We start from the raw sequence: 135,377 nt of genomic DNA, 5'->3' as shown, positions 1-135,377 counted from the left end.
TGGCATTCCCACACTTCTATTCCATTGATTACATTCATTATCTCAGGACAATATTGATGTAATAAATTACCTTCTCAATCTGGTAAAAATCTTCTGTTGCAACTGTTTCTTCAAACACTAGCATTTCTGCTTGTGACACTTAGTAACATATTGGCAATTGCTGCAGCCCAGATATGATGGTGTGAGCCATTACCCAATGCCTTTGTTGGTAAAATACCCTTACAATAGGTTCCAAAGTAGAGTTATGCGAGGTCCCAGAAATAGTCCATAATTAAAAAGGAAATGTCTATTTATTAAAAACATCGAGAAAACAAGTAATATAAGTGTTGAGATGGCAACACTGGACTTTGACACCATCACTCATAAAGAATAGAGGAAAAACTATATTTAGAATAAAAGAAAATAAAAAGGGAAATTGCTTAAAACTTAAAACACAATAAGAAAAAGGAAGCAATGAGAAGCAATATGAGTGCAGGTGTCTTAGTCATCAATGAATTGCGATCAGAGTCGAGAGGATGGTGTCAGATAAACCATCCTGGGCAGACCTTTCTCACGACCTATCTTGGTCTCAAATTCTACCTTGAGACAGGTAAGAGACCAATTGGGGAGTGAGGAAGGGAAAGCCTAACCAATCAGAAAATAAATTGAGAATGAGGAATTATAAAAGCCTGATTGTCCAAGGACAAGGGTTCAATCTATCAGTTCGATCTAGAAGGGCTTGGTCATCTAAATGATCATCATCCTCAACTATGTCATGTGTACATAAAAAACATCGTTGACTCCTCTCATGATAACTTCAAGTGCGCAAATTTCAAAAAGTTGGAATTTGTGACTATCTCATCACTGCCCCGGGGCTGCCCATCCAGCATCAATCAATGAAACACTGATGGAAGCCAACATCGAGGTTCCACACTATTTTTAGGACTCAAATTTTTGGATGTAAGCATAACCTTTAACCAAATAAACAGTTTTCTTTTGTAACACTTGTTGTTTCCTGCCTTCAGAACTGCCACCCACTTATGCAAGGGCCTTAGACCATCCCGACAAAAAGGGAATAAAATCCCTCTAATCAGCATGCTTACAGTTACTCACCACCCTCATGCTTCTGTCAGGATGACACAAGAGAATGGAGATACCATAATCATATTTAACTGATACCATAATAAATTGTTAAGACACGCACGTGGTGATTTATGATCTAACAAAGAGATACCAGGAAATAAGATAAAAACGTTTTTTATTTACACCCGTGGTCTGTACAATAATCAGGATTCTTATATATTCCGATGCTCCTCGTAAATCCGTTCGTACTCTTGTACGATCAATTAACACTAAACCCAGACAGAACTCGTTGACGCGATCCCCGCGACAAAAATAAAGATAAACGATCAATATAAATTCTACCGCGGTACAAAGAAGTCTTATATCTAAAACTAAACTACTTATGCTAACAAACAAAAAGAGAAGAAGGTGAAGGATAGAGAATAGGATGAGACAAGAAGGGTACCCAAAATTGATGAACACTCTGGTGGTGGTGGTGGCCGAAATATTTCTTTCTTGAGGGTTGAGTAAAAACGACGTAAAATGTCTTCAATAAAAAAAAAACTTCCTATAACTTCCCAGAAGTCCTGAGATCGAAATATTCAGTCTTAGCTTGGCTAATGTCCCTCCAACTGATGCTAAAACAGTCTGGAGAACACTCCACTGCGTCTTCTTCCTCCGACGCCCCAGCCAAAAAGTAGCTTATCCTGTCTTACTTTTACCCTCAGGGTTACCACCTTTCTTTTGTTTTCTAAGTAGGTGACTCACCACCCATATTAAGAAGCTTCTAGAAGTTGAAAGACAAAAGAATCGAGAACAAAGAAGGAAGAAAGTATAGAAATATATACATATATATTAGAAATATACAAATAAATACTGGTGTACTACCACATATGCCCCCCCTTAAGAATTATTTACCGTGGTGTAGCTTACGGTAATCCACTCTACGACCCCGTAAGTCGTACCGTTGAAGTGATGAGGGAGTTGGTTCAATTTCTCTATTATCCGTAGTCCTATGCTCGCTGTATTCGTTCCGTTGGTCATTTACTTGATCTTCGTGGGGGGCCGTTCTCAGTGTGGGCCTGATATATTCGTATATATCTTCACCCAGGTCACTAGTTGTCACTTCTTCCTCTACTACAGCAGGAACTTTGTCCATTTTTCTCTTACTAATTTCGTACATGGGGAAATGACACGGTTTCAACCGATCAACGTGTACGATCCAGGTGTTCTTTTTACAATTGTCGCTGATTTCCATGGTAACGGGACCTAGCTTACGCGTTATTCTATATGGGCCTAAGTACTTGGCCGAAAATTTTCCGTGACTCTTATTTCTTCCCTTCCGCAACAACCATACACGTTGTCCTACATTCCAATCAATAAGATTCCTTCTCTGGTTAATACATCCCCGGGTATAGGAATTCCGTTTCCTACCTAGCTCGTATGCAGCCTTACGTATAGCATTTAATCTGTCTTTAAAGTCCGTGTTGAAACGCTCCCCCCCGTCATCATCCGGCGATTCAACAGGAAAGGCTACAGGAAAATGAGGGTCAAACCCATAGAGTAAGAAGGCTGGGGATTCGTTGGTAGAGGTATGGGTTGCATTATTATAAGCAAATAACGCAGGTGACAAAAAATCGTCCCAGTTACGGTTGTCACCTTGTGAAATGCGGGCTATGGTACTGGTGATTGTCTTGTTGAAGCGCTCACAAATGGAGTTGGCGCACGGTCGATAAGCTGTTGTCACGTTGTGTTTTATTTTCAAAAGACTACAAACATCCTGGAATGTTTTGGAAGTGAAATTACTCCCACGGTCGGAGATTAATATGCTAGGACAACCGTATCTACAAACAATATGATTAAATATGACATCAGCAACGCTTTGGGCGGACTGGTCTTTGATCGGTACTGCTTCCGCAAAGCGAGTATAAACGTCTATCATTGAGAAAATATAACGATTTTCGTTCTGTGATCTTTGTAGGGGGCCGATGATATCTATCGCAAGCTTCTGAAAGGGAAAACTAGCAACCTCGGTCTCCTGAAACGGAGCACGACCGCGATGGAGGTTGTGTTTTTGGCAAATCTTACAATTACGGATGATGTGTTTCGTGTGAGCACGGAGATTCTTTATGTAATAGTAGCGATCAATCAGATGACAAGTTTTATCTAAACCGATGTGACCCGACAAAGGGGAACAATGAAACGCCCATATTAATTCATTAACTGCATCTTTCCCTACACAAACTTGTTTCCAGTGGCGGATTCCAAAACGTCCTAGTTTATTGTGAACTAATACACCACCCTCTAAAGCAAATTCCGGTGGGATATCACTATCCGCGCATATCGGGTTGGGGTCACGGTTGGAAAAATTGTGTATTAATTTCTTAAAGAAATCGTCCTCCTTTTGGGACTTGATGACCTTGTTCCATAACTCGGAATTAACAGAGGCGACATTACAAGTGCGCAAGTCACAATTAGGCCTAACCTTCTCGGGCCTTGACAATAAATCAGCGATCAAATTCCTATTACCTTTTATATGGTTGATGTTAAGATCGTAATCCGTTAGCTCTATCGACCATCGCATCAACCTTTTATTATGGTTCTTCATGCTCTTTATGAATAAAAGGGGCTTATGGTCGGAGTGAATCTCAACTGGGTGTCCCAATACGATGGGTCTAAAATGACGAAGGGACAATATAATTGCGAAACATTCCTTCTCCACGGTGGAGTAATTCAGTTCTGCTCCACTAAATTTTCTACTAAAATAACCCACCGGGGCGAAATCATTATCAATTACTTGACCTAGCACTGATCCAGCACAAATATCAGATGCATCGGTGAACAGATGAAAACGGGATGAAAAGTCAGGATGTCTCAGCAAAGGGGGGTTAGTGAGTAACATTTTAAAACGGTCAAAGCTAATTTGACAGTCGTCGCCCCAATGGAACTTGGCTTTCTTCTTTGTTAATGCTGTCAATGGTAGGGCAATATCAGAGAAGTTTGGTATGAAATTACGGAAGAAGCCTATCATCCCTAAGAAACTCCTTACGCCTTTAACGTTGTGTGGTGGTTGTAGTTCACGAATGGCACGCACATTGTCGGGGTCCGGGCGGATACCTTCACGGCTAACAATATGGCCCAAGTACTTTAACTCCCTAACGACAAATCTACTCTTCCTAGGGTGTAATTTTAAGTTGGCATTATATAGAACACTTACGACTCTGTCAAGCAGTATCATGTGCTCTTCGAAAGACTTACTAAAAAGGACAATGTCGTCTTGGAATACGTAACACCCAATGCCGATAAAGGGCGCTAGGATTTTGGACATCACGTTCTGAAAAAAACGGCCACTGTTCTTCGCTCCCTGGGGTAGACGGCACATCTGATATTTTCCCCAGGGAGTCGAAAAGGCGTAAACGTGACGAACAGAGGGGTCTAGACTAACTTGAAAATAACCTGATTTTAGATCTATTATTGAGAAAAATTTGCTACCATGAAATTTGCTCATGATTTCGTCGACTCTAGCTAATGGAAATTCCTGTGGTTGAGTTATTTCATTAATAAGTCTGAGATCTAATGTCATACGTAGCTCACCATCGGCTTTTTCGACAATGTGAATAGGAGAGTTCCACTCAGAAGAACTCTCCTCAATGATACCCGCCCTTAGATACGAATCAGTTAATGATTTTAATTTTTTTAGATAACATTCCGGGATACGGTATTGACGCTTATTAATAGGGTACGAGGATTTAAATATTGGCTTGTGGGAAGGCCCTATCATCCCTTTCAGTTCTTCGATGGAGTCAGCAAAACACCCTGGATACTTACTAAGGATATCGTAAACCCTTTCCTTTTCATGAATGCCTAAACCGTCAAGTCCTTGAACTAAAATGGGGGAATTAACAAGACAGTTAACGGGTGAGATGTATCCCTTGTATCTGTTACGATTATTGTCGCTTGTTATACCCCTTCTCATGCTGTCAATAACTTCTGGGGTACTATTAATTATGTCCATCCCTAATATGGCTTCATATTCCACATGATCGGGAAACGGCATGCACGCGATGATATTAGTATGTTTACAACCATTATATATCACCCCGACTCTGATAATTCTATTACACTCGGTAACTACTCCAGTTATTCCCCGAATACCCAATTTTTCTTCATCTATGGTTACTTTACGTACGGAAGTTTTAGATATTTGCTTTAATATACCTGAATTTATCAAAGACCTTTCCGCTCCAGTGTCTATAAGGAGTGTAATATCAACATTGTCTATTTTACCTTTTATGAGTGGGAGGCCTTTTCCGGATTGGAAAACTTGGGTGGCCAAATATAAACTCAACTCAGGGGCGTTGTGTTGGCCATCATGACACCCCTCTATTAGTTTAAATTCCCCCTTCCGCGGGATGAACACTCACGAGCAAAATGTCCCCGGTGCCCGCAAACATAGCATTTTCTATTAGTATTTCTGTGATCCCTATCCTTATACCCGGCGAGCTTTTCAACAGCCTCCGTTAGGGCTTCAATTTTTTTTTCTAGCTTGTCGATTCTATTTTCGCTCTCAATGTTAGATACAGAGATACTATCCGGTCCGCCACTGATCGGTTTTACGTCCTCCTCCGTTACAGTATAAACCCCTTTACGTTCGCTCAGGTTGCTACAATCAAATTCTATTCTCTCTTCAATTTCTGAAAATTCGAATGCCTCCTCCAAAGTTTTTGGAGACCGCCTTAACACATTCCCTCTTATTCTTCCGTTTAATCCTAAAACGAATCTTTCCCTAATTATATCGTCGCGTAATGCGTCTATCTTAGAATGATCCTTTACGGCACGGGACAATAGAGTTTTGGTCCGTATAGTGAAGTCTGTTACAGATTCGCTCGTGCCCTGTCTTAAGTTTAATAGTTGATCCAATACATTCTTTTCCCCAGCTCTTTTTTCAAAACACTTTGTTAAGTCCCGTCTAATATCTTCGTACGAATACGGATATTGTTCTAGTAAACAAAAGAAGGTATTAAGAGGTTCCCCCTTTAGCCTGGCCTGTAATACCGCTATTTTTACTCTATTGTCCCATCCTGCTAGGGTAGCGATGTTTTCGATGGTTTTAAAAAACTGCTTAATATTAATGGAGTCACTTTGGGTGCCAGAAAACATGGGGATCATCCCTAAAAATCCCGTTACGACTAACGGGGGATTGCTAGTGACCCCGTTACCATGGATCGTGCTTTCTACATGATCGTTAGTAGCCATAATAAAAGAAAAACTCGCGGCCAACTCACGAATTTAAACAAATTAAAATACTCGAACAAAACGAGCGTTCTGCTGGTATAGTACCGATGAGGACCGATGAGGAGACTTATAGACGGAATCCTGTCGCGGACGCCATTTTGTTAAGACACGCACGTGGTGATTTATGATCTAACAAAGAGATACCAGGAAATAAGATAAAAACGTTTTTTATTTACACCCGTGGTCTGTACAATAATCAGGATTCTTATATATTCCGATGCTCCTCGTAATCCGTTCGTACTCTTGTACGATCAATTAACACTAAACCCAGACAGAACTCGTTGACGCGATCCCCGCGACAAAAATAAAGATAAACGATCAATATAAATTCACCGCGGTACAAAGAAGTCTTATATCTAGAAACTAAACTACTTATGCTAACAAACAAAAAGAGAAGAAGGTGAAAGATAGAGAATAGGATGAGACAAGAAGGGTACCCAAAATTGATGAACACTCTGGTGGTGGTGGTGGCCGAAATATTTCTTTCTTGAGGGTTGAGTAAAAACGACGTAAATGTCTTCAATTAAAAAAAAACTTCCTATAACTTCCCAGAAGTCCTGAGATCGAAATATTCAGTCTTAGCTTGGCTAATGTCCCTCCAACTGATGCTAAAACAGTCTGGAGAACACTCCACTGCGTCTTCTTCCTCCGACGCCCCAGCCAAAAGTAGCTTATCCTGTCTTACTTTTACCCTCAGGGTTACCACCTTTCTTTTGTTTTCTAAGTAGGTGACTCACCACCCATATTAAGAAGCTTCTAGAAGTTGAAAGACAAAAGAATCGAGAACAAAGAAGGAAAAAAGTATAGAAATATATACATATATATTAGAAATATACAAATAAATACTGGTGTACTACCACAAAATTTTTTTTAATGTCTATGTTCATTTTCTAATTATTACTTTGGATATGTAAGAAAGTAATTAAGTTAATGAAAAAAAATTTTTAAGTGTTTTAACAAATCTTGAATATGTTTAAAAAATCATTTAAATACTTATACTGACAAAATCTGTAGTCTAAGTTTTCAAGCAAAATTAGTAACAAATCATGGTTCAATAGATGACATATCAATTAATGATGCAATCTGATAGTTATACTTGTTCAAATGATAATTTTTAATACTATATTGTCACTAAAAATATGTATTCCAATGTAATAAATTTAATTTTATTTTATTATACAGTCGATTCCATTTAATTGGGCTACTGGTTAATCAGGACAGCCACTTTATTGGGCCAAATCTCAAAGAACAGAAACCAAACTAATAAATTAATACATAATTTAATTGCTTAATTGAGACAACTTTTTGCTTATTTGGGACAGTAGCAGAAAAGGAATTTAGCAATTTTTGATATATTTTAGAGATCTTCCGAAAATGCTACATGACATTAGTGTACATAGATGCTACGTACACTAATGTCATGTAGGCCTAATGATTGGCAGAGACAAAGTGATTTTGTCTTTTGCTTGAGAAGTTCAGTTTTTCCGGAAGGGGTCAGCATAGTAGGATGTATCACATGGGGATCCCATCTGAGGCGGACCTGAATGCAAGCTACTGACCCTGCTCCAGATTGGACTAGACGATCCCCTTAAAAGCAAAGAGACAAAGATTCCCAGACAATTTTTCAAGGTTTCTCAATCAAGTTGAAAGACAGATAGAGTTCCCTTGGAAGGTATTGTGTGCATGATTATGTCTAGACTTGGACAGCAACCATCTGATCATTGAGACCAGCATCCAGAGCTGGCGGATTGTACAGACGCTCCCGCTGAAGTGGCCATCTCCAAGTAAAAAACAGTGTGCTCAAAGGAAGACCATATGATGAATTTTGGTTCCTTTCTCCCTTCTAACCAAAATACAGAAAATATTTGTACTATAAATTTGCCAGACTCACAATAGATAACAAATTCACATCACACTAGTGTTGCCAAACACAGTATTAGTAGTGATGTACACAAGGGTTGACCATTTGATTCATTCCTGATCGAACAGTCAACCCTTGTGTACAACACTACTAATGCTGTATTTGGCAACACTAGTGTGATGTGAATTGATTATCTATTGTCATGAGTCTGGCAAATTTATAGTACAAATATTTTCTGTATTTTGGTTTAATAAGGCATTAAAATAGGTACCTCAATTATTATTTTTTTACCTACTTATTTATTTACCTACGTATTACATATTTTATTTTAGAACTTATTATTAGTTCGTTTAATTGGGGCAGCCGCTTAATTGGGCCAAAATGGATTAGTCCCAACATGTCCCAATTAAGCAGAATCCACTGTATCTTCAAATTTAAAGATTATGAGATTATGTTTGTTTAAAATTTTGTTATATAAAATGATCAATACAAAATAAAAAGGAATATTAATTAGTTTAAGGACTTTAGAATTTAATTTATTCAGTACATCTTTAAAAAAATCTGTATTTGAGCTAAATACAACAGTATTCATTTTTGAAAATTGACATCAGTACATTTTAAAAGGTATAAATTTCAAAACGTTTTTAGATTTGTAAAGTGGACAATGCTCATATATCCTAGAATATGTCACACTGAAGAATAAACTATTATTATTACTAACTATTTACTTCATATTATCTATAGTACAAGCAGCTATGGTATTTTATAACTTTCACTTGTGAAAGATTTTTATGTAATATAATCATCTGATTTCATGTTATTAGAAATTTATACTGTAAATTTTCATTTGAAAGTTAATACATTCAAATTTCAATTTTTTACATATAATAAAATTTCAATATCACAGTGCAATAATAATTTCAATTATTCATAATATGAAAACATTTTCATAACAGATTAATGACCATGTTTCAATAATTCATTTAATTTTTATCAAACAAATGATTAGAAATTTTGATATTTGTGAAAAAATATTAAATTTCAGTAAGAAGCTTTGTTTTGAAGACTTTTTTAAAAGAAACCTAACTTTTGCTCTAGGAAGAAAAACTACAAGAAATAATTTTATAAATATGTTTAGTTATTCAAAATAAACTCTCTCTGCAGCAATACAACATTCAGAATGAGTAACAAACATTTCAAAAGACTTTTTCACCTCCTATTTTGGCACTTGGTTCAGTACTGTTGTGGCTGTCCGCCATGTTTGTTTTATATACAGTAGAGCATCGTTTATCCAAATCAATTGGGGACTGGGGTTGTTCGGATAACCGATTATGTACAAAAAAATATATTAACCTATCCAATGTTGAAATTTTTCTCCGTTGTGTGTCACTTCGTGTTGAATTTTCGTCGATTTTAAGCCTAACAAAAATTTTTATAATAATAATCGAGGCTATTGTATCATTAAAAATTATTTCTTTATTTTGTACAAACAAAATAAATATATTAAAAAATATAAAAACAAAAAAATTATACTTTAGAAGTTAATCTAGTATCAAAAACGTTTGATTCAGCACAACACAGTCCGACTGGAAAGCTTTCGGTTAACCGACATTTTGATTGACCTGCTTTCGGATAAACAATGCTCTACTGTAATTGTATATAGAATAGGAACTCCTTTCTTCTTTCCTATAATTCTTCCTTCTGTCTTTAACCCTTTCCTGTCACATGACAGGAGCTTTATTGTTCGCGGGTCCTGATTGGCCTGTGTACAAAGAAAAGGTAGGGGTCCTGGGGAAACCAGGAGTTGACAAGAGGCACTTTTGAGTTCGCCACTGACAAGATAGGTCAGGTGAGAGAGACCAAGAGACAAGCTTTTGAGGCATCAGGTCTAGGAAGATAGGAGAGAGAGGGTCAGTATAAACCACGTGCAGACGGTGACTCAGAACTAAATAAGTGAGTCTTTCTGTACATGCTCAAAGACCTGCTCGGCACATATTTAGTGATAACTGTTTGTTAATACCCTGGATGTCAACGCATTGGTTATTCATTGTCCATGAAGTGACCATAGTCATTACCCCAGTATCAGGATCCACCAATCTAATCTACTGGTAGACCATTCTTCATCCTTTCTTTTCTCCTTCTAGTTGTAAGTAGTAATAAAATTAGGTTTAAGTTGAATTGTCATTGTCTTAGTTTTAAGCTGAATTGTACATAAATCAACTGTCGTGGAAAGTTCAATCAAAAGCAGGGACTTAGTACATATCTATACTTTTATTCTCTGTAACGGACAGTCCGACCTCTGTTACCTTATTTTGATCAATAAAATGCAATTGACTGTTATTTGCATCGTCTTATCGTCACATGTTTCCCATCCTTTCACACTGTGAACACAGCAGCCTCAATTTTAGGAATGTCCTTGTAATGAGTCCCTTTCACTGGAATTTTAAGTTTTGGGAACAGAAAATAGTCACAGGGAGCCAGATCAGGAGAATAGGGTGGATGATCAAGGGTTACTATACTTTTTTGAGCAAAAAATTTACAAACAGTGGTGCTCTTGTGTGAGGATGCATTGTTGTGTAGCAGCATCCAGCTTCTTGAGCATGATAGTCTGTCTGTATGCATAAAGATTGGTTCCAAAGACATTCTAAAATACTAAAATAATATTTCCAGTGACATTCTGGCCATTTGGGACAAATTCCTTGTGCACAATATCCTCAGTCATAAAAACAGATGAGCATGGTCAACTTGTAATTTTTGGAAGTGAAGTTCTTTTGGTGTGGACTTGTCTGATGATTTCCACACAGAACTTTGATGTTTCATCAATGGATTGTACTAGTAGCACCATGTCCTGTAACATGGTAGACCTGTGAAATTTTTTAAAAAGTTTTGGTTGCAGCAAGCCATTTTGATGATGTCCTGAACACAATGAATTCACAATTGTTTTTGTTCTTTGGTAAGCAAGTGCAGAACAAAGTGGGAACAGACCTTTGGTTCAAATGATTGCATAAAACCATATGGACAGAATCCTTGGACATTCCTAATTCCTCCGCGAACATTCTACAGGTCACATTTGGATCCTTACCCAATATTTAATGCACTTTTTTAATGTTATTGTCCACAGTTGACATCTTCAGATGACCACTTTTCAGATCATTTTCGATTGACTCTTGGCTGTCTTTGAATCAACTAAACTAGTCATAAACTAGTGTACAGGATAAGCAACCATCTCCATATACTTGTTTTAGTAACTTAAATGTTTTGGTTAAAGTTTTCTTTAGTTTCATATACAGTAGAGAATTGATTATCCAATCCCCAGTCAACCATCACATTGGTTAACCGACCACATTCTAGTCGGCAAATTCAAATGTCCGCTAGTGATGTGGCGCTACAATATTTGGCTATGTCTTGGCTACTTTAATATTATTTTTGTTAAATTTTTGCATGTTTTAGCTGGCAACACTGGCTCGACCATGAAAGGGAGGCCAGTATTTAAACCAGGCTTAATTTTCTATTTTTTCTTTATTTCTGTATTTATTTTGTGCAAAATAAAAAAATAATTTAACAATGATTATTATTTAAAAAAATATTTTGTTAGGCTTAACATCGATGAAAATTCAACACGAAGTAGATTAATAGCAATATACTAATATGCTTATTACATGGGATATACTAATATACTAATACACTATACTAATAATGTATTTTTTCATACTTTTCGATTATCCGTTTTTTCAGTTATCTAACCAACCTCAGTCCCCAATTGAGTCGGATAATCGATGCTCTACTGTAGAACTTAATGTTGACATGCTGCTTCATCAAATTTTCTGACAAGGATGATGAAATAACCCTTACATTTCACACCACACAAAGAAATGTTATGAACTAATTCAAATGCTATTGTGCACAATTAATAGTATAGCATTCAAAATTTTGAATTTTGACTATTGGTACTAATTGTGCAATCTAGTTATATTTCTAAAGCCAAAGTTTAGAACAACCTGTGTATATCAATGTGAAGACCCAAATATAAGAATAACAAGATTCAATTTAAATTTTTTATTTTATTTGCCAACCGATTTTAGAAAGTTAGGGTTAAATCAAACACAAAAACAAAAAACAGAAAAACACCAGACAAATTTTCTCATAAAAATTAATCATAAACTTTCATTCCCATGACAATACTTCCTTGTAGAAGATGAGTTAACTGTTGAAAAGAGAATATGTCATTTTATTCACCATTGGTCAAAAGGGACTTCCACCCCTGACGTACATCATGAAATCTCGAAACCAAGAACCCGAAATAAAAGGAAAACGAACAATGACGTAACAGTGAGAAAAGTTTCGACAACTGTCAAGTGAGTGTGTGTGTGCTGTGGATTATCGTCTCCCACTGTTGAAGCCGTCCATCCCATCCATCCGAATCCTTTGATTTGAACTTTAGTCAATTTGACTCTTATATCCTAACGAACTCCCGTTCTTCGGACTTTGCCAACAATTCCAGGATTATCAAGGTATTTACTCTACTCGCGATGTTTTGTAAACTCTCTCTCTCTAGTCAATCAAGACATGGTTCAGTAATTCGATTCGATAGTGTAATTAACACTTCTGATTATGACAATTGATGTATTACATATAAATCCCAAAATAAACGGGTATTTTTATTTAACTATAGAGTGGTGTGCATTTCTTCCTCCATTATCATCTCTTCGGTTCGAAGCTGGAACTAAGTACGTGATCATTCCTTTGATTCCGAATAACGCGTATCTATCCGCGAGAAATTCGATAGATTGGTGTCAGTTCCTGACGTAAACAGGATCCAACGATCTTCATCCTAAAGCAAACGTTGACCGCTTGATCCCTAGTCATCCTTTCGACAAATAAGATCAGACTTCAAGGTCTTGTGCCGTTAAGAGGTAGAGAGGGGAAGAATCATCTTCTATCTTCTACCCTCGGTTAATCTCACATCACTATTGAAATTGATGAATCTTCGTGTATGTTTACTACTACCAATTATATTGTATTATTCTGACTATATGCATTCCATTGTATTTTTAAATATAAAATTTGCTTTTCATTTCTATTATAAGTTTCCATGCTACAGTTAAGTATTCCTATATGGAGAATATATCACAATAAATTCTGTTTTGCTCTCATAAATCTAAAATATTCTATTAAAACAAAAACTTTAATATTCTTCTAAAATATCCAGAATGAAATATATATTTATATAAAATATGTTGTAAAAATACAAAATAGTAAAGATTAATACAAATAAATTATTCTTGTTGTCTTCATCATCATCTTTCATCATCATAGGAACATAATCCACACTGGTGGAGTCAACCTTTTTACCTGATTTACATAAATATAAGCAGAGAAAGTAGCTGATAAAGAAAGGTCGACTCTGCCAGATCATGTTCCTGTGATGATGAAAAAGGATGACAACGAAAACAACAAAAATAATTTATTTGTATCAGTTTTTAATATTTTGTATTTTTATGATGTATTTTATATAAAAATTTAGGAATTTTTTCATTGCTCTGTACAAATGTTGAAAAGTGACATTGTGTAATTTAAAATAAATTGCACAATGTCACCTTTCAACATTTTCTTCTCAGAATAACAAATTCTCTTGATTTACTATAAACATCTGAAGAATTATTTAATGTCATGTTATTTAATTTTAATTACAAACAAAGAAAACACAGAAAACTTCTTCTATAAACTTACATTATCTCTAATTTTTGGATCTCCTCCAGCCTGAAGTAATAACCTATAACTTCTCATTTTATCTTTCTGAGCAACAGAAGCAGCATAATGAAGAGGTGTTCTTCCTTCCTACAACAAAAAATATTGACTGTATTTCAACTGCTTATTAAAGATAATATATAATATATAACATATTTAAAAAATATTATTATATAATAAAACTCTTACAATTAATCTTTATTAAATGATCAACAATTTTACAGTCAATTTTATGAATTATATTCCGATAAATAATCTGTAAATGTATAAAAATCACCCCAAATCTAAGTAATATTAAAAAAAATAATGTAAGAACTGATTACAGAAATTTAATCACTTCAAAACAAAGAAACACTAATTCATAGCTAAAATACAAAACTTTTATTTAAAACACTAAGTATGCATAATCACATACTCTAAGAAAAGAAAAAATTCATCACAATAACAACCTCAACTCATACAATCAAAAAATAATAATAGGGATAAGAAAATCTTTCCTTGGATGTATCAATTTTCACAAATATATTAGTCACCATAATTAGCTCCAGATTATTATAGTGAAACTCTACCTTTTAGTAAAGCTGTCTGTTCCTTCTTTAGCAGAAAACAAATGCTCCTAACAGACAAAATTTTTACCCATGTGTAATTTTTTAATACTCTTCAAACTTCATAAAGTAAATATAACATTTAATAATTAATTAACACAAATTATATAAATCTTTCTTATATGATTCTGAATTATGAAATTTTTAACTATTCTTATTGTTTACAGGAAGAGAATTTTTAACATGATTTTTATCCAATAAAAATAACTACATGATGGATTTCTAGAACACATTTAATATAAATATAAAATGTGTTTTCAAAGTAAATAATAAATTTAAATTTCTGAATTATTATTAAAATTTTACAAAATAATCTTTCATAACAGGTTTACAAAAAACAAATTTATTGAAAGTCAAAGTGAATGAAGTAATATCTAATCTATGTGCCAATTCAGTGGTAATTGTCAATCTTTGGGCTTATTTATTTATTTATTTTATTTATTTATGAAAAGTGGGGGGAACTCCTGGTATCACTCATAGGTACGACCAGGAGGGGAAAAGAAATGAAGGAAGAAGGAGAAATGCGAAGGATAGGGGATGAAAGTGGGGGCAGGAAGAGGGAGGAAGAGGTGAGATCCCACAGCGCACGCATCAGGACAACTGCCTGACAAGCGGTGGGGTGAACAAGCAAAGCAGTAAAACAGATAAGACAGTAGCATGTAGCGTAGCGAACGGTAGCATAACACTAGGATACAGAAAGTCACAATGGAAGTGAGAATCACAAGGAAACAGTTCCTGGGTACATGAAGAAACACTGTTGAAGAGAAGTCCACTCAATCAGGATTTTGAACACTGTTGTTTGCGGTGTGTAGACTGCTCGCTGGATTCAGTGCTGCCGTCGCTGAGAGAAAGTCTGCTAGCTTATAATAAATGTCCTTGTTTTCAAGGAAGACGTTAAAAGGACAGGGCCAGTTGAAGCCAGCATAGAGTACACTGCCAATAAGAGTGTCACGGTTCTGGTTGAACAGCGTACAGTCAAAGAGGAAGTGACTGCTGTCCTGGATGGAAGTGCCATCACACTGACAGATGTTGTCTTCTAGTATATGAAATCTTTTTAAGTATGCCTTGAAGTTGCCGTGACCAGTTAGCAACTGGGTCATAGCGAAAGAAGGAGAGAAGTGTCTCCACTGAAGGCGCTGGGTGATGTTAGGGATGAAGTTGTAAGTCGTCCTGCCGGTGATGCTGCTATCCCATTCCTGTTGCCATTGGTGGATTGCAAGCTGGAAGTTCCAGTACTTAATTTTAGAAGGTGGGATCTTGTCGTAGCTAGACGGGAGGGAGGAGGCTGCGGCGGACTTAGCGAGGCTGTCGGCGGCTTCGTTGCCTGCTACACCCGAGTGGCCACGTACCCATTTAAAATGAACATTGTGGTTGTGCGTATTAGAGGCAAGATGACGGTGGATTCGAGGAACGTTATCGCCTCTGCGCCGGAGGCCAGTAATGTAGTGGATGGCAGTGATGCTATCGGTATAGACGATGATGGTTTTGTTACGGGGGAACCAATCAGTGAAAACATAGTCAATTGCCTTAGTAATAGCAAGTATTTCCGCTTGGGGGACAGAACAATGAGGACCTAATTTGAAGGCAGACTTATGAGTGTCGCCGTTTTGATGGTTAATAAGAACAAACGCTGCCCCCACATTCTCGTTGTTCTTGGACCCATCGGTGTAGATGGAGATGTCACAGGTATCATCATGAGGAAGGGTGTAACTACTGATGGTAGAGTAGCCTACCGTCATATTAGAGTTAGCATCCTTCACCTCAATACCGTAGGATTTGATATCTTCCTTTACTTGCTCAGGGAGATCAGAAAGCATAGTATTAATCTTATTGGTGTTGCAGAGGTGGTTGCTGGTGCCTAATTTGTTAATGTTCCAGATCCTGGCTGCCATTTTGGCTTTTATGTGGACAGGAAGCAGACCAGCAATGACCAGAAGGGCAGAGGTCGGGGCTGTCCGGTAAGCCCTGCAGATCCTAAGAGCTGCAATGCGCTGGGCCTTAGAAAGCTTCCTTTGAATGTGAACCTTCTGTGCAGCCTCCGCCCAGATCGGAGCCGCATAGAGCAAAATAGGTTCAATTGCTCCTAGATAAATGTATTTGGCTGCTTTGTATCCAATGCCCCAGGTATTCTTAGCGATGGAAAAAAGGGCGTTTGATGCCTTAGTTGCTTTCGAGACCACCATGTCAATGTGGCTGGACCATTGTAGTTGTTGCTCGAGTTTAACACCTAGGTATATAAATTCCTTGACACGGGAGATTTTGACACCATTGATCTCAATGCGTGGGCTTCTCTGTAGCGGAGTGTTTTTAGAAAAAATTATATAGCAGCACTTCGAATAATTGATGGGGAGCTTGTTTTTGTCGCTCCAGCTGAAGACCTTTGTTAGGAGATTATTACTGAGGATAGGTAAATTGCCAGAATTCTTGTCAGAGACAAGAATAACTGTGTCATCAGCATAGCCTTGGATAAGATGGTTGTTGTCATTATCATTATTAATATTAGATAGCAGATCGCTGTGGACGATAGTCCATAGGCCCGGACCAGAGATTGACCCCTGTGGACAGCCCTTGGTGACATGATGGCAGTGACTAATGTTGTTCGCAAAAAGGCCAGCCTTCCTGTCGTTGATAAAGCTTTTGATCAGATGGAATAAGTTTCGAGGACAGTGGTGAACCTGGAGCTGCTGCAGGATTGTGGGCCACCAGAGGTTGTCGAAGGCTCCACGGAAGTCGATCGAGACTAACAGCGTGTGCTTCCTTTCAGCTTTGGCCTGGGTGATGTACTCTGTGATCTTGGTGAGAGCCGTAGTGGTGGACTTCCCAGGAGTAAAGCCATGTTGATGATGGCTAAGGGCATTCTTTCTTCTTAGGTAGGATAGGATCCTGGTAATAACTAGCCTATCTAAAACCTTGCCCATAATTGGGAGCAGGCTGATAGGCCTATAGTCTTTCGCGAACTGAGGGATTTCATTCTGGCGTTTCCTAATAAATTTTACTGATGCACATTTCCAATAACGAGGGAAATAACCCAAAGTTAGGCATCGGTTGTATAGTGTGACGAAAGTTGATGGAATGGCGAGGAACACCTCTTTGACCATTTTACCAGTGATGTGATCCATACCAGGTGCCTTTTTGTTGTTGATAAGGTTAATTGCATGATTGACTTCTCTGTAAGTAAAGGGGCGATCATCTTCCTGGTTGGTTGGTTCAATCGTGCTGTTACGGGTCTCTGTTTGGTCCACGGTGTCGTCCTCAGGGTCGTCGAGAGGAAAGTGATACTCAAACAATTCCTTTAGAGTATTCTCCAGGGAATTGGTATAGGATCCCTCGTTAGTCTTAACAGCCATAGGAATATTTACCTTGTCTCTCTTTTTGAAGGCAATATAGTATGGGTCACCCCAAGGTTCGTTAAACCGACTGCAGTATTGCCTCCAGGCTTGATGTCTCTTTTTATTAATTAGGGTTTTGTAATTATTAAAGTTGGATGTGTATTCGGCCTTCTGGGTGAGCCTGAGTTGCTCGTCCGTCTGGTTTTGATAGCGTTTCCGAAGAGTACGGACATGCTTACGGTGCCTCGTTAGTTCCCCATCCCACCACGGGGCATTGGTCTTTGTTTTGGTCCTCTTCTTGCTGGCCAAGTGGTAACAGTTAAGAATAAGGTTAGTGAGGTTCTGGATGCAGTTGTCGATGTCCCTTTCGTCCATTTGAATAATAGGCATATTAAAGTTCCAGTTGTCTTGAATAAGTTGTTGGAAGGAAGTCCAGTTGGTGTGATGGTACATGGTGGTGTTGACAGCATCCACAATATCGAACTGTAGTTCGATCTTGATGTACCTATGGTCACTGGCACTCGGCTCGGTCATCGTTGAGCAGTAGGAAACATTTGGTGCCATATGAATATTTGCCAGGGTAACATCAATCCAGCTTTCACCTCTTGTGGAATAGAATGTGGCGAGGGGGCTGGTGTTACATGAGGTCAAGTACAGAGTTGCTACAAACTCTTGCATACGAAAACCCCTGCTGTCTTCGACCGGGCTGTGCCACAAGAACGATTTGGCATTTGTGTCCCCACAAATCAGCCAAGGTCTATCAGCGACTGTCTTACTGATCTGATCCAGGTCATCTAACATAGGCTCGATGTCCTGGTACGGAGAGCAATAGATTGAGGAGATAAATATACTTCCATGGTTAATTATGATAGAACAGGTGGTGACATAAGTAGTGGAGAGGTGCGGCAAAAACTGAACGGAAAGGTGTTTATTCCTAACCAAAATTGCCGTTTTAAAATTGCTCTTAGATCTCCTGGGTGGGAAGGAAGTCATGCCAGAGTAACTGGTGAGCTCCCCTTTGAAGAGGTAAGGTTCTTGGACCACAATGAGATCAGAATTCCAATTTTCGGCTGTTTTATTTAATAGGGAGGAAGGGGCCTTGGCCCGCTGTAAGTTAATCTGTAGGATAGATATATTCCTTTTGGTATGGCTGTTACGGTTAGAAGCATGGGTTGTAATTAGGTTATGAGCGGTAGTGGACAAACAAGAAGAATTAGGTGACCTCGTAGTATGTAGTGGCTGGTTACAATCCATAGTTGGTCTGTTTTATAGTCTGGGTCTTCATTCTTATTGTAATTGGACAGCGAGGGTTAAAGGCGTTGTGGTCTGTGGTATATCTGTCTTGAACTGGAATATCTTTATTGGCCTCCTTGCAGTTGGTGCAACAAGGAGTGTGGTCAAGCCTCTTACATTCCCCAAACCTGTGTCCCTTGGTACAGTGGCTGCACCTCTGCTTGTTTGGGCAGTTGGCCGAAATATGATTATACCCGCAACACTGGAAGCATCGCACCAGTGGGATATAATCATTAACAAAAATATTGGCCCATTGGATAGCTATATGTTTAGTACATATCAGGGAGTCACGTAGCCTTGGTGTTGTAGACAAGACGATGTGCCTGCAGTTTTCTTTAGTACTGTTTCTGTGCAGGATTGTGCTTACCCTTGTATTGTCAAGAAACTCCTCTTTGGTGGTAGTGTGTAGAAAGTCATTTTGTTCGTAGATTATGGGGAGGATTTCAGCCTCGTCAACAGTGGTGGGTACGTTGTTAAGGATTACTCTGGGTCTCCTTCCCTCAGATATCCTGCTTTTGATTTTACTTTGAATTTCTGGAAGCTTTTCAATGGCTTCTGCTAAGACTTCGGCCTCCTTGTGGCTATTTGTTCTGAAACAAATGCCATCCCCCTTTACTTTTCTCACTGCTTTAACTTTCACTTTGAGCTCATGTGGTTTTATTTTTTCCCTAATTTCACTTTCAATGAGTTGCATGTTAGTAGTGGAATTGCCGCCCTCCTCGTCAGTTTTTGGGTACAGGATAAGAGCAAAGCTTCCGCCAGAGCCTTCATTTTCTAGTTTGTTTCGGAGAGATTTGTTTATTGCCCTGGTTGTTGAGGTAGGTTTCATATTCAGCCGGGTGATGTCTGCATACGTGGTAGCCGGAACAGCCTGGGCTGTTGGCGGAGAACACTTGGGGTGGTTGGATCTGACCTCACGCAGGATGCCTTGGAATTGACCAAGGCAAGAGAACAGGCGAGTAAGCCTTTCCCGAACTTCCTTGCGCCCCTTAGTGGATATATTCGATTTATAAGACTCTGGCACTAGGTCAAGAATTCTGACAAAGTGCTCATTGGCCTCTGCGAGAATAGTTTCCTCGAGAGAATTGACATTGTCCCGAGGAACGGTAATACCTTCCATATTGAAGATACAAGGAGTACTGAACAATGTGAATAGCCAAGCCACTTAACCGATGCAACGGAATAGCAACAGTACACAGTACGCCGAGTGGCTACCTCCACCACGTGGTAGGGAACAAAGCCCTTTGTGCAGAGTGAAAAGGTCACTGCGAGATACGGAAACGAGTCGTGTTTCCGCAGAAGATGAGAAACTCACCGACAAAATAATTATAATTATAATTATGATAACAAACCAAAGAGTCTATACCCGCTGACCAAGGAACGAAATAAAGAGCTAAACACGATGGAGAACTTTCGGCTTTCCCGGCTAGGCGCCTAGCCGTTAACCCGCCGAACCGAATCAGCTCGCACTAACCCGGTGGGTAATAAAGTAAAGATAACGTTACCACCAAAAGCGGAACCGGGAGGCAGATACCCGCTAACACACGAGAACGACGCCGAACGGATAAAACCACGCCGATCGGCTAGCAACCACGTGGCGGTTTGGCTCTTTGTTAACGGTAAAATCAGATCGTTAATAACTCAATAACCGTAAGAGTGAGCCGAATGAGATTTATACACGTCTTAGATGGGAGTATTATCTGACTAATACCGTCGTTAATCCTAATCGATGGCAAAAAAGGGGCCCTAAGGAGCCCGAGCAAAATCGAAAATTACGGACGCTCGTAACTTTCGAACTACCGGTCGGAAAACCAAAATGTTTACCCTTACGGAATCCTTACTACTTGCGCTATCCAACGGTATATTCCTTTTATCTGTCGACGCAAAATATCCTGAGATTTGGCGATCAAAGTACGGAGCACAATTACTAGCACCCATTCACCTGGCGAGCTAAGCGCCCTCTTTCAATCTTTGGGCTATACATTGATAATTTATTATTATTATTTTTGGATAGTTTTGATTGACAGCACTGCTATGACAGCAAGGGGGTATTTAAGAATGTGCAGACTGGCAACTCGCCCTCTCTCTGGACTTTATGGTTGGCATGCTGGTCGCCTTGGTTTTACTTGGAGAATTCATATTTCTTTTACGAGTGTAATATGTTCTCAGGAACTGTGCATTGTGTTGAATTGCTAAGGTAAGCTTGGAGCTAAATCTGTTCACATCAAGGAAATTACCTGCTGAATACGTTATATTTAGAATTCAAATTAATGAATTGTTGGTGGATAATATCACTCGACTAGTATTACAGAGATCCATGTGTTAAATTGTAGACGGACTTTGTGTCAACTGCCATGTGTAGCCTAATTGTGCAACTTGTAAATATATTCTGTATATTATTTTATTAATTGTATATAAACTTAATTTTATGTAATATTCCATTGTCTCCCATTGTTTGTGGTAATCACACTTCTACATACCTGCAATCATCCTATTACAGATCATTGTGAATCCCATATCTATCTTAGTTAATAATAATAAAGAGGAAAGTTATAACAACCCTAAAGTTCCTTAAATTTCTCACTACACCTAATGAAATCGATTAAATTTTATTTAAAATTTTACATAAAATAATATGGACATAACTTATTACAAATACTTTCACTATAAGAAAGTTAAAAATTTTAATTGAATGTTGTAGTTTTGCTAGAAATATATTACTAAATCTAGGGTTTCTTTATATTAAAATCATTTGTTAATTTTTTATGGTTGCAAACATGATTTATATTTCATAAGCTTTCTCTAATGAGATTTATCTAAATTTTAAAATGGTAAATTAAACTTTTTAATATATATTTTAATCCTATTCTAATACAATATTCTAAAAGCTTTATAGCAATCAAGTTTATTTAATATTTTATTGATATTCATGAATGAGAAATGAACGTATTATTGTTCTTAGATGGTAATTTTAAGAAAATATTACAAAAGTCTGAATAAAAGCATTTTCGTCTTATGAAAACTTTATAAAACTAACTTATAACCACAGAAAAAATGTCATTAAGAATTATAGTAAGAAAATTATAAAAAAATACAAAAGTTAAAATATGAGATCTTTCATATGTATTTTTTGTATCATTAAGTATTAAGTTATTTGATTTTAACTAAATTATATATTAAAGCTTGATCTTTTTAACCTTTAAGTACGTGCGCTCTTAGTGTATAAAATACACCAATTATATTAAAGAAGAAGCACTTATAAATGTCTCCTGGCACAGTGTCTACTATGACCATAAGCAGTGCCATTATTGCAAACATAGAGACAACTGAATATGTTTCAACATTTGCAGCAGCATAATCTGGTGAATAAAGTACATCACACATGTAATTATGTAATTATATTTAATCAACTGTATTCTTTTTGTATTTATTTTTTCATAAAATTTAGTGACAGTTTTCATAAAATTGAAAACTGTCACTTTCTCTAATATCATGCTGTTGTTTTACATGAATCAAGTACCAGTTAGAAATCTAAAGTGTCTCACCAAAAATGAACTTTGTCATGGGGCTCAAGCCATATTTTATGAAGAATCTTATGAAGATATTGGAGAAGAAGTATATACACCAGAAGATGAGCTACAGAAGAGAAGAGTCACAATAAAGAGTTTGAGGAAAAGCCAAATCTAAACAAGCAATTATTTATTGTGACATTGTCACAATGCAGGCTGCAATTTTTCATCACAACGCACTTAAGTTTAGTAGTGTCTTGCCCCCTGTATATCATACTTTTCCTGTTAACAATTAAGTCATGTTAATCATCTATCTAACTCCATTCAAGAGAAATTTTTTAATTAAAATAATATACTTATTCAAATAAAGACCATACAAAACTGATGATATATTAAAAAAACACATACACATACATTTGATGCCAACCTTTTCTTTAACGATCTGACGTCAATGACACAATATTAAAAAACTTTTTTAAAACATCACACATTTTAATGAAGAACTGTTTGTATCTTCATGTTGTTAACCATCTGTATCTGGTTGAAATCATAAAAAAGAATAAAGACTTTAAACTAACCCAAAATTATTTGTATGGTTATTATTTGAATAAATAAATTAATGCTTGGGACTTTATAATTCATGAAATAATATACTGTAGTTGAATAATATTGTATATAGTTAATCAGGGCTTCCTGCCCCTACGCTTTCCATATCTGGTATTGACTTTCATCTATCTAACACCATTCTCGAAATTAAGGAAGGACACACAGACAGACAGAAGAATGATAGTGTGAATTTACAGGTCTACAATTTTTTTCAAATTTCAGCCCAAAAATATAAAAGAAAAAAAAACAGCAGCAAGAGAAAGAACAATCCTCCAAATTGTGATTACTGTGCTTTTGATGTGGGAGACAACAAAACAGGGGTGACAATGATTACATGCAACATAAGTAAAGCATCAGTATGTGAAGAACATGTGGTTAGGATGATCACTTGTTCACAGTGTGCAACAACATAGATTTTGACAAAGATATAAAATAGTTTTACATTAAAGTATATTTTTAAACATTTTGTTATTATTTCCAAAAATTTTAATTTCTGTTTAATATACATACATTATATATATAATGCTTATTGAAGACAACTCCCTATTGTTTTCGGTAATTTTTGGGCACTTATTGACATGGTTAAAAAAATACACCAAGCATATATTTACGATATATCTATAGGTGAAAGTACTTAAAGCTTAATTATTAAATACAGATTGAAATAATTTATCTTAAAGCATTAAAATAATTTATTTTAAAAAGTAAATAAATTATTTTATTCATTATATATACCTTATCTCTTGCATTAACTGTTTCTGGGAATTTATTTATAAGAAACTGCAGAATGTTTGTGCGATTGAAGAGAACTGCACGATGTAAAGGAGTCATACCTAAATGATCTTTCGCTAATGCAAAATCATCCTTATCTAAATAATCTTGGAGGCCTGATAAATCGTCGTTTGAAACTGCTGAGTGAATTGCTTCAATTTTTTCCAATAACTTAGGAACATTAGTATTTATAAAATTTTGAATTTCTTCATTTTCAGCCGTTTGTTTAGCAATTTTATCACCATAGCCTTCTAATACAGCATCTTCAAGCTTTTGTATATCTTCAGATGATATCCATTTATGAATATTTGCTGATGTGACTTCTATACCTATTAGAAGAAATATGATATTTTACATTTTAAAGAAGACAAGAAGAATTAAATTAAAATATAACAGACAAGAAAACAATAAGAAACAATAGAAATAAATTTATTAAATATACTATAAAAATGACAAAAAAACAATTCTTTCTTTATAAAATAAAATTAAAAGTAAAAACTACTTTATTGGAGCACAGTTTACAACATATTTTCAAATGTTTTCAAGACCACAAAATGAATTCTCTATCTTAGGAGAAGATATGAAAATAAAATAATGTAAGATCTTTCAACTGGCTTATTGTATGATAATTTATTTCTACCACTTTGGTTATTTTAACAATATGTAACTTTGTAAAGCAGACATCTCTAATGTCACTTGATCATACAGTCAATGTCAAGCCTTTTGAAAGATTTATGTGGTTTTATTTCTGAAAATGTATCTATAAGCCTAAAAATGTTTTAATTTACAATTTCATAAACTACACTACAATTAAAGCACTGTTGTGCTTTTCTGCAGGCTAAAATATGGTATAATATCACAAAGATTCAGAATACAATAATTGAACTTAAAAGAAAGTGATCACAAGCACAGATGAATTTTACATCCATTCCACATATCTCCAGTGTGAAAAAGTGGGAACCTTTCTCTCCTCTATCCCCTGACCAAGCCATTCCTTCCCCTTTGTGATCCCTCAGTTCTCCAAATTCTTGACGATTGCAGATGTGGAGTTAATGGGAAAGGTGATTTTAAACTCTGCTTACACCCCCCTTCTTAGCCTTTGTCATCACCCCTGTGATGATACAACTTTATATTGGTGAGGTGAGCTATCTTCTTAGTTCCACTTTCCATTCTATACATCACATTTTAGGCATGTTGTTGTAGCATATTACTTTATCAACCTGATAAGGTGCTTTAATGTTTGGATGTTTTCCCCTCATACCATTTTGAACTAAAATCCAGGATCCAACTTTAATGTTTACCAGAGGTCCAGCCTGCATGCTTCTTATTATAATATTTTTTGATGAAGTCTCGATATTTCCTTCGTTGTTCTTCGGTATGCTCCTTTTCATATGAGTGGAAATCTATAATACCAAATTCGCTGTCAGCCTCCAGCTTAACAACTGTACATTGCCATTTGAATAATGGAGATCAACCTAAATAAGAGCTGTAGCTACGATTTTCATGGCAAACTGCAGCATCCAAGCAACTTTTCCATCCGCCTTTGAAATCCGGATAGCAATTAAGGAATTTCTTGTGATCCTGTTCTTGTGATCACACACTCCGTTCCCAGCAGCATGATAAGATGATGTGGTTTTTAATGTGATATTCCTGTCTCTGGCCCATTGCTTGAAACTGTCCAATTTAAAGGTAGATCCACAATCGCTGATGATAGTAGTTACCTTATTGAATAATGGTAAATTATCCAAATAATGGATGACACTATGAACATCCTCCTTCATAGTTTTAGCATATACTATCTGTGTAGCTTTGTCTATGACCACTAAAAATGATTTAGTCAGTTTTACCCCTTCACTGTGTTTCTGAAGCTCCGCAAAATCAATGTGTACCGTATCAAAGGGTATTTTTGATTGTGGGGACAAATAGAGTTGGTCTGGACGGGGTTGGTATTTAAACTTGACAGATTGACATATCAAACAGGTCTGCACGTAACGTTGGATACTTTGTCTCATGTTAGGCAACCAGAACCACGCCCTTAACTTGTAATAAGTCCTCCAAAACCCATCATGACCCTTACTGTCCAGATCATCATGATACCGCTTCATAATGCTGTTTTGAATATCTTTCGGGACAATCAACTGGCCATTCTTCGTCTTCTGCCACTTGTATTTGTCAATTTGGTGGACTGGCATAGGTTTCACGTGGGAACACAATCTGGAGATGGCATCTGCATCTGTTAATTCTTTTCCAGTACAATCGTTAATTTTCATATCATAGGTTTGTAGAAAGACTTGCCACTGACCTAACCTTCCTTTCAGTTCTTTTACTCCCATTATAAAGGTAAGCACTTGGTGATCAGTATTCATGGTGAATTTCCTTCCTTCCAGGAAACTTTGAAAATATTTAATCGCCTTAATCATGGCTAAGCACTCATTTTGAGTTGTGCTGTAGTTAACCTCTGCTGGTGTAAAAGTATATGATTGGTATCCTATAACCCGTAGTTGCCTTCCCTGAATCTCGTTGGAGTCCCACTGATATAGTATAGAGCCGCTGCCATAATGAGATGCATCAGTACAAAGCTCACAGTTACGCCACCAATCAGGAGTTTGTAAAATAGGATTCAATGTAATTCTTTGAATCAATTCTTGATATGCTTACTCACATTCTTTTGTCCACTTGAAGAGAACGTCTTTCTATTTAAGTCAATCTAAAGGCGGCATAATTAGAAATAAAGACACAGAAGTGTCCAGTCAGTCCCATGAAACACCTTACCGTGTGAAGATCATGGGGCCAAGACATATTACAAAGTTTTTCGATTGACTCTGTCACTGTAGTTTTGCTAAAACAATCTATAACTCTTCCCAAGAATTTGATTTTACTTACATTAAATTCTGATTTATTTAGGTTTATAACAAAGTTTGCATTGTATAACCTCTCCAATACTTGATAAGTGAGCTCCGCATTACTTATTTCATTGTTAGCCCCTGTGCTTATATTGTCAATATAATTCCAGACTTTTTCATTTCCAAGAGATCCCCCAGTACCTTATTCATAACTTTTTGGAAAAATGCCAGAGAATTTTTCCAACCTTGAGGCAAACAAGTATGCTGATAATGTCCAAATGGAGTGACAAAAGCCATATACTTTCTAGTCTTCTCACTAATTCCAATCTGTCAAAATCCATCTTTTAAGTCTAATTTTGTAAAATATTTACATCCTCCAAATTCATTGATGATATCATCTATTAAAGGAAAGGGATAAGGATCCAATTCAGTCACTTTGTTGATTTTCATATAGTTATGAGCCAATCTATAATCACCATTTCCTTTGGGAAGAACAATACAAGAAAAAGCACAAGGAGATGTTTCTTCTATTATGCCTTGTGCTAATAGGTCTTTTATTTTGGTCCTTAACCACTGATATTTGTCACAAGACAAACAATAGGGTTTACATTTAAGCACCTTCATATCTGTTATATTGAAATCAACAGTGAACTTAGGGGGTCTGGTATAATCAGGTTGATCGATGCCTGGAAAATGCTGCAAAACATCGTCTTTTTGTAAAATAACTCTGTCTGTCTTAACTAATAAAACTTCCTGCTTAACAAATTTCCAGCAGATATTGAGTTTTCCCAATGTGTGAATCCTTAGCAAAAGATCATAGGCCATTTCCTTAATGATAATCCCTTCTATGTGTTGGCTTCGGTCTCTAAACTTTATAGTGGCCAAAACACCTTCTTTATATACAGTAAGTGCTCCGTTAAATGATTTTAAGACTGTATGTATCTGATGGGATTTTAGTTTGCATTTATCTACCAGTTTAGCACTAATCAGGTTGACTGTGGATCCTGGATCTAGAAAAACCTAGAAATGCACATTATTCACTTCCATTGAGAAAATTTGGGGATCATTATGATCCATGATGAAACAATGATCCGATTTTGTCAGAGAGATCAGTAAACCCTTCCTTACTTGTTTTTGCATTTTCCCTATTTTCCAGATTCTCATCCAAATAGTTACTACTGAAAGGGGCACAATTATTAATTTCATTCACGGAGGTGAAACTTTGGTTACCATAAATATTATTCTCCCTTCTTTCAATTTTTTGGTAAGTACCAATTTGCTCAGTCCAATACATAAATCTTCTTTGTCGTTTAAATTTTGTTGTAGAAGAATAGTTTGCATATCCGCCGATAGTCCATGCATTACCATAGTTATAAAGCTTTGTTCCCCAATATCAGGATATGCAAGTTGGATACACTGTTGTTTTTCTAACTAATATTCTAATAGTGAACCACCACGATATTCCCACATTTTTGCTAATATGGACAGTTGAATCCAATCTTGTCCGAACGCACTAAGAAAGGAGTTTTTTCATTCCTCCCAATTATCATCGACTTTATCTAATACTCAAAAATTGTACCATTTCACGTCAATTCCTTCCAAATCATTTCAAAGGTTACAGATCCTTTGTTTGTCTGTAATCCAATTGTGAGATGCACACGTGTGTTCGTATGAAATTATCCAAATACTCACTTCTTCCAATTTTCCATGATACTTTTCTATGTTGACCGTATTGCAAGATGAGTTTAGTGACATATTTTCAATGGTTTGCCAAAAAGAGTTCATAATCTTCAACATCTCAGCTTGTTGGTTATATACAGCTTTTGCAACTGAACAATTTGCACCAACACATCCGACTTCGAGTCAGACAAACTGTCCAAGGCAGCCAGTTGTATTAAAGTTTTATTAAGATAGGGCTCACCTTCTGTCTCCGATAATGAAATAGATAGTATCCGATAATTCATGATCGTCAGGATAGCAGTTTGAAAAACCAACGAGGACGAAATTGCAGGATGATTTTCGATTCCTTGAAATTCTTGGGTTGACTTCTGTCCATTTGTCTACCCCTTCTAGTTGATATTGAGAGATAATGTAGGAGTCTTCAATTCGATCTTCGGAACAAAGAATTTAGAAAGCATGATTCTACTTCAAGACTATATAAATACAGCTGTGTACTGAAATCCTGTCGACTGCACCAATTTGTAATATCACAAACATTAAGAATACAATAATTGAACTAAAAAGAAAGGTGAATTTTAGATGAATTTTACGTCCACAGCACAGATTTTACATCTAACAAGCACAGATGAATTTTACGTCTGTTCCACATATGTCCAGCATGAAAAAGCGGGAATCTTTCTCTCCTCTATCCCCTGACCAAGCCATTCCTTCCCCTTCGTGATCCCTCAATCCTCCAAATTCTTGACAATTGCAGATGTGGAGTTAATGGGGAAAGGTGCTAATGAGAAGCAGATTTTAAACTCTGTTTACATATGACATAAAGCATAAGTATTATAAATGAATACTTATAATTTTTATTTTATTTTCTAAGAAATTAAGAAAACTTTAGGATCAAAGAATCCCTGTAAGTTCGATTTTATTTTCCATTAAAGTTTAATGTATTAATTCTTAAAAATATTTTCATGTTTTGTAGTTGATTCAGCTAATCATAGTTTAATTGAAATTGCTGTTTTAAAAAAATTAAAACAAATGAAAAAATTAATATCAATTTATACTGATACTTTATTGATTTTTCATGAAATAATCAAGTCAATAAAAAAATATAAAAATTTTTTATTAGCCTTTTATTATTACATGCAATGGCACATTATCCTATGGGCAAATAGGGCAATTGCTAGAGGTCTCCACCAGAGGGGGCCCGAACCAATCTTTTATAAACTCATTATTTTTAGCAGATAGGGGATGAAACCAGGGCTACTCAAAGGCATTGCCTGAGGTGAAAATGGAGAAGAAAGATGATTTAGAAAAAAAGGCTGAAGGTGAAATTATAAATATAAACTCATTACTGTAGTATGAACATCAAAATTTAATTTTGGGCCATATTTGGGGAACCAAGATTGCCAGTTTGGCATGTCAGGTTGCCAAGTTGTAATCTCAAGTCAGAATGGAAGAGAAGTGCAGATTCAAATTGTAAGGAGTCGATTCTAACCATTTTAATTTTGTTTGGGGATTATTTTTAGTTCACTTTATTATTTATTTTTGGGAAATTTTATTCCATTAAGGATAGACTACTACACCCCCAAGACAAAATTCTGCAGTAAAAATGAAACTCATCATACCAAGACAACTGCAAAGGATGAACTTAATGCATCATTAACCCAGAAATGACATCTTGGGGAAGGGAAAGACTTCCAAGAGAAAGTTAAAAGAATGATCCCCACTCCAAATTGACACCGAAACACAGGACTAACTAAAAAGAAAATTATGTGAGGATGATGACATGATATGTAATGGAAAAGACGATTGCTAAAAGCAAATGACAATGTTAACTGTAGGGTCAAGTAGACAAATCAATGGAACATCACTACCCAGGACTGTAAGAAGAAAGATGAGCCGAGAACTGACAAGGTGAAGTTAAAGATCAAACAAGGTTGAGGCAACAGAAAAGTAATGCTTTTTCTAGTTGAATATGTCGGATTAGAGGTTTCATATTGGTGATGGTTAGACGGTCAAACATTAAATATTTTTTTTGTGAGTCATTTAGAATTTTTGATTGTCAGCCCTGAGGAGAATTGTTTAAACATAATCTAAGTAGAATGTAAGGTCTGGATTGCTGGCAATTGTACTGTTTGTTTTTGATATATTTTTTTTTAAATTACAAAGTTTGAACATTTAAATTTGTACATAGATATTTTGATTACTAAATTTATTGTACAGTACTTAGTAAATATATGTTTTGCTGAATTTTACTAATTTGTCAAAATTTGTAGTTTTCAAATTTTGTTCTTATTTTGGGTTCATTAATAATAATTTCTTGTCTTTAATTTTACAACAAGTTTTCAATTTCCTTTCAAAGTCCAGGCCTGACAACTGAACCATTCAGTTACATAACATGAGTCCATTAAGTAATCAGGGAAAGTTTACTAACCTTTAATTGTCTTCCACTATAATATGCATTACAATATGTGGGTGTGATAGACTCAACAGTTACAAAAAAATCTTCCTTTTATTTAAACAAACACAAGGCTTACAGAAATAATGTCCTTGCTGCCTCTGCAGGTGTAAAGCAAGACTGTGAATCTTCTATTTTCCCTTTCAAAGAGAGAGTCCTGAGAGAAGGAACTTTATGTTGTTTTGGCTGTCCCAGGGCAATGTTGTTAAAAGTCTGTAGAAGAGGTGATGTCAGTTCAAATAAAGAGTCAAGGATGAAATGGAGAATGAAACCAAGTATTTTTGTTTGTTAAGTTATGGCAACGCAACATGTGGGCGATCTGCCTAGGGAGCTGCCTTCCAGGAGGTCTTTTAAAGGAAACTGGCCCCTATTTAGGCATTACCGACATGAAAAAAAACCCGGAAAACTCCATGTGGCCAGCCCATCTGAGCGAGGCGCAAACCCATGACTGAACTCCCAGTGTTCAGGGTATGAAGACCGCTTGGCCACTGGTGAGCCATGAAACCAAGTAAGGTCTGGAACTGTGAGAAATTGAAGAGAGAAGATCTGTTGTCCTTAAAATTTAGGATTTTTATTATTTTTGTCTCTAAATGCTCTTTCTGATGGTTGTCCTCACTTTTTAAGTGGTGGTCAGTCACTGGTTACTAAGTGTAACAAGATCTCAACTTAAATTGTGGAATGAGTCAAAATTGACATTTAATTCAATCCCAACCAGATATAGTTGATCTTAGGACTTACATCACTGTCTAGTTTTCTTTTGTCTTGTATCCGAGAAAAAGTTTTTTTTATCGTTATTATATTGGGTTATGTGAGATATACTCAGTTAACACCAGTGGCTATGTTCTATGCCAGACCAAAGTCAAGGCATAGTAGCCAAAACAAAAATTAAAGAAGTGTATCAGTGTGTGTGTGTGTATTCAAGAATTTCCTCACAATATGACATGTATTCAATATAGTGGCCTTCTGAAGTGTGATGTATGTATCTCTATTCAATTGTAATGTGCCCAGGCTTTTGTGTAGTGTGTGTGGTATGACACCTGTAGAGGAGAGAACAACAAACAGGTACAATAAGTACTTTATCCATCCTCCACAGATGCCTTATTTCCTGGCGAGTTCTGTGTACTTGCTAATTTTTTCAGTGCATGTGTTTTGTACATTGTGAGTGTTTGGAACAGATATGTCTATAATATATGTGATTTTATTGTGTTTGTCAATGAGTGCGATGTCTTATCTGATGTGGTAAATTGTTTTATCTGTGATTATGGCTCTGTCGTAGTACATTTTGTGCATGTTGTTTTCCAATAATGTCTGTGGAATGTATCAGGTCAGTCCATAAGTTCGTGCGCATTTTTTATGACCTTGAGAAAAATCTTGTTTTGCTGTTAAAAATGTCAGTCTAATGTGATAATTTTTACATCGAAGTGTTAAATTGGATCTCATTCATATAATACTGTTCAGAATTGTGAACATTTCAGTTGTTTACTTTCGTTAAAATGGAAGTAACCGACGAATATAAAAGACACGTTTTATACTTTTTATTTTTAAGTGGTGAGAATGCTACAAATGCAGCCAAAAAATAAATACTGTACATAATCAAATCGTAATTAGTTCAAGGACTGCGCAGAAGTGGTTTGAAAGATTTAGAAACAATGATTTTAGTGTGGAGGATAAGGCTCGTACCGGAAGATCCGATCGAAATTCGACTGACGGATCTTCCGGTACGAGCCTTATCCTCCACACTAAAATCATTGTTTCTAAATCTTTCAAACCACTTCTGCGCAGTCCTTGAACTAATTACGATTTGATTATGTACAGTATTTATTTTTTTGGCTGCATTTGTAGCATTCTCACCACTTAAAAATAAAAAGTATAAAACGTGTCTTTTATATTCGTCGGTTACTTCCATTTTAACGAAAGTAAACAACTGAAATGTTCACAATTCTGAACAGTATTATATGAATGAGATCCAATTTAACACTTCGATGTAAAAATTATCACATTAGACTGACATTTTTAACAGCAAAACAAGATTTTTCTCAAGGTCATAAAAATGCGCACGAACTTATGGACTGACCTGATATTTGTAGTATGGTTTATGGATGTCTACTAATTTGTGTTTTTTTGCATGCTCTTAATGTATTATATTTGCTACTTGATTATGTCTATGTAAATAATCTGTATGTGCCAAGAGCTTGCAACCAAAAATGATGTGTTGTATGGTTTCTGGCATGATGTGGCATTTTCTGTATGTGTCATTTGTGAGTGTTGTATCTTTGAGTATGTGTTTTCTGTAGTTTTTAGTATTTATGACCTGATCCTGTATGACAATCATGAATCCTTCCGTCTTCCCAAAGAAGCATCCCTGAGTTAACCAGCTGTTTGACTCAGTTTTGTCAACAAAATCCTGGGCTAGGTCATAAGGATGCCTGCCATGAAGTGCCTTTCGAGCCCACGATTGCTTAATGGTGTCTATGCTTTTTATATGTTGTGTTGTGTCCGTATCATGTGAGTGTAAGTTTAATGGTGTGTTATTTGAGTCTGCTAAAGTTACTGCTTTATGTAACTGTAATGTTTTTTATTTTTTGTAGAAAAACTCTCACAGTGTCTGTATTTGTTTGTAATGAAGGTTTACTATGTCGATCAGACCACGTCCACCAACTTTACGTGGAAGGGATAACCCTCCAAGAGTCACATTATAAGAAACGAATAAGGATACAGGTGATTCCCCCTGAAGAAAAATGTCTGAAGTCAACACTGTACATGGAGTCCTCTAATTAAGATTTTCATGGGTCCCATGAAGCAACAACATGTCTCCGATTACATGTAAAAAATCACTAAATGAATTGAAATTATGTTAAACTCCAATGATAAAAATTCAGTGCTTTCATTATAAAAGCATTCAATTTTCAATAATATAACAATTTCAATAAGCAATATTATTATTCCACATGTATAAAATTTTAATTGAATTTAAATTAATAAGGCTATTATGCAATATATTTCACTCATAATTTTAATTAATTTAAATGAATTAAATCTATTGGATGAAATTTTGTTATGAAATCTTAGATAACTTTACACAGAGATCTGAATTTTGTACAAAATTATTTGAGAATATAAATAAATTTACATCATTTAATTATGAATGTTATAGTTATAAATTTTTAAAAATTAATATGCAGTGAAACCTCCATTAATAGACACTCCCAAATAGCAGACACTTCTACTTAACAAACATTTTTACAATCCCCAGATTTTTCAAATAGAATATCTATAATATTTATCTCTAAATAGCAGACACTCTAAATAACAGATGCCGTTGTCCATAACCTACCTTATAAAAACACAATGTTCCTCCTTTAATATTCTGAAACAATTAATTACATATATATATATGAAGGAAAGAATAAGTGGCCGTTACCCAAGGGTATAGCCACGAAAGGAAGTGGGAACAGGAGAGAGGGGGGAGAAGAGCAATTAATTACATACAAAATATTTTAAAATGAAAACAGTTCAAATAATCTTTTAGAGGACGAATTTTGACCATAGGTATCAAATAAAGACTGACTTAAAATAGGAATAGGGGAGGAAGGCAGATTGTAAAAAGCCTAATATTCTTTATCTGTTAGAGAAGATTAATCTGAATACACTGTATTTGGTTTTCTTGCATTTATAACATATTCAGTATTCTAACAAATTGCCTTCCTAACTTGACATTCAAACTCTCAAAGCCTAAACCAATCTTCATCCACCCTTCTGTTTGTAATAACAGTTTCATTTTTCTTGTTCATTACTTCTAGCCAGGTCGTTTTTGATGAATTAATAAGTAATCAATTTTTACACTTTGTCAGAATTTTTATGTTCCATTTAATTAAAGTATCCTGTTCAACTATTTCTTTTTAGAATACAATTAAAATGTGATTTTTACAGCTGAAAAGATAAATAAAATCTGTATATATTTTCTAATTACATAAGCTACATATACTTTTTGGTACTTTTACATTCTTAACACAAATTTGATGTTTTTGTAATCCATCATATTCTTCACTGTATAACAGCGGTTCTCAACAAGTGGTCCGCAAGAGCTAAAATATAATCTGCGAAAGATTTAAAACTTTTATTCACTTTAAATTATTATTCCCACATTGATAAAAACTGAATTTAATTTTTACTAAAAATGTTATGTTTTCAATTATAACAGTACTGTTAAAGCATGTTACTCTTGAGTTTAATGATTACTTATGTTAAAAGTTTTGATTACAGTTTATTTTTCTTAAACCTTGTGGTCCCTGCTAACAACAATAAAATCAAAGTGGTCCCTGGTCAAAAAAAGGTTGGGAACCACTGCAGTATAATGACCATATTAAAATACAGTATGGCTGCCAGCATGTACCTCCCAATAACAGACACGGCTAAATAACAGACAAACTTCTTGATCCCGATGGTGTCCACTATTTGGAAGTTAAACTGTATATGAAAGTTATTTTATTAATTTTTTTAAAGTAAAACTTAGACATTTAATGCATATTATGAAGTTTTGAATAAATAAATTGATAATAGTAACTTACGTTTAGGTTTCGGTGGATTTACAGGTTTATTTCTGAGAACAATGCCTCTTTTATATAGTGGAAGATTGCTTTCAAAATGATTACTTGCATTAACCTATAAAGTGAAAAAATTAAATAAATCTGATACACACAGTTCAATATAAATTAAAGAAAACATTTTACATAAATAATATATTTCAATTTAAAAGACAAGATTAAATACAATAAATTTCCTGTAAAAATAGTGACACTGCAATTATTTCTGGAATACTTAGCCATTCCATAATATAGTAACTTTTATTCAAATCATTAATAACTTGTCTATTGATACAATAATATATGTGTGAAATACAATATCTCTAGAAAAAGCTCAAAAAATAATCTGTAGTGTGCTAAAGTAAAATTCTATATTTTACTTATAAAATTTAAAATATTAAATAATAAATTACTAAAAATTATTAAAAAGGAAATTTGATCACAGTATTGGAATAATGATAAATAAATTGACATAAAAAGCTTATTTTCAAGCTTTTTCATGTCAATTTATTTGCTTAAAACATTATTCCAAAAGAAAAAAAAGACATGAGAAATTACTGTTGAATTATTTTTAGAGCATTTTTTTTATGATGAATAATCAGTTAACAATATATCTGAATCTTTTTATTTAAATTTCTTATAATTCAAAATTGTAAAATTTTTACCTGGTCGTCTAAGTCAACATCTAAATAATTTCCTTTTTCTTCTGTACTTTTTGAATTGTCTGAAGATTTATTCAGTTGAGCTGAAAAAATAAAAGGTTTTAAAGATTAAAGATAAAAAATCATGCAAATATACCACATATGCCAGCATACAAGTTGACTCTCAGTCAAGTCTGGCTTAAAAGTTTTCTCATTTTTTGCTAGTTGTTGGTGTCTTTGTGGGTTTATTTATACATAAAACCAGTATAATAGTAGTGACTGTGTAAGTTCTATCCAGATTATCTTATTATTTATACAATTTTTGCTAATTCACGATATCAAAGGAATTTTTATAACAATTTTATATAACTTAAGTAAGAAAGGGTCTACAAAGAAAGATTGATTTTGTTACCACTAATATAATTATGTTCCTCTAAATAATTACACATACATAATCATTCTTTAAATTGCAAAATTAAAAGGAAATATTCTTTTTATATTTAATTATTTAATAAAGTTTTCTTTTCTCATTACCTGATCATTATTTTTACAAAAAGCAAAACAATCAGTCACTGTCAGAGCCGGATTTGAGGCAATTGGAGTGATATGCGCCAATCGGGTCCCGCAGAACATCAAAATTTACATTGGTTAGTTTGTTGTTTTTATATTTGGTACAGGTTTTTTAATGTAGAAATTTGTCTACCTTATGTATGGTTTATGACTTTTGATTTTTATAATTGGATTTTGGATTTTGTTTTAAATAAATATTTAAAATCTATATTTCAAAATGTAAATTAACTGTTAATTAATTTTGGTTTGAGGGACCCCACAAAAAATACACTGTGTTATTAAAAAACATATAGCTGCATCTTTACTTGTAAAGAAATCACTTTATTATTTTATTTTCATGCAGATAAAAGAATTTAAAAATTTTGCTTTCCTATAGAAAACAGGTCACAACTTAAAGGCCCCCTTTTCTATTGAATCTTTTTCCTTATACTTCACACTAATTTACTATTTAACTCTTGATTCTTTTTTTATTCCTTACTGTGAGGTTCCAAAACAGGTTGAAATTAAACATTTATTATAGAAATTTATTAAAACAAAACTAGAAAAAAAAACCCCTCCATTGTTAAAACTGATGAAAGATCAGATTAGTTGTGCTAGTCATATGAAACTGAGATGAGAAAAAAAAATACTATTAATGTAAAACATGACACAATAAATGTAAATGAATGTCCTCCAGTAGAGATGAACCTTTGACAAGGTGCTCATATACAAATAATTAGAACATAGAAAATTTTAAAAAAGGAAAGGTTAATGATAAAAAGAGACATCACGTCGGGTTGTTAAGATTCTAAGATGTCATAGACTAGACAACAATGGAGTAAAATGAGTGCAAGTTCAGAGTCCCATCAACACCTTCCATGAGCCATCAACACCTACCCAACATCATCTGAGTTAACAGATGGTGTTGGGTAAATTCTCTGAAGTAGATCTTTCTCATGACCCAAACAGGTCTTGTCTTTCACTTAGGGGGAGACAAGGGACTAATTGGGGAGCAGGAAAAAGAGACGTGGAACCAATCAGAATGAACAAAAGAGGGAATAAAGATTGATATAATCCCCAAGTGTCAAGGTCACGATGCACTCAGTTAGTGAAGTCGAAGCAAAAAGACACTGTGTGTCAAAACACAAAAGAAAGAGTTTTCTGCACTTGTGTCCATCGAGAGAGCCGTGCTGCTGATGCCAACCAATGAATCTCCTCACCTGCCACTGCCCTGGGGTGTACCTTCGAGCAATGTTAGAAAAACATCCTCGACACTTAGAACTTTCAAACATTCAATTGTTTAAAGATCTTTGTGCATAGTGTAAGTTATTTCCTGTTAAAATAAACGAATTTTTTGTAAGATACTTGTTATCTTTGTCTCCTCTGCCACACCCACATGTGAACATCTCTAGATCATCCTGATGCAGGATTAACGATCCTCCCCTAAAAGTTGGATAACTTACATTTACCTAACTGATTTGAACTTATCATTACTTAAAATTCAGTTAAGATAAATATTTTAAATCGTTAACATTTTAAAATATTAAATTTCAGTTTTTTATAACTTTTTTTGGTATATGAATTATAACAGAAAATTTTCAAATTAATTAAAAAAAAAAATTAAAAAAGACTCCATTTTTAGGAGGATTTACATATTGTATAATACTTTGTATATTATTAATAAAGCATGACAAAATAATTTTTATTTTTTATATTTAAAATTTTATTTTAAAAGATATCCAACTTGTAAGATAAGGGGAGCACTTGTAAACTTTGCCTAGGGTGCAAAATAACCTGGCACTGGCACTGCCTAAATCACATTCAAGATAAATTCTGAACATACAGTAGCAAGTTACAATTGAAAAATGAACAATTGTTTACAAATACAACTGAGAGGCTATGAGACTGGTGAAACATGATTTCAATATCACTGTCAATACTTGTCTTGCAAATGCTTTTATTCCATTCCCACTATATCAAATAGTGTTAGCATAACATGAGATGAAATGCATAGCCACCTTTCTGACTCACCCTGTATATAACTGTTTGTTATGTATCACATTTCAAGTATTGAGCTTTTTATTTATACTGGAAAAATACAAATAAATTTTTTAAAGCCTATAATTAAGCAATTTTGTTAAGCTATTTTATTTCACAAATGTATTCTCTGTTATATAAATCATATCAATATAATCTCAACACTTGTTTTTTCCTTTTAATTCAACTAAGTTTCTACTTTTCTCACTTTCAGAATTTAAAAATAAATTATATGAAAAATGTTTGATTATTGAAAATTTAATTTTTTACAATCTGTAGAATAGCTTGAATAATTCAGCTATATTGAGAAGAATTCGGAACATTATATAACAGTTCCCTTTGATAAAAAAAGTTTCCTATTTTTTAAGCTTAAAGTCACTATATTAAACAAAATTATAAGAAAAATTTCAGAATATGATGATGATAAACTAAGTTAAGGAGTGATAAAATAAATTTTATGTCATAAAATTTATTTTATCATTCCTGTCATAGAAAAGATTATTTATAATTAATTTATACGAGACAAAAATTAATGTAAAATTATTGAAAAAAATTAAACTGTTAAATGACATTTAAGATTGCAGCAGATGAATCTGTTTGTAAGTTTATAATTAACTTTAATAATTTAATAATAATTTAATTTAATTTAATATTAATAACTTTAATTAAATATTGAACTTAATAATTTAATAATAAATAAATTTATAATTAGCATATCATAGATTCAAATGAACTGTTCAGCTTATGATTTGCTAATTATAAAGTTATTTATTCTTGTGGATTATTATAGAACAAGCATAGAAGTCAGCAGAACAATTCATATGAATCTATATAAAGAAAACAGATTTATATGAATTGTTCAGCTTGTATGTTTTCTTCATGTATATTCATATGAATTGTTCTGCTGACTTTACAATCTTCCACAAAAATAAAAAAATTACTTTTTTTCATATAAGTTTATTCATATTGTGTGGCAACATAAATGCTACCTTTTACAAAAACTGAATGAATTGCATACTTTGTTTTAATGAAAACAAAGTAAGTAATTCATTCATTTCAGACTTATACTTACATTCTGTGATCTTTTAATCATAATTTGGATATAATTATAAAATCTTGTTTGAACAACAGTTGAATGCCCAACATAAATATATTTTTCAGTAAATCTTAAACAGAAGATAAACATTACTACTAAAACACTACTACTCCACTAATTGCTGAAAATTGTATCATCATTAACAATAGATATAAATTCAAGTTTTTTTAATTGTCTAAAAATTACCTAAAATATTTTATTAAAATTATCTCAGAATAATACCTGACAAACCTGTTTTCATTTTACAAGCCTTTATACAAAATTTAATTATTGTTTATAATTCATAAATTAAATCATGGTATATAATTTACAAATTCTGAGAACTCTAGAATCACTAAATTTACTCAAACAAAATGTTTCAATTATAAAAATATTTTGCTTACAGGAAGGGACTTTTAATTTAAGACGACTTGCAGTATTAGCAATATATGTAGCATTAGCTCTTTGATTATTCTTTAAAACATAATCCATGTTTATTTGTTCAGGATGCTGAAGATAATATTCAGGAGTTTTTCCTTTCTATGGAATAAAAAAATATGATATAAGGAGATTAAATCTTCAATAAATTTATTACGTTTCAATTTAAAATCAGATTTATATTAACTATATTCAAGATAAAGTTATGTAGTGCTTCACGACTATTTTTTTTGTTTTGGTTTTTCCCTCGACCCCTTTGTTTTTGTTCATGGTGTCACTTTCCCCAATTCACCTTATGTTGGCAGCCAGATTGGCCAGTAGAGGTCACGTGAGGAGGATATCTGTTTGGTACGTTGTAAAAGGTCAGGACCCACGTGTAGTAATTGTAGTAACCACCTTTGTTTCTGCTTGTTCCGGATTGCAGTGTTCTGGCCACGTGTAGATATATGAGATTGAGGAGCCAAGTGTGAGAGGCCAAAGGATGGAAAGATGACATAGAAAAATCCATTTGCATCCAACTAAGGACAGTGTAACAGTGATAAACAACTTATTCAAGAGAGAAATGATTGGTGGAGGATTCATCTGAACAGATTAGTTTTTTTCCTTTGTTTGTACACGGTGTAAAATTGTCATGAGTAACTTAGTTTGAAATTTTTTCTTTGTTTCGTGCCGTTCGTTGTCCCATTTTATCACTTGTCGTGAGCCCCCCAAAGTCAGGGAAGGAAAGAGAGGAAAGCGTATAAACGTGTGTAGCATTTGATTGTACTACTTGAATATCACAAAATTTTGTCGATTTTGTGATAGTTTGTGTTCTATGTAAATATCACGATTGTGCAAAATGGAAATTAATTAAAAGTCAGATATCTGTTAAGCCAACTTGTCCGTTTTTTTTCTTTTTTGTCTAGCCCTGCAGATCTCGTTCTACGGGGACACTCTACAGTTAAATGAGTTCATAAGAAATGTGTAGTGTCTGTGAGACTACCAAAGTATACAGACTTAGGGTTGGGTAAGGGTATAAAAGGAACCTTACAATTAAAACACACCTTACTGAATGGTTATCAACAAACTTTATATTACAAATGATCATACACACTTACAAACTCATGTGAATTAACAACTTAACCGTTACTGTTATGCGACAATTTGGAGGCTACTGATGCTTAATCTTAGAGATATCTAATACATGAGTACAAGCTAATATCATGATAATAAAAAAATTATTTACAATTATGTACAAGGACAATCGATCGACATTGATCCGCTGAAGGATATCTGTTAATAACAGCCCCAACAATCATTATAGCAGCTTTGTATGCAACATTCCTGTTAGGGTTCCACCCATTAATTATCAAGAAAATAATCTAGTATGTATATTAATCTGGTTATGTCCTTTCTCTAATATCAATTGATTCACTTAATTTCTGAATGTTCTGATGTTGATGCAAGTGGATTTCAAACTCCATACAGTTGATTCTTTCTATTTTCTTCACCTTACATGTCCGACCCTTACCTCTCCTTCCTTACTGCTCCGGTGATCCTAAGTTCTCCCTGGTCATTCAGGTGAAAGCAGGCAAAAAGTTGTACGCACGTGGTGCAAACTTACCTTTATACCTTCCCACCATCCAGGGCACTTATCACGAGCACGTGACACCAGTTGCCTAATCATGAGTCATGTAATGATACCATCCAGGTGGTACGTGACAAACAGAAACTTTTTTTTTACAAACAAACACGGTAACCTGACAATTCAAAAAACACAATGCAGATTAACCGAAACCAATGCTACAATGACAGGATAACATAATAGATACATTACGAAGCACTACAAATGTAAACAATCTGAAAACCCTAAAATAAATGGTTGTTAGAAAGATTGAATGTAAAATCATTATGTATCACATAATTTTATCTTGTTTTTTTTTATTAAGTGTAAGATAGGGTTGAGAAGCAATCCTGTGAAATCTTTGTTAAATTAATTTATATGAAAAGACGTTTGGAGCTGAAACACTAAACAGAAAAATCACAGGCTCAAGAGATGTTTCAAATCAAAAGTTCAGAAACAATTAAATGATGGAGAATTGTTTTCAGATTTTGAGAAAGGAGGAAAATCATTTTTCTTCTGATTGAAGAAGTTTGGTAAAATTCTAGTAGGGTTGATGTAGACACTAAAGTTGGAGTCACACTTACAGAAAAACACCACTGAAAATGTAAACTGAAAGCCAAATCCAGAAAAATTTTACGTCCCTTGATTGTAAAATTTCTAGAAAATCAACTTGAGAGGTGCTCAGTGGAAAATTTTTTTGGTCACATAAAATGTAGATGTTGACCAATCAGATCCCTGGCAGTGATGGCATGTTTACAACGTCACTGATGTTGCTGCTGTACTGCCCAAGGCTGAAAATGAGAAACTGCATGAGCTGCCCAGCTGCCATTTTGACACCTCCGCCGATAGATGCATCACTGCTAGTAATGTAAACTGACACTCTAGATGGTGAAGAAGTTTGTTGTTTTTTTTATTCTGTTTTTCTTTTGTTTCATGATTTTACATGCAAAACATGGAATTCACACTGAATGGAAAATTGCCATTACGGTTACATGAGCTTTTTTTTTCTGTAAGTGTGACTCCAGCTTAAGTGATGTGGAACTATAGATTGGGTGTGGAAACCAAACATTTGAATCAAACACAAAACTTTCTGTAATTCAAAACCAGAACTGCAGCAGTAACCTTAACATCGATAGCTGAACTCATTTTCATTCTTCAAAAATGTAACTATATCACATTCAATAAAAGTAAAAAATTCTACTTTTTATTATGTTGCATATATATTTTCACCAAACATATATTATTGCAAAATAATCAATTATTGTGACATCATCACAATGCTGGACTGCAATTTTAATCATATTTTTTAAATATATTTAATTTAAAATATATGCTCTCCATCTCAAATTAGTAGTGTCTTGCCCCTATACATCATACTTTTCCTGTTAGAAATATAGTCATGCCAGTCATCTATCTAACTTCTTTCAAGAGAAAAGTTTTAAATTGAAATAATGTGACTTCCGGTTTGCATCAGAAGTTCATATATAGTTAACTGGGGCCTCCTGCCACAAATATTTCCATATATGATCTCAACTTTCATCTATCTAACTCTGTTCATAAGATTAATTAAGGAAGAACTGACAAATACCCAAGTGAGAATTTATAGTTCTATAATTTTTTTCAAACTTCAGCCCAATAAGATGTAAATGACTCTACTTGTGGATGTATAACAATTACACACATCAAAAGTATGTTTGATTTTTCTTTCAACTATGACACTGCTCATGAATATCAGTAGGTGGATGACCCTTTTTTTTTGACAGATCAGAACTGATTAATAATATATAAACAAACAAATTATAAGAAAAAGTTATCCAAATATGTAAATTTTTTAAACTATTTTTCCATTTCTTGTAGTTAAAACTTACATCATGTATGCACTGTTATTTTCTTCAGAGCTGGAAGTGAGTGTTGAAACATTCATTTATATGCATGTAAATGGAAAAAAAGCTATTGAATGAGTTCATAATTGCAAGTTAAAATTAGCAGATAAGCTGCACTATTTCATAAAAGCTTACTTTAAAACAGACTTTTAAACACATAATTTAGGGGTTATTTTCAGGAACTTATCATAATATTTGTTTAACATAAATGGTTATAAATAACAGCATTTTTAATAATTGTCAAAATATTTAGATAAAAAGTTAAAAAATGAGTATATATAAGTAAATCTTAAAATAAATAAAAATTATAATTTTTATTTATTTTATTTTAGAAAGAATAAAAATTACTCTTTACAAATATATTTTAAACAACTTAGATTTTTTTCTTAATGTCATGTTTCAAGAATTTCTCAGTATTAGTTTTTTTCTTACTATTTCTAATGGTTACAGTCAAACATCAAGTTTCAAACACCTTACTTTTCAAACAAATTGGTTCACGAACAGAATTTCAAACTCATAATCGCACCAGTTGCTATACAATAATTCAGTTGTCAAACAAGCTACTTGGAAAGAACTGATCATAGATGGTCAACTATACATTTTATGTTAAAGAAAGTTGACAGCCTAATCAAATCTATGACAGGACTACTGATTCAGAAGTTAGTGATGCCGAGATCACCTCACATCATTAGATATCACAAGTCATTTATGATATTGCTATTTAAATTAGATTTCAATGCACATGCAGGAAAGATACTACTTCCGTTATTTGGTATACACTGCAGTTGAATTTAAATTAAATTGATTAATAAAACCAGTGTTAATTAACATTCATGTAATATAAATTTCATCCAAGAATTTATGTTTAAAGGTACTTAAGTCAAATTAAATAACAAAAATTTATTATTAAATAAAATTTTTTTATTATTTTTCATTAGTACATTTTCATTAGTAGATTTTGGGGGTTAGGAACAGATTAATCCATTTTATATTGTTTTATATGGGAAAATTTGTTTTGGATTTAGAACAACTTTTAGGAATGAATTATGTTCAAAAACCAAGGTTTGACTGTGTAAGTATTTCTTAAGTGGATTATCTTTACTATAGATTATTTTAAAAATCAGGGATGGGGAGTCAGTGGAAAAATACACAATTCCCAACTCCCAAGTCAATATTTTTTAAAATTGACTCCAACTCCCAACTACCATAAAATAATTTGATTCCTCAACTCCTGACTTTGACTCCCCATCACTGTAAAACATTCAAACTTACTGAATCAAGAATGCTACTTCTCGCTCCAATTGCTGTTAACATATTGTACATTTCATTATTATCCTTCAATACAGCAGCATAATGTAAAGCTGTACGTCCATCCTGAAAAACAATTTTTTTTTTCATTTTTTTCATTCAACATTCCACACATTAATTAGTTAATTTATTTATTTCAAATTTGTGAAATTAATATTCTGTTTTTAAAGAATATAGATTTGTAGTAAAATTTTTTACCAATTTTGGATTAAATTTAACCAATATTCTTTAGAGACCTGAGATAAATATAATTATTTTCTCCAGAAAGGAGTTAAATAGATGATCAGTATGACTCTATTGCTAACAGGAAAAGTATAATGCACAGGGGCAAGACACTACTAATTTGGTGTGGAGAGCATATATTCTAAATTAAATAAATTAAAAACATATGATTAAAAATTGCAGCCCAGCATTGTGACGATATCACAATAAATAATTGCTCATTGATATTAATTGCATTTTACATAGTTCAAAAGAAAGTAATAAAAATCTACATTAATTTCTACATTCTAAATTATTCATCTCAAAATATTTTGTTAATAGTTTCTGAAAGATGTAAAGTGAATTTAGAATGTAGAAATTAATGTAGATTTTTATTACTTTCTTTTTAACTATGTAAAATGCAATTAATATCAATGAGCAATTATTTATTGTGATATTGTCACAATGCTGGGCTGCAATTTTTAATCATATGTTTTTAATTTATTTAATTTAGAATATATGCTCTCCACACCAAATTAGTAGTGTCTTGCCCCTGTGCATTATACTTTTTCTGTTAGCAATAGAGTCATGCTGATCATCTATTTAACTCCTTTCAGGAGAAAATATTTGAATTGAAATAACACGACTTCTGGTTTGCATTGGAAGTTCATATATAGTTAATCTAATCTTTCCATATCTAATCTTGGCTTTCATCTGTCTAACTCCATTCTTGAAATTAAGGAAGAACAGACAGAGACAGATAACAGTGGGAATTTATACATCTACAATAGCCTAATGAATAATTTTAATAACAACATTCTAGCAATTAAAGACAAATTACTATATCTAGTAAATAAATAAATATAATATAGTATAAGCTAAATTAATAACGTTAAAATTATAATTCAGAAAATAAATTATTGCTTACTCCATCTACTGCATCTCTTGATGATGGAAAGTTTTGAGCAATATATTTGGCAATTTCATGATGACCATATATTATAGCTTTATGCAACGGTGTAGCTCCTGTTGGGTCTCTTGTTATAGCTAAATTTTTCCGATCTAAAAGAGATTTAACATCTCTTAAATTACCTCTTACAACAGCTTTATGTATAGATTGTATTCTTTCCTGAAAAATTTATAAAATAAATTATAGTTCCAATAATTTGATATTAAGCATACAATCTAATCACTTCTTACATTATTGTAACTATTAAAATAATTTTTTACTAAATAACAATAAAATTTTTATATAAGATTTAGCAGTTAAGTTACTTGATGATGTGAATTTAAAGAAAACCATATGAAAGAATGAAAAAATATTTAATACTGTTCAAGTGTAGAATTGTATAATTTCTTGAGATTATTTATCTTGAGAAATTATACAATTGTACACTTATTTGCCAAAGTAATTGGTAAAATTTATTCTTGCCAATTATTTTGTCATATATCATTTCAATATTTTGTATATCCTCAAATTGTCTTAATTTCAGCATCAACTTTCAAAATAACAAATATCTGAAACAGATAAATCAAAAAAACAAAACAGATAGTTTGCTTCCTTAATCTAGGCTTTCCCAAAAAATTTCTTAATCATCACTGCAAAACTAAACCACAAATTGAAAGTAGGCATAAGTTATTTTTCCAAATACAAGAACTTATTTATTGAACTATTTTCTTTCTTTCTTTTAATTTTCCAAATTTATTCAATTCATGAATTTGTTATAATCATTTCTAGCATTTAAACTGTTTGTGATCATCCATAGAATTTGTCATTTTTAAATTAAAAATATCTATCCAGAAATATTATAACTTATTCAAAACATAAATGATATATACTACTTATTACTGTAACCTATTATATGAACTCACAAAATCCATTCCTATTAAAATACAATTGTTAGCTTATTTACTAACTTATTCAACTTAAAAAATTTAATGTTTGCTCCATTCTCCTTCATTACAAATAATGACAATAATTTTTACAATACAATCGCTAACATGACTGCAGGTGAATTATGAATATTTAAATGAGATTAGAGAATAATTAGTCTGATTTAGATTAGCATCTCAATATTAATTTTTGTTCATATGTACTTTTAATTATGGACCATTAAAATCTCATGTTCAACATGCTTAAAAATAATTATAAACAAAATTTAATCTTTAAATAGTAACTATTTGTAAAAACTTAATTGTAAAGATTTTGACTTTACAAGCTTTTTCATAAGTAATTAGTATTTGGCTTCATCATGGCTCAACAGTTGCAAGATTTAAAAGCTTTTATTTCATTATCACAAAGATAATGATATAAAAGCTTTTAAATAAGTTTAATATATGTACATTTTGTAAAAACGTTTTCTTTCAACAACTTAAAATAATTTAACTAAATCTTGTTTTGTATATCATATTTCCTGTAATAATCAGCCACTGAGTGATTTTCTTTTTTTTTCATTTTTGGTGAGTGATTGGAGTAAAAAAATATTGATGCTGTAAGAAGAAAACCAGCATAATTCCAAAAGAGACATAAACTAGTTAATTGGAATATTGTGACAAATATATTGTTATTGTTATTACACAAATGGAACCAGTAGGCCAAATGAACCTCAAGCCAAAAGGGTCCATTGCATGTTCCACAAGAAATTACTTCAGAAGTCTGATCTCTCTAAAAAAGACAATAGGGACTCAAAAATCTACACATTCACAGATGAGATGCAGATGAGTTTCCTCAGCAGATCCACAAAAGCCTCAAGAGACTGAGAAGGAAAGTTTCAATCAGCACAGATGTTTACAAAAGTGACCAAAGCCAGTCACAACACTGACCAAAAAGCAAATATGATTCCTGTTGAAAGACAGGAAATCTTTAGTTTGCACAGAGAGCAGGCTAGGAAGAAAAGTCTTGCTCTGGTAACAAATATATAAAAAATAATTTGAATAAAGTACTTGAATTACTTTAATTAACTTTGTAAATTTGATAATTCCTAATATCAGTAATAATTGAACATCAACAACAATACTAACCAGTATTCATTTTTATAATCCAACATTGAATATCACATTTTATGTTTAAACCTATAAATATCTCAATATGCTAAACAAGTAATACTCACCATATATGAAGGAACTTTGTCAAGAAAATCTTGAACTAATTTATTAGCAGAAGTCTCACCAAATAATTTATCTCCTTTCCCTTGTAATACCAATTCTTCTAATTTTTCTAAATTACCTTCATCTATAATTTCTTGAATATGTGATTTATTTTCTGAAATCATATTTTATATTTTTGTATTTGTATAATCATTAATAATTTAAGATATAAAAAAGTTTGAAATGATTATTTGCTATTATGTTCATTTTCTATTAATTTATTGAGATAAATTACTTATTTCATTTTTAACACAATTATAATAACTTACTTGATGTATGTTTCTTATGATGATGCTTTGGCAATGTATGTTTTTGTCTTCTTTTAATTGCTGCAGTTGAACTTGCTTTAAGATCTTGTAAAGTAAAACCTTCCTGAGATTGCATATAATGCTCTGGGCGACGTCCATACTACACAAATTTTATAATGATTTAATGTTTTAAATAACAATTGAACAAAAATAATTAAATTAAATTTTTAAATCTTTTTTACATTACATAATTTGATGAATTCACTAAATAAATTCTTAAATTAATTCAGTAAATAATATTAATTACTTGAATTGTGTTTCTTTGTATTGGTAATTTTGTATCACATATTTCTTTGTATATTAGTTGCTAACCATTATTATTTTCATTATATTATGTAATCTTTGTCTTTTGAGTTGATTCAAAATTTGTACTTTCATATTTGTTTGTACTTGGGATGGAAGCTATTTGTTATGCAACATCGCCTTATGTAGTAATAATAATAATAATAATAATAATAATAATAACTCTCCCGTGGTCACCACCTGGTCGTGGTGGGAGAGCCCAGTAATTTTACTGATCCATAGGGCAATGCAGGCTGGAGCATAAGCTCCTGGTAGGGACACCCATGCCAGTAAGGTCTATGGGGAGAAATGAAGCTAAGAGTGACCACACCCACATTCTGTGGAGATATTCATCATGGTAATAACTAGATCAAAGTGTGATACCGGCTCGGACGTCGCCCGGGTTAACAAGGTCCGCGTTCGTGGGTTAGGCAGAGGCTCACGTTCGAAAAATAGGTCACAGTCTCCCTTGGTTACCGGTGGCGAAAGCAGCACCGGCCCAAGCATGGCTACTGCAATGCCCTCAACAGATGTGAGGAACCAACCCAGCCTTGGTGTTTCTGTGGCAATGCATCCACAGACCACAAAGGCTGGAAAACCACGCCAACGGATGAAATGGACAGTAGAAATGAACGAGTTTATCATCCGTACTTATTACACCATCACAAAACTCGAAACAAACATGACAGCATACAGACAACAACTACACCATAGATTCACACAACAGTATCCTCACCTCACTGTCACCGAACAAAGGGTTGTTGATCAAAAAAGAACAATTATACACAACAACCTTATTCCACAAACAACACTTGAACTTATCAAACAACAGGTTGCTGATCAAATACATCAACAGACAGAAACATCTAACATTAATGAAGATCATGTAACCTGTCAGGATAATCCAGCAACAAGCATTGATAATAACACACATACAACAATTACCACTAATGATACTACAGACACTTCCTCATCCATCACTGATAACATAGACATGGATTTAGTTAATACACTCTCACTTATATTTCAGGAAACACTCACTAAATATACAGGCACAGATCCCACACAACGACCACGAATACCAAAAATCAACACGTCAAAGGAAGTAGGAAAAACACTAAATTACGTAAACACTCACTTACTACCACACTACATTCATTCAATTTCTACACTCGCAGACATTCATACATTAGTTTATGCTGGAGCAGTCACAGTAGTGACACACCATGGACTGAAAGTACAATCACAGACAAATACACAGAAAACACAATTCTATCACAAGCCTGCCTGGCAGAGAAGAATAGAAACACAAATAAATGACATTAGACAGCAATTAGGCAGGCTGACACAATACACTAAAAACAACATAACACCCAAATTAAGGAAACAGCTCAAAAACATTTTCAAGAAAATAAAAACACACACAAAACATGAACATCACAACACACACATTACAGAATACATTGATACACTAAAACAAAAACTTGCTGCCAAAGCACGTAGACTCAAACGATACAAAACATGTACACTACGAAAACAACAAAATAAATTATTTACAAACAATGAAAAACTCTTTTACAGACAAATTAATAACAAAGCAAACACTGATACACAGCACAGTGGCACACCAACAGAAGAAGAACTCACAACATATTGGTCTTCTCTTTGGTCCAGTGCTGTCACGCACAATGCTGATGCAGGCTGGATCGAGGAGGAGAACAGAAACTTGCACAACATACCAACTATGCCCTGTGCTGAAATAAACATACATGATTTCCAATACACTGTTAACAGAACACACAACTGGAAGACACCTGGTGTAGACAACATTCACAATTTCTGGTACAAAAAGTTTACATCACTGCACCAGGAACTAGCTAAACATCTAACACACATCATCATCAATCCACAAGACATGCCAAATTTTCTTACTCAGGGCATCACCTACATGAAACCTAAAAACAACAATACCACAGACCCCACACAATACAGACCAATTACATGTCTTCCAACACTCTACAAATTATTGACATCCTGTATCGCAAACAAAATATACAAACATGTTGAAGAACACGACATTCTAACAGAACAGCAAAAAGGTTGTCGTAGAAACCACAGGGGATGCAAAGAACAGTTACTCATAGATTCAGTCATTCTACGGCAAGCACACAGACAACACAGAAACATACACATGGCATATATAGACTACAGAAAAGCATTCGACAGTGTTCCACACAGTTGGCTGCTACATATCCTACACATGTACAAAATACATCCATCACTCATTGCATTCTTTCAAAACACTATGCAGCACTGGAGAACAACACTACATCTCAGGGTTAGTAACACTTCCATACAAACAAACCAAATTTTTATTAGGCGAGGAATTTTTCAAGGAGATTCCTTGAGTCCTCTCTGGTTCTGCTTAGCCCTGAACCCATTATCCAACATGTTAAACAACACGCAATATGGTTACAATATCAGACACGAAAAAACAACACAGTTTACACTGTCACATCTCATGTACATGGATGACATAAAACTTTATGCATCCACACAAAAACAACTTCATCAACTCCTACAAATCACACATTCATACACCAAGGACATACAAATGGAATTTGGCCTAGATAAATGCAAAACACTTCACATAGAAAAAGGAATCCTGAAGAAAGAAGATTTTGCACTTGGAAATGGAGACATTATTGAATCCATGGAAGAGGGCGAGTTCTACAAGTATTTAGGATTCCAACAGGCCAAACTAACAGAACATACACAAATAAAGCAAAGATTAATTAAAGAATACCAAAGTAGGTTAAATGCTATTCTCAGAACACAATTAAATGCAAAACACACAGTTAAAGCAATAAACACATATGTCATCCCAGTACTCACATATTCTTTTGGAGTTATACATTGGACTCACACTGATCTCGAGCAACTCCAAAGGAAAACAAGAACAACACTTACTAAGCATAAACAACATCATCCTAAATCCGCCACAGAAAGATTAACCCTTCCACGTAAAGATGGCGGACGTGGCCTGATTGACATAGTTAACCTTCACTACAAACAAATACAGTCACTGCGAGAGTTTTTCTACAAAAAACAAGAAACATCACAATTACATAAAGCAGTAACTCTAGCAGACTCGAATAACACACCATTAAACTTACACTCACATCATATGGACACAACACAACATATAAAAAGCATAGACACCATTAAGCAATCGTGGGCTCGAAAGGCACTCCATGGCAGGCATCCTTACGATCTGGCCCAGGATTTATGTTGACAAAACTGCGTCAAACAGCTGGTTAGCTCGGGGATGCCTCTTTGGGGAGACGGAAGGATTCATGATTGCCATACAGGATCAGGTCATAAATACTAAAAACTACAGAAAACACATACTCAAAGATGCAACACTCACAAATGACACATGCAGAAAATGTCACATCATGCCAGAAACTATACAACACATCACCTCTGGTTGCAAGCTCTTGGCACAGACAGATTATTTACACAGACATAACCAAGTAGCAAATATAATACACCAAGAGCTTGCAAAGAAACACAAATTAGCAGACATCCACGAACCATACTACAAATACATTCCACAGACAGTATTGGAAAACAACACGCACAAAATGTACTACGACAGAGCCATAATCACAGATAAAACAATTTACCACAACAGACCAGACATCACACTCATTGACAAACACAATAAAATCACATACATTATAGACATATCCATTCCAAACACTCACAATATACAAAACGCATGCACTGAAAAAATTAGCAAGTACACAGAACTCGCCCAGGAAATAAGGCATCTGTGGAGGATGGATAGGGTGCTTATTGTACCTGTTGTTCTCTCCTCTACAGGTGTCATACCACACACACTACACAAAAGCCTGGGCACATTACAATTGAATAGAAACACATACATCACTCTACAGAAGGCCACTATATTGAATACATGTCATATTGTGAGAAAATTCCTGAATACAGACACACACACTGATACACTTCTTTAATTTCTGTTTTGGTTACTATGCCTTGACTTTGGTCCGGCATAGTACACTAGCCACCGGTGTTAACCGAGTATATCTAACTTAACCCAACATAATAATAATTTTATAATTAAATTATTAATTAAATTATAAAAATATCTTTTACGATTTAGAGACACTGAAAATTATTGGAAATTTCAAACTTTATTCTAGTATTAGCTTTTCAAAATTTCTAATGAAATATTTTGATAAAATTTATAATTTACTTAGATTTATTAGCCTTTAATCCTTTTTTATATATAATACAATATGCTTTCTACAAATACATAGTACATACGTTAAATATTTTTGCATTATAAATAATACTTCAGAAGTATGATCTCTCTAAAAAAGACAATAGGGATTCAAAATAACTTTTATTTATAATTATCTAATTACCTAACTGATGAGGGCCATTTAATACCAGGAACCAAAATGCATTTTAGGAAGCATATAAGGCAATAATGGTTTCCATTGTGTGATAACCCTTCAATAAAATTATGAACTATGTATTTGTAGAAAGTATACTGCATTAATAATAAAATATATTCATTCCATTTTTAAAACCTTTCACAGTGTTGTATACGATAGAGAACCAACTAACGTTTTCGGCCTCCACCGAGGCCTTCTTCAGGTTGGCATGGAGGTACCTGTTCAAAGAATTCGAACGATGCCAAGCAGAGGGGTGAAACACAACACGTATGTTGTTTATTTTATGGGCAACACAGGCGGTCTGGTGGGGATCACTTTTAGTTCTCAACCTGAAGAAGGCCTCGGTGGAGGCCGAAAACATTAGTTGGTTCTCTATCATATACAACACTGTAAAAGGTTTTAGTCTGTGTCTCTGTGTTACGCACTACAGTGTTATTAGAAGAAGTCGTTTATTGTGTTATTCCATTTTTACTCTGATGAAGTACTTTTTTATATAGAAAATAAAAATATCATCAATTGAAGAGTTTTTATCTATGTTGTCAAATAATTAATTAAATAAATTACATTTAAATATATTTTTTCTTACTTTAAATTAATGTTTAATAAATAGTTCAACAGTATATATAACAAGATATTTTGAAGGAAATTGAGAAAAATATTTTTAAATTGGTTTTTTCCTTTTGAAAAAATTTAAACATATTAATGTAAATGAAAAAATAAGCATTTCTATTTGTTTTTGATGAAAAATATATAAATATAAATTAACTGTTATTTTTTAAATATAATAACTAGTAATAGTTTGACAATTTAATTATTATTATATTTGAAAAAGTTATTTGGAATCTAACCATATCTGTTGCCCTAATATCAGCTCCTGCTTCCAATAACAGATTGAATATTTCTCCATTATCTTGAAGAACTGCAGCATAATGAAGAGGAGTTCTTCCTTGCTACAAGAATAAAAAATAAAATTTTATTTATAATATATTAGTATTATATATAAATCTTTTCTAAGCATTTTTAAAATACAGTCTGTTGCAAAAGAAATTATGTATCCATAAAAAAATAAGCTAAAGCCACAAAACTTAGTATGCAAATGTCACTTGAAGAGGGCTGTGACTGTACATCATTGTATAATTTTAGTTTAGTTCGTAGTTTTTAGCATTTTTCTTTATTCTTTCTTCTTTCTTACTTCTAAAATCTAATTTTAATTTTTCCCCTTGGTGGTGAGGGTCACCTCTTGGAATCACAAGAACAATAAAGATGATGTCACCTGAGGACACATATGGAGAGTGTAGGACATTTTTTGGCTGATCTTCATGAAGTGAAGATGAAGAAGATAGTGCTTAGTGTTGTCAAGTATCCAAGAAAAGAGTGAAACTAAACCGGAGTAAGAGAAGTTTATGAACTTATTGGAATGAAGGCTTGGTGAATCTCAGATATAGAAAAAAGCAAGACAAGCACAAAATGAGTCTAAGGAAGCTCCATGTAGGCTCTCGCAGAAGCTAAATAACATTTGTACATCCTGGGTATTCTATTTTTTCTATCAGCCATGTTGCTATTTCTTGCCTATACCTTCTGATCTCTTTTTCTCTTAGCATAAGTTAGTTTTTAAGCATTAGTTATAAGGAAATTCTTGTTGTATTACCCAAGCTTAACTCATTTGTATCCTCTGTGATATTGTGTAATTGTCCCACCAACATTTTTCCTTAATGGATGATTGCCTGTTATACTGTTTTAGAGTTGAAATCCATCAGAATCTGTATCTTTTACACGTAAATAAATACTTTTTCCTCATTGTCTTCTGTTGTTCACTGTATTCGCTCTCATCAGCTAACAGTATTTTTATTCATACTTCACAATTGCCAATAATGTTAAAGGACTCATTCAACACTTAAAAACAATACATTGTACAGCATTTAAAAGGACTGGTGTTCTCACTCACCAGAAATTTGAATTGGATTTTCTGCTTTGATCCTGAAAGCTATGTAAGATGATGCCTTTGAAAAGTACACAATGGCACTACAAACAATTGTCTGATTTAGAGACAGGTCCAAAAGAATATCATTTGGAGTTGAATGGCAGATGCTGGGATTATATTAATACATCAACTAAACCTCTTAACATAAGCAGAATTGCCTGCATTGGTGCTGAGCTAGGTCATCTTGGACAGTGTCTGATTGAAGGCATGTTGTCTTTAACAATGTATTCCACTTCTCTCTCAGTTTTGATGACTGCCACATAATGTGTGGAAGAGCATTCTGACAACAAATGTGGAATCAGCATTCTGATCCCACATTTGTTGTTAGGCATTACAGTCATCACACATGGTATTATATCTGAGGAGCCAGCTCTTGGGATAGCCAATCTCCATTGACTGTTCTGCCAATGCTATCAAACCACCCAGGTGCCATTTACCATCAAGGCAACATTTCATCACATACTGCAAGATTTTCTCAACAATGTCTTTGAGAATGTAATGTCCTCCCATGGCCATCCACTTACCTAGACCTATCACTAATAGAACGCCTCTGGGACATACAAAGATGGCAACTGCAGCCTTCTCAGAAAACCACTCAATTAACTGACCAATTGCAAAATTTGTGGCAGAATCTTCCACAGAAAAACATATGCAACTTAACTAACTCTATGTCACATCTAATATCAACTTGTATAGCTGCCAGGGGAGGAGTTACCACTTACTAAAATGTCACTGCCATTTCTTAATAAGATATTTTTTGCTCCCAAATTGTAATAATTTGCATATCTCCTCAAACAATACATACATGCCAAGTTTTATGGCTATAACTCAATTTTTTATGGGTGAATATATTTTTTGTGACAATATATTAATAATTATTTAAAAGAAATATTTGATTCAATGACACAACTCATAATAATCAAATTAAGTTCATTTATAATAAACTTATACTTAAAAAATATAAAACACCACTTATTGAACTAAATAATCAAGTTTTTACCATATTTATATATCATGTTTTATATTTTATATATCATTTTGTACAAAACTTTTGGCAGTTTGATTGTTAAAAATATTTAACAGAAATAATATAAATTTAAATTATTTTGTTTCAGAGTGAATAACTTATGTGAAAATTGTGAAATTCCAGAAAGGGTCGAAACAAAAATTTAATTTCAAATTAATTACGAGTGAAAACGCTATTATCAAGTCAGATCAAAGGTGATATTAGTTATGTAGAAGAGAGGAGAGAAAAAAACAAACTGTAACTGTCAAGCAAATGTGACATGAAAACAAATGACATAACGAATGATGGAATGTCAGTCAAGAAAAAAAACAGGTAGACTCTGACTCAAGTACTCATAAACAGTCAATCTATGTAAACAATTTTGAAAAAGGGAAAAGATTTGATGGATAGAAAAACATCACATATGATCGTTAAAGTTCCAAGATGACAGAAATCACAAACAACAAACTAAATTATGAGCACAAGGGATATGATTCTATCAACAATCTCTGGGCATAGTCAACAAAAAGGTGTCGAATAGATGCCTCAAATCAGACCTTTCTCATGACCCAATCAGGTCTCGGTTTTCACCTGGAAACAAAGGAGAGACCAATTGGGAAGTGAGGAATGAGACATGGGGTCAATCAGAAATATGGATAGCAGGAGGAAAACTATAAAATCAGTAATTCAAGGTTGAGGGACTGTCTTCCTCTGGATTAAGCCCAAAGTCATGCTCATTAAGTTGTGTTGTGTTGCCATTGACCACATAGGATGCCACTGCATCTTTGCCAATCCTTCGCATCCATCCAACAAACCCTTCTCATCTGCCCTAGAGCTATGACCGATAAATCAAAACTTCGCCACTTTGAATGAACACCAAGATTTGGGAACTGTCTACTATCGATGTAAGCATAAATTCAACAAAATAAATGGCTTTTAACTTTGTAAGACACTTGTTATCATTCGTCTCCTCCAACACAACCCACATAGAAACATCCCTTACGTTCATCCTGACGCAGGATAAATTGACTCCCCCTCTAAAAGTTGGCAAGCTTACAAAATTTTAATTATTTGAAAAAAAAAGTTAGATAATATTTGTCAATATTTTCTACAAATGAAAACATGCTACAGAAGAATCTCATTTTAAAGCAGTGGTTCTTAACCTGGGTTCAACCGAACCCCTGGGGTTCGGCGAGTCAGTCTCAGGGGTTCGGCGAAGGTCAACCACCTGACGTCATCGTGACATAGAAAGCCGTATTGGTTTCGAAAACTAATGCTACATAACGTGTGTTCTATTGGGAAACTAACTTCTCTTACTCTCTAACTGAAACGAAGTGAAGAGGTCCCAATCGAATACACGTATAAACGACCTGCAAGACGGTCAAGCACACACCCGACTCATATGTTCGTGATGACAAGCCCCACTCGGCTATCATTGGCTGCGGGTGATCACGCGACATCGCTTGGCCTTTCTATGCTGCAGGAAATTTGGTGCGCCCAGTATTCGAATTGTGACTGTCGTGATTGTACGTCGTGTGATTTCTTTTTTAATATTTTAATCCCTTCATACTATGTTGAGCAAAAAAAGAAAGTGGTCGAACGAATATGTACAATATGGATTCACATGTATAACGGAACGTAATGGGAGTCAGCGTCCTTGTTGCATGATTTGCAATGCCAAGTTGAGCAATTCTAGTCTAGCACCGGCAAAACTAAGAGAACACTTCTTTAATCTGCATGGAAATCACAAAAATACAACACTCGCTGAATTCAAGGTGAAGAGGGCCAGATTTGATGAAAAGGGTAGTCTGCCTGTCCTCGGCTTTGTACCCATCGATAAACCGATCCTTACAGCATCGTACGAAGTCACTTACCTTATCGCAAAGCAGGGCAAACCACACAATATTGGTGAAAAACTCATAAAACCAGCCGTGTTGAAGATGGCGAATATCATGCTGGGAAAAGCGGCTGAAGTTAAGTTATCTCAAATTCCTCTTTCAAATGACACCATCAGTGACAGAATAGATGACATGAGCAAAGAAATCTTGGCCCAAGTAGTTGCAGATCTGATTTCAAGCCCGGCAGAATTCAGCCTTCAACTCGACGAAACTACAGACGTTTCCAGTCTAAGTCCGCTTGCAGTATTTGTGCGCTATGTGAAAGACGACGTTATAAAGGAAGATTTTTTATTATGTAAGCCTCTTACAACATGCCGATGTAAAGAAACTTGTGGATGACTTCTTCAAAGAAAATAATCTTTCGTGGGATATGGTTTCTGCAGTTTGTTCGAACGCAGCTCCAGCCATGCTGGGAAGAAAGTCTGGTTTTGGTGCGCTAGTGAAAGCCGATGCACCACACATCGTTGTTACACATTGCATTCTACACAGGCAAGCGTTGGCAACAAAAACCATGCCTCCAAACCTGGCAGAAGTCTTAAAAATTGTAGTGGAATGCGTGAACTATGTGCGAAATAGTGCTCTGACGCACCGCATCTTCAAGGAGTTGTGTAAAGAAATGGGATCTGAATTCGAGGTACTTCTGTACCATTCAAACGTTCGGTGGTTATCCCGGGGACAGGTTCTGAATCGTGTTTTTGCCCTACGTGAGGAATTAGCCCTGTTTTTGCAAGAGCACCAACATGGTCATGCAGATTGCTTCAAAAATTCTGAATTTATTCTCATGCTTGCGTACATGGCTGATATCTTTGCAGCTCTCAATCATCTGAATCACCACCGCCCTGCATCTGTTGTCAACATCATCAAAGCGGAAGAAGCCCTGAAGGCGTTTCAAAAAAAGCTACCGTTGTGGAAACGACGAATAGAAAACGGTAACTTTGCAAACTTTACCCTGCTAGACGAATGTGTAAATAAGAATTATGATGTGCCTGGAATCGGAGATATTTCTGTATCGGGGGAACTGAAGCACGCAATTTCCATGCACTTAGACGAGCTTGCAAAGTCTCTTGAAGGGTACTTCCCTTCAAGAGAGTTATATCCAGCATGGGTGAGGCAGCCGTTTACGTTTGATGTTGAGAAAACAGATGTCAATGATACATACCTGGATGAAATCATTGAAATTCAGCAGAGCCAGGTTTAACAGCAATTCTTCAAAACAACAAAGCTCTCATCGTTTTGGTGCCACCAAATAGTAATGTACTCTGCTATTGCGAAGAAAGCTCTGGAGATTTTGATACCGTTTGTGACAACATATCTTTGCGAGCAATCCTTTTTGAGGATGCTGGACATTAAAACGAAGAAAAGGAACAGACTTAGTTGCGAAAATGACATGCGAGTGGCACTTTCCAAGGTAAAGCCTCGCATTTCCGAACTGGTGTCTAAAAGGCAACAGCAGCAGTCACACTGATTTTAAATTGTTCTTTGTTCTTAATGTTTTATTCTTTGTTCGTAATGTTTTGTTCTATAATAGTTTTGTTTATTTTGTGGACCAATAAAATATGTACGTATGTTTTCAATTTGAAAAATTATATTTTATTTTTCCAATTAAAAAGGGTTCAGTGAATGCTCATATGAAATTGATGGGGTTCGGTACCTCCAGCAAGGTTAAGAACCACTGTTTTAAAGGATTGCTCAGGCCACTAAAAATTCTGTTGTTTTGAAAATCCATTATATTGCTAACAACAATTTCCCACACACCCAGGAAAATATCTGTAATTCAAAAAAATTTCCCATTTTTTAACCCCCATATATAAGAAATACCAGTACTTGAAATAATTCAGTCTCTTTAGATCTCTATTCTTTATCCTATAAAAACATATATGTTTGTAATGTACATTTAGGCCTATATTATGCCATACATGTGTACAACAAAGCTAACAAAAACTGTACATACTGTAAGTATAAAAAGAGACAAATTAAATATGCTCATTAGCACTTTGCTTTACTTTGCAATTTGTTAAAAAAACTTTTCCATCTTGGTTTCTTTCAATGCTGCTTTTCTGTCTTTTGAATACAACACCTCTTGATATTAGCAATGTCATGTACAGTACAGCTTAGTCTAAATGAATATGCTGAAGTTTATGCTGAAAGAAACATTTATGCTGAAACTCATCAGGAAGGTTTTCACAATTTGAAGATACTTGATGGCTTCACTAAATTTTGGCACTACATTGGGACAAGCGACAGTGTTCATTAGGTGACTCCTCCCCAATCATATCAACTGGCTGACTCTCTTTGTACAATTCTTCAATTGTACATATCCTAAATGTAACAAGTGCATCATCAAACTCTACAAATTTCCCATAAGCACCCAAATATTAACTAAACATTAAAAAATGTGAGTTTGAAAAAGTTTACAATAAATTTGGGGTAGAAAAAAAATCTGTTATTCCAAGTAACAGATCCACTGAATGGAGGTAAAATTACATTGATTTGGCAACACCTGGAGAAAAAATCCATTATTCCAAGAAATCCATTGTTCCACAATCCATTAAAACAAGATTCTACTATATTATGATCTTTGTTTTAGTTGTGGTTCAAAAGTCAAATAATAAGAGAACAAGCAGTTTAAAGTAAACTGTTAGAATATAATAATAATTGTAAACAATAAGAAACATTCGACTGCAAACTATTACTTTATACACATAGTATCTTATAATTAAAGACTGGTTATTGATATATATTACATTTAGATTATAATTATATTTGTAATTTTAATGTGGTATTAGTGTTGTACTTTAACCCCATATAATCATCAAGTACAATATAACTGCTTTAAATAATTTATTTCTTATACTTTATATATATTTTAATTTGATAAATACATTCCTATTGAACATCAGTATTAAATAAATTCTAAAATACAATAAACATAAATTATAACATGACATAATGTACAGATATATGTGTAGTGATTTATCACTATTGTAGTTGTATGTACCATTATGTACCACTCCTATATATATATATATATAGGAGTTTCGTTGTCCGTATCGGAATTCAAGATGTCATCGCGCATGTTAATTGTTTTCGCATTGTCATATCACCTTTTTGCCAGGTGCCTGTAAGTGCAATTAGGTTTGGTCAGCTCTTACCACATGACGTAGTTGTAACCCGGATGGCGGGGAATATAAGTGGAGACGCTCCATGTGTGGAGCCACCTTTTCTTTTTCGCTGACCAGATCGCACATGGGACAGAAGAACAGTTGGATTTTCAGGAATTCATCGAGGAATGCTTATGACCTCGTGGTGTCCACAGATGAGTACTCTGTAATTTAGCGTCGTCGCACCTATTGTATATATATATTTTTTTTTTTCGCATAGATCAATTTTGTCCGAACTTGTTGGGTATACACTTGTAATGAGACTTAATTCATCTAATTCATGTTGCGATTCGGGAAAATTGTAATCGTATAACTGTAGACTTGTGTATCAATGATCCTAAGTTTATAAAGAATATATAGATATTGTAATTTGTCGTGAGTTTAAGTTTGTAAAATCCTCAACACACTTGCCATTTTATATATCGGGGACATTTCGTTGATCCTCGATACAGCATATGTATTGCTCAGATAATTCAAAACTTGATGATTTGAAGTCACAATTGTTTTGTCCCTTGAATTTTGAACTAACGAGGATTTCCTGTAACATCTTCAAGATTTGGAATAACAATACACTCAACTGCAAATCTAAATTAAATGATATTTAATTTAAATTTCCCAATTTAAATCAAATAGACTGTTCTTGACTTTTGTAATTTTTGGGATAATAGAGAATATTTTCTTAAAATCAAATTAATATATCACAACAACTTTTTAAATTAACTACAGCATGGAAAAAATAAATTCTGAAAAACAATTTAAATTTTAGCAAATACATGTTAATAAAATATAAAAGTTAATCTGGCTGTTTTACAAATATTCAGAATATTTGAATTCTATTTGAAATAAAACATTTTCATATTTCAAAAAAAAATTATTTATAAAAAATTAAATTAAATTTATAACAACAAAAAAAAATGTTTTATTATAAATTTAATAACTTTCAGAATTTATGCCAATAATAAAAAATTATTAAAAATTTACATACATGATCACGAGTATGAATAATGCTTCCATAATGAGTTATCAGATATGTCATTATTTCTTTCTGCTTAAATAACACAGCTTTATGTAGAGGACTAGCACCCATTTGATCACGACAGAAAGCCAGTTTTTTTCTATCAATAAGATGTTGAATTTCTCTTAATTTTCCTTGTGAAACTGCTCGATGAATTTCATCAATTTTGTTCTGAAATAAGTATTATTTACTATACTTGCAATTAAAAACAAACACTCATTTTAAATCATCAATTTCAACAAATATTAAAATTATATACTGTACAAAGAAAAATATGTATTGGTTATTTAACATTTAATATACTGTAATTTTTAATATTGAATTGAAATAATAATTTTCTAAAATTAAATTCTAATAGAATATTTCTTCTTTTAATTGAAAAATAAAGTTTGTTCTTTAAAAATAAAATAAAACATAACTCTCTTCCGAAAAAATAAAACAATAAAAATATTTTCTTGAAACATTGCTAAAACTGCAAACCAAAATGTTTTCAACCTATAAACATATTTTGTCCCACAGACCCACTATAATTGAAAAATATTTAAGTTTACAATTTTAACAATGCTCCAATAAAGCAAGTTTATGTTGTTTTATTCCTTAAACTAATGTTTCCAAAACTGATCTTTTTTTAATACATAAATTTTATAGTAATATATTTTATAGTAATATAATAAATTTAGTATTATTGTAATATTTTTCAGTTAGTATTATTGTTTCACTAAGGTAAAATTAAAAATATACATTTCAGTTTTTGAAATTTTCAGTTGTTATTGTAAGAAATAAGGTAAAATGTCATCAATAAAAACATAATGGTAATAATTTTCAAAGAGCAAAATAACATCACTTAACATAAGCAAAATTAGTTTAATTATTTAACAAAACTTTTTTGAGGCTCTTATATATCATCAGATTTGATCTTAATGGCATTAAAAATTTAATTTAAGAAACAATAACTACCATTTGAACAACAAAAATTTTTGAATCAAGATTTAGAAATTATTTTAAGTTTTTAAATTCAAATGGTGGTAATTTTGTTTTTACATTCAATTTTTAATGTTATTATGATTGAATCTAGTGAAGAGATAAAATAGTGTGAAATCCAAGCAGTAAAATGATGTAAAATTAAAAGCCTTTATTGCCTGTTAATAAACTTAAATACCTAAACCTTTACTTAATCTTTAGTAGACCTTTAACAATCAATGCAAATTTTATTATGTCAATTGACAAATAAGCATTTCAGACCTATGCCCCACACCTTCAATTAACTAAAAGTTCAGTAAAACTGAAGGACAGACATCTGGAATGAGCTTCTTCATTCATATCTTCATAGAACAAAAGAAAAATATTTTATTTTCTTCCAAAATTTGTGGTGCTAACATCATCTCTCTCTCTCATTCTACAAGGTATGTAAAATTATCAGACCATGAAATCAAAACTAATGCACATAAGTAAAGAACATGCTGTCTCTTGATTTATTACAGAATATTTCTAATCTATCATCTTACCCATATAAACTTCAAAGTTCTACAAATGTAGCAACATATCGCTGTCAGATATAATCATACTTGACTGCATGTAAATGCTAATTATTCCAACTAAAAGTCGCTACATACTGCAATCAAGCAAATCGTGAAATCTCACTCAACAGCATCAAAATTCTTAAAGGGGAAAAAATATAAAAAGGAAAACTGTTCAAACATTTATAAATCATTAAAATTAATAAAAACAGAATGAACTGGCATTTTTATTAAAGAAACCTGGCAACCATTACTTCAAAAATAAAAAGAGTCCAATGTAAGATGCACTTCCTTCCACCCTTCCAGATTTTATTAATTCACTGTACCATATAACTATCAATTTACCTGATAAATGTACAGTAAAGTTCTTTACACCTTTTACTTTTGTGCATTTTAGTGGATTATTTTAGCAAATTTTTGTATAATGACACAATAACCAGTGTGAAGAAAACAAAACACTAACAACTATCTCAAGACAAACATTTTCCAACTCCCGAATTCTTCATCAGGTGCTATAACGATTACCAGATGGAATGTCGTTTAGGAACATGAGAGCTTTTTTTGAAAGAAATATAAATTCAAACCAGAAATCAAAGTATGAATATAAAAATTTAAAGCCGCACATATGTTGTCTTGTGCATAACAACTCAACCAACGACTATATTGTCATGTCAAGTAGTGCCTACCAGGCCATTGACAAAATCATTTCCTCCTTAAAATTTATACAGGATGATGTAAAATTAGCTTTAACAGTTTCTACCATCTCCAACCATCTGAGATGCTCCATGTGGGTTTTAGTGAAGAGGAGTTTGGCCCACATGAAGTCCACCACAATTTCCGGATCTGCTGCTTAGATAGAGAGGGCCACAAAAGTTTTAGAATGTTGCATGTCTGAGATATACTAGAACTTCCACAGCCCTCTCTGAGTGTGCAGCCCCCTGAAAAATCGCCATATCAACACATTTGAAAAAAAAAGACAATCAAGTTAATAATTATTATATATTTATTGCTAATAAATAATACTACAGTAATTATATAAGGGTAAAAGAGAATATTTGCTAATAAATATCACATGTATATATGTAAGGTTTAATTTGACTTTTTCTTGATGTACAGGCACATAATGGCTTTCTATTTATAGTAGCTTCTTAAACTGGATATCTTTAATCTCTATAATATCACAAATACAGTCAAACCTGTTTTTATGCACTCTTTTTATGTGCGATTTTTATTTGTGCGATTTTTCTAATGTGAATTTTTAATTTGTGCGGTTTTTTTTGTGCGGTATAGTTGGCGACTAGTCTCGTGCGATTCGTCATGTCTTACGTTGACTTATTATAGCTAAATAAACTTATTATAGCATAAATGCACTTATTATAGTAATATTATTGCATGAATATGCGAAAAATGAAATAATTTACTTTTAAAGTCAACAAAACACCACCTGGACAAAAATATGTAAAACAGACGATAGACCAGACGATGCAGTCAAGTGCTGACATCTGTTGTCAATAAATTCTATTTCGTACGGTTTTGAGTTATTTTCTATGTGAGACTTCTTTTATGCGGTCCCTATTGACTGCATAAAAAAAATATTTTTTTAATTGTGTTGCGAAAACTATTATTTACAGCCATTCGTGAAGTTTCGTGAGATTTTTTTTAATGCGTTTTTTTTAATGCGGTCCCTATCCCCCGCATAAAAACAGGTTTGACTGTACTTTTAAAAGGCTTTTTATCTGTCAAACTTATACATATATAATTATTAACTTTTGTAAATTAATGTCAAGGTAATGAGTCTCATCTTTGAATAAGCCTATTTTGATTTTAAATTCAAGTATTTAAAATAAATAAAAAATACATTCAGTATATTCAATCATCTTATAGTATTAAGCTTCTTAAAAAAATTGTCTATTGTGCTGCCCCCAAATTCTGCCATCCTAGATACCTGTCTAGTTTGCCAATATGGTCACACCACCCTGTAAAAGAGAATAATTGAAAAGTTATCTGCTTTTAAGGTAGTTCAAATTATGTGTGTAATAATATCAATCTGAATCTGGACTGATACACAGAAAATAAACAAGAGAAAACTAAAGGCAAGGCACACTTATATATATCTTCAGTGGTTTTTGGAAATAATCACTATGACAGATGAACGTATACAGTGCATAAAGAATGCTTGTATGTTTTCTAAAGAATGTGTTTTCTGTGGTCTTGAAAATTTCAAAGGAAGAACTGTCTAATGAGCTTGCAATTATGAGGCAAAAATTGGAAGATAATTCACACCCCCATAAAAATTGCATATACTTTCAAATTGATTTTTAAACACAAACAACTCATTCACATTAAATTACAGTTTACCAGTGGCGTGCCGTCATTGGAAGCGGTGGAAGCGCCGCATCCACCTTCCAATGACCTCCTTCCCTTGTATTTTCTAAAATATAAATTTTCATATTTTAATGTACTTTGAATTAATTAAAATTAATATTTTATTATAACCGCATTATGTATCTTATTAAAAAATTCTATACTATATGTGAAAAAAATGATAAGATTGCTATTGTATATTTGAATGTCAGTGGCGGAATGAAAGCGCTTCCGAGACAGCTTTCACGGCGAGAATAACTGAATAGTGTAAAGCAGCCAGAGGGCATTGGCACATGAGCTTTACAGAGCACCAACCTCAGCCGGTTTAGCTAGTGGAAACTACACACATGTAATGCTTCCAACGATTCTATCCCTTAGCCACTGGTAGGGAGCTATTTGACTAAGTGAATTGTTTAAGATTTAAAAAGTAAACAGTATTCAATGTTATTTTTATGTACGTTTTTTTTCAAAGTTATATTTAATTACAGTATAATTAAAAGAAAATTATAATTATATTGACAGATTTTCAGACATAAAACCTTTAGAAGTTTTATTACTTTTAGATGTTTTTCATAATATTAAAATTATTAACAATTTTTCCAAGTGTGTTTTAATTCTTTAAATTAAGTAAATTTTATGGGAAACTTTTTGATTTATCTAAATTCTGTAGTGAATCGCAATATTTATATTCCTGTCTGGACTATATTGACAAGTAACTCTTAAACATAAAACATATTATAATTAATGTCGATCCGAACAAAGACGTACTAAAAGAATTATATGATTTAATATCATTAATTTTGATGGTACCATCTACCAGTGAGTTGGTTGAGCGCAGTTTTTTGACCACGAAGCAAATTCATACATTGGCCAGGAACACTAAATCGGAGGAAAAATTGTCATCGCTAGCCTTGCTTTTGATAGAAAAAGAGCTTTTAAATACGTTGATGGAGTTGACGACCAGCGACTTTTATGATAAAGTAATTAACGACTTTGTGGAAAAAATCACCGAATAGAATTAGTTTATAAAAAATTAAAAAAAGAAGTTTTTCTATCATTGTTTGTATCATATCAATTTGTATTATGTATGTATTATTTGTATTTTAGAACTAAAATACATAAATTGTTTATTTTTGTCATTTCCAGTATTTGTTTAAAACTTTTAAGGAAATGTCATGTACCGGACAGGTCTGACCCATCACGAAAGACGCAAAAAAACGGTTAATTTAGAGAAAAATTTATTAGTTTAAAAAAACCTAGGTAAAAGTCGTTTGTAGTCGGACACCCATTGTTTATATCAAACTGCGAGGCAGAAACCATAAATCACAGAAGGAAGTCGTCCTATGATCAGTGGAAGATCGAATTCATCTTTGATTTTGACTTTTCTCACTCTCCAGGTAGGAATCTCATTATGTTTAGTAACCAGGGACCAACCACTCGGGAAGCGTGATTGAGGGAGAACGACCAATCAAAATGGATGAAAAAAAGAACGGAGATTGATATAATCTCCGACAATCGAGGGCATCTGGCACTTGGTTAACGTTCCGAATAACCAAAACACACAAAAAAAAAAAATAAATAAAAAATTTCTCGTCTATTGTGCCAACCTGTAACCCATGCCACTTTGGACTTACAAGTTAGACTGTGTCCCCGACTCCAACGAACGAAGTCTCCCTGTGCCTTACAGACTGGTCAATGTCACTGTCCCAGGGCCACCTTCAATCAACCATCGAAGAACCACATCGACGCTCAGGACGTCTGAATGGCTGATTGTCCTAAAGCAAACTATTTTGTACATAGTATATGTTTATTTTATGTTAAAATAAACAGTCTTTGTCAGATACTTGTCGTCTTTGTCTCTATAGCCACCACCCATGTACGAAAGGACCATAGACCATTACTGATGCGCAATTAACTGATTGCCCCTGGAAGTCGGCTTCTTACAGAAACAGCTTCCCTATCATCAAATGTCACGGCACACTACTGCAGTTTACCAATCTTCACATAAATCAAATATCATTCATTGTCATTTTTCTGAAGAAAAATATTAATTTTAATGAGTGATCATTACCAATAACAATTATTGATTTTCTTCAATCAATACTAAGCAAAAAGATAAAAATAAAAATCACAAATTTGATATAAATGACAAGAAATGCATAATATTAAGATTTTTATTTATATATTATATTATTACAATTAAAAAACTAATAGATATTTTTTATATTTTTTGTTTAATCTAATTTCTATATCCGAACCTAATTATTATTTTTTTTTACTAATTACTAAAGAAAAATATTTCAGATCATTAATGCTAATTATAAATAAATTATTGCAATATCATATCATAATGTAGGAAATATTCAGGAAAAGATATATTGTGGTATAATATTATAATATCTTTGGAGTTATTTGCAAATAATGGATTTTACAAAATTCTAGTACAGTGAAGCCCAAAACTACAGTCCCTGAGCTAAGTCTGGTCTATGGGGCACATGTTAATCTGGCTGCAAACATATTTGACACATTACTTATAAACAATACAAATAGAATTACTTTTTGTATGTATAGAGTATTAAAAATATTTGTGGCCCACCTACTTACGATTTATGCACAATTTGGCCTGCCAATCAAAAACTTTTGGCACCACTGTTTAAATATATTAAATGAATATTACTCTTTCATAGTTTGGAATAAAAATTGAAATAATTATTTCTAACAAGTGATTATTTATTGTGACACTGTCACAATGCCAGGCTACAATTTTTAATCATATTTTTAATTAATTTAACAAACCAAACAATCATTTGGTTTGGTATCAATGTATCAGGATTCATGATTTTTATTATAATTTATTTAATTTAAATTATAGTCTTCACCTTAAATCAATAGTGTCTTCCCCTATACATCATACTTTTCCTGTTGGCAATAGAGTCATGCCAGTCATATATCTAACTCCTTTCATGAAAAAATTTTGAATTGTAAAAACCTGACTTCCATAGTAATTGGAAGAATCGTTATCTCTATAATCAAGTCAAAAATAAGTTTTTCCCACAGACTTTCCTCTGCAGCAAGTGTGAACTGAGAGTAGTACAACCCCCAATACTGTTTTTGGACACCATATCGTTGCGAATAGGCATGTCTTTTTAGGAATCATGGCTTTGCTTTGCCTATAGCTCCCACACTACACTACAAATAGTGTTATGTAATGATCAAGACACTATCACATTAAATGAAAAATTGGAAGTCTAAAAAATTCCATTACAATACACACTCTCAGGGGAGGAAATCATTTACATTGGAATTACTACTAGAATGTTATAGTCCTGTATCTTAGGACATCAAGATAATATTAATAACAACAGACCAGCAACTGAGTTATCTAAATGGGTACTAGACCAAAGTTATCTACTGCTTTGGGTTCACACCAAATTACTTAAGCAGTGAGATGATAGAAGGGAGTTATTTATATGAGAGAACCTCTATATATCTGTCCTAACACTGTGCAATAAACCTACAAATAGAAATCCTGCAATTGTGGGTAATCTTATTCAAACAATTTAATTTGTAATTCAGTGTTTATATATGTACTATAATCATGTACATATTACTAAATTGATTTTTAAAAGTTTTGACATGAATTACAATACACTTATATAATTTTAAAAATATATATATTTTAATTTAAATTAATTTTGTTCTGCATTCTATCCACGTGCCTAGTTAATTTTTAAAAAAAGTTTGTTAAAATAACCAAAGGTTCAAAAATTAATTGTATTTAATTTGTTTTTTGCCTGAGGATGGTGTATGTAAGCTGTAAAAAGTACTAGCGAGTACTTCTTAATTACGCTAATAAATTGTAATTGTAATGCCACTACACTCTAGTGTTAATTATTTTATGTGACTTCTGGTTTGTATCAAATGTTCATATATGGGTAATCTAACTAACTCCATTCTCAAGATTAATGAAGGAGAGACAGACAGATGAATGACAGTGGGAATTTATAGGTTTACAATTTTTTTCAAATTGCAGGCCAATAAATCAAAAAGAATGCAAAAGAGAATAACAGAAAGTACTAGATGAAATAATCAGAATGCTTGCTATCTGAACAATTGATATAATCTAAATTAGATTATATTTACAGCCAAAAACATTTTTCTATCTAAATCTTTCTTTCTTTCTTTAGATGACCATGTGATTTAAATATCAAGACATTGTGTTTTATAACTGAAAGTTTCTTGTTTGTATTTCATTACTATGAAGATACGTTAACATTTTTAATGGTTTATACTCATTATTAAAGTAAAAGTATGAGCTTAATTTTATTCTTATTTCTGCTTTTGCAATATCTCTAATTATAGTTCAAGTCAGTATTAAGTTATTGTAAGTGAGCCTCTTATATTATATGAAAAAATATACAACTATAGTGGAACCTCACTTAACAAGCACCTTGCACAATAAGTATTTCGCATAATGAGCAAAACAAATTGTAAAAATTTGCCTCGCTTAACGAGCAATGTTTCACATAATGAGTGATGAGGAGAGGGGAAGTCCCAAATTGTGCACATGTGGCATGCTCCATCAGTCTGTGTTTAGCATTCGTTCCGCTAGTATCTTAGTGTTGCTTGTGATCACTCATTTTTCCAAACTTGTGTTCACACATATTACTTATAAACATCAACAACCATAGCCCGTTATATAATAAACACGCCAAATGATATGCCAAATTCTTGGGTCATTAAATTTAATGACTGATTCCAAATTAAATTTTAGAAATGTCTGAATTAAAAATTAACTATTTATAATTATTAAATTTAATACAAGATGGAAACATAACTGCCTATTTCTAGTAAAATTAATTAATTTCTAATATTTAATTATAGCCTTTACATAACCCAAGAATTTGGCATATTGTTTGGAGTGTTTATCAAACATATTAGCTGTGATTTTTTTTTCGTTTCTGCAAATCGAATTCTCATTCTAGGATGGTTCATTCCATGCTAGAAGAAAAGTTGATGATGATTCATGCTCCTTAACAGTGTATATTGTACAATTTTTTTTAAATAAATGTTATACATAAAACATTTGAGCATTTTTTTGGTGTGGAATGCATTATCGTATTTTACATTAATTTCTATAGGAAAAATTGTTTCACTTAACGAGTGTTTCGCATTATGAGTAAGACTCTGGAATGAATTATGCTCGTTAAGCGAGGTTCCATTGTACAAAAATAAAATAACATTTTGATTTCTACAAACTGAATTAATTAATATAATTATTTCTGTGCTTTAAAAACACAATGTAATAATTGAGTTCTGTGGAATAGAGTATTCAAGTGCACTTAGATACCTTTTTCAATGAAGTGTTTTATTATGCATATCAAATAGTTTTATGGATATGGATGTTTCCCTTACTATCATAAACACTTTACTCAAGCATATTGAACATATACATTTTTCTCACTTCATAATAAACCTCATGCAAAAAGAAAACAATTTTTTCAGAATTCCTGAAAACATCAAAATTAACTTAGGTACATACCTTTTCCCATAGAACTCCTCACTTATTGTTTAAATAAAAGAAAAATTTTAATAGCAGAATTATCAAATTCCAAAAAACAACGATAATTTTCAAATTTTATCTTTTAATGTATTTTTTTTTTAAAGCTTTAAAAAAATTTTTTTTTGATTATAAATCAGATTATTGGTCAATTCCATTTTACATTTATTTTTTACAGAAAAACTTGAAATTAATATATAATAGCAAACAAAATGAATAAACTTACTGATTAATTATTATTTTAATTAATTTTTATATCAAATACTGAATTAAACTAGATAACTATTAAATCATTTTCAAATAAAATATGAAAGTCTTTTTTTTTCAGTACATATACTGACTAAAATGAAACTGTAAAACTATATATTTATAATTTTACAACATAGCATTTCAATTTTAAAAAAAGGAAGAGAAATTAAAATTATAATGAGCAATTATTTATTGTGACATCATCACAATGCTGGGCTGCAAGTTTTAATCATATTTTTAATTTAATTTAAAATATATACTCTCCATCTCAAATAACTAGCTTGCTCCTGCACATCATATTTTTCCTTTAATTAAGAAGAGAGTCATACCCAGTGGTGATATTCGAAATATTTAACAAAGGGTTCGCTAGCAGAAAATTTTTCCCTGACAATCACCAACAAATGAAATGGAAGTTTTGGCTAGAAATAAATACAATACCTTTTCTTGCGATATATCTAATAATCAGTGGCGTATTTGGAACGTAACGACCCCTGGACGAAGACCAGGTAACAGGTAGTATATTAGTGCTGTTGACCTTTTTTTTTTAGGCAGAGAAATTTTTCACCCTAAATGGCACTACTCATAGTAGACAGATGTAATCATATCTCATAATGTAATATCCTTTTTATTTCGCTGTCCATAGTCCAACACATCTTCCACAGCCATCTTGTATTATCTCACACGCGTGAGATTGTGGGATCTCTCTTATGACTGGATCTAGTTTCAAGAACTCTCTTGAATCGATTGCGATTAAACCTCGTTTCGGTCGAGATTGAAACGAGAGAGATCGCACCAAGACATAGTCCCCGACCTTGCTCACAATCTAGATTGAAATGCTCGGTGCGAACGGGGTATAAGGCTCTAGTTTAGTAGTATTACAGAGTATAATACGTATATTTTAATATATTTTTAAAAAAAAACAAAACCACTGAGAAATGTTCCATGTGTTTAACAAGGTTCGGGAAACTGAAAATTTTAACAATGGGTTCGGCCGAACCTGTGCGAACCCGCTGAATATCACCACTGGTCATACCAATAGAGTGCTTTCGGGAGAAAAGTTTTGAATTGAAATAATGTGACTTCAAGTTTGCACTGAATGTTCTTATATAGTTAATCGGGGCCTCCTGCCCCTAAGGATTCCATATCTGGTCTCATCTTTCATCTATCTAGCTCTATTCTTGAGATTAAGAACAGATGGAAAACAGTGGGAATTTATAGGTCTACAATTTTTTTCAAATTGCATTTCAATAAAAACAAAGTTAATAAGTAAAATATAGTCTTTTAAGAACATTATGAAAATAATGAAAAGTAAAAATTTTAATGAATTTTTATATCTTCCAATTGTTACCAGCTTTTTAGATATTCGCAATTTATTAATGTTTATATCTACTTGTGCAAGAATTGAGGAGAAATCCAGCTAAAATTGTTTTAGCAAATAGATGTACTAGCAGAATATTTATTATAAATTTCCATTGAATCTCCCCATGTAAATTTTTTCCTAAATGAAGTTAAAACGCTTTGCAAAAAAAAATAACAGAATTGCCTTATTTGTAAAATTTAGGTTTTAATCATTTTTTATTTACAGGACTTTCATCATTTTTTTGTTAAATATATACAATAACTCTTATTTATGCCTACATTCTTAAATTATATATGTATATTACATATACGGGGGGGTGCAAAAGTAGGTATACAGTTGTTATTATGGAAAAAATAGGAAGAAAAAACATTTATTTTGATGTACAAATTAAAAAAGATAATAAAAATAATAATAATGAATACAAAGCATTTGCATTTCTCAGATTCTCAACTGCTGTATACCTACTTTTGCACCCCCTGTATATGTATATATACACATATACATATATATATATACAGTGGGTGATCGGTTAACCAACATAATCCGTTCCAAGACTTTGTTTGCTATCCGAATTGTTTGTTAACCGATTATCGATTTACGATTTACAGGTTTTTATAGGAATTTGATTAACTCATTCTGGAGACCCCCAAAAATAAAAAATATATACTTTCTTACTACATTTATTTATACGTAATAATAAAAATACATATATATGTAGTCTTGTATTTTTATTAGTCATGTTTTTTCCATTTGTGGAGATTAAAGAATCTGTCTAATGTCGATTGCTCTTCTGTCTTCTTCAGGATTTTTCAGAAGAAATTAATAGCATTGTAATTGTAGCATTGTAATCCCTGAGTCTATTAACTTCAACCTGGTTTGGATGCCATTCTAAGACCGTTGTCCTAACATCCTCCCACTTTTTCAAAAGATCTTTAATAGCAGATATCAGCATTAATCCTCTTTTTCAGAAGAAAACATATCTCATCAAATTTCTTGGTGTTCTTCATTCAAGAGTTCTTGGCATTTGTCTGTCATCAGATCAGTTTCAGGTTCCATTATGAGCTCTTCAATGTTCTTTATTTCTCAGATATGATTTTTGTTACTCCTTAAGCTGCTTGAGTCTTCTTGATTATACTGTATCTTTCTTAGATAAGATTGAACTGCGGCCTACTGTAGTCCTGTTCAAGCCATACTGTCCAGCAGCATCAGACATTTTCTGCCCACTCTCTACCTTTGCTATTATACTCTCACCTTTCGAAAATAAAAACTGACGCAAAACTTAACAAGTGCCTGCTTGACAGTCTTGCGAATACTATAAAAGAATTGTTTCTGTCAGAAAAATAAAAGGCTGGAATTACAAGGGAGAGTTTCAAAGTTCAGAGGAATATCAACCCACTATCAGTATATAGTGGGTTGAGCATCAATGTCAACGTCTCCCACGCTCCGAAAAGTTTCAAATCGTTGCCTGAAGAAAGGGAAGACCAATCGGTATTCATTATTTTATGTTGCTTCTTCTTGTGTTTGTTCTGTGAGGTGTTCATAATCTGAACATAAAAATCTTTCGCAAAAGTGTTCGTTATCCAATTTGTTTGTTAACTGAATTGTTAACCGATCACCCACTGTATACATAATTTAAGAATATAGGCATAAATAAGAGTTATTGTATATATTTAATTAAAATGGACCAGATATTGAAATCTTAGGGGAAGGAGACCCTGATTAACTATTTACAAACTTCTAGTACAGACCAGAAGTCACATGATATCAATTCAAAAATTTTCCCTGAAACAGAATAACATTGGCCAACATGCCTCTGTTGTTGTCAGGAAAAGTATGATGTTCAGGGGAAAACACTAATAATTTGAGATTCTGATCACACATTTTAAATTAAACGAATTTAAAATATGATTAAAAATTGCAACTCAGAATTGTGATGATGTCACAATAATTTCTGCTCATTTACATATAGCTCTTACTCATATTAATCTACATATTTTGCTAATTATTTATCTGTTATTTTCTTAATTGTTATTACATTTATTGCTACAATTAAATTTTTATAACATCTTGATTTACACATAAAGAAAGGAAGCATTACTATATTGTAAAATAACTATTTTAATTTAATGTAATTTTAAAGAAATTTTAAACATTTTATATAAACAAAACATATTCTGACATCATCACAATGCTGGACATCATCACAATGCTGGGCTGCAACTTTTAATCATATTTTTAATTGATTTAATTTAAAATATATGCTCTGAAATTTAGTAGTGTTTTGCCCCTGTACATCATACCTTTCCTAATATAAACAGAGTCATACTGGCCATCTGACTGTTCTGGAGAAAGTTTTTGAATTGAAATCATATAACCTCCATCTTGATCTTAAGTTCATATACAGTTAATTAGGGTCTCCTGCCCCTAAGCTATCTCGACTTTCATTTATCCAACTCCATTCTCAAGACAGATGAATGTCAATGGAAATTTATAAGTCTGCAATTTGAAAATTGTAGTCCAAAAATCTGTGAAAAACAATGCCAGAACTTTTAGAATAGTAAAAATGGTTGTATCACAAAAATTGTGATGTCAACTCTGGGTATATCCTGTTATGGTTCCAAACATTTGATGAAATCTGCATTTTCTAAACACTTTAAAATTAGAAATAAAATTCCTTGAGTGATGAATGCTTTGATCAATGTTTAAGATTATCTCTTTTGCCATATATTCTCAACTTTTAAATTATGGCTAATCTAAGTGATGTCAAAGATCTCATTAACATTATTTTTACTTACATTTAGTATTTACTGTGTTCGTAGTTTATTTTTTCTTTTTAATACAATAAAATTACTGTACAACTTTTTGTTTCCACTAAAATATTTAATAAACATTATAGGTCAGTTTGTTTCAGATTTGTTTCATTATTAGTTTGTCTATTTAACTTGTATTTGTTCCTCAAAGTCGGATTAAGTCAAAGTAGTTTTTACTTGTTTTAGAACTAAGAATAATCTTTGTTTTTAGTACGGCAGAACCTCGGTATACGACCTTAATCCGTTCCTGATGTTTGAACTTATACCGAATAGGGCATATAACAAACCAACCTTTCCCATAAGAAGTAATGTAAAAATGATTAATCCGTTCTCATGTAAAAAAAACCCCTCTTGACATGATATATTAATGGGGTTGTAAAATAATTTAAACACTATTTAAGCACATTAATAAAAAAATAAATTTTATTATATATTTTTGAAGTTATTACAGTATATTGTATTATATTATTTAAATCATAAAATCAAAATAAAATCAAATCAAACTCTCCTTAATACTAATAATCTGTTTAAAAATTGATTAAACCCCTTTCGCAACGTTAGCAGATTTAATAATGTCTTTATTTTTCACGATTGTCGATATTGTCGTTCTCGGAATATGGTATGCAACAGTTAAATCTCGAACACCCATGCCACCTTCATATTTCTCAACAATCTCTTTTTTCAGTTCCATTGTGATTCTAGTCATTTTTTTAGTTTTCTGTTGCTTTTCATTTGCCTTTTTGCAATTCATGATTAATAAAAATAATAAAATTTTACTTACAAATTAAAATCAGAAAATTTAACAAAGTTATAAACCGTGGGACCGCGAATGTCTAGTCTGGTCTAGTACACCGATGGTGCTACTTGTTCATAGATGATGCGTATAATTGAATTAAGTCGTATACCAAACAAAAGTTGTTTCGTCCAATTCCGAATTGGACGTAATCTAAAGCAGACGTGTACCGAGGTTCCACTGTATTTTATTATACATCAGATTCTAATTTTATATTTTTGCCATATATTAATAGATTACAAATGTCACTATATGAAAAAATAACTTGCATATGCATACAGATTACAGTCCTGGTATATAACACTTAATCATTTGTAACTTGATTTGAACACCTAGAAATGAACTAATGTGCTTGAAATTTTTAAAAAAAACTGTTTTATGTACTCAAAAAAAAAATTTAAATTTTACAAACACAATCTACATTCGACTTCATTCTATTATATTAAAATTGAAGTAGTTGCTATGTTTATTTTACTTTAACAAATATAGGTTTATGTTTTCTTATAATCATCATTTAATAATTATCTACATATTGGAGAGAAAGACTTATAGGAAGATATAATTATTACAAAAAAATAAAAGTCATAAATAGTGATAAGTATAAATTTTTGTTCTTAAATACACTTTTAAATAATACCTTTATTGCCTATATTAATTGTTTAACTGTTTTTCAAGATAGTTCTTGGATACATCATTTCTTTCAACTTCCATTTCAAATGATAGATGAGATTCCAAAAATTGTGAAGCTCTTCATCATTAAAGTCCCACGATTTCTTTGACCTGACTCATCAGGAAATTCCTACATGAAAGGTGAAAGAAAACTAATGATAGTGATAATTTGCTAATTCTAAGTATGCTTTCAGCCAAAATAAAAACTATCAAAAACTTCATTTCCAAAATGATATATTAGATAACATTTATTTCTTTTAAAATATTTTTATTGTTTTCTATTTAAATATTATTGTAACAACTGAAAAATTTAATTTGTATCATTTTAAAATTCACATATATTTTTCTATAACTTTATGATAGCATTTTCTTTATCGGTGTTATTTCTGAAAGAAAGTAAAGTTATAAATATCATTTTAGTAGATCAATCTAAGTCATTGTTAATTAGAAGAATGTTGTAGATCAATAATAATAAAAAATTTTCTTTTTATATTCTCTTTGAAAATTTATATATCTTCAATATTTTCCAAATATAAAATATTAATATTAATATGAATAGAAATAAGTTTTAATATTATTCAGATTTTTAACATAATAATGCAACTGAAATTGTGAACTTGTGGGGAAAAAAATCTACCTTTTATCTATTTATTTAAGATAATTTAAATATTATTTAAATATAATAGACAACTAATTATGAATTCAATCATTTATTTGATTAGTGTTTTTATATGAGAAAATTTTATTTTGATAAATTTCTCTCTATATTAAAAATTAATATCATTAAAAATAATCTATTTCTTAATTCTGTTTCTTTCTTTATATTTTTATTCAACAATTTTTAAAATAGCATGACTACAGTAAATAATATAATAATCTTGTTCTCATATTTTTGAACATGAGAATAAGATTTAACTTTTTTCCCAGCAATTGAAGATCATATTTAATTTTTTTTCAATTTTTTAATCTATGATGAGCTTATGTTCACGAATATGATTGAAGATATTCAAGAGAATAAAATATTAAATTGCCTGCATACAAGTTAAATTTCATAAAAATTCCTATATTTTAAAAAAAATCTTTATTTTTATAAAGTTTTGCATTTTTATAATTATTGTCTATAAAATAATAAATAAATAAACCTTACAAGATTTATATTAATGTAATCTCATTTTAAAATTGTATTTTGAAGAAATTATAAAGAAATACATTCTCAAAATATTGTAATCACAACTAAGATAATAAATAAAAGTAATTTATTTTTATGTAATTCTATGCTTTTATTCAAATGTCTTTCTTAAAAGATACAACTGAAGAAAAAATGGAATTGACCAATTGGGATAATCAACTCTGTATCTAGAAAATTAAATTTTAATGTTTATTTGGAATAAAAATGCTTATTTGATTACATTCTTATAGTCATGCAACTTAGAACAAGAAAGATGTATCCCAACCAACATTTCATTAACATTTTTCAACATTTTTCTGCCAATATATCCTATCAATATATCTTGTCATTAGGTACAGTAATTATAAACTTAAGTGGATGAAAAAAATAGTCAGTTTTTGAGCAAGAAAGGCATATCCCTATGGAGCTAATAGCTAACATCACACAAACTTCACAAGCTGAAAATTATTTGCTGATAGGTAGGCCACATTAAGTTCAGTAACAGATGTAACAGGTTATCTGACTTATTATTAATGTAATACAATGTTACACACTGATTTGTCTTATTATGCAAAATGAATGTCAGTTGATATACACCCTTCTTGTTCTAAGTTGCACAATTATTCATAATCCAATACTTTCTGCATTAATGCAGTCAAAATATTATATAAATAATATTAATAATGTTATTTGAAATGTAAAATCATACTGTATTTAAGAACATATAATCCAATTAATTATTTACTTTTCTTTTAATTTTTACTATGTTTTTTCCCCTTCTACATTATTATCCAGTTTCTCCATTGTTTATATGTTAGTTATTCATTCTGTTTTCTTACTGCTTCAAATAATTCAAATGATATATTCTTAATTATATCTGATATTCTTGCTACATTATTATAGAGTTATAGAGCCACTTTCATTTTTGTTTTTTTTTTTTTTAACTTTTTACTTTGAAAATATTATTTTAGTTTGATCAATTTAAAGATAAACATAGTTTAAACTTTAGTCATATCTTTGTTTAGTGTCATCATATGATCAATCCATACATTTGTGATTTTAAATTAAAATTTCCAGAATACTCATAAAATGAAATTTTAAAAAACAGCTTAATACAAGAAGTAAATTTTAAAAATATTTTAAGACTTTTAATATTTATAAAATAATTTTAATTCCATTGTCAGAATTATAAAAACAAAGTTGTGAACATTATTAAAAACATTCTAAAATAAAACATTAATTGAATCTGTTTCTTTTTCATTGTAGTTCTGAATACAGAATTAAAATTATTCTGAAAATATTTAAAACTATAAAAAAATATAAAATATATATATTGACTTTTAGAATTAAGGTTATTTGTTTAAGTTCAAATAAGAAATTTTTTATTAATATTATAATTTCTCTTACTTTGTAGATGTATTTTGTTTAAAGATAGTTTTGATTAGGAAATAAATCACCTTCTAATCACTAATCTATTTGAAAGAAATCTACAAATTAAAAGAACTATATTAAATATCAACAGAAAGAGAATATTATTTTTGCAGACTATGAATTAATATGTAACCTAAATATTGCAGTGTTGTGAATGTAGTGGTGAAGTCATATGTCAAAAAACTCACAAACTTTAAGGTTCTAACCATCTTCCCTTAAGTCACCTTAGTCACCCACACCAACGTAACACAATCCAACAACCCTATGTACAGTACATCTTAGTTGATTTTGATCAGGATATGAACTTGTTATACAAGGAATTAGCTGCTAAACAAGAGGCCGGTTTGGTATACAGGCATAATGTCACAATTTACAAACTACTTTGCAATGGAAAAGATGTGGTCAACAAAGAGAGGTTATGGAGTATACAAAGTTCCTATAAGGGATGACAGATTCAATAAATATCATGAATACATAGGATCAACTAAACAATCCGTATATAAGCTAAACAATCCATATATAAACTAGACAATCCCTAAGCAACTAGCTGAACATAGATATGAGATTACTAACAAGAAACATATCCATATATGTGCACACTAATCTCCAGGATATTACAATCATTAGAAAGGCCAACCAATTGGAACATATTAGAACACTGGAAACACTGAAGATTTTCAAGTCACAAGCAAAAGGGGTATGCATTAACTTCAAGAAGGAAAAGAGCATGTCATATGCATGGCAAGCATTTTGTGATGGCACGTTGTCAAGTATGATGTAAAATGATACCGTACTTGACTACTGCTTTTAATGAAAGTCTTTATGAACAATACAATTGTATATGTTAAACATAGTTTTAAACTGTAGCATTATAAAAAGGTTATGGGTATTTATTGGTTTAAATTTATTCCTTTATGTTTTACGTCATTGTATTGTCCACACTGAACTGTTATGTCACATTATTGCTAAACAGAAAAATGGTTGTTAAATTATCAATGTAAAATAATTTTACTTATATGTTCACTTTATACTGCAAGTGTGAAATTTCACAGTAATTATTTACTTTTAAATTTTTCTTCTTAGTCTTGTAATATATTGTTGTTTGATTTGCATTCCAAATATTGGAACATTAATTGTCTTGATAGAGATCTTAGTATTAGATCAAAAACGTTTTCTAGTTTTAGTATTGTTTTATACTGGAGAATTAAGGTATTAAAGGTGTTATTTTAGGGTTTATACAAATCCAGTTTTCATTAGTAGAGAAGACTATTTAAAATCAATAAAATTTTATAAATAGATTTATATATACATAAATCTGTTTTCTAATCTAAGTTAAATAATAACATAGGATTAATATTGCTACTGAAATGTCTACACAGAGATAGGGTGACCAGATATCCTGTTTTTTTGGGACATGTCCCATTTTTCTACAATTTGTTCCATTGTCCTGACAACCTTTGTCAAAACACTTAAATGTCCTGTTTTCTTTATTTATATATTTACATCATGATCAATATATTTCGAGCGAGTTCATTCAATGGTTTGAATGACTTCATGTATCTTCATGAAATCAGCTGCAACAAGTGTACTTCTATAAGCTCACTAATTATAATCTCAAACCACTTTATGAAAATTACTATTAATGACTGTGTTTAAAGTTATTGTTCATGCTAAACACCAAATATATATTACAATTTTTATTATTTTAATTTATCTTAGCTTTATTATTTATACTCCTGAGAATATGTAAGTAAAGTAACCACAGTAAGCACCATTTATTGTGACCACCAATTCAAAACAGTAAAATCCAATGCATTTAAATCATTTATTAAAATTGTATTTTTGGATATTAGATTTAGATGAATTTAGATATTTTTATGTCATTTTTGAGGCAGTTATTGATTATACAGTATATACTCTGTAATATGAATGCAAGACAAGCAAAAATAAATGAATATTTTAAATAATTATGTAACATATTACATAATCTAAATTTTGTATATTTTTTAGTATTAGTTAATTTTGTTCTTTTGGTAACTGTAAGTTGATTCTTTATATTATTGTTTTTATTTTTGTTTTCTTTAGAGATAACGTATATCCAATTTTCAGTTATTAGAATAACCATTTAATAGAATCAATATTCAATTGATAAATGTGATCACAACAAACAGTGCTCACCTACAAACTTTAATTTATCTAATTGACAATTTTGTGTGCCATATGCTATAAAAACAAAACAACTTATTATTTTTTTTACTTTTTAGACCTACCTTAAAATTTGAAATGCTAAAAAGAAAATGCATTTACAAAAAAAAGTTCAAACAGAAATGGAGTTAAAAAAAAAAAAAGTTGAACTAATGAAGAAGTACTATGTAATCTTTGTTCCTTGTATTTTAACATCTCCCACAGGAGATCAGATATAAAACAGCATATTCAGTCTCAAAAACAAACTGTTCCTTTCATCTTTTGCAGAAACATCAAAATCTACTGAAATATTTTTTTCATTAAAAAAATTCTACCAAGAAAGAGTCAACAATAATATCAGAACTGACGGTAGCTTATCATATTTTAAAACATCACCAATCATTTTGGCCTGCAGATTGCAACAACAAACTATTTCAAAATAAATTTTTAAATTCCACAATTGCCACAAAATTTTCTTGTGAAAAAACTAAAACCACAGCTCTAATTTAAAATGTTATTGCTCCATTTCATAAAAATGAAGTATTGAATAAATTAAAAAATGCAATATTTTCTGGTATCTCTACAGATGCCAGTAATCATAAAGCCAAAAAAATTGTTTCACCATTAACATATTATCTTTCAAAACAATATGGCATGCAGATTAAACTCTGAAACTCAAAACATTAGAACATGAAACATCTGAAACAATTGCAAATTTTACTTTCAAAACAATGCCTGAAAATAAAATAGATCTTTGGGGCAGGTAATACTAACACTAATTGTGGTGGACAAAAACATAACAATACAAACAACATCTTGCAAAAATCTAAGAAGGATACAAACCCTACTATACCAGATATAGGTTGTTCCGCCCATGTTTTGCATAATGCAATTCAGTGCTGCTGCTGGAAGATTATCATGTGATGTCAAAGTTATAGCATGAAAGGTTGTCATCAATTTAGTAATTGAAATCAGAATTCAAGAACATTTCATTCCTATAACATAAAAAACTATTCAGGATTACAATATTTCAGAATGACAACAGAAAAATTCTGTAATTGAACTTACGGATTGTTACGAAACTTATTTGGCATATTTAAGCAAGTGATGTAAACCCTAAATAAATATAAACTTTTCAATTGGATATTGTTAGAAAAACATCCACTTTGGGAAGAAATTCAAATATTGGTTGAATATATTATTGATCTGGTAGTAGAAATTGAAAATAATCTCATAAATCAATTTTCTAGTTCTTTAAAAAAGTTTATTTCATAACAAATAAAAGAAAAGAAAACAAAGTGGATCTCCACATCATACATTGATAAATGAAATAATTTTTTCCTCTGTTGTTGAGACAGAAGAACAAAGAAAGTGAACTCTTTAAATTGTGAAACTATTTATTTGCATGTCAGCCCATAATGGAAATACAGAACAAGTATTTTCAATAATAAAAACACAGCGGACAGATGAAAATAACAGACTTGAAATAACCACAATGGATTCAATGGTTTTAATTTTGTACATCTACAGTACAGTTACTTGTGATGAATTTTATACAATTATCTAACAAAACAAAGTAATTATATGACAAGAAAAACATTCATTAAAATACAATTAATTTTTAATGTATTGTTTTATTTAAAATAATTTTTTATTAAGCATTGTTTAATTAAAAAATGATTTTAATAAACAAACTATTATAATTACACAATGTTCAATAAAAAATATAATAAGAAAACATCATTTTATGAGTGATTATTATTTTCCAAAAAGTTTGCAAGAAAAAATTTTAATGTTCTTTTTCATATTTTCAATTTATGGTCAACCTACATAGAGATGATATTCAGTCAGTATGCACCAGAAGTCATACCAATCATTAAAATTTATAAATATTTCCATATCTGTTGTTAAATATAGTAATAATTATCATTATTATAAGCAATATTAAAAGAAATGCTCTACTTATTGAAACTACAAGTTACCTAATGACAATCAATTTAGTGGAAAATTGTTAATTTTGATGCAGTTCCTAATATCAAATTATAATTCTGACATGCTAGTTAGCAACAATCAAATCAAAGAAAAAGCTCTCTAATTATTTCTCAATATGAAAAAAAATGATTTAGAAATTATTGGAATGATATTTATGCCATCTGGTTAAAGCATGTAAACAATTAAAAATAAATGAAATATTCTAACTTGTTTGCATGTACACATGTTCTTTTTTCACTTTTAATTACTTGCATTATACATGAATTTATAATAATGTACCAACTGTTAAATATTTTAAATATCAACACTATGTCTACAGATTCTGTAACTAAATCATAAAAAAATTAAATGCTATTCAAAATAACATTTTTAAATTTAAGATGAATTAAAATAATTAGAATAGTTACAAAAAGTGAAAAATTTAACTCAATCTAATACAATATTTTATAGTAATAAATGCAAAGATTATATATTAGTATAAGATATTTTTAAATTTCTAATGAATAAAGGTAAAAAACAAACACAAAGTATTCAGGTTAAATACATCAGTGCTGGGAAAATAGATATACAAACATATAACATTATCAACTGTATTCATTAAATTTTGAAAAAAAAATACACACATACCCACACACATACAGTGATATTCCATTAACTTGCATCATTGGGACTGATGCAATGCAAGATTATCAGATAGGTGCTTTATTGGATGGTGGAAGCTTTTCCAGTTTTCTGATCTGCTGGTCACAATTTTACATATCTTTAAATGTAACAGTACATGAATCCATCTTTTATAATTGTTTAACAAATCATTTCAATTTTTCCAGACTATTTCTACCATTGGTTAGCTTGAAACAAGAACACACTATCCTTACTTTGTGCTTTGTAAGATACACTTTTATTGCATATAAATACATACAAACTCTAATTATTCAAGTACGTACATGAATAGTAATGTACTGTAGCTTTTTCATGATAATTAGTGATTCTAAGTGTGGTAAATATTTTTGCTTCTCATATCAAACCTGTGCATTAATATCTTTGGAAAAGTCTTTAGAAAAATCATGCACAAGTTAACTGGTTTTAACTAGCACAGCATCATGTTGTCTTGAAATTCCTCATCTCTAAAAGGAGAACTCACAAGAATGGCATGTTTTGAATGCTTTTTGCAAGAAAATCTTAACTACAACCTACTCAGTGCACCAATAACTCTCATCCCCCGACAATGAGCTCAACATGCCAGATTATCAGGTTTGCCGGCATACCAGATACCAGACTAATAGAATTTCGCTGTATATATATAGTTAATACAATTACAAAAGTAACTTTATAATAAATGGTATGATTGTTCAAAATTATTTTAAGATGCTAAATGAGCTGACCTTTACTTCAAAACAATAGCAATAATAACAATTTTAAAATTGAATACCTATTAATGTGGATACTAACTAATTAAATAAACTATTAAAAAGCAAACTGATAACAAGAAATGCTTAGCTTTTCTAAATGTTTGGATTCAAATTTCAAATTACTACTTTAAATTCAAAATGTTGAGGTTATTGATGTTTGTCTTTTTTATAGAATGTTATTCTAATTAATATTTACTGTAGAGTAATATATTTATTTAATATGTTAATTAAAAAGTTACTTTACAACTATTTTAATAAAACATTTTGACACTCGTAACAAATTCTTATAATCTAAATATGAATATACTTATGATCAGGAGAAATTATCTGGATAACTTATAAAATTGATATAACATGATATTCCTTTCCATAATATTTGAAAGAACAATTTACCTTTTTTACATTAAAGTGGTTAAAGTCACAATTTTCACTCAAATAAATGAAAAGACAGGAATTTTGGGGGAAAAGTATCCAAATAGAATAAAAATTGCTCTTTATTACAGTACTCAAAACCCTTAGGTTAACTCTTTCTAATTCAAATTTTATTTTACACTTGATTGATACAAAGTTCAATTTTGTTATCTGTAGACTAAATAAAAAATGAAAATAAACAAATTTTGCCATACTAACAAGGAATTACTTTTTGTGACATTGTCACAATGCCGGGCTGCAATTTTTAATCATATTTTTGATTTATTTAATTTAAAATATATGCTTGCCACCTAAAATTAATATTGCCTTTTCCTTTAACAATTGAGTTGTGCCAACCATCTATCTAACTCCTTTTAGGGGAAAATTTTAAAATTGAAATAACGTATCTTCCATAATTATTATTCCCTTATTGTCCTTATTTCAATTAGTATTATATTTGTAACTTGGACTTAAATTATTAACAGGACTGTTAAACTGGTGTTAAGTATTAATGCAAAATTGAGCAAAAGTTCTTAAAAACAGACTTTCTTTATTGAGCCTCCTGTACACATACTTTTGCTCAATTTTGCATTAATACTTAACACTAGTTTAACAGTCCTGTTAATAATTTAAGTCCAAGTTGACAAATTTAATACGAACGTATCTTCCAGTTTTCATTGGTTCATATATAGTTAATTGGGGCCTCTTGCCCCTAAACTTTCCATATCTGGTCTTGAATTTCATTTATCTATCATCATTCTCAAGAATAAGGAAAGACATATAGATGGAAAACAAATGACTGGGAATTTATAGGTCTACAATTTTTTCAAATTGCAGCCCAATAATTAATTAGAGATACCTGTCTATGCTATTGAAAAATCCAACTATTAGTGGAAAAATAAAATGTTCTAAATGTAATGGAGATTAGATTTTTTCCTCATGCTTACAAAAAAAGTAACTTTTAATTTCTGTAGTTTTTGTTTAAATTATCTTTACAAATCTCATGAAATCATTAAAAAATTCTTACCTGAAACACTGGTATCTGTCTTAAAAACTTATTAACTTGAGGTATTCTGGATGTTTTTCCATATAATTGATCACCATATCCATCAAGAACAACTTGTTCTAATTTTTCTAAGGCACCCAATTTAAGCCAAAGAGAAATTGGATCATCACTTACTGATGCCATTAATGGAAGTGGCATTTGACGTACTGACCGTACTGGAGGAAGATTAGATGTGAAGGCAGTAGATGCCAAGGTTGTTGGACTAGTCATTCGGGAACGGTGGGCAATACACTAAAAACAATTAAATCTTTTTGAATATTAAAATTTTTAGAAAGCATAGTGAAAAAGAAAACATGTATATATATTTTATATTTTATTTTTAAAAAATATTTTAATATTTATGTTCTATTGATTCATACTATTTAATCTTATGTGTATTATCCATTTTCTTAAGACAAAATATATTATCAGTATGTAGTACAGAAATTCCATATTTTATTGTTTTATATGTAAATGAGTATCAACTTTCTAATAAATAATATAAAAATGTACATAATATAAAGCAGTATTAAAATAAAAATTAAAAAAAAATTATGTTAATTCCTTTATTAATATTAATGCAAATTCTTCAAGTAAAGTTTAAAGTTAAAAGAAAATGTCATGCTTAAAGCATTTAAAAAAGAACGTAATGGAACAGTTAATAAAAAAAAAATATATATATATATATATATATATATACAAATTTTAAATAGGTCAATATTGTTAATTATTTATATATAAACACAAGGTTATAAAATGGATTAGTTAAAATTAAATTTAAACAAATAAAAACATGAAACCTACCTGTTGAGAAAATTCTTGATTTTTATTTAAATAAAATATAATTAAATATAATAAAATATAATTACAGTAGAACCTCGATTATCCGGACCTCTATTATCTGGATTTTCGATTATCCGGATTGTACAAAATAAACAAAAATTGTACAAATTTGCTGATTTGCACTTGGAGAATTGCGACACTGTTTATGTTTATGGAAGGCATGGAACAAAATTTTGAAAAGACCATTAGTAAATTCCAGTAACACAGTAGAAAGTGGTTAGGAGACATTGCGGAAGCAATAGCACAAATTTCAATATGTGCTGAATGTGACGAAGATTATGTAAGCAAGTGGTTAAATTGCGATACGAACGATCCTGGATTCCAAATTTTGAATGATGAGGAAATAATTAAAGATGTATCTGCCTCAGACGAACAAGATTGAGAAGACAAAGAAAAGATTTCCAAAGCAAGAGATAATGGTCCTAAACATTCTGAAGCTTTTCAGTGCTTAGATGTCGCCATGAAGTGGTTTGAGAGCTAAGAAGAGTGTAACTCAGGACAACTTATATGTCTTAAAAATATTCGCGATTTAGCAGCTTCAAAAAGAACAGCTAGCTTTAAACAAAAATCGTTAATTAAATTTCTTAATAAAAAATAATTTAATATTGAAGCTATATGTAAGTCTAGACAAATAAAAATTATTCATAGTGTATGTACATGTCTTTCACTGTCAATTATTATTTTTTCAATTATCTGGATTTTTCCTTATCCGGACTACCTTCATCCCCAATTAGTCCGGATAATAGAGGTTCTACTGTATATATTTTTTAACTATTGCTTACAATAGTTAAAAAATTTTAAATTTTTGTTATTTAATATAACAAAAAAAAGCAAATATTGATATTAATTAAACACAGAATAAAATTAAGTTTAATTAGAATATCAGATTTGTTTTTCTTCTAATCAAATTTAATTAAAAATAGAATAGTCTATAAAATGTTTATTTAAATGAGACAAACACACTTACATAAAACCAGGTAACTGGAGTGGTTGATTATAAGGAACGCTAATGTTTTTGAAGCCCCGTCTGGGCTCTTCTTCAGGTGATATAGTAAAAAAAGAGAAGCTGTACATTGAGAATCGAATAGTGTTCTTTTGAAAAAACCATCATTCGAATCATGCCACGTGGAAACCTTCCAATAGATTTAAATGAAACAAGTGATGATTTGTGTAAAGAGCATGCGCTTCTTAACGATGTTGATGGTAATTTTTAAAAATTATCCTCTAGCAGAATCTGCCATGCTGCTGAAAGGGCCATCTTCGGGTCTTCAAAAACGTTAGTGTTCCTTGTAATCAACCACTCCGGTTACCTGGTTTTACGTAAGTGTGTTTATTGTATTTCATCCCGGTGTATGAAGATGATTGATTTTAAATGAGCTTAATATTGTTACGTAAGAGTAAGTAAATATAAAACAATAGTACAAAACTGCCAAAACTATTTGGAAATTTATTATGAAATAATCAATTTAAACTACTTTCCTCAGAGATAAAGCATTTTAAGTTGGGTTTATGTTTGAATGCAATATTAATTAATTATTCAATATTTACTGTAACAAAATAATTTCTTTGAATATATTCAAAACTATATTACTATATAATATTTAATTCAACAACAAAAGTAATAAATTAGGAGCCATCCATTAATTGAAAGTACAGTTTAAGGGGGAGAGAGGAGTCTTTTTTGACTCCTCTCTCCCCCTTAAACTGTATATCATTTTATATGAGGATGGATGGAGGGAGGCATTATCTATGTGAACTTTTTTTAGTGATACTAGTGGCATACAAATTTGTTTTTATAAGCCTACTTATGTGAATAAACTATCAGTTTGAAAATATTTGTAGAATGTTTTTAAATCATTTCTTCAATGTTAAAAAAATATTGTACAAGTACTATACATGTAATTAAAAGGAAGAGAACTTGACAAAAGTATACATCATTGTACACAACAGAAAGAGGGGGTTAAAAGTGATTCAAAAATTATGCACTTAATGGATGGTCCTTAATTAATAATATACATAAGTTATTATGCAATGTACTGTACAAAAGTTTAATTATATTACTTTAAAAACTTGAGCATGTGATTATTAGTATATTTGCATTAAAAATATTATATATGAAAGTATTAAAATTTATAGTAGTTACTAAGATACACTTAATGTAGTCAATAGCACAACAAAAAATTATAATATATAAAATGTAAATACAAAAATAACATTATTTTTTTTTCAACTACAAAATTAATGTACTTATATTTTCTTAAATCATTTCAAAATTATTAGCAATTTCTTTATAATAAATTTTATTGCAAAAATAACAATTTTCATTAACCTTTTATATATTAAATTTTGTATTAAACCTGAAAAATATCAATATTTATCATTAAAAAAAAACCTACTTATTTATTTTATAATAAACTTATAAGTAAATAAAATGTATTGTAATGTTCTAAGAAGAGATAAACACCACTTATTGAACTGGAATAATCAAAAGTACTTCTGAAAAAAAGTTTTCGGTTTCCTTAACCAGTAGTCATATGAATTTTCATAAATAAAATGAGAAATGCATAGCTCATTTTTGCCTATCTTAAACCAAATGATTGCCATATTAAATCATGATATTTTGCTGCTATCAATAACTAATGATAGTAGCAGTAAAATATCCCAATTTAATATGGCAATCGTTTAGCTTATTATTAAAACATTGGGTGTTGAAATGTTTGTATTTGCCTATCTTGTTCTTGAAATCCTTTTAACAAAAATATCAAAAATATTGAACATATTAATTTCTTATTAAGTAATATTCAGTACATAGAAATGACAAAAAAAAATATTTTATTATTTTGTACTGTACATACCAACAGATTTTTATTTTTGTTGTTAGTTTTAACTTTTTAATTTTATTGTGTTATTACAAGTGTGTTTATTGTAGGGGGAAGTCATTACTTGCCTTAGGGCATTGCTCAAGATTGTAGAAATAAATGAACAATTATTTATTATGACATTGTCACAATGCTAAGCTGCAATTTTTAATCATCTTTTAATTTAAAAAATCATGTGATGTTTGGTCCAGACAGGAAGTTTATATATAGTTAATAGAGGTCTATAGTTCCTAAGTTTTCCATATCTCATCTAGATTTTAGTGGGGTCTTGCCACTGTACTGATAACTGAGTTATGCTGGTCATCTATCTAACTCCATTTCCAAGAAAATTTTGAATTGAAACAATGTGTCCAGACTGAAAGTCCACATATAGTTCACTGGAATTAATCTTAACATATTTTTTACAAATTGTAAAAATTTATTGAACTTTAATTTCTTAACTTTTTCTAAATTAATATATGATTTCTAAACTTTTATGGTTTAAAATAACTAGGTTAACACTTATAGACACTAAAATATTTTAAATAATAAGTTTAAAGTAAATTGATTAATTAATTTTGAAAAGATAAAAATAAAAATAATTGTGTTTAAAAGTTTATTTATTAATTTCATACATTACATTCACAATTTATAATTAATGACATCATAATAGTACGTTTCTAGAAAAAATATTTAATGTTATATTCAAACTTTAAATTAAGATATCTAAAGATCAAGTAAAAATGTGAGGAAGCTGTTCTAACTATTAATTTGGATGTGATTAAGGGAATAAATTATTAAGCAACTTTTAAACATTCACTACCATACTTAAAAAAAGTATGAATAACTTTTCAGATCTAAATCCATATGTAAAAAATTAAATATTCATAACTATTTGATAAATATATTCTCAACTAAAATGACCAAAATTATTCACTTATCATCCCACTTTTATTCAATACAAAATTGTGACAATAAAGCTTTAAAATTTCAAACTGAGTTGAATCAAATAGTACAATTCTCAATCTGTAATTTTAAAAACATTAACCAGAAAATAAAATTTATTAATTTCATGAATACATTAATCAAGGAAACAACTGTCACTAGTCCAGAAAATTAAAAAAAAAATGTTGACACAGAAAAAGAATTTAATGTAGTGGAAATAGGAATTCTAGGTAGATGTGTCATTCTAGTACAACTAAAATCTATATTAACACACATTGCCCACTGGTGGCCAAGTGGATAAAACCACCAAATACTGACAGTCGGTCACGGGTTCGAGCCCGCCAACAGGTCGGCCGCACGCAGTTTTCCAGGTTTCCTTCGTGCGTCTAACACTTAAATACAGGCCAGATTCTCACAGAAAGTCCTCCCGGGAGGCATTCCACCTTGGCAGAACGCCCATGTGTTACGTTGCCACATCCCATCGAACCAAACCAATTAACACATATAACGACCTAAATCTTTGCCGACAAAAACCGTGGCAAACTATATTTCAGAAACATTTTGTTTAACAAATCACAAGTAAATTTGTTAAATTAAATGAAATATTCTTAATTACCTAAAACAAAAATTTCAATATATCAACATGAACATTAAAAAAAGAAAGTTTTAGTTTATAATTAAAATTAGTTAAATTATATTTTAGACTGCTAAATAACTTAAAATAAAGTGAAAACATTAACATAATGACAAATGATTTTAACACGTGACTTTGCCAAATGATTGTCAATTTTATTATTAATATAATACAATATTTTAAACTGGTTATGTTAATAGTTAGATCATATCACAGATTTTATATAATTATTGAAAACTGAATGGAAATTGTAGAAGTATAAGCTTATATTAACACAATAACCTTCTTAAAGAAAATATATATTAGATGTGAAACTTTACCATTCCAGCGTTGACCTATATAGCACAGAACGAAGACATCCTTATTCATAAATCTTCAAACTTGTCATGATTTCATCTACGGTAAAATATATTCTGAAGAACTGATAGAATCGACGTGTTGCATGATACGTTTCCATAGTAATCAACGAATCGATATAAATCGCGTGCGTTGACATGGTAACAAGAAACAATCGCGTGCACAGTAGAGTATTTCATAAACATCTTTACAATTATTTACTCTATCTATTAAAAATAATCGTTATAAGAATCTGAATTTATAACGTCGTTATATTACCGATCATATTTATGATTAAATTGATTAATAAACTACGAATGGCGCCTACAGAAAGCATTTTCTCTTCCTTTTCGATAAGCAGACGATTTTCAATCGGCCCTCTAGCGGAATTAATCGTCCTTCAAAACAAAATTATTTTTGTTTTTAAATCTTATCTACAGTTCTAAAAATCTATAAGTGATATTAGATTTTATTTTGTTGTTAAAAAATAAAGAATTAAATTTTTTTTTCGTTTTTGACTCTTTTTGACATTTAAGTACTAACGGGTCTTTTTCGTTATGCCCATCGTTCGCCGGCCCCGCAATAGATGCTGAAGGATGGGGCTTGACATGTTTAAAAAAATAGCAGAAAATTTTTCCGGGGTGGTCTGTTCCCGATATGTCGGACCTCGTCTTTCAATATCCGGTCGCTTCGTCGCGGGCGTGGCCGAAACTACTGTGGGCTTGTGTAAAAGGCGCTCTTAGTGCTTACAAGAAAGAAAAAAGAAAAACTATGGCCCAGTAGTTTTATCCAATTGGTCCATTGGTGGACGTACCCTTTGGACTTTTTCCATGAATGATCCCGAATATATATCGGATCAAATCCCTCATTACCTAGCTGCTTCTATTATGAACCTGGCGGAACCATCATGATATAGTGAGCAAAAAAAATATTTGCAATAAGCGTTATTTTACATAAGTAAACTTGAGAAACAGCTATGACAAAATAAATTTAACCATTGAATTGCTTTTACAATAAATATCCATAAACATGTTTTATTTTTGACCTCATTGACTAAATGTATGCAAGTTTAGTTTCATAACAAATACATAATAATACATTTTTTTTAAAGAACTTTAAGATTGTTTTCTCGCTTTTTCGTTTACGAATCGGTCAATCACTTTCTCCAGATCAAGTTGACAAGATATTGCTTTTTCAATTGATATAGCTAAAGAACTAAGACGGTGTTGTGACATGCTGTTTCTTAAACAAGTTTTGACTAATTTTGCATATATAGCGCCTCTCTGTAAGCTAACATGTAAAGTGTGTGCGAAAGCCAAAGACGTAAAATTAATATTCTTCACTTATCATTTATTTTGTATTCGTTTATGTTAGATGTTAGCAAAAATAACAGTGTGCAAACACTTTTTTTTTTTTTTTTTTTGCTTGCTGTACGTGGCAAAAGGGTCTCTTGTGAGGAAACAAGATTAAAAACTTTAATTTATAGTTATATTTAGTTACTTATATTATTTATTTTTAATTTTGTTTCAATTATTTTGAGCTATTTTAAACTTCAACCGATACCTCAACACGTCCCTGCTATGGCTTCATTTGCATAACTGCATGATAAAACTTTAATAAGTGGAATTACATATCACTAATTTAGGGTTTAAGTATGGCTGAGATACTAAATAATATTCTACTTAAAATTCTGTAAGCAGATGTTGATAGAGACACGAGTTAAGCAAACTTATTTTTGTCAGCATGTTTAATATGCAAATAAAAAATATATATATATCTAATGTCTATCTCTACCAATAACTAGTTACAGAAATGTAAATAAAAACATAATTTACCTATATTTAAACCCTAAATTTGTGGGATGCAATTACATTATTAAAATGTTACTATAAGATTATGCAAATGAAACTCTAGATGGAAAGTTGGTGATAGCAGTCGAAGTTTAACATAACTCCCAAAACTCAAAATAACTGAAACAAAATGGAAAACAAATAATATAATTAATTATATATAACTATAAATTAAAATTTCTCTTATCTCACACTCCTTGTGCCCACAGGGCGGAAGCAATTTGACTGATAAACTTGCCTGACACGTTGTTATTTTAGCAAATACAGTAATAGCGAGGTTGAGGCCGAAGTTTTAAATGCGAAAACGTGTACGTCGGACGTTCAGCGCCGCTTTCCCGTAAGTCTAAAAGTTTGACAATGGCGTTTGGAATGTTGAGCATGATTCCACTGACGTTCCAAACGCCATTGTCAAACTTCTTGACTTACGGGAAAGCGGCGCTGAACGTCCGACGTACACGTTTTCGCATTTAAAACTTCGGCCTCAACCTCTCTATTATCTCGGTTTTCGTCGATTTTTTCTGCGAAAAATTCGTCTCGGGCTTCGTCGGTTGCCTCGGATTTTGTCGGCGTGGTGACCTCGCTGCTAATTTTGCGAAAACAAAGGGCGACCCACGCGTTTTTCTGCTCAATGTGGCGTTTTTTTTCGTTGTGTGAACATTACCCCCTATAAAACCTATTACTATAAGTAATAGTTCTATAAAAAAATTGTTTGGGACACCATTATCTGATAAAAATTTAAATTATAATTCTTTATAGTGTTTTTCTTTTACAAATGGCTGAAGCAGTAAATGAGTTTGCAATGTTATTCTGGAAACTTCGAATCTAATCCAACCTAGAAAATAGACTATTTCAATGAATTTTCACAAGTGGTCTATTCCGATGTGTCGGGCCCCGGACTCCCATTGTGGGCCTGACAGAACCCACAATGGGAGTCCGGATGTATGAAAATGACTTCTTAGTGTCCATAGGACGGAAAGAGTAAAAATGGAAATAAAAAGACATTTTCTACATGACGTAAATAAACCTTATTTGGTAATGCTATGATATATATAATTTCAAAAAAAAAAAAAACATTAATACAAATTTTTACGAACATCCAAAAAGCGGAAACTTCTTGGACCTTTGCATCGAAGAATTCTGCGAAGCAGTGGCGTAGCTAGGGAGCTAGGGGGGTGCGGTAGATGCGGTCCGCACCGGGGCCCTGGAAAACGATAGGCCCACGGGGGCCCAAAATCACGAAAAAAAGACCCGAAAAATTTTTTTGGGGCCCACAAATCTGGTTCCGCACCGGGCCGGGAGAATCCTATCTACGCCACTGCTGCGAAGCCTAGTTATGCTGCTGCTCTTAAAATAAACAACTTGTATTGGAAATAATATTGTTCATTTTAATCATCGAGTGTAATGTTTTACTCAATTCCAATCAACTATCTTCTCTATGTGTATTTTGTTATTTTCGGTATTCGCGTCATCTTTGTTATTCATTTCGTGAACGTTTACAATAGAAATTTTTTCTTCTTTCTATCCTTATAAAAATTCTTCTAGTCTTTCTCTTGACAAAATTTCTCGAATACTTTTATTAATTACTTTATTTTAGTAATGCAATAAAAGTATTCGAGTACTTATTTTAATCACTCGAATCAGTGGCCCAGTGATTAAATTACTAAGCATTGATAGTTAGTTCAAGATTCGCGCTTATCAACGGGCTATTCGAGTGCAGTTTACTGGATTTTTTTTTGCGTGTCTAACACCTAATTAAAGACAGTTTCTCCATAGAAAGTCCTCTCAGGAGGCATCTCCTTGACAGATCGCTCTCGTGTTATGTTGCTTTGTCCAATGTACCATCGTAGTGAACGCTGTCATTACAAATTTTTTGATGAGGGAGTTCTGAAAACCTCTATAACACAATAATTTTAATTGTATAAAATTTCATTTTGTTTCGATTTAAATTCTCGTCTGTGCACAAAAGGAAAGGAAAGAAAAGAATGGAGTCCATTTTGACTACAAAAGTACGAACTCAGTGCTTATTGATAGAAGATCTTTGTTTTCATTTGGACTTCAAAAATTATTTATACTCGTAGTATTTTTAGTACTTTTTGCAGATAAAACCCTAAAAAGATTTTTATTTTCTAAAAGTTTATCGGTGACAGTTGATTAATGAAATCTCCAAGAGATTTGACCCAGACTATTCATAAAAAAATTTTCCAGCGTATCACACTGACTTTGTTATAGTGTAACACGTGGAAATAATTCTTTTACATGCAGTTGATCGAACTGTATTAACTCGAATCTCTTGCTAAGTCAAATTTTATTTTGGTCTTGATATAGCCTAAATCCCATACTCTTAATGCATTTTTCATGTTTGTAAATCAAAATGGTATTGAGTTTTGAGAACACGCTTCGATATCTGAAAAAAAACTACGATTTCGGTGGATTTATTTCATGTCTGATATCATGTTTTCTGTCGCATTTTCAAGAAACCATATTAAAACCATTCCAAGATTAAATCAAATCCAAATGTTTAATTATATACATTCGAATAAACATATAAATATGGTTGATATGTTAGCGCCTCAGATGTTAAGACATTCTTAAACTTGACTTAGTCAACCAAATTTTATAGATAGAATTTTCTTTTTAGATTCTCGAAAAATTTTCTAGAAGCTACGTCATACATAAAACAATATGTTTTTGAAGTAATTAAGAGATTTAAGATGCTCTTAAGTATAAGATATTGTGGATTGCGAGTACTGTGGGATTGCGAAGCAGGAAACAATGGCTTGTCGACGTAAAATTCACGAAATAGACTTCTTTCCCTAACAGCATAAACACATAATTGAATATTTATGTAACATACATAACACGCATATAAAAATATAAAAATATTCCGATGCAATAGAAGTAAGTAGTTAATGAGAGGTGTTAGTGAGTAGTAGTTAATGATATGCTAGGTCCCATCTCTCATTAACTACTCACTCTCCTTGTGGGCTTAGCTGAATTTACGATAGACTTAAAAAAGTTCGCTTAATATCCACAATTCAGAAGATGTAAATAAAAAATAGTGAAATGAACTCATACAATTATTTATTATTTTTTCAAAAATTCAAATTTGAAAAAAAAAATTGAATTATATTTAAATTGTGCCTTGTATATAAGAATGGCCGAGTAAATAAAACCACAGTAAATTGGCAGTTGGTCGTTGGTTGACGTCTCGACAACGGCCTGGCCACGTGTAGCTTTCGGCGTTGTCTTCACGTTTATAACACCTAAATAGGGACTAGTTTCCCATAAAAGTCTTCTCGGAAGGCATCGCCCGCGCATCGCCTTGCCGTAACCAAATAAACCAAACCAATCCTATGCCGGAAAGTTCCGTCAACTGAGCATATTTTTTGTTTTTACTCTTTCCGCTCTGTAGGCACCAATAGGGCCGTTTTAGTAAGCCTATTACGAATTCGGCCAGATCCGCAACGGAATGGCCGACAAATTTGAGAGACGGGGCCTGATATATTTGGACGGACGATCTCCCGACAAATTTCTGGGGTTTTACGACCCGTCCTAAATCGATTACGGGTTCCCAGAGCGGTAGATTGCCAACTTTAACCGCTTGGTCATCCGTAGTAGTGACCTTTTCGGTTCGAGGCAAAAATATGGCCATCTTTCATGTAATGCTTGCTATGTCTGCTTATATACTATTATATACTATAAAACAATAGATTTACAGATATATAAAGTATTTATTCGATCAGAATCGTCATTAGAACGTCTTTGAAAAAATAAATAAAGTTTTAATCATCGATATATTTTAGTTTTTTAACCTTTTCGGATGCAGTATCAGTCGAATAGTTCAGTTCACGAAATGCCTTCTTAACTTCCAATTATATTCCTTCCTCTATATTTTCACTCAAAATAAATATCAAAATTCTACACGTTAACTTAAATAAATTTGTAATTTTATCAAAAAAATTAAATGTATCAATATTTCAATATATTATAAAGAAATTTTTATTCTAGTCTATTTTCATCAGAAATGTATGTATGCAATGAATAATTAGAATAATGTAAAAATTCTAGAAAATCCTAATTTTCAACAACTTCTTAATTACTAGCGTATACAATTATACAGGGTTATCATTTAAAAAATAAATTAATTTTACACTCTATGGTATGTATGTCAACAGTATCCATTTCCATTAAGTACCAACACGAGACGAATAAACATTAATTGTTTCATTTGTTTATTGATGTCATAATTGTTGAACATTTAAGGTGTTTATAAGTGCTCTTTCTAATATCAGATTTTTATAAAAATAACCCATATTTATTTTAGATAAGCTTCAAAATATCTTATTCAATTCTAAGAAGTTTTTATGAAAATATCAAGTCAACTTACATTAAATAAAACACGATACATCGAGCTGCATATCAATTTATATTATACTATGAATTACCTACATCAATTTGTAATTACATAATATATGGATTATATTAAACACTGATTTCAATCAATTAAATAGATTTGGATATTAAAAAATATATATATTTTCAAAGACATAATATAGCTTCTAGTGATTTAATTTCACTTAAATTATTTCGAATAGTGTAGATAATTATACTAACTATTTTTATTCTAATGCTTTTCTGTCATGAAATTCAATATATTGTACTAACGATAGTTGCTGCCCCTGTAAAAGTGTCTTTTCAGCAAAGTTACTAAATATACAGGTGAAGCAAACGATTCTTCGTTCTATACATTTTTAAATTCGTTTATCAGAAATTATTATAATTCTTATATAATTTAATATATAAAATAATTTGAAATTAAAAGATAAGTGTAGAAGAACGTAAAATTATCAGAAACAAATAAAAGCTAGTCCTCAGATTATATCATTTTAAACACTAAGAATTATTAAGAAATAAATGTAAACATATTCTAAACAATAAAGTTAATTTTAGAAATTTTCTGGTCATTTTTCATATTTTGTAAATGTTTTTATGTATATAGATAGATAGAAAATGATCTGCTTCAGTCCATTCTCACAGAAAAGCATAATGCCTCACAGAAAAGCAAACTTAGGTCGTCGAAGTTAGCGCCATCTGTTGGACATAAAAGCCTTAATCCATATATAAATATATTTTTGAAAGGGGGAAATGGTGTAGGGGTATGAAAAATAGATAGTAGCCGATTCTCAGACCTACTGAATATGCATATAGAAATTTGGTAAAAATCGGTAAAGCCGTTTCGGAGGAGTACAGGTAACTACGTTTATCAGAAATTATTATAATTCTTATATAATTTAATATATAAAATAATTTGAAATTAAAAGATAAGTGTAGAAGAACGTAAAATTATCAGAAACAAATAAAAGCTAGTCCTCAGATTATATCATTTTAAACACTAAGAATTATTAAGAAATAAATGTAAACATATTCTAAACAATAAAGTTAATTTTAGAAATTTTCTGGTCATTTTTCATATTTTGTAAATGTTTTTATGTAATTAATAAAATTTCAATGACTAGAAAATAATTTGTTAAAATATAAATAAGCAATAAATGCATTTTATTGAATATGATGGAAATTATTTTCAAAATGCATTCAATAAATAAATTGCAATTAATCATAAAGATTTATTATATCAGTATTATTAACTTCATTAAGTTCTCTATGAATTATATATATTTAAAAACTAATAGCACGCTTTTATCCATTAACAAAGAAATAATTAGGGCAAACTTGCACTGATAAAGAAGTAATTAAGATAATTGCAAATTTCATTATATACAATAGTTCTGGTACTAGAAAAACTTCTAGTTTCTAATTTTTATATTTATAATAATTTAAAATCTAAGGATTATTATTAATATTAAAAAATATATATATATAAATTGTTTTATAATAGATAAAATCATTATCAAAATTATTGTCATAATAAATCATTATTTATTATGACAATAATTTATTTTAAATTCTCTTGAAAATTTTTATATTATTTATGAAAAACTTTTAATAATAACAACAGATTTACAAATTTCAAATAAACTTGTGTAATTTTCTCAAACTCAATTTTATATTTTATAATAATATAAACCATTAGAAATGTGGAACTTAACGTACAAACTATGCAATAAAGTGCAATACTATAATACGAACTATGAAATTTAATTACGTATTAGTACAGTTTATCAGTTTTAAACTTAAAACTTCTAACAGATTAATAAACATTAATTAAATTAATTAAATTACTATCGTTTTACATATCAAAGTAATATAACTTTGTATTTTAAAATACTCTGATATACCTTACTAAATCAATTTTGATTATACTTAAAATGATAAATGAATTTAGAAATTTTCGATTACCTCTTCTTTTTAATAAATGGTTCCTAAAACAAGGGAACTCCTAAAAAAGAACGATTAGTGAGGGCGTTATTACAATAAACGACCTAATCTTTCAGAAATGCATAGCATCGTTAAACATTTAAACTTCGTGTCAGATATTAAATTTTCAAAACTTTTATTATTTTTATATTCATTCTGCTTAATGATTCGGCTACACTTTAACACTAAAAGTTACTCAGTTGTGTATATATATATATGAAACACCCTCACAGACATATTACCCGTACGCTGACCTAAAAAATAGCTTATTTATTTAAAAAAATAAGTAAAATATTACCGTTTCAGCAGCACACATGATACGATATTAGAGCGGATGTATTATTAGTTAGTATCCAAAATTTCTTCCTTTACGTTGCTTCAAAATTAAGATTAACTTCCAAACCGTGTGTAGAATCCATGCTTTCGTCTAGAAAATTGTCCCAAAAATGAACGAAGGACGTATGTCGTATAGTATAGCACGTGCTAAATTTGATGCCAATCGATTTATCAGTCTCTTAGTTTTTAGAGCGTAAGAATAAATAGATGAAAGGGGAAAAACTCGTTAATCTACAGATTACTTGTAATAAAAATAGTAGTTTTTTTTAAATTTGAGATTAAGCTACTTTATAAAATGAGTATTAAATTGGCATTGTTCTTTATAATATTCCTTTTTATTTACTTAATGGCAAAACGTGTTTCAAATAAAATGCATTGAGTTAACATGCAGACTATACGTGACACACTACATTAACTAGGCCTTTTTTCTATTAGTTTCTATAAGAAATTACAATAGTATTGATCAGTTTTTCTGCTCGTTCTCCTAACCTACTTACGACAACAGAAAATAGATATTCTTAAATCATTAAAATAATTATTAAAAAAAAATTATAGAATAATAATACAGTCATTATAATGATACGTTAATTAATAATTAATAAATTATCAGAATTTAAAAATAATATTTCAAAAAACTCGTTTGAAATTTAAAATAAAACATAAAAATTAATAAGGAATTTTAAAATTTTAAATAATTTAAATTAAGTTTAACCTGAACTTTTTCACATTACAATTTATGATTTGAAAAATGAATATTTATAAATAGATAAAAGCATAAATGTTAATAAGCAATTATTGTATTTAAAAATATGAATTTTGTTGTATTTTTCTAAGATTAAACATTGTAAAATTTAAATTAAAAAAATAATAATAATAAATAAAATAAAAACATCATTTTTACAACAGAAATTCATAAAATTTGGTACCATAATGTAATATATAATTTATTAAAAGTTATAAAATTAATTAGAACTAAATTATAAATTAATATACTTCTAGTATATATTTAAAGTTTAAATATATACTCTCAAGCAATTAATTTTATTATGTTTTAATTATATTATGCATCATTCTATCCTGTTAAATGTGTTTTTCTATGCTAAAGATGTCACATAATTGATGAGAAACATTTCATTTATCAAAATTTTTGGCTTATTGAACTAAGCAATTATTTTGTATTTTTATTTTATTTACATTCAAAATCTAAAAGGCAAAACTTTAACATGAAAATAGCAAAATTTATAATAATTAATTTGGTTTATTTAATTCATTAATAATTAATAATATAAAATAGTAATTACTTTATAATTATTTGTATTAATTTATATAGAAAATAATTAATCTTTAGTGTATTAAATAATAATATTTATTTGTTATTAATGTTAAAAAAATTAAAAGATTTTTCAATATTTTTTAAAAACTTATTTGAAATTAAGAGTAGCTTCTGAATCAATAATTAAAGTTTTCATTTCTTAAATTAAAATATTATAAATCTTCCAAGTCATTATATGAAATATTGATTTCTTTTTCTTCTTAAATTAGCAAATTACACTTACATTTTTATTTTAGTAATAAGATTAAACTCTGATTTTTTTTAATATTTGAAATTTTTATATAATAAACTTTTATTTTTATTATTATTATTATTATTTTTAATGTGGATCTATATATATAATTTTTTTTTTTTGATTTCTAAACATTTTCATTATATTTTTAAATTATATCTTAAATAAACTTATATATAAATATAAAAATAAATATGGTTAATATTTACCGTCTGTAGAAGATAAAACTGAGTTATAAAAATATAAAAATATAGTAAATATTCATGAATTCGGCTTTAAGCCAATGGCCTAGATACAATATCTAAATCTGTTTGATCTACTTTTACGATTGAATCAAAATGCAGGAGTCGTCTAATAAATTATATTCAGATTTTTTAATACAAAGAATATCTTGATTTACTGCAATTTTATTCATTAAAATTAACTATTTCTTGTTTCTATCAGATTTTCGTTTAGGTTAACTGTTCAGTTAAAAGATAAAACACAATTATTAGGAAAATTTTCTTTCTCTGACAATTTAGAGACAATTCAACTGATCACAGACACGTATTTTTCAAGGTTTTTAGAGGGAATTGCGTGTTTTTTTTCCATATGTGTCTTTTAATAAATGCTATATTTATCTTAATTATGAAAACTGTTCTTCATAACTTGCAGGAATTTTATTGAATATTATTTTGTTTATTAAAATCTCTTAAAATCAGAGGAATTCTTTAAAATCTTTAAACAACTATCATCAAGTAAAAGATACCGAGGCAAGATTTTTTGGTCCTTAGACTAACTAATTGTTCTGTGTGTCTCGTTTCGTTTAAAGTTAATTTCGACCGTAAATAATAGAATATAAACATTCTATGAACACAATCTGTCACATACATGGACGTCTTCAGAGAATGACAGACGGGGGAGTAAAAAATTTCTGCAAATTATAAGCGTAAAAGTGATTGTAATACGTAACTTTTGTTCTTTAATTGTTATTCGTTCTTAAGACGGATCCTTTAGTAATAAGCGTAAATTTTGCTGAAGAGAACTAATCACACAGGGAACACACCATTAATTGACTATGCCAACTTTATTATACAAGTACTGAAGAGAGGAAGAAGACCCGAGATGCATTTCCTTATACAATAATGTTGGCGTAGTCACTGGTGTGATTAGTTCTATTCGGCAAAATTTATGCTTATCACTGAAGAGATATGTAACCTTCGATAATGGGGTCTTTTGATGCAGTACTGTAATCTATGATTTGCTTTAAAAAAATAATAATTAAATAAAAATTTATTGATTAATTATTTCTCTCCAAGCTTTGCCCCCGTGGAAAATTTTCCACGAAGGCATAGCTTACCGTACACAGTCAAGGTTCCCATTAATTATTTTAAAATTTGTACGTCTTACTAGGTTATTGTATCATTTATAGATTTTGCTGAAAATGTATATGTATTATTTTATAAAAATAGAATTTGGAATTTTTTCAATTCAACATTTTTTTGTTCCAATAGTCGCCGAGTATCCACTCAGTCACAGAACACTGGATACTGGTAATTGGTCGCAGGTTCGAATCTCACCAACCTGAAGTTTTTTACGTTCTCTTAGTGTATCTAGCACCTAAAGTAGGAGCTATTTCCCCATATAAAGTCCTCCCGAGAGGCATTTTCCCCTTGGCAGATCGCCCAGAAGTTTGCATTGCATTATTATATCCATACAATACAATTATAACGAATAATTAGAACTATTTTCCAAAGAAAGGGGGTCAGGGGAGGCCTTTCTTTGGGAAATTGATCTTAATATTATCCTTTAGTAAATTGCTTAAGTATCACATTGCCTTATTCTAGCAATTCAATCAAGATTTTTTGTACTGACATCAGATAAATTTATAGTTTGGGCGAAATATTGTTACTTACTACTCATTAATGTATATATATCATTATATATCAAATGAATGTCAGCAAGACAAATAGAATTACTTGGATAATAATAAAAGTATTTCATTTTACTTTTTATTATATCAATATGAAAATTCAGATTCTACATTTATTGCCTTTACATGTATGATAATGCTTAAATATATTCAACAATGGCATTTTTTAAAATCATTTCGGTACTATTATTTATCATATAAACAGTATGATTGTTAGTAAATAAGAAAGATTCATTTATGTATGCCTATGTTGTCTGCTATAACATAGGCATAGGCATAGAGATCATCCACAAATGATGTCACGCCCCAAGTGCGACTGACGTGACCAAGGAAGGGTAACATTCAGTGACGTAGCGAACATAACTGGCACCCGGAGCTCGATACTTTATTGGCGCCCCCTCCAGAAACACATATAGTAATATAATATGTAGAATTTACTCGTAATAAGAACATAATACAAATAATAATAGAATGTAGTACCTACCTTAAAATATCTATAATATATTACGAATAGTTACTATTATCTTCATGCCCCGGGCGCCACTCGCACATGCCGGGGCGCCCGGGGCATGATAGACCCCTTTGCCCCTCCCTCGCTACGCTACTGGTAAAATTCACCAAAATTAGCGTAACATCATTTATAGACGACCCCATACGTAACTGAAACTCAAGAACTGATCCTACGCTTTTGGAAAACTTTAGTGGTGTCTTGTCCCTGTACATCATACTTCTCCTGGCAACAATTGAGTTATGCCGGTCATCTATGTAGCTCCGTACTGGAGAAAATTAGGAATTAAAATTACTTGACTTCTGGTATAGATCAGAAGTTTGTATATAGTTAATTGGAGCTTTATATTTTATTTTGAGAGATTTAATTATAAGCCGACGGAAGAGGGACGTATGCCCGAAACGCGTATCGGTGTGTAAGATATTCCCGAATAAAGAGTGATGTTAAAGATGCCCAGTGTCTACCTATGCACCCAGTTGTGAAGTAAAAAAAAGTTTTAAGTTTGTTAAATCAGTTTGCAGAATGAATAATAGAATTTAGTTTTGAAATAAATTTTAAAAAATTTCAAGAAATCCAGCAACGAGTTGCATAACTTTTCCGGCAAAATTGTGGTAGCGCCATCCGTTATGATATTTTTATTTTAAAAACTTCTTATATTTGTAATTATTATAAAATGGAAAAAAAGCTTATTTTTGAAGGTAGAGTTGAGTTTTATATAAACAGAAATTGTAAATGAGTAAAATCTTTATTAAGACCCCATTCGAGATATGACACACGATTCCCATTATCTCTCCGCCCCTTCAATTTTTAACTACCAAAATTTAACAGCATCAATTCCCCTCCTGTAAAATTTCAGAAATTTTCGACAAAAGATACACGAGTTATTATTAAGCTTCAAATTTAGTTAACAAAACCCTGTCCACCTCACACACACACTAAAAAATATACTCGAATTTTTTTGCATTTCTTGAGTTTCCAAGGTCCCCTGAGTCCCTGTTTGACCAATCTTTATACTTTACCTCTGTTATAGGCCTATATAACAGCCGGGAAAGTATGAAGCGATTAAAAAAAACCCACAATAAAATAAAAAAGGATGAAAATCTTTAAATTTTATTGGTTTAAATTGATCCACCATTTTTAAAGGTCTCTGAATGAATACATTTTCTGTATATACTAGATCTATTTTTGTTTATCGTATTGTTAGCGCTAAGGTTTTGTAGGTGTTAATATAGAGTGATAATCTCCATTTTCTGAGCTATATATGTACAATTTAATCCAAAGAAAAGTTTAGATATTTATATTTTTGACTTCCTAAATCTGGAAATTGTTAAAATGTTTTTATACTGGCGACTTTCATATGCTGTTTTATTATTTTGAGGATTCTGTTAATATTAACTATCAATATCACGATTAATACATCTTAATAAAAAATAATAATAAACTCCTAAAGAATGGCCGCTGTTGGAAGATGGCCGTTATTGAAGGTTCGACTATATTTACGAAGCAAAAATATCATTCAAAAGTGATATAAAATGTTATTTCTTTTATTCGGATAGGCTACAATTTACTTATTTTAACGCTTTTGCATTTTATTTGAACATTTTTCTGATTTCTGAATTTTCTTCTTATTAAAAAAAATCCAGCAACAAGCTGCATAATTTTCCCGGCTATTTTGAGATTTTATTTTAAAAAATAAAAATAAAAAATGAAATAAATACACAAAAAATTCCTGTAAGTATAGTGCATTAATAATGATGGAGAATGCATAGCCCCGAGGATAGTAGCTTCGTTCCATTTAACTACAGATTCCTCTGCTTGTGCCATACAGGATAATACTGCGTTGCAGTGGCCTTTATTAATGTCATATTTGTGCTCCTTAAGTCTGATAGCTAAACTCCTTCTTGTGACTCCAATGTAATCCTTCTTAATTCCTAATTCCTGATTTTCAAATGAAATTTTATATACGCCCGCTTTTTCTTCTTTTTAATCACATCTTTATCATTTCTTAAAATACTGTATAAATTACGCACTCTTTTAAAAACTAATTTTGAGTATTTTTTGTCCGACACTTGTTTCGTGGTGTTCTTGATGTTTCGATTATATGTGAACTTTAAGATTTTAAACTGATTTGTTTGGGTTCTTATTACATTGCCTCCTTTGTATCTTTTAATTAGTCCTATTGTAGGGGAAATACGTACAAAATGACATAGGCGACATATTTCTAATTTGGCTGTCTCAAGCGCGCAACTGACCACGACACCGTGTTATCCGAGAGGCTTTTACTAACCTGTCGAAACGTAAACGCACTCCTTTCATTCACCTGGGTGTCATGGCCGACGACAAGCGTACGTTATGAGTTTTTTTCCTTGCAACAAGTTTTTTGTATAGATGGTAAGATTTTCACTATTTTATCTATTTGTGTAGCATTTAGTTCAACCTTCAAGAAGTTGTTGTTGCACTTAAATAACTTTTTCCATTAAAAATATCATCTTTGTATTTATTTTATAATTTTGTTTTTATACCGTTATATGGACAAAATGACATACATAGGCAACGGACATAATGACATAGGTATGTCATTTAGTCCATAAGAGCTCAGTCAAGGAACTTACCTCTTAACGTTTTATTAATTATAAAAAATAGCTTCCAAAAAATCTTTCATTATTATTTAAAAGAAACCATCTGTATTATTTGAAAAAAATGTTTTTTTTAATTTTTTCAATGCGTCGAACTTGGTTTCTAAATTGCTTTTTTCCCTTTGGATAGCCAACTAAACAGGGGTCCCCTGCGATTCGGTTTCTCTGTATCATTCATCTGCTGTTACTAAAGAACATCCATCGTCCTTTACTCTTGCTCTGTCTATTAAGGAGATTTCTCCAGTCCCAAAAGGACGTTTTATAAGTAGTCAAGGAAAACGTAAGCCAAAGACTCGACAAACCTCTTTAGTTTTAACTTCTACTCCTAATATGAAGACAATTAAATCAAAAAATGAGCCCAAAGCTCCGCCAGAGAAAAGGAGACGAAACGTTACTAAAACGTTACTTGAAGAAGACAGTGAAGAAGAAAATTTTCCTGAAAACTCTCAAGATGATGATGAAGAGGACTGTCCATGCATATATTGCAATGATCTTTTTTTCCCGATCTAAGCCTGCAAAAGACTGGTTACGGTGCTTAACTTAAAACGAAATGTTTTAATTGTCTTTTAACAAAGAGACTTTTTCAGTTAACGCCACCATTGTTCATTGTTCATATACATTTCTAGAATGTTCTGTGGTACTCTTTTGTGTCTTCCCTAATGGCTTTTGTATTGACGATACCTAGAGGGACAATAAACCCAGCGGGGGAAGCCGGACAGAAGGATATATACCGGTGGACCAGTGAATACGAGCCACTCGTTGAAAACTATTCTTCGTGTGTAGGACTACGTTTGACGAGAAGATCGCCGACGAAGACTGCATCGTCTTCACCATTTTGACCAATTCACTTCATTTCTTCTACATATCTCTTTTATCTGTTTTCTTGGTTTTAAGATGGGCTAAGGCCTGGCGAGTTTCTGAATCGTGTTTTCTGCGGGCAATACAATTTGTAACGAGGATCGCGAATCATAACTGTTGTTGAACAGTACTTAGCCAACTCGAAATTAAAGTGTTTCTTGTACTTTCCCTTTGAGTAGCGACAGTTTACATAGTTCGGATTCGTAATAAACGTTGAATTTGGTGCGCGGTAGGCTTTATACGTAAGAAAACGTTTAATTTTAAAATTTATGTAGGTAATTGAAATATATTAGACATAAGCAATTTAGATAAGAAATGTTTTGTTGACGATAAGTTAATTTTCAATACACTTTTAAATTATAGAATAAAGCTGAAATGGGTTTTGAGAAGTTTCGCGGTACTTGTCCCGGACGGGATCCCTTAATGGACAGTTTCAGAAAGTTATTTTCTTTGCGCACAATGAAAACACATCCGGAGGTATGTATTTTAGTTTATTCATAAGATAATAATTGAAATTCCGAAAAATGTTACTAGCTACATCAAAATTATAAATTAAATAACACTCTCCCAAGCTTTTGCATTTCGAATGGGTAGATCGACTGTTTGCGCCATCATTAATGAAATTTGTCAAGCTATTTGGCACGCCTTGGCAAAGGATTACGTAAAGATTCCAAACAGAAAAGAATTTTTTAATTTTCCTATCGAATTTGAAAAAAGATGGAACTTTGGTCAGTGTGTTAGTGCAATGAATGTAGTGATGTAAAAATTGCTGTGACAGCCAGAGTTTTTCAATATAAAATTTCGATTAGACAAATTTACTCTACGCTGATCGGGTTGAAATTTTATCGATGAATTGGACACGTAATGAAAAGCCAAAAATAAAATTACTTCGCATACGTAATGCTTAGCGCGCGCTGCGATTATTGTTCCGTAAACACGTTTTTCATTGTTGCGTAAAAAATAAATGTTAAGAATAGATTTTCGGCGATTGTCGAAGCGATTCGTTTGATTAAGAATATCGAGTGCGAATTTCGTGTTAAAAGATGTAAGTTAAACTATATTTTTATTGTATCTTTTATAACGTGTTCGCAATAAAAACAAAAACATAAAATTAATAATAATTTTCTACCAGATGTTTCAAAATTTTTATAACAATGTTATACGTTGATTCTGCTCCGTTGAATGAGGACGATTCTAGAAAAATCTAATATAAATTAATCACATTAATAAACAAATGTAATTGTGATTGTTTTCCAGTTGAAGTAACGCTTTTTTCTTTTCTGTTTTACGTTCAAAAATTTCTTGAAATATTTTTGAATCTTTATAATTTGGTAATTACATTGAAAATATTTCCAATGAGACATTAGAAAATCGTGCGTTTAGCAGGAATTTCATAACAGAGAGTAGTAGTAAAAGCTATCAGTTAACAAGCACTAAGAACACTTTCATACTTAACTTTAATTCATTAAATACATTCTAAACAGAAACTGTCACTTATTGTAAATAGAACACTAATTAGAAATCATAGAAATTACATAAATAGTTTCAAATACATAAACAAAAATAATAATAAATTAATATTAGAAACAAAGTGTATGGACACAAGATGGAAGTAGAGAGGAATCAATGTACCGTCATCCCAGACTTTGGATGTTCTTATTGATATGTGAACAGCTATTGTGGATACTGCAGTTACGTAATCTACAAATTGAATATTTAAAACACATTTTACTCAGAATGTTCATAAAATTGTATCAAGAGAGTTTAAGTAAGCTTTTGACGTTATACGTTAATAAACATCCAGTTGTTTATTTCGACCGGGTACTCTTTAGTAATATTACATTTTCAAGTAATATTACAGTTGATTCATGGTCGAAACAATTTACACTTTCCAAGCAATTAATAATGTCAAATCAAAATGCATTCATCTTTGTGATAAAAATAGACTTTTACTAAATTTTTAGTTTAATTTTTGCGGATTTGCAATAGTATAAAGCTTCAAAATATATTTCGACAATAAGGATTTCATCTGTAAACTATTTCCTATTGGTCTCTCTTTCAAATTCTTATATAATTATTGAATTCACGCGAAGAAAATTTTACGAATTGCTGTGTTTATTGTGTTTACTTTTATTCTCTAGTTTCTGTTAATATGGAAGTTGATAATACAGATGAATATTTTTCGTCTGATCTAAAAGATCTTGCTGACAACCCCGAAGAAACAGCATTGTCTTCTTCTGTAAGTTACAATTCAATCGAAATATATTAAAAATAATCTGAATAACTCTTATCATTTAAAGGAGTAAAATTGAAAAACCATGACAACAATGCAAAGATAATAAAATGTGTTAATTAAAATGGCTGCAAGCTGTTTATTTATTATAAATGAATAATTTTCTCAATATAATAATAATAAAATACGAATACTGTAAAATTATTCTATCAGAAATCAGAATTTTTCACTTTTTTACAGGATTCAGATGACGACGAAGAGGGGTTTTATTATTGTTTGTCTCAGGAGCAAATTACTCCTTTTCAAAAACGCAGGAGACCATTAAAACGAGCGTTTGTATATTTAGAACTATATTCTTTGGCCAAAGAAATCATCACTGAAGAAGACGAGTTGGGAACGGATGATGAATCATCCGAAGATAACGTGAGATTTACAAACAACGTTGATGACGTCGTGTCCCAATCCTCTTTGGCATTGAGTGAAGAAGATAAAGTATTAAATCAAGGTGAGGTCACAAAGAGATTACAAAGAATTATCTGATTCATAAAATAATTGTTTAACGATTATTAAGGAATGATTTGATGTTAAACTCATTGTGTTAAAATCTTTTTTAAATTAAGAAACTTAATATTAATTATTTATCCGCAGTCTTGCATGTCGTAGTTCATTATATTCGAAACAATTCAAAAATAGAAAATTATTTTCAAAATGTTTATTTCTACAAAGATTTCATTTATTTCGTCAAAAATACTTTTAATAATTATTTTTTTACTGTTTAAGTAACAATTTTAACGGACATTAAATAAAAATTCACCGAAAACATTATTCAGGTGGAGTAAACAAACGAATGAAATGATCGCAAGACACACAATGTTCTTATTTATGACATAATTCATTGTTTTGCAGTGTACTAATTTCTGATATCGAATGTAATTGACGATTAATTTATCATCCGCCAAAGTATATGTCGAGAAATTTCCTATAATCTTTCTACAATTTTAATACATAAACAATACAATTGTCTGAATTTTACTTTTCCGGCTGTTATAATATTTTAATTTTTCAGTGTTTCTGTCGTGTTTTGACACCTCCGCACACAAAGTCAAAAAGTAATTCCCGAAATATGCGTGTGTGTCTATTTCGTTTCATATCTGAGGATAGATAAACATTACAAACCGACATTTGCACGGTAACTTGTATAATAAGGGACATCGAGGCGATTCAGTTTGGGTGGTTGAAGATCGAAGGAGTAACAAATAGATGTGTGGGCCTGGTGAAGAATCGGTCTTTATGAAGATTTCTGACTTTATAACATTTACAATTTTGTATACAACTTGAAAATTAAGCTTTCTCTGAATTCTTTGACTGCGTGACGTTAACAGATAATGTATAAATGTAAAATAAACGCTTGTAGAACTGAGACATCGAGAACTAAATTCGAATTCTCGTGATATGTAACACGAAACTGAAATATAATTTCTTGTATATAAACTTCATGGGATTATCATCATTAACATCCGGCGTATTTAATATAAGTCGTAGTTTGCGCTTGTATTCACATTTACTTAAAAAACAGACAATTCGTGGAGCGTAGGCAGACTTTTGTATTAATATTTAGCGTATTATATTTTCGATCCTTTGATTCATTTACAATGGGAGAGGTCCGAGTTGAAATTATATTGTATTACCTCACTGTTTACACAATTGTACTACTTTCTGTCTTTCTATACAGGTTATGCCTTATACATATGTATTTCCATATAAACTTATTAGTCGGGTTAAATTTCTTATAATGAATGTGTTTAAATACGTTTACGCATTATGATTTAAGAATTTATCTTTTCGTAATTTTATATGATTATTTTATATAAACTAACGAGAAGAAAGAAACGATGGAGGAGAGTAAAGAGTTAATTCAATCGGAATTCAGAGAAAATGCGAGTGGATCGTCACTCAAAAGTTAATCTGCATCAGATGATGATGATGGAGTAAGAAAATATTTTTTAGTATTCCTTACTTTACACTTATATATTTATTGTCGTTCTTTGCTACACTTTCACTTTTAATATTTAAGATTTTCGTGTTTTCCGCTGTGTCTACAATGATTCCATGCATTTTAAATAATAGCACGAAATCATACGGGTTATAAATTATATGTTGAAAAAAATAAATATTTACTATTTGATTATACGCATTAGACACTACTTTGACAATGGGCAAAGTTACAAAAAGTCAAATTAATATATTTAATTATTGGAGAATTTTGCGTTACAAGCGAACATTTAATCATTTCTGCTTGTCGTTGACAAAATCCGTTTAATTTAATTAAAGTCCTTTTGTAAATGTTTGTCATTTAAATTTAGTTTTCATATTTATCCATTTTTGATAACATTTACAGAAGAAAACTCGTGTCTTTCTAATAGGAAATTTTCAACTCATTTAAAAGATTTAAATATACCATTTCTCATTATTTCCCATTATTTATTGTAATTATACTTGTGTTTCTTTCGTAGTATTATTTTCGAACCAACATTTTATATAATTTAATCTTCATATTTCATTTACGAAATGTTTATGTTATTTGCAGGAAACCACCAAATGTTTTGACGTTTTTGTGGAATTTTTCCGCAGACTTCCATCCATCATCTGTTTTGGTTACAGAAGAAGAAAGTAAAATGGCCAATGGTTAAGAAAATTTGAAGAAGATTGAGTGAATTTCAACTATTACATCTCGGTGAGTTGAAACAATTTAATCGGTGTATGTCTCTCATCATATTTTTTATGAATCGTATAAAAATGAACGTTAAATTCCAGATTACGCTTTTAATATTAATTAAAAAAATTAATGAATTAATAAATTAATGAATAATAATCGTTCATATAATTATAAGAGAAGGGCACATTTCAAAATTCATATAATGAAAATTTCTGGTAGGTAACTTTGGGTGGCGCATGAAATCAAATCATCTCTGTAATTTCAAAATGCCTGTTTGTCCTTATTTTATACACTTTGTTATATAATTGTCTTCTAGGACAGAGCTTAGTAAGAGGACTTATTGTACTGGTGTTCGGTTTCTGCAATTGAGAATAACTTATTCGGAGAAAACAATCAATCTGTATTGTTCACCTTGTATTTCGCCTGTACACACTTTCTTCGTGTTTCGGACTTGCAGGTCCCTCTTCAGCAGGTTTTCAAAAACATGGTGTAAAAACAAAAATTTATAAAAATTAACAATACTATATAACAAACATTACCTGACAATGACAGCATAGTGTAATGATTACAATTTCACCTTTGTTCTTCTTCTTCCCGGGTTTATATTGGAAGGTTTTGGCCGTTATCGGCTTCTCCTCCGACGCGCCGCCTAGCGACTAGGTGAAGCGGCCTGTTCTGTGAATGATGACCTCTCTAGGGATAAAATGTGGATGCGAGGGTTAATGCCCGCTTTCGGCCAGTAAAGTTGGTCTAGATTACGATCAACTGTAGATCCAAAGAGAGACATGGCCCAATTCCCTACGGGCTTCTTCGTACTCTGGGCATGCCAGCCAAAAGTGTTCGGAGATTCCTCCGAGCCGCAGTGCTGGCAGTCCGGTGAAAGGCTTAATTTCCGAGAATGAAGAAATGATTGCAATGGAGCCGTGTTAGTCCTCAACCTCGCCAGAAGCGACTCCGTGCTTCGCGAAGAGGCAAGATGGTAAGGCCAAGGGGAAAACGGGCAGAGGTGGTCCCTCCCCTTGAGCCGGAGGGCTTCCGACCAAGTGTCCATGAGAGTGAGCACTATGTTGTCCCGGTTGAGCCTCCATATTTCTGTCAGAGTTAAAGAGCGGCTCCAGGAGCCTGTGAGATGGGCGTGGCTCCTGCCTTATCAGCCTCTTCATTTATCGGGATGCCCGAATGACCTGGGGTCCAGATGAGGTCCAAGAGAGTGGGGAACATACTGACAGCAGACGCAATGTCCGAAATCATCACCACAGAGGAGAAAGATACATTGGCAATAGCCAGCAATACTGCACGGCTGTCCGAGAAAATGGCAGTTGGACGATTTTGTGGGGAGGCGAGCATTATCGCTCTCTGGATGCCGATCGCTTCGGCCGTGAATACACTGCAGGCATCGTGGAGCCGCCATGTCTCCCGGATGTCTTCTTTTGGAATGGCAATGCCGATCTGTATCCTGAGATTATTTTTTGACGCATCTGTTCCGATGCATAACCTGTCATGCCAGTGGGAGGCCGAGACTTCAGAATAGCGGCTTTTCATCCCCTCGACATGGGCCGCGCCAGCTGTGGCCCACTCATTTAGGCGAACCTTGAGTCGGACCTGGTCCGGGCTCGGGGGGGGGTGTAGTCGTTGACGGTAGAGGTGGGCAAGTGGAAGACTCCCGTTGACTATGTGGGAGTGGACCCGACTAACGTAGGGGGCCTGGTAATTGCGCCAGTGGTAGAAAGCCAAGCTGGGTGCTGCCTGGAAAATCTGGTAGAGAGGGCTGAATGGGCCCCGTGAGAGGTGGGTCACCGCGTGTGCGATCGCCCTGTGGCGAAGGCGGAGCTGGAGCGAGATGTAGCCGGTTTCCGAATAGAGTGATAGCAGGGGGGTTGATTTTGGCACCCCTAGCGCAGTCTTGAGGGCTTCGTTTATTGGTCGCTCCATGCGGTGGATGCTGGTGGGCGGGGACCTGTCAAGGAGCGGAGCACCAAATTCCGCCATTAGACATAACACAGTGTTAATGATGCGCAGGAGGTTGGTGGTCTGGGCACCATTCCGGCGAGACGCAAAGTACTTGAGGTAGGAGCAGGTTCCTCGTTAACTTGGCCCGCAGGAACTGGGCGTGGCTATCCCAGGTAAACGTGTGCGAGAGCTGGAGTCCCAGAACGCTAACTGTCGTATGCTTGGGATTGTCCCCAAGCTAAGGGCAAAAGAAAGTGGTTTGTGGTGGGTTTTAGCGGAGAAGTCAATTGATGCGCTCTTATTGGCCGATAGGAACATGCTCCACGCCGACGCCCAGTGCTATAGGTGGGCCAATGCCCTTTGGGCGCGAGCGTAGGCCCTGGTTGGGCTAGAACCTGAGGAGATGAGGTAAATGTCGTCGCATACACTATCGTTGTTACGTCTGGTGGTAAGGCCCTCCAAATATCCGCCATGTACAGAGTGAACAGGAGGGGAGCCAGCACACTCCCCTGAGGAATCCCTTGCTGGAAGAGGTGGGGACAGGAGAACTCGCCTCTCCAGCGGATCTGGAACCATCGGCCGAATAAGAACGACGTAAGCCAGATAAGGTACCTACCACCGATGCCATATGACTGTATCTTGGCCAGAAGACCTGGCTGGCAGACCGAGTCATAAGCCTCTTCCAAATTCAGGGCCAACATGTAAACCCACTTCCTTTGGGCTCGTGCCACGGCGATCTGATGGTGAAGGAGAAGCAGCGCTTCTTCGGCGCCTCTATAGGGCAAGAACACGAAGTGATGTGGGTGGAAGAGGTTAAGCTGGTCGCAAAGAGGTGAAAGCGGTGCAAAATTAGCCGCTCGAAGAGCTTGGCCATGTGTGACGTTAAAGAGATTGGCCGGTAAGAGGCACAGGAAGTAGCTGGGCGGCCCGGTTTGCAGATTGGGATAATGTGGGCCAACTTCCACTCTGGGGGACAAGTGAGCCAACCATTCGCGGTTCATGGCCCCCAAGAGAGCAGCAAGGCCTGTCGGGGGAAGTACCCTAATGGTCTGCACTTGGATTCGGTCCTGGCCCGGAGTAGTGGGCGAAGGCCTCGAAGGGACCCAAAGTAGCTCAGATGGACGAAAAGGTCCGTCCTCTAAGTTTGGCTGTACGCTATCGTGCACTTTGATGGGTGCGAATACTCCCAGTGGGCGAGACCGACCAAAATAGGAGGCAAACGCCTCTGCCTGCTGGACAGGGTGACGTTATCGCCTCGGTCGTCTGGATAATAAAGTGGGCCGTTGGCGCATCTGCGGGCGAGCGAAGGCGGCGGAAAATCTCGTAGATCGTGGATTGGGAAGGAGGGGAGGAACACAAGTGACCCCACCATTCCCGTCGCGCTTGCCGAGACTGCCGCCGGAGCTGGGCTCCGAGACTTTTGTAACGGGACCAGAGGGACAGAGATGCGGACTGGGAGGCCCTACGGAAAGCCCTCCGTTTCTTGGCGCGGAGGAGGCTGCACGCGGGAGTCCACGAAGGTGGGATCCAGGGGGAGGAAGAGCGCGCCGCACCGTGCAGGCCGCCACAGCCTCCTGTAGCTGGCAGGCTAACTGGGAGTACAAAGTGGAGAGATGAGCTGGCGAAGAGAAGACGTTCTCGAGCCAGGAAGAGTAGCCGTTCCAGTCTGTAGTGCTGCAAAACCAGACCTGGGGCCCATGTCTGTTTGCAAAAGAGGTTAGGGTGAGATGGATCAGAGCGTGGTCGCTGGTCAGGGTATTGGAGTGGACTTCCCAAGTTGCCGAACCCAGCAAGTCCAGGATGCAGAAAGACAAGTCGAGCGCCGAAAGCCCCAGTTGCGCGAAATGGGTAGGTGCGCCGTTGCGCGCACCTACCCGTTCAAGCAGCAAAGGTCGGCCGTAGAGAACCAATCAAAGAGAGAACGCCCCGCCATATTGGGGCGGCTACAGCCGTCATCCCAATAAGGGTGATGTGCGTTCCAGTCCCCACATATGATCCGTGGGTGAAAGTCGTCTTGGATCAAGGCATCAAGGTCCGTGTCCAGGCTGTACGCCATGAGGGGCGTAAACGTTCAAAAGGAAAAGGGAGCCTCCTGGAAAGATAAATGCGGAGCTCCTAGGTTTCCAAGCCCGCGACCCCCGGGCCAGCCGGAAGGAGCCTCGCTGGCAAGGCCATTGCCACCTGCCGCTAATAGCCCCCCGCCACGGGTGGCGGACCGGTCAGACCGGAAAATAGAGAACCCAGGGATGGAGAAAGGGAGGGACGGGACAAGCCACATCTCTTGAATTAGGAGAACGTCCGCTTCGCGGAACCGCGGCTCCGCCACAAGAAAGTCTTTTTTTTTAGCGCAGACCTTGAACATTCCAGTATACAGATGTCCCCCAAGTCCAACATCATTAATTATTATTATTAGGATTAATATTAAAATACCGTACCTATCTTCAAAAAGAATACATACCGGTAAAAAAAACAAAGCTTAGTAACAATATTAATCTAATTCAACTAGGAAATATAGCTAAGTAACAAAACAAAATAAAAACAGGACATAATTATTAATATTTAAAAGCTCTTTCTATAAATTCCGATAACGTAGAAAGATACGCTTTTGTAACATTTTCAATAAAACTCTAAAATTTTTCCTATAAATATTTGGCGACTCGATCAATTGTCTTAATGACCCACAACAAAGAAAATTCTCATAGGTCTCTCGCAAATCGGCCAACAGGGGACAATCATAAATAAAGTGCTCCATAGTATCTATTAAACCACACTCGCATAAAGGCGAGTCAACTAACCCAAAACTATACAATTTTTCATTAAAATTTCCATGTCCAGTAAGTATTTGACTAACGTAATGGTCTATAGCAACCCACGTGGTCTGCAGTCTCGCACGAACCGTAGGGAAAAACGAGGAGGTCACCCTACCCACCGATTCATGCTCCCATCTTTCATTCCAAAGTTTCTGTAACTCAAGCCTAACACGCCTCTTAATAACCCGAAAGTCAGTAATAACAGAGTCTGGCCTATACAAGTAGGTACCAAGATCGAAGGATCTCCCACAACGAGCTAAATAACAATAATAAGCATACTTAATATCTAAATCAATAGGCTGCAACCCCGAAATAATTTGAAGTGCAGCAGTAGACGTCCGATATGCTTTAGTGATAATTAATAGTTCTCTGTGAAGTATAGAGCTTCCTCATATGAAGGGACCCTAGCGCGTCGCCCCACGCACCAGCTGCATACGTGATAAGCGGCACATACAGAGCACTGTACAGGAACCTCAGGGAGGGAAGCCTCAACCCCCACCCCGAGCCCGTCAGACCCTGCAGCTTCCCAAAAACAGTAGCTGATTTCTCAGCAACTACCCTAACATGTGGAGTCACGGACAAGCCCGCTCCCAGGTAAACCCCAAGATAACAGGCTGACCAGACCATTCTAAGGGAAGAGCCTTCCAGTCTTACGCTAGGGGGACGATCCGGGCTAAGGGACCCCTTCAACCACAACATCACCGACTTACTAGGTGCAAGTTGTAACTTATAGCTCTTCAATTTCTGCACTAAAGAATCCAGAATGCTCTGTGAACGCCTCTCGATCTCTGCCCTACTATTACCCTCGACTATAATTGCCAAGTCATCGGCATAAGCCACAAAGTTAACGTTAAGACTACGTAAATAAATTAGTACATCATTAAAAACAAAGCCAGAACTCTGGACCTAAAACTGAGCCCTGTGGGCAACCCTTATTTACATCAATCGAGGAATAGAATGACCTCTCATTATAACACACTTGTCTGTGTGAAAGATAATCTTTGATTAGCTTGTATAAGTCCAATGGACAAGAATAAGAGCGCAGAACCTGCAGAACACTGGGCCATCATATATTATCAAAAGCACCCACTATGTCAAGAAGAATGGCTAACACATACTTCATTCCCGAATTTCGAACAAAAGCTTTCAATTGAAGCACAGCATCTGTAGTTGACCGTCCCCTGCGAAAACCGTACTGCCAATCATCTACATAAGGACCAATCAAAGCCTGCAACCTTATACGCACTAAGCGTTCTAAAAGTTTACCAAATTCTGACAAAAGACAAATTGGTCGATAAGCCTTAGGGTCACTACGGTCCCGTTTAGAATCCTTTAAAAGAATAACTAATTTTCCGATTTTCCAGTTACGGGGAAAGACGCCATAAAACAAACATGCATTAAAACATTTTAAAAGCCTATGCCTTATCACAGGAAAAGCCTGTCGTAAAACTATATTAGTTACATGATCTATCCCAGGGGCCTTTCGGCCTTTTAAAAGGCGTATCTTTCTCGTTAATTCTTCAATCGTAAACGGAGAGGTATAGAGCTGCGGAGAGTACTGTTCATTCTCCTCCCTTATCTGAGTCTGTAGAGCTGTATCAGTGACGTCACTGTCCCTCGGAAACATCGAGTCCATTAAACCATGTAAAGAACTTCCCCAGTCCAACAACAACTCCCCCCGAACCCTCACGGAGTGCAAATGATCCCGCACACGGACCTTATTCGTGACCAGCCTATACAGCAGACCCCAAATATTACGAATTGATTGTGTCTTGACAAAGTTTCTCCAACTTATAAGTTTGGTGCACTTAACCAGCTTTTTAAATTTCTTGCACAATACATTATAATTATCTAAGTAAACCTGTTTCAGCACTAAATTGAAGTCCGCTGATATCTTCGACGAGCACTATGTACCTGTACTTTTAAATCATCTAATTCTGCCGTCCACCAATTAGGCTGATTACAACGTATTTTCCGTAAATTTCTAACAGTCTTTAAACCACCCACCACTGCACTAACCAATTCCACACACTTTTCCACTACGTCTTGTTTACTTTCTATGTACCAGTCAGACCTATCCTGTAGCTTGTTTGCAACAATTTTCCTAAATTTGTGCCAATTTATCTTCTTTGTACTTATAAAGCGATATTGATCGACCTCAGTTAACACCGTATCCAGAAGCAATTCATACGTTATCAAGGCATGATCACAAGAGGTGTGATCATAAGTAACATGTAAATTGAAAACTTTATCCCGCAAAATTACACTAACTAAAGCCAAATCAATAAAAGACTGCCCTCGAGAGGATGAGAATGTTGGGACCGTGTTATCAGCATTAACAATATGCAACCCCCAATTACAAAGAAATGGGACTAACTTCTCCCCTCTATCATCAGTAAACTCACTACCCCATAATGGGGACTTTGCATTAGAGTCCAATCCAATTATCACGCTGCTGCTTTGCAAACAATGTAAAACCCTATCTAACTCATCAATAGAATCGTCGATAGACCCACTAAAAGGAAAATAAGCACTAACTAAAAATTCAGCTGCTTCGCACAGTTGAGCGAAACCTGTTGGTAAAATATCTCAGTTTCCAGAACCTTGTTAAACACACGTAACATTTCTCAGTGGTTTTGTTTTTTTTTAAAAATATATTAAAATATACGTATTATACTCTGTAACACTACTAAACTAGAGCCTTATACCCCGTTCGACCGAGCATTTCAATCTAGATTGTGAGCAAGGTCGGGGACTATGCCTTGGTGCGATCTCTCTCGATCGTTTCAATCTCGACCGAAACGAGGTTTAATCGCGATCGATTCAAGAGAGTTCTTGAAACTAGATCCAGTCATAAGAGAGATCCCACAATCTCGCGCGCGAGATAATACAAGATGGCTGTGGAAGACGTGTCAGGCTATGGACAGCGAAATAAAAAGGATATTGTATTTTTGTATTTCGAGAGACGAGACGATGACATCTGCCAATTATCAGCAGTGCCATTCGGAGTAAAAAATTTCTCTGCCTAAAAGAAAAAAAAAAAGAAAAAAAAGGTCGACAGCACTAATATACTATTGTTACCTGGTCTTTGCCCAGGGTCCCTTACGTTCCAAATACGCCACAGATTATTAGATAAATCGCAAGAAAAGGTATTGTATTTATTTCTAGCCAAAACTTCCAATCCAATTATCACGCTGCTGCTTTGCAAACAATGTAAAACCCTATCTAACTCATCAATAGAATCGTCGATAGACCCACTAAAAGGAAAATAAGCACTAACTAAAAACAACTTCTCTCCTTCACGCGAAAGCTGAACAACTACACATGTTGCCAAGGAAAGAGTATCTAAAACCAAAACCTTCCATGTACTATTTAAAACTACTATCGCTGTCCATGGTTTGCAGCGCAAGTCATGGACAACAGAAAGCTGAGACCCAAACCCAACTACCTGATCTCTAACAGTATAAGGCTCCTGCAACAGCAAGACGTCGACTGGACTCTTCTCAAAATAAGTACGTAACTTGGCCGGAACAACCTGCATCCTCTCCATATTAACTTGTGCAATTTTAAAAGTATTACTTATTTGTAGACTAGCCATAATCTATAGTTTACTGATACCGATTAACAGCCAACTTAAACGAAAAGCAATCTTTACTCCTGGAAACGTGTTTATGAGGCCTACCTATTTTCTTACATGGTACACATATGACACCAGATACTCTCCATTTAGCTGTGCAATTTTAAAAGTATTACTTATTTGTAGACTAGCCATAATCTATAGTTTACTGATACCGATTAACAGCCAACTTAAACGAAAAGCAATCTTTACTCCTGGAAACGTGTTTATGAGGCCTACCTATTTTCTTACATGGTACACATATGACACCAGATACTTCTACTGTACAATCTCTAGCGCTATGACCACTATTACTACATTTATAACATATTTCTTTTTCTTGGCGACAATACTTCGCAAAATGACCAAAAGACTGGCACTTATAACATTTTAACACCTCAAAATAATCTTTAACTGGACAACTTTTAAATTAAACGTAAAGTCTCCCCTGCGCCAAGATCCGCTTTCGAAAATCTGAACTAACCTCTATTACCCAGTTATACCAACGTGTCCCTCTTACGTCCCACTCTATATAAAAACTTAAAATTCTCAGTAAATACTTTAAAATTCGTCTGTTCATTAGACAAAAGGTCTACATTTAAATTAAAAATCACTTTCAGTAACTCCTCTGGGGTCAAAACCTTTGGGACATCTATAATGACAAGCCGAGGCCATTTCTTCTTAGGGACGCTAATGTTTAAATTCGTCTTTGCTAACTTTTCATGTCTACAAATTCGTTTCTTATCTTGACTTGTCGCCAGGGACACTAATAAACTATTATTCCTAGTCTTCTTAATACTACGTAGCCTAATTTTATCCTCAACCGGGTCAATAGACAATAAAAAACTTTTCTTAATTTCCTCCATATCTTGATCTTGTGCACCTTTTATAACTAATATATTATCTGATTCTATCTGTGGATAGGCAGTAGGTGTTTTTATAGCTACAGTCTCAGCAAATGTCCTACTTAAAGAACCCTCAGCAGTGGATTTCCGTTCTTTCAATCTACCTTTCAAGTATTCATTCTCCTTCACCAATGTGTGGACTACAGCGGTAACTTCAGCAAACAAATCCGTCAATTTCTGGGCCATAACACCAGTTAATCTACTATTTTTATCAACACAGATTTTTTGAAACTCTGCAGTGGCCTTATTAACACTCCGCAAGTAGTTCGGGGGCACCCCTGCCGAACCCAAGGTCAATTGTTCTACCGATTCGCTCATACTCTTCCTTCAAATAGGTATCTGGGAGCCAGGAAGCTCTCCCCCTCCCTCCGGTACTTGTAAACGTTTAACTTGTTCTTTACTTTCCATAATATAATTTAGAAAAAATACCCCGTAACCCCCCAAAAACCCGGGCAACAGAACCCTTAACTAAATAGTAATTTAAAGCCAAACGTTTTTCCTAAAGCAACTACTATTAAGATATCAAAATTTAGATTTACTATTTTACAAAACAACCCTATTAATCTATTATATATATCCTGGCTGCCATACACCTACCCTGAGCGACCCTAATCCATTGCTACTAAAAACTGTATAAAACACTATTACTACTAAAATGCCAACTAAAGACGAAAACCTACACGGCCCGGGCAGGAGATACACCCCCGCCCGGGTCGTATAGCACTATTTGGACAACACTAACATAAGAACCAGCACCTATTCTGGAACTCCCCGCCGAATCGGGGACAGGGCCGAGCGCCCACAAGACCTCCCGAGAAAAACCCGAGACGCCCCGCGAGCGACCGGCCCCCGCCCTGATCCCTGCAGGGTCAAAAGGGCCCTATCACATCACCTCAATATTCCTACACTCACACTACTTAAGTATAAAACTAACTAACCCACTCCGCGCGGCCGGGGGCGAAGAACCCCGCCCGGCAAGACCCGAAAAGGATCCCACCGGGCGAAGAACGCCGCCCCCGACCGTGCGGAGAGGGAAAAAAGAAAATACCCTCACTAAGTGCTAACCAAGCCTGTCGCCCAATGCTCGAGAGACAGGCCACCCAATACCAGAGCCTCCAGGAAACCCAGAGAGCCCCGAAAGAGGACGGACCGCCCCAAGAGCATCGGGGTCAGAAAAAACTAAGATAACCTAACAGCCCTATCAGCCCTAACACACTGTGCAATACCTCACTTAATAAAGAGAGTTCCCTAGAAAAACTGTGCTAACAAAGGACTCTCCATCACCAAGGGAAGCTATTCGTGTACTCCTACAACTCCTGACTGGAGCTGAAGGACGACGAGGCCGGCATGCCACAACACGTCCAAACGGCAGACAGCAAGCTGACGCCTTATCTAGTGTATGTTTAATAGCCTAAAGTTCCTGACTGGAACTCATTTAGAATGACGGGGACATCACCTCGACACATCCAAATGGCAGTCAGCAAAACGCCAATGCCTAACTAGTGAGTGTTCTAATGGAATCTCCTAATTGTCTGAAGACTCATTTAGGACAACTGGGCCTAACGCCTGGACACATCCAAACGGCTGTTGGTCAAAGACCGACGCCTACTAAGTAATGTTAGCTACGGGCAATTTGAACTCACCTATCATGTTCCCTAACAGAGTATTTGCTACTATCTCTTGCAACAGTACTTTAAATCCTAACTTTCATCGTTTCTTTACTTTTATAATGCCAACCACGCTCAGAGGGTATTTGCTACTTAAAAATCGAGCACAAGCTCAAAAAGAAAATAGGGTATTTGCTACAACACACTCGAGCCACTTGCTCAGAGATTTAAATAGGCATATGCAGCCATTCCTGACTATAAAAGAACCAAACAAAGCAACTCCTAACTTTAAGACCCTAACACCCCAAAAGACGTCGCCAGGGGGACAGGGAGGCACCCGCAGTAAACTACGGAGCCACCTGAGCGCCACCCCTGCCCACCAGGCAACCAGAGGGCCGCCGACAAATCGCGTGGCCTCGAGAGAGGCCCCCAGACCCAGCCACAGGGTCCTGCACAGGTTGCAAGTCAGCACTATGACCAGGCCCAAGATTATACAGCAGCTGATCAGGGTGGCCAACGGATGCTGGCTAAACCCCGCGCGGGCCCCTAACTATCTACCGCCCCAGGTGTGCCACCCCCAGTTTATCTCCTGTACCCTCGAGATCTGCTTTCAATCCTTACGACCTCAGAGTGGAGACCAACAAAGTCAGGAATGGGTGCAAGGGCAGCTTATGCCCGAATTCCCTGTCGCACCTTTAGCTTCCCCCGTGCTTAGCGCATTGCTGCACTCGGGTACTGAGCCCCCTCACCACGTCAAGGCAGGTACGTCCGAGTTGTGGCCAGGGCCGAAGCCCCAGACCACCATTCGAGGAGGCATTCCAGTATACAATGCGAAGAGCCGAAGTTTGGTGTGCAGAGTTAGGCTTGCAGAGTTAGGCATTGTGGGCCGACTACGTAGACAGGCGCGGGCGAAGTTTGACTCTTTCGCCGGGTTGGCGATACATAAGTCTTCTAGCGAGACCGTCCGGGTTGAGCAAGGCAGAGAGGAAAAGTCCATATCTGAGGCTGGCCCGTCTGTATCAGACGTTGCCTTTGGAGCAGCCTTCCGCTGTTTGTGACCCTTTTTCTTCCTCGGCAGGCCAGAGACAGCCATGCGCTCCTCCTGTCGCGGCGGACGTTTGTGAGCCAAGGGAGAAGGTAGTGGCTGGTGCAGAAGCGATCATGAGCTGGTTGGGGGATCCCAGATTCCTGGGTAGAGGAGTTGGGCCGAAGTTCTGACTGTAGTTGCCGGATTTCTTCGCATAGTGTGTCGATCACTGCTTCCAGTCAAGTGAGTCGTAGAGCCAAGTCTTGAGTTTCTGTGACCTGTGAGAGGTCCGCTTGATAAGATGTCTGTTCCTTTCTGGTAGACCCGGTCTTGGCCTCCATTGACAGGTTGTGTTTAGGCCTTGCCGCCACCTGTGCGTATGAGGATGGCCCCTCTGGCTGGAGACGCTTTGCCTCCGCGTGGGAGCAACGGTAGGTTACGTTTAATTTGAGCAAGTGCGCTTCTGATAGGTAGACCAGGCAGCTTGATGAATCCACCCGGTGAGTGCCCTCACAGCGAACGCACTTTCCCGCCGGGAGCAAGCACCCCGCAGGATCATGATCTGCCCCGCAGTTGATGCAACGACGGCGCCCGCAGCAAAAGGCCTGAGAGTGGCCGAAGGCCAGGCAGCGCCCACAGAACCTGGACTTAGGAAAAACCTCTCACAGTGAAACTGGTGGTAGTACAATTTGACCGACTCCAGCAGGTCTGCGCTGGCAACGGAGAAGTAGACCATCGTGCTGGGGGTCGCCTCGGCCCAGTCGCAGTTTTTCCGTGTAAAGCAGCGAACCTCGATTACCGGTAGCGTTGCTTCCATAAGTAGGTAATAAATTTCATTCACTGTTAGCGAGACGTCCACACCTTTCAGGAGGTACGCCGTCTGGGAGCATTCCAGGGCCAACCTGCCCCGCACCGGCATCCCCCGAGAGTTGTTAGGGCAAGAGCCGTTTGAGCGGTTGAAAAATCCCTTGTTTTCAACAGTAGAAACCCGCTCCTGGAATACCAAACATCTTCTAATAGATCCAGGCGGAAAAACCGCCTCTGGAGAGTTCTTCCGCGTGGAGATCGGCTGGACGGAGCCGGCGAAGGGGCCCCGGCAAGGACGTCGCCAGCAAATGGGCCAGGGGGGGCAAGATGATATAAATTGATAGAGGATATGAATTGTATGTAGGTAAAATAAAAACGATTCATAAATTTTAAGAAGCTTAAAAAGATTATTTTAATTAAAACATAATCTTCTTGGGTTTTTCGCGCGGGAAATTATAAATTGGGCAATAAATGACTTAGCATTTAAATAATTTTTTTCGCATGTCTAGGGAGGGGCAACTGCCCCTCTGCCCCCCTCTGGCGACGCCCTTGGGCCCCGGCCCTCCAGGAAAACCGTGTACAAGAAGTCCGAGGGGAAGGACGAGCGAATGGAGCGGAGTTTATCTGCCTCCACAAAAGGAGCCAAAAAGCGTAGCCCCGGGGAGGGGGGCCCTCTGGGCCCGACGCCGGGGATCAGAGACTAACGCGCGGGGGCGACGCCGCCCCCGAGCCCAAGGAACCGTCCACGACGGTGGAGACCCGCGTATCGCACTCCTACCTGGGAGAAAAACCTGAGAAACACCGAACGACCAGAAACGACGCCTCCTCGATATCCGGGGCCGCCTCGTTTACTAGTGGCCAAGAGAGAATGTAGCACTGTCTGTGCGCAACCAACCTCCAAGACCAGCCACTTCTAACTCCAAAACGAAACACTGAACAACTTCTCGCTACTTTCCGGTGCAGGAAACCTCCTATCACTGGTAACCAAAGAAGTTAATTGCAAACATTACCTCCAAAAGTTCTTTCTGCTTGTCCAACAAGCTGATATTTGCGATGTCTCATTTCACCTTTGTTTATTACTACGATAACTTATAAAGTTAAAACACATTTACATAAATGTTTTAAAACGTTTAAGAGAAATATTTTTTTACTCACATAGCTGTGCTCGCAATAGCAAAAAAAAAAAAAAAAAAAAAAAAAGCATACGCCTTTTATAAATTTTTCGTTCCTTTGCTCCTGTTATCGATAATACTGTTTCACGATTGGTGGATTTCTCCACCCAAGTTATTATTTATTCCGTTGTTTTGTCTTTTTCTATAAATATGTTCGTATAACCGTCTTTTGAAATTGTTTTTTCTTTTTTCTTTATTTTTATCCTATCTAAAACATTTTCACATTCTTCTTTATTACTACTGCCGAATTTGCATAATTTATTTTTATGGCTTTGGTATGTTCCTTTATACTTATTTTTAGTTTTCTCCTTGTCTCTCATAGGAAAAAATTAAAAATACGTTAGGTACGTATCTTTAATTTATATGTATATATAAATGAGTATGTTTATTCGCTATGCACACATAGGCCGTTCATCAAATTGCTATGACAATTGGCAGTTAAATTAACATACTTCTAACTTAGATAATGTCGTACAGTACATCCCACCCCAAAATATTAATTGAATTTCTATATATCAATTAATTTGTGTATACATTCGATTGGAATTCACGACAAACTACTAGTGTTCGGTAATTTTATTCAGATGTTGATAGTGTAAGTCTAAACCAGTGTTTAAGGACACAATTTTAGCGAATTAGTCGGTTAGCTGATCGAAATTATTTACGTGTTTCAATGTTCCCTCTAATACAAAATCCTGTAGGGTTGTAGTCTTGCGGTACTGCAAAAGCAATAGCATAAATGGATGTATAGAAAGATTATTCAGTAACTTTATGTGACGTGAATATGAATTGACAGTAATACAATTGGATATATTATAAATCACACGTCGCAGTATCGCTTAATTGCTCAGAGTCAATGCTTACCTACATTTTCGATACTACGCAGCTTGAACTGTTATGGGGCCTCTCTGAAACCAGCAACGAAGGGGTTCTCCCATAAAAGTTCGAGCTACAGATTACAGTAAATGTAGTTGCTTCGGGGCCATTCGGGATCAGAAACCTTGAAGCATAAGCTTCGTTAGTTTCATAGTAGATATACGCCAGTTCTTTATTGTAATATAATTCCATTTCAACTGCACACATTTTTATCTTAAAAAATAAAAAGTTACTGATTTGAAAATTATTTAAATAATTGAATATTTTAGATAAAAATCTTAAAAATAAAGTTAAAACAATAATTTTATTTTTACAGAACACAGAAGAAATTCAAAGATTTCATCTTTTCTACATCGTTGTTTGGCCATTACATGTTTAGTATTTATTTCTACTTTATTTGTGTTTATTCACATTCAATTTTATTTTTCTTGATTCTGTTCATATTTGTTCTTATTTTTATTTTAAAATATTCAAGAAAATAAAAAGAACAATGAAAATTTAAAAATAAGGAAAAAAAAAGTTTAAAATTTAGAATTAAAAAAGTTTCTTTGCTGTTTTTTTTTATTTTCTATTTGTATGTAAAAAGAAACTAGTTATTAATTTGTGTTTTTATACATATTTATTGTAAATTGACCTTTTAAAAAATGTATATTTTTTATATATATTTATTGATAATTTATATTAAAAGGAAATGTATATTTTTTATATACATGTTAATTGTTAATTTACATTTTTAAAAAAATATATATTTTTATATATCTTTATTATTAACTTATAGTTTATATATATATATATTTATTGTTAATTTATATTTTAAAAAAATGTATATTTTTCTATTGTTAAGTTATATTCAAAAAAATGTTTATTTGATATCTATAAATTTGTGAATTTTATCAACATTTGTTGGATTTATTTTGTATTGTTGTTTTCTAAATTTTCCACTAATTAATAAATATGTATTCTTATAATGTTAAAAAACGTATTTAATAAATTAAATGTTTTGAATCATACTGTAGTTTCTGAATGAAGTATTAAATCGACTTTTTAACCAAATTATTTAAAGTTACTCTAGAAGACTGTTATTAGTTTTAAATGGCGAATAAAAATTACTTTAAAATTAATAAATTATATTTCATTTTTAGAGCATCATAAAATATCATTTAAACATACGAGATTTAAATATATATAAGTCATTTAAAGTATATTTTCTTATTTACAAGTAATTTAAAACTAGCGAATGAGCTAGGCGATGCTCGGGCAAAATGGAGACTTTTTAGATAAGTCTCTAATTATCTCTTGTTTATCAATCCATTAGTTTCAACTAAAGTATTATTTTTCTCCTTCAAGTTTTCGTCAAATTGCAGAAAATGAAAAATTTGTTGACAGGGACTTTGTTCTCTGGTTTACTCGTTTGAAAGCCTTAGCAAAAGTACAATTTTCTAAGACATAGTCACTTGGTTGCAACTGATTCTTATCGAATAAGGAAAATCGTTTTTAGAAACTGAAAACACGTTGATCGAATATTATTTGTCTAATTACTTGTTACAGAATTTGCTTGCAGATTTCTACATCGACCATGATAGCGTCATTCGTTTTGAGCTGAAGCTGAATATTTTCTAGTAGAGGTCGGATGGCCGAGCGGTCAAGGTGGCAGCCTACCGCTCTGGGGACTCGGGTTCGAATCCTGACTGGTCGAATAATCCCCAGGAATTTTTCGGGGAATGGTCCGTTCGGATATGTCGGGCTGCGTCCCTCACCACCCGGTTGCCCCATTGTGGGCCTGGCCGAACCCATAATAGGTTTGCAAAAAGAGGCCCTCTTGGTGCCCACAAGACGGAAAGAGTAAATATATATATATATATATTCTAGTAAATTAAGATTATATAAATAAATCATCTAATGAGAGAAATAAATACTGGATTGACAGTTTAATGCAACGATATATATGTGCTCTCTGCCAAGGGAAAGATGTGTCCAGGAAGGTCTTATACGGAAAACCATTCTCTATTCAGTTGTTAGACACGCTAATGAAAAAATCATGGAAAACATCATGCAGCCAGCCTATTAGCCACGCTCAGAATACAATGTTCAGTGATTATATACATTTGGCCATAAGTGAGGGATGAAAAAATTGATATAAGTGTGGCCGTCAGCCATATTTTGTTTATATGTATATATATAGTTCATAAGTTGTAAATACACATATGTATATTTCTTTCTATCTTCCTTCTTCCTTTATTTCTATTATCTTATTTCCGTTCCTTTATTCTTTGTCTAAACAATAACCGTTATCGCTGGAGGGCAGGAAGACCCCTTCTAAGAACTAAGGGGGAGTGTGAACAAAAGAAAGGAGGAAGCCCTGAGGAGTAAAGGGTCGAAGAACGACCACTTGTTGGCTGGACCTCGGAGGGAACAGACGTCGTAAGCAGTGCTCCAGACTCGAGAGAGAGAGTGGAAGAAAGGGGACTGCGGCCGAGAGAGAGGACCTGCCAAGACCAGAGAACGAAAGAGGTACGAGGACACTGGGAGAATTGGAGATCCTAGACGTCGAACTGCTGGTTCAGTGGAGACAGAAAGGAGATTTCGATTGTGAGAGCACAAATCATTAAGGATATCGACTAAACCACTTGGACCCCGGGTACTTTCTATCTGCCTTTCCATCTTTTCTTTACTTTCCTATTTCTATCTGTTTCCTTTCCTTATTAGTTTTAAGGTAGTTTTACATTAGTCATTAAGTTTAGTTTTTAAGTCGGGAATAAAAGTTTTGTTACGCGCGCGTGTATCATCGCTTGTTCGCGAATAAGTGGCGACCCCCCCTTCCCCAGCGGGAATACTCACGTTGGGATTTTATTGTAAATACGAAAGAAAAGAACCGTGTGCCGAGAGTAATAAAAAATTATTTAATTGTATACAGAAGTTTTTTTTTGTTCATATTTGTAACGTTTATTCGCGGACTTACAATTCTCTCGGTACGAACAACCACATAAGACTGAAGAATATTAAACAACAATGCGGTATATGGAGTGCACTATCGGTAAATCACTTAATGGTGATTAGTTAAAATTCATCGTATTTTTAAAGTACCGTATCATATTACAGTAATACTTCGGTTATCGTTGATTGCCTCGGATTTCGTCGGTGTGTCCAAATGACCTCGCTGCTAATTTTGAAGAGGGCTCGCTGCGAAAAGAAAGGGCAACCCACGCGTTTTCCGGCGCAATGTGGCGTTATTTCTCGTTGTGTGAGCATTACCCCGCGACGGCCCACCATTTGCCAACGTTTCCGTTCCCCGAACACTGGGAATTCGGTCGTGGGTTCGCGCGTCGCCAAGACGGGCTGGCCGCGTGGAGTATTCCGGGTTTTCTCCACGTCTGTAATGCCTGAATAGGGGCCAGTTACCCTTAAACGGACCTCCCGAAAGGCATTGTTTCCCGCCATCATAAACGACATTTACTATTACATGACAATTACGTCACACCATCATAAACGCATTTACTATTACATGACAATTACGTCACACTTTACTACGGGGTGATATAGGCTAGAAGCTCATGTCCAACTAGCTTCTACAAGGCAAGACATTACCCCGTGCGTTTATCCAAACAATTCCATCGCTTTTCTTTAGATTAGTCTTTTATATTAATTTATTATTATATTTAACACTATATTAATTCTCTATAAAATGTGTTTTTGGTATGTATTTTGGACTGTCTAGAACGAATTAATTGGATTTACATTGATTCATATGGAAATAATTGCCTCGGTTTTCGTCGATTGTTTTCGGAGAAATTATCGACGGAAACCGAGGTATCACTGTTCAGCACTATGCTTAAATTGTCTGCGTTGGGCTCACGCTTCTTGCGCTGACGTTTCTAAAAGAACCAAGCGTTTCATTTGTGAACTTTGTCAGTAATTTTATAGTTTTTAGGTGTATGTCATTTTGTCCTTACGTAATGTGCCATTTTGTCCATAGCATATGGACAAAATGGATTTTGGCTGATCTCAATTAAACTAACAATATTTTTTTTTCTATTATTTTTATATTATAAATGTTTATTATATTTCATAGGTAAAGAACCAAAGATGATTGGTTTAGAATATGACAGTGCTGTGATTTACCAATAAAGAGTTATGAACCTAAAATAAAACCATATGCCATTTTGTACGTATTTTCCCTACTCTTTTTATATCCCAGGTTTGAAGCTGTTTCTTTGATTCTATTAATTTCTTTGATCCTGTCCAGCACATTAGAGCAATATGAATTCGCTCTTCTAATGAGTGCACGAAAGGTGGACAGTTACAGTTTGTATCCGTAGGGGTCCTACGATTTAGCTGGAATGTATAGTGGACTATGTGTTGGTTTTATGTAGATACCTGTTGTTATACCATCTCCTTTCAATTGGATGTCTATATCTAAAAAAAAAAAAAAAAAAAAAAAAATGGCACAAGCAGAAGTTTCTGTGGTTAAATGGAATCCTCAGGGCTATGCATTCCCCATCATTAGCAATGCACGAAGAAAAAAAATCGGAATCTATAAAAGTAAATTAAAGGATGGTTGTATTAACGCCAAGGATGCGGATGGACTAGCTTTCGCGTAGAAATTCTACATAAAAGAAACACTAAAACACAGAAATTCTTAGTCCGCACCTGCCCTTATACTTAGAGGCATTTTTTGTGCATTTATTTCATTTTTATTTTTATTTTATTTTACGTATTTATCTAGTATCTTGTTTTAAATTTAAATGTAAAAGTGTTCGAACGTTCTGACGTTGAAACGTTAAGTTAAAATACGTTCGAATTTCGGTCGCATCTGAAGATGACCTATCATATTGGGTCGAAAACGTTAATGTTTATTCAATAAACATTTCTCAGCATTAGGTATTTGACGATTCATTAAATAACTTTTATATTATTAATCATAATAAATAAAATTGTGTGTGGCGCCATCTGTTATGAGATTTTGTTATAAAAACTTTTTATTTTATTAACTAATATAAAAATGGCAAAAAGTGTAGTTTTGAAAATAGTGATGTGTTTCATAAAAAAATATTGTAAATGCTAATAATGAGTAACATCGTCGGAGGGTCAAATTTGACACGATTCCAATACTTTCCCTTGTTATGCAGTGGCGCGTTATATCTCTGTGGGGCCAGGGAGAATTTGAATTAGGGGTCTCACGTACTGTACAGTACAGTGTTGTCTTTAGAAATTTTCCTTCGGAGGGGAAATTTTTTGGGAAAAATATTTTCTTATAAAAGAATCGGTTTGGGGTTCCCAATTGCCCTTTATAACGCGCCACTGTTGTTACGTATACAGCAGGGAAAATTAAACTCAATATATTCTTTTTATATGTACAGTGGTGCCTCGTATAACGTACAGTACGCTGCGAACAACGGACTTTCTGTTTGGCCGTTACGTGACTCGAACAACGGACTGGCTGCGAACAACGGACTTTCCGGCATAATTGGTGACTCGCGCAGAGTTACGCGGAGGAATAAAAGAACGCACCCCGTGTTCACTTTTTAATGATACAGTACGGTTATTTTATGCTGCGGAACGAATTAGATGTTTTAACATGTATTTCTATGGGGATTAAGTACGTTATATGAGGCACCACTGTATTTTTTTTTTTTTTTTTTTTTTTTTTTTAGAAGTAAAAATTATTACAAATAGGATAATAATCTAAAATATTATAGAAATATATACAGGGTGGGCCAGCGAAAACGAAACGGCAGAGTGTTCGTGTTCGTCCAAGCAAAGCGCTCGGACAGGTCGATCTTTTGCTCGAGGGGACATCTTTTGCAATAAAGTTTTTGCGATTCTGAATATTAACTAAACAAACATTTTTTTCGAAATAAATGTTTGTTTAGTTAATACAAAATAAATGAGTTTTTAAAATTTTTTGTTGTCTGTTGTATTCAGAATCGCAAAAACTTTATTGCAAAAGATGTCCCCTCGAGCAAAAGATCGACCTGTCCGAGCGCTTTGCTTGGACGAACACGAACACTCTGCCGTTTCGTTTTCGCTGGCCCACCCTGTATAGAAACTGCTGTATATATTTGGAAGAAATTATATATTACTATGACTGTTTCATTCCTAGTTTTTAAAGCCAGAATAAATTTATTAATGTGGCGACTTCAACAATCTATTAACAAATATTGATTTACCATTAGACTGAAAATAATGACTTTAAAAAAAAAATTAGAATTGCATAAGTAAATCAATACTATAGTAGAAACAATGTAGATGCATTATATACAATTCAGTAGCATGTCACTGTCGAAAGGTTTCAGCATTAGTTTTTGAGCATAAAAAACTTCAATATAATATAATATAATTCATATAAAGTCGTGTATATATATATATATATATATTAATTTCAATGAGATAGACATTAAGTCTGA

The 135,377-nt window shown here is 33.2% G+C and overlaps 1 protein-coding gene across 1 annotated transcript; it reads right to left on the bottom strand.

Moving 5' to 3' along the window:
- Positions 1–13,811: 13,811 nt before the first annotated feature.
- On the bottom strand, positions 13,812–93,557 carry LOC136974143 (serine/threonine-protein phosphatase 6 regulatory ankyrin repeat subunit C-like). The gene is made up of 14 exons (XM_067268943.1): positions 93,199–93,557; positions 87,581–87,850; positions 62,607–62,807; positions 54,424–54,525; positions 48,768–48,906; positions 48,462–48,613; positions 46,280–46,480; positions 45,115–45,216; positions 40,323–40,458; positions 36,282–36,361; positions 35,602–35,695; positions 24,023–24,387; positions 13,928–14,035; positions 13,812–13,847 (listed from the first exon to the last, which is right to left on the bottom strand). The coding sequence occupies exons 1-14, from the start codon at positions 93,199–93,201 to the stop codon at positions 13,812–13,814; spliced, it is 1,989 nt and encodes a 662-aa protein (XP_067125044.1). The 5' UTR covers positions 93,202–93,557.
- Between the last annotated feature and the right edge of the window lie 41,820 nt (positions 93,558–135,377).

The sequence above is a fragment of the Centruroides vittatus genome, unplaced genomic scaffold, assembly GCF_030686945.1.
Source record: "Centruroides vittatus isolate TY-2023 unplaced genomic scaffold, ASM3068694v2 contig_344, whole genome shotgun sequence".
In the NCBI taxonomy this organism is placed as follows: Eukaryota; Metazoa; Arthropoda; class Arachnida; order Scorpiones; family Buthidae; genus Centruroides; species Centruroides vittatus.
The sequence above is the reverse complement of the archived record's forward strand: the minus strand, read 5'-3'. Positions and strand labels throughout refer to the sequence as shown.

Excerpts from the sequence above, each read along its gene's own strand:
- LOC136974143 (XM_067268943.1), bottom strand. Across the intron at positions 62,808-87,580 it reads GACAGATACCAGTGTTTCAG|AACAAAATTGATGAAATTCA; the intron begins GTAAGAATTTTT and ends TACTTATTTCAG. Across the intron at positions 46,481-48,461 it reads ACAAAGTTCCTTCATATATG|GAAAGAATACAATCTATACA; the intron begins GTGAGTATTACT and ends TAAATTTTTCAG.